General features: G+C 34.6%; 1 protein-coding gene across 2 annotated transcripts; it reads left to right on the top strand.

Annotated features, from left to right (window-relative positions):
* The first annotated feature begins 1,145 nt into the window (after positions 1–1,145).
* Positions 1,146–68,341, top strand: IL18R1 (interleukin 18 receptor 1). 2 transcript variants are annotated; one of them, XM_074192212.1, is made up of 11 exons: positions 1,146–1,631; positions 5,871–5,948; positions 10,983–11,223; positions 43,403–43,568; positions 50,441–50,588; positions 52,443–52,505; positions 54,393–54,507; positions 58,421–58,560; positions 61,182–61,331; positions 64,613–64,771; positions 67,774–68,341. In XM_074192212.1, exons 2-11 carry the CDS (start codon positions 5,891–5,893, stop codon positions 68,082–68,084), a joined length of 1,551 nt encoding a protein of 516 aa, XP_074048313.1. In that variant the 5' UTR covers positions 1,146–1,631; positions 5,871–5,890; the 3' UTR covers positions 68,085–68,341. The 2 variants fall into 2 exon arrangements, with proteins under 2 accessions (XP_074048313.1, XP_074048314.1); XM_074192213.1 differs by lacking the exon at positions 64,613–64,771.
* Positions 68,342–107,313: the final 38,972 nt, after the last annotated feature.

Here is a 107,313-nt window from a genome sequence, read left to right as displayed (position 1 = left end):
GTGGTCATTAACTGACTAAACTACTTCTTAGGTTAGGTAGGAGGAGGTATCTGGAGTTACAAATATAAAGTGGCACTTTTTGTGTACTTGAGTCACCTCTGCATTGGGCTTGGTCACCAAGTAAAGGAAAAACAGGGGTGGAGGGCCTTTAGCCAGCTTCTTATGATTTATGTAAGTGATCTTATCACCTTCAGTTCATAGTTCCAGGACCTAAAGTACAGAGCTTATAATCACTACCTCTATGAAATCATATCAGATTGATTGATACTCATACTTTTGAAATAGAGTGGGGTGTCAATGAATTATTTCTTTCACTAGTTACTACAAGCCACCCCAAAGTGTTGCTCAAAGAAAATATAACTGATATCCAATAGTTTGCAGAAGGGGTAGCAAAAGATCTTTGAATTGTGAATTTAGTTCCCAGTTAAGAAGGGAGGAAAGTCCTGGAATTATCATTGAATTATCCTGAATTATCACTATACCTTCTAACTCTTTTCCCTTAACTTGGAAGGGACCCAGGAATTAAAGAAGCAAAAAAGTGGAATGAAAGATTTTTTTAGTCATAGGGCAGAGTAAGGCAAATCTTTTGTCAAAAGGAAGACTACATTTAAAATATGACCAAAAAAATAAGCTTTTAAAAACCAGGTGGGGCTGAACCAAAGGCAGGACCCAACTTCATCCTGGAGAGGAAGGTTTCTTCCACAATTCTTAGAACAATGTACTCAAGAGTCTGTCCCCAAATTCTCTTGAACTTGGTTAAACTTCTTCCCCAGTTCTCTTCCATTCTCTTTTCACTGTTTAGCTTTACAATAACTACTCTACTTTTTCTTTGAAAACAAAACAAAACAAATAGAAAACCAAACCAAAACTTTTTCCTCTCTCTGCAATTAAGAATCTCTTAAGTAAAAAGAAGTGAAAACAGTCGTCTCTAAGAGATTCTTAAACACCACCCTGCCTACTCATTCTGTGCTGGACTGAAGGTGGGGAATACGGGTAAGCAACTGCGGAGGAGCATCACGGCGCACCCCACTGCGGAGCAGGGCGGCGGTCGGGGGAGCCACCTGGGTTGGGGCGACTTTTCAAGGCGGGGGAGGAAGCCCAAGGTAGCGTTAGCACGCAGAAGCAGGAAATTCGACAAACGAGGCTTGTGGGCAGGGCTGGCTACTTAGAGCTCCTCAATTGTGCCCAGGCAGAGAGAAGCAGAGGAAGAGAGGGCTAGATCGAGGGCGCCTCACAGCCCGACTCTGCCTCTCCCAGCTCAGGAAAGACCTTTTCCCAAAGCTCCTTTAAGTCTGGAGTTTCATTTTGGGGGATTACGTTTTTCCTCCCCTTGGCTCTGAGCCTGCAACCCAACCAAACTTTCACTGTCTTGTGCAGTGAGAAGTTACCCTCCCCTCTTCTTTCTTTCCTTCCTTTTTTTTTATTTCAGATTTGCTTTTATGTTTATGACGGTTCCTCCCCCACTTCTCCAAGATCATATGTTTTCAGTTTGACTGCTTTTCTCAACCTCTTCTGGGTTCACAGATGACTTCTTGAATTTTTTTTTATTCCCAAATCTTTTATTTATCCTTCTAAAACACCTACTGTCATCCCCTTACACTCTTCTCCCCTTCAAGGACATCTGTTTTAAGGTAAGCAAAAGATCATTATTACTTTACCCCTCCTTTGCGGGGAGAATGATCAGTGATGCGAATTTGTGCTGGAAAGATAGGAGCTTCCCAGGATTATGGAGACAAAAGCTTCACTAGTGAAAGTGACACTCTACCTGCTCATTCTACTCATCAGCGAACTGTCTTTTCTTTATAGGAGTAGGATATCAGGAGTGATTTCTTCTGGTCCCCGCTTTGTCTTTCGCTCCCGCTGCTAGGAAAAAGTTTCTTTATCAAGTTGCGTTGTGTATCAAGTGCAGTTGTGTATATTAAGATTACAGCTAGAATTTTCTTCATTTGAGTCTGATATAAAAGATTACTGGTTAGAGCTAGGATTTGTTGGAGTTCAGGCTCAGGAAAGTTATAGTTGATTATTCAACTGTAGATGAGAGTTATTTCTTGTGATCATAAGGAAGATACTTTTTAACTTCTAAGTGTCTTGTGGATGCTTTATTTTTAATTTATTTTGTCTTACCTCTATCTGAAAATGCACAGCTATAACTTTTTTGATTAGAGATTCTGACTTTCATGCCACAGGTGACTTTATCCCTCTTCACTTCTCTTATCTCTCCCTTCCCCTCCCTAATCTTCCCCAAGGGCAGCTTTTTAGGGAGAAAGGTGAATCCAGAATAAAAGCAAAAGCAAATTTGTATGCTATCAATTACTATTACTTTGGTAGAGTGAAAGAAGAAAAAATTTGAGTCTTTGGAGTCAATGAGGAAATAAAAAGGATAGCATCCCATAGCATGTCAAGTGTACAGTTTATTTTTGTTAGTAGTAATCATATCATTTTTGAGGCCTCCAAAACATACTTAAAATATGTGTAGATGTATTTTTTTTTACATTTAATCATTAGAGAGACAATGTTTTCATTTTTTTCATTTGATTATTGTGCAGTTTCAGGTAAGAAGCAGAGCAGCATATATGCCCTTTTCTAAGTATGATAGAAGGAAAAATAGCTTTCTCCCTTTAAGCTTTTACCATTAAGGATTGTAGGAGTATGGTATGTTGGAAAGAATGGTAGCTCTGGGATGAGAGGAACAAGATTTAAATCTTATCTCTGATACTACAGGTTTGACCTTGGCAGCAGTTTCATCTTCTCTAATATGAAAAAGTTGAACTCAGTGGTTTCTGAGGTTCCTTCTAGCTCTAAACAAATTGATTCTGTGATCTCCTGTTCACTCTAGTAGGTTGACCAGTATATATCATCCAGTTTACTCAGAAGAAAAATGTCAATCTATGGCATTTTCCAAGTTGACTTTAAAAAAAGAGCTTAATTACATAATCAAAGAATAGGTCTGGAATTTGGTCTGGAATTAATTTCATTTTTTATATTTCATTTTTTTCAATGAATAAAAATTGATTTTCTCTCCTCATCTACTATCTTCCCATTGTGGGGACAATAAAGAAAAAGAAAAGTAAGTATAAATATGCATAGTCAAGAAAAATAAATTCCTGCACCGGCTATGTCCAAAATATATTTCTCATCCTGAACTTTGATAATATCATCTCCCTCGTGAGGTTTCTTTGCTTCACCCTTGGTTTTATTGGTCTTGTGTGAATCTGAGTTCTTACATCTTTCAAAACTATTTGTATTTTTATTGGTATTATTATTACAACAATTAGTCTTTTTATTTCACTTCATTCTATATGATTTTGTATCTTCTCATGTTTCTCTAAAACCATCCCTTTCCACATTTCTAATATTTGCCATCCATTTTAAAAGAAGTGTTGCAAATATTTTAAATATTTTTATCTAATTGGGTACACAAGTGACAATTTGTATACATAAAATCCTTTTTCTTTTAGCAGGTTTCATATTGAAAGTAAGAATTAACTCATCAAAAATACCAAATAATCTCCAGCTACCTTATCTTATAGCATCTTTTGAAAATATAAAAGGAGCAGTGGCCTTTAGAAAGTTGTGACAAATGTATTCAGATGAGCATAAAGGAAATTCTTCTGCATGAGAGATCTGAAATGAATTCAAATAAAGAGGTTTAAAAAGCATTTTTGAGTGGGGGAAAAGCCCAAATCATAGTGTGACTAGATGTTGAGCTGAACTGTAATTTGTTTCTTTAAAAATGAACCTAAAAAGTCAGTAGTTGCTACTTTCCATAGATATTTTTTAAATCGCTAAAGTTCTTCATGTTATTGACTAAGTGATTTGTATTTCCTTTAGCTGTTTAATCATTTGGTGGCATAACTCACATCCTTAAATTCATATATTTGCAAAATTAAATTAAAATTAGTGCAAGAAGAGGTAAAACTACCATTTTAGTTTTTAAAATCCTCTAAAACCTGGCCTCCTGTACACTTATCCAGAGACATTACATTTTCTCACACAAGTACTTCATCTTCCAGCTTGGTACCTTTTCAATGACTAGTATAGTCTCTCTTTTTTACCTCCACCTACTGGCTTCCTTCAAGACTTCAAGACCTTCTTCATCAAGAAGTCTCTTTCAGGCAGATTGGTGTCATATTGATTAAAGTGCTGGAATTGGAATCAACCAATGTGATAATTTCAACATCCTGCCTCCCAGAGTCATTGGGATAATATTGTAAAGCATTAGAGTGCATAGTAAGCACTATTAATGTTAGCTTTGATTATCCTGTTGTCACCTCTCCCCCCTACCTACCTCATGCTAATGTCTTCCCTTTGTGAATTTCTCTCATTCATACTGTGTGTGTGTGTATATATATATATATATATATGTATATATATATATATATATATATATATATATATATATATAATACATATGTAACTTTTAAATAGTTCCCCCCCCCAGTAGAATGGGAGCTCCTTAAGGACAAGAACCATACTGTAGCCCCAGTGCTTAGCCTAGTGCTGACACATGGAAAGTGCTTACAAGATACTTGTTGATTACCTAATGAGTTTTTTGATCAGGTGGAAAATTGTGTGATTGGATCCATGAGAAAAGAGAGGGATATAGAAACTTGCAAGTCAATTAAGAAGTCATCTTTCTCCTTCCCAATCTATCACTAATTTGAGTACTGCCTACCTCAGACCTTTCCACTGTCTGAAAATGACAGAGCCATGAATAGAATTAAGATCTGGTTGATGGGGGGCAGCTAGGTGGTGCAGTGGATAGAGCACCTGCCTTGGAGTCAGGAGTACCTGGGTTCAAATCTGGTCTCAGACACTTAATAATAATTACTTAGCTGTGTGGCCTTGGGCAAGCCACTTAACCCCATTTGCCTTGCAAAAACCTAAAAAAAATAAGATCTGGTTGATGACTTGCCTTTTGTGGGGGATGGAGGGAGAGAAGTAAGATTGGGGGGAAAATTGTAAAACTCAAAATAAATAAAATCTTTAATTAAAAAAGTAAGTAAAAACTTCCAGAGCCTGACATGTAGTAGGTATTTAATAAATGCCTGTTGACTCTAATTGAAAAAAAAGATCTGGTTGATGGCTAAGAATGCAGATCCCTCTTTCACTCCAAGTCACCTTTAAAGCAAATGACAAACTCCCAGTCTCAAGTTGGTATAATTGTGTTATGTGTATATGTACATATATATGTATACATATATATGTATACATACATACATACTCTAATGCCAATTCTAAGCACAGAAGATGTCTGAGTACCATTTTTGCTTTTGATCTAGCAAGCATTACAGTAAGCTTAGAAGAAATTTGGGGGAGGGTGGGGTGGGAGTGGGGTTTGTTGGAATGGAATGGAAATGGTAATTTTCAATAGAATTATATCTCCCTCTATACCATTTCATTACTTTATGTTCCTGAAAAATACATTGTCCAAATTACACCCTGTACATGTAAAACATCTAGAAAGCATAGACAATTGCAAAGTCAAATTAAGAAGTATTTTGTTGACTACTTATTGTGTTTAGAACTCTGTAGAAGTGCTTCTTGAAGAACTTCAAAATATCATAGACTAGTGTCAAAAGGGGCAGCTAGGAGGCACAATGGATAGAATAATGGAGTGAGGAAGTTTCATCTTCCTGAGTTCAAAACTGACCTCAGACATTTCCAAACTGTGTGCCATTGGGCAAAGCCCAAAAGAAACTGTTTGCCTTAGTTTCCTAATCTGTAAAGTGAACTGGAGAAAGAAATGGCAAAGCATTCCAGTACCTCTCCCCAAATTGGGTCATAAAGAATTGGACATGACTGAACAATGAGTCAAAAATTTTTTTAATGTATCTTCAATTTGAACCATTGTTGTTTTGCTTTTGTAGAAAAATCTTGAACATCCAAAATGCCTTTGAGAGTCCTGGTCATTTTACTTTTGGTATTTATGCAGCAATGTACCCCAGGTAAGTGCTCATATCATTATATGTGTATAGAATAAACTACCTCCTTGAAATCTATATAAGCCATTTATAAGTTTTTCTTTATTCTGCATCCTGAGTGATTTGAGCATTTACTTTCTTTTTTTAATTTATTTTTTATTCTCATTTTGTACAAATGTTTTTCTTTACATTAATAAAATATACTTGTTTACAAGTAAACAAAATACCCCTCCCCCCATGAATATAGATAGACTTGCTTGGGCAAAAAAGTAAAGGGGGGGAGAAAAAAATTAAAATAAAAAAAAATAATAGTAATAATTGTAGCTATGGCCAGGTGGCGCAATGGACGAAGCACCAGTCCTGGAGCCACGAGCACCCGAGTCCACATCCAGCCTTGTAAACCCAATAATCACCCAGCCATGTGACATGCTAGCCACCTGATCCCCACTGCCCTGCAAAAACCAAAAAGAAGAAAAAAAAAGACCCAAAATAAAATAAAATAGTAATAATAGTAGGGGTGGCTGGGTGGCAGACAGAGCATTGGCCCTTGAGCCAGGAGCACCTGGGTCCAAATCCGGCCCCAGACACCCAATGATCACCCTGCTATGTGACCCCAGGCAGGCCACCCAGCCCCACTTGCCCTGCACCCTCCCCAAAATAATAATAACAAAAAATGTGCTTGAGTCTTTGTTCCAACACCATCAACTCTGTCGTGAGTGGGTCACATTCTTTATGATAAGTCCATCACAAAAGTTACTTCCATATTTTTCCAATGTTGCCATTGCTGATCGCAACTCCCTCCTTTCTTATTTCTCCACTACCATGTACTATATTTTCTCTCTCCTTTCACTCTGACTCTGCTGTAGGGTTGCTGAGTGGTGCAGCAGACAGATCCCTGGTCCTAGGGCCAAGAAGCCCTGAGCCCCCATACCACCCCTTAGGCCCAGAATCCACCTGGCCCTATGGTCCTGGGCAGGCCATCCAATCCCAGCCCCTTGCAAGAAATAAAAAAAGAAAATGTGTTATATCTGACCACTGTCCCCCCATGGTCCATCCTCTCCTCCTTTATTCATATCCCCACCCCTTCCCCCTGTTCCCCCCTCCTTCTTACTCCAGATGTCTATATCCCATTGAGTATATATGCTGTTTCCTCTCCTAGCCATCTCTGATGAGAGCAAAGGTTCCCTCGTTCCCCCTTGCCTCCCCCTTCCATATCATTGCAATAGCTCATTGTAATAAAAAAAAATCTTATTATGTGAAATAGCTTGGACTATTCCCCCTCTCCTTTTTCTTTCTCCCATTCCATTTCCCTTTTTTTCTTATTGACTCCATTTTTATACCATATTTTATCTTTGAATTCAGCTTTCTCCTGTGCTTCAACTATAAAAGCTCCCTCTACCTGCTCTATTAACTGAGATGGTTCATATGAATATTATCAGTATCATTTTTCTATACATGCAGTTCATCCTCATTAAGTCCCTCATATTTCCCCCCTCTCCTCCAATCTCCATGCTTCACCTGAGTCCTGTATCTGAAGATCAAACCTTCTGTTCAGCTCTGGCCATTCCAAAAGGAACCTTTGAAATTCCCCTGGTTCATTGAAAGACCATCTTTTTCCCTGGAAGAGGACATTCATTTTTGCTGGGTAGTTCATTCTTGGCTGCATTCTAAGCTCTTTTGCCTTCAGGTATATTGTATTCCAAGCCCTACAAGCTTCCAATGTAGCTGCTGCTAAGTCTTGTGTGATCCTGACTGCAGCTCCACGATATTTGAACTGTGTCCTTCTGGCTGCTTGTAATATTTTCTCTTTGACTTGGGAGTTCTGGAACTTGGCTATAATATTCCTAGGGGTTGGTTTTTTGGGATCTCTTTCTCGAGGGGATCGGTGGATTCTCTCCATTTCTATTTTGCCCTCTGTTTCTAGAATATCAGGGCAATTTTCCTGTAGTAATTCTTTGAAAATGATGTCAAGGCTCTTTTCCTAATCATGACTTTCAGGTATTCCAATAATTTTTAAATTATCTTTCCTAAGTCTGTTTTCCATATCAGTTGTTTTTTCAATGAGATATTTCACATTTTCTTCTAATTTTTCATTTTTTTGGTTTTGAAGTATTGATTCCTGATTTCTGGTAAATTCATCAATCTCCCTGAATTCTATTCTTTGTCTGAAGGATTTATTCTCCTCAGAGAGTTTTCTTATCTCTTTTTCCATCTGGCCAATTTTGCTTTTTAAAGCATTCTTCTCCTCAATAACTTTTTGAACTGTTTTATCCATTTGACCTAAGCTGTTTTTTAGCATGCTATTTTCTTCAGCATTTTTTTTGGATTTCCTTGACTAAGCTGCTGACTTCATTTTCATGTTTTTCCTGCATCTCTCTCCTTTCTTTTCCCAGTTTTTCTTCTAACTCCCCCATTTGATTTTCAAAGTCTTTTTTGAGCTCTCTCATAGCCTGAGCCCAATTTCTGTTTTTCTTGGAGTCTTTAGATGCAGGAGCTTGTGCTTCCTCATCTTCAGACTGAGCATTTTGATCCTTCTTGGGCTCATTTGCAAAATATTTCTCAATGGTCTTCCTCTTATTTCTTTGCTTGTTCATTTTCCCAGCCTAAGCCTGTTTTTTTGGGTGCTTCCTGAGCTTTTGGTGCACTCCCACAAGGGTCTCAGTGTGTGAGGTTCTGTCCTCCCTCCTGGTCTGTGAATGACCATAAGCGCCCCCCTCTGCCACGGGGCCGAGGTGGGGGGGGTGGCCTGTTGTTCTATGGGAGGGACTAGACTGCGATCAGGATCTGAATGTGGTCAGAGCTCCAGAGTCCTGTTCCAGAGGCAGAGGACAGAGCTCTGCAATCTCTCTCTCTTCACTCCCCTCCCTCAGCTCAATAGGCTCATGCCCTAGGGGCTCCTGCTTAAGGGCTCCTCCTGCTTCTGTTTCCTGGATCTGGGCTGCAGAAAGACCAGGCTGCTGGCTGTCTGCCCTGAGGCCTGGGCTCCACGTGCTCACCCTGGCAGAGGTCTCCCGCTGCTCCCCCACTCCATGCCGGTGCTCCCCGGGGTGCAGCCCAGGAGACTCCCCCGCTGCTGTGAGCTGCGGCCCCCAGCACCCTGGGGCTGCCTCTGGGAGGCTGAAGTTCCTTGGCTCTGGCGGGCCACCCCTCTGGTGGGCCGCCCCTCCAGCCCCAGGGAGCAGAGCCTTTCTGCTCTTTTCCAGGTTACCTTGAGTAGGAGAACTGCCTCACTGGGTCCCTTTGTGGGTTCTGTCTCTCAAAAGTTTAGTTAGAGTCCTTAGTTTATGAGTTTTTATCGGAGAGCTCCTAAGACTCGATCCCTTCATGTCGCCATCTTGGCTCCGACCCCCACTCCGGAGCATTTACTTTCTATTTAACAGTCTGTTTTGGTACAGCTATCAAATGAACAGACTTTCACAAGCAATTAAGTTGATGATATAATTAGGATGCAATTAGAAGACACTTTGTTCATGCTTTTATTAGAATGAATATTAGAATACCCCTTTCCTTGGAATTGAATGTTTAGGAGTATTGGTAAGTAGTATCTTCAATGTACAGCCCCTGTTTTTAGGTAACTAATCAACCATGGTTAGTTGATGCCTTAGAGTTTTGATGGCAGGCATTCCTTAATCACAAAGAAGGAATGTACTAGTTTATTTTAACTTTATTTATTACTTAGTTTATTATAACATTACTAATTACTCAGCTTTTACTTTTCTGTACTCTCTGTAACTCCTTGTGATAATTAAAGACTTTTTCAATCCTAGAAAGCTATGATCTGGGACAAACAGTCAAAACCTCTGAATAAATAGGGCAGATGGGGCTACAGGATGCATAGAATACCGTCTTGAAAAACCTCAGACTGAGATATTGGTCTCCCATCAATCTGCAAGATTCAGACAGGAAATTTCTACCCTTTCTGCTAATAGGTTTTGATCAGTTTTCAAAGTAAAAACTAGACTTCCAAGAGGAAGACTGTAGTAGAGAGAATAGAGCAGTTTCAGGTAAGGGAGAGGTATACAGGATATCCCCAAAGTCTTAATGAACAGTTTTAAGCTAATTTTGTATTTTTAGCATTTGAGGGAGCCCTTGTTTTTTAACCTGAACTGAAAAAAAGGTTATATACTCAAAAGATGGAAGTCATAGCAAGGACAGGTGACAAAAGATAGGTTAAGAGTGTCATTGGAGGATATAAAGAGCACATTTTCATAAAATGAATTGTTTAATATCTACAGGAATGGACAGAAGTAATGGAGTAGTTAATTTATTTAGAAGGGATAATTCATGCTTTCAGTTACATAATCCTCCCCACCCTCTAATACATACACACACACACACACACACACACACACACACACACATATGTATATATATACATATATATGTATATATACATATATATGTATATACACTCATTCATGTCGATATACTCTTAACTTTCTCTGTGCCTGGTTTAGAATTGTGGTGACTATAGGGAAGAAGTTTAGTAACCAGATGACTGCTGGTAATTACTCTGGTTGCACTCTAACAACAAAACAAAGTGGGTAGGAATGTTCTTCCAGTGTTGATTCTTCCCTCTTTCAAAAGCTAAGAAGAAAGATCAATCTTCACTCAGCCCTTTATGACTTTTGTGATTTGAGAATGTCACTTAAATTTACTACCTTGGTTTCTTCATCTATAACATGAAGGTTTGGACGAAATGAGTCCATAATCTTATGATCTTGTATGATAAACCCGGATGACTGTATATTGCCCTTTTGAGACTTATTTTTAAGTTGATCTTTGATGCTTATTTTAACCTGATTTTAGCTACATTAGAATACTTGGGGGGCAGGGAGGGCAGAGAAGGGGATAGTTACTTTATCCAATTTATGGGAGGCCAGGCATCCCAAGAGTATCTCTGAATATCTCTAAAAATAGCCCTGCCTTCTGGAATTGTTTTGTTTAACTAATGTAATTTTTGTAATACCTGATTGTTTTTAGTTATTTAGTTTATTTAAAAGTTAATATTGTACTTTTTAGTCATATTTCCTCTTTAACTCTACTTTTCTTGTTAAGATTCCTGTGTTTACCGAGATCACATCACTGTACTTGAAGGTGAACCTTATCACTTGAAATGCTGTCTGCCTTATGATCATCATCATCATCATAGAAACTCTTCTATCAGGTGGACAAAACGCTATGGATCAAACAGAACAATGACTCTGCATTCAAATGGGAGAATCATTTTTAATGATGATGCTATAGAATTTTGGCCAATTGAAATGATTGATAAAGGAATATACTCTTGTGCAGTAGGGTAAGTAATTTATTCTTTTATTTTGATTAATTTAATATTAATTTAAGTTTATTAGTAAAGATTGAGTATATACGAAAGTGTAAAAATATTCAGTGTGATTTAACAAATATTTGTTAGTTACAAGTATGTTAATGAACATGTTAAACATGTGTTAATGAAACTATGGTTCTATAGAATCTGAACTTAAAAGACCTTTCAGTTCATAGTATGATAAGGTGAGAAATTTACAACTATAATAGACATTAGGCATTATAACATCCAAGGTCACAAAATCTTAAATAAATTAGAATTTAATCCAATTATTCCCATTCTCTGATTCCATATCCAGAGGTCCTTCTATTTCATTATGTTTCTCTAAATAGAAAGCTCATCAATATATATCCAACTGATCATCTAGTTTTTGTTTTACTCAACTAGTTTTCTACAAAGATTATGACTCTATTTTTTTCCCTTAAGGACAATAAGTGGAGGAGAAAAAACATTTTAAAAGTAGAGAGAAGTATATGCACCATGACTCTTAAGTGAGAATTCAAATCGCAGTGTTCTGATTCTAAGTTTAATAGTCTTTCTAGTATTTTAGGAAACTTTATGACATATCAAGCCTAAGGGAGAACACTATTGTCCTTTTTAAATTAAATCTAAAAAATTGGGCTTATATCCTACACCTTGAGCCATTTATTCTCCCAAACTCAAATATCATAGTTTTCATGTTACTTTTTGACATATTATTTATTACTAAATTAATCAACTTCCTTCTCTGTCATAAACCTGTGATTCAGAATTGCTATTTGCTGAGGAGAAAAGTTACTTTTCCTACTATTTTATGCTTTCTCATCTCTATCCAGCTCCAGTCTGAACCTCCTCTTTTTTATCCTTTGCCATGGTCTTCCATTGTGCCACCTGGAATTCTCATTCTATTGTTACCAAACATCCCTTTTCTCCAGATTTCTCCCTCTCACGTATTTTTCCTGAATTTTATAATAAGGAAAGCTTTCCTGTTTCCAGAGCACATTGCCTACTTGGCCATTGTCTTCTTATTTAATGCTTTTTTTTTTCCTCATGCACACAGGACAATGGACAGATAAGGTTTTTGTTTCTCAATGCCACTTCCAGATCATCCTTTTTCTTCCATTTCTCAACAACTTCTCTTCTGAGATTCACTCTATCTATATCATCTATTACTCTTTATCAGACTCCAGATCATCTTTTTTTTCTTGCACAATCTTCCTTTCCACTTAAACCTTACCTTCATCCTTGGGAACTTCAGTATGCCTTGATGACCCCTGAAACAGCTTTTAATCTCTTAGTCCATTAACCTTTCTAACTCTGGTGTCTTATACTCAGTTAATCAATAGACACAGTCATATCAGTTTCACCCATAATTGTATTTAAATCCATTATCTTGACTTTTGTAATTCCCTTGTCTGAAAACTTCCTGATCTTCCAACATTCCACTTTTCCAATATAAAGATGAAATAAAACACAGTCACATTTATTCTCAAGATCACTTTTTTTATTGTTGTTATTCAAGTTTATCATTGTGTTCCTCACTTCATGGGAGTCTTATTTTTTATTATTCCAAACAATGAAATGCATAAGTCAAATAATGAATGTTTCTCTCATCTAACCTTATCCATCATTAACATATGAAATTTTACTATTGCCTAAAATTCAGGTTAAACAGATTTGTGTTGTGTAAGTGGGAACAAGTCTTTGTGACCTAAAATGAAAGTTTAATTGTACAATATATGAAATTTTAGGAAATTATTCTCTGGAATTTATGGTAACTGATTGTCACTGCAAGGAATTCTGATTAAGCTGCCTCCAGTTGAATAGATTTACTCTCCAAATAAAAGACATATAACTATGGTTTCCTAGTAGTATTGACAGAGATTGAATTCATTCTTGCACTATTAGGGCAGATCTAATTTCATGGGTGTGACCCTATGATTGAGGTGTGTATGTTTGTGTGTGTGTGTGTGTGTGTGTGTGTGTATGTGCTCTCCAGCTTCTGCTCACGTGTTTGTTTTGCCTTCTTCCTTTCAAATATGTTAATATCAGTGCCTCCACCTATGCCTTTCCCAATCTTCCTCTAAGCACTTCCCTCAAAATAACCCAATACACAGTCTTCACTAAAAAACAAAACAAAAAAAAAAACAACAAAAAGCCATTTTTCTTCCTTTAGCTGTTTATATGTTGCTTCTCACAGTAGAATGTAAACTCTCAAAGGACAGGGACTATTTACATTTTTGTTTTTACATCTCAGGCCAGACACTCTTGCTTTTTCACTCCTCTCTGACTCTACTACCCCTAGCCTCTCAGCTCTCTTTGTACATTATCTTGCTCCATTAGAATACAATTTTTCAATCTGTCTCTTATTAATGAGATAATGAACTTAAAAGGCATATATTTTGAGAGATGGCTAATGTAGGAATATGCTTTGCTAGACTATGTATATTTGTTATGAGGGTTCTATTTTTATTTATTTATTTTTTGGTTAATTGAGAGGAGGGAAAGTGGGAAGGAGAGAATAAATGTATGCAAATAAATAAATAAGTGTGGCCTTGGACAAACCACTTAACTCCATTTGTCTTGCAACCCCCACTAAAAATAAATAAATAAATAAATGTGTATATTAATGATTAAAAAAATAAAAAAGAATAAAATTCCTTGTGGATCTGTCATACTCATGTATTTGTATTTTAAATGTCCTGGGACATTTAATACAATAAATGCTTGTTGACTTAACTTGACTTGTATCCCCAGTGTCCAGAATCAAGAAGGAAGAAATCACTTTCATTTCAGTCTAAGAAATGGATCTTCTGGATCATCATCTCATCTGTAGAGTGACAACTGGGAACCCTTTTTCACCATTTCTTGCTTCCTCAGTGCTCTAGATATGGAGTGAGGGATAGTTTTAATGAGTGTGTATATTGTTCTGCTTTCTCCAAACTGTTTCAGTTCATATGTCTATCTACATTTTTTGAATTATTCATATTTGTTCTTCCTTTTTTCCCTTATTCATTCTCTCCTTTCTCCCTTTCTTTCTTCTTCTTTTCTTCCTCTTTGCTTCCTTCTTCATACCCTGTTTTCTTCCTTTCCTTTCCTTTTCTTCCTTCCCTGTTTCCTTTTTTGATGTACCTCTCTTTGTTCCTCATTTTTCTCTATTTGTCTCTCCTCTCTTCTCTCTTCCTTTCTTCTTCCCTTCCTTCTTTTATTTTTCCTTCTTTCTTTTTCTGCTATAACCATTATCATTTCAGGAAATCCAAATCGGAAGTTATGGAAAATCCCCCCCCCCCCAAAAAAAACAGCAACAACTACATATTAGCAACTCTTCTGTTCTTTATAAAGTTTCTTGGGGTCCTGACTAATTGTGACTTGCATGTAATCATATAGTTATTGTTTATCAGGATTTGAACCTATGTCTTCTTTACTCCCAAACTGACTTACTATCCACTGTGTAATACTGCCTCTCATAATTTCTTAGAATTCTAGAATATTCCATCATAAATTCATGCACCATAGTCTTTTTATAAAATCACCACATATCTCAACATCTTTTTTCAATATTCCCTATCATTAGACACTAATTTCTTTCCAGCTATTAAAATTGACAACAGTGGAGACTTGGAGGTTCTGTTTGGTATGAACATTTTTTTGTAGTTCTTATTACTGTACTGTTTTATCAAAGTATTACTATAGAATTTCTGAGTAGGAGAAGAGCAACTCTGGAAAAACTACCTTGGATTCATTTGTCCATAATTAATTTCCTCCCTGTTCCCTACTTTTGCTGGTGGGAGTGGAGAAGGGTGTGGAGAAGAGAGGGAGAGGTACTTAGAGGAGTCAGGAAAAAGATAAAGGAAACCACTCCCATTTCTTCACCTCAAGCCTTATTGGGTAATTACAAGCTTTAACTTAATAAATAGACATTGTGAAAACAAAGGAGAAAGTGCCATACCACATAGTAGTTGATAGAGAGAGAGGTCCTGAGAGTTTAATTCTTTAATTAATGCAATCAAGAATATAAACTTTCTCAATTTATTGAGGAAATGTTTCAGTTTTAGTAGGATTTTAGTAGGTACTGGATGAAGAAAAGGAGATTATAGGGGCAGGGAGAGTGATCCAGGATCAGGGTGCAGTTGAGGAGCAGGTTTGAAGATAAAATGGATTGATTAGGTGAAGGTGTGAGGTATGAAAGGAATTATGGAGGTGAATGAACTGAGCAACAGGACAAGATAAGTGGTGTAGAACAGAAAGGCTTTAAAATAAAAACATGAAGTGTTTAGTCTTGACCCATACTATAGCAGGAGGTTGATGGCTTGGAGGGGTGGGGAAAAAGGGGTGATGGTGGTGGTAAAGTATAGTTACAGTTGATAACTGGCAGATAGGTCCCTGACCCCATATAGCCAATCAGTTGTGAAGCCTTATCCAGTCTACCTACCCAACATCTATCCTATTTATCTCTCTTCTGTCTTCTAGGATAGCCAGCACCCTAGTTTAAGCTCTTACACCATCTATTGAAAGGGCATCCTAATTGATCTTCTGGTCTCAAGTCTGTCTCTTCTCCAAGATATCTTCTATACAACTGTCAAATTGATTTTTTTTCGAGACACAAGTCTGACCTGTTCAGTAAACTCCAGTGATCCTCCTTTTTTCTCTAAGATAGAATGAATCTCCTCTTTTTGCTATTTAAAACTTTTCACAGTATGGCTCCAAAATACTTTTTGAGTATCATTATATATTTCTCTTCTTCACACACTTTAGGGTCTAATCAAACTGATCATTTTGCTCTTCACTGTACATTTCCCATCATCCTGCTTCATACAGGATTGTTGGCCATGCTTGGAATGTATTCCTTTCTCGCTTCTTTTTAGAATCCCTAGTATCATTCAAAAATCAATTCAGGAGATTCATCAAAATGTATTTATTTATCAATACATATATATTGATATACAAATACAGGTATGCAAAATACACATACACACACACACACACACACATACATACACAGATGACCCTGTGAGTGTATGCAAAAAAACCTGGTAATCATACTAGCATATGAGATTGTCAGTCAGAATTTTAATGGAAACAGTCAATACAACAAAAAGGAGGTCTTTAATTGGGACAAGTGAGTTGCAGCTTGGGATACCAGACAACAAATGCTGGGGTACAGCTGGGTGGAACTGGAGCAGGTTTTATATAGGATTTAAAGGCAGAGAGAATGACTAGATGGCAGGTGGGAGGGGTTAGGTATCACTCTGTTTCACAAGATAACTTGTTTTGCATAACAAACAAAAAATCCATAAAGAAAGCTTGGGACTCTCAGGAAGGGAGAGTTTGGGAGGTTTGCAGAGTAATCTGAGACTGGCAGGACTTTGTCTGGTCAGCCCCAGGCAATTGACTGACCTGGAAATGTAAATCAGGTCAGGTTCTGTCAGCTCTCACTCAATTGTCTCTATTTTAGGGAGAGGCATCTTATGGTGGTTCTTATGATGAGTTTTGAATGACACTAGGTGGAGGTGCGGAAGGAGTTTATATTGAAAAGAGCTCCACACAGAGTTTATGTCCTTAAAAATAATAATAATTTTAAATTCGTGTTAACCATCAGTGTTTGTCCTAATATGGGACAAACATTAACCTCCAGAGTTTGGTCATAAGAAAGAGCAAAATGGAGTTAACATACACATTTATTAATTAATATTTCTCTAAGTTCTCTGGTTATGTAGGCATGAATGGAAGGGTCTCACTAGAGATCCAAACCCCAAAATGGACTTAAGGGGTTTTTATAGTTTTTACTATAATTTGACTCACTGAAAATCCATTCTGGCTTCAAAGAAAGGAATGGTCTCCAATTTAGGATGAGGCAGGGGCAACTCAGGATGGGTGGGGGCAACTTATGATGGCATGGAGGACAACTCAGAATTGGGTAGAACTAGATATCTGACATTCCAGAAAAAGGACCACTCTATGCTAAAGATCTTCACAAAGCATGGGGACCCCTCCCCTTCCTAACCTTAGGTTCTATCTTGTTGGGATTTTGAAGACAAGCATGCAAACCTTTGTTTCTTAAGCTGACTTTTTTAACATTCAACTTTGTATCTGTTCTTAAGGACTAGGTTCTCTTTTTACAATTGAGGTTTTCTTAAAGACAAAGTTCATCTGTTGTTATTGCTTATTTGATCTGATTAAAAGGTGACTTTGCCCAATTCTGTTCTTAAAGGTCCATTAAAGTAAGTCATATATACATATATATATAATATATGAATATATATATGCAAATATATATTTTAAAGGGCAAAATTCACTATTCACAATATATGTCCATATATGTGTACAAAATAAATGTATGTGCATATAATGCCTGTGCATGTATACATATACACAAAGTCAAGATATTCAATTCCTTCATTACATTCATGAGGAAACTGAGGCACAGAGCAATTGAGTGATGACTACATAGGATCACATAACTATTAACTGTCTGAATCAGGATTTGAATCCAGTTCTTGCTGACCTTCAGTCCAGATCTTTAGGCCAGTACTCTATTCATTAAACCATGCTGTTTCTACATGTCTCTTCCTATGGAACATAAGTTATTTGAGGACAGGTTTGCTTTAATTTGCCTCTTTTTCTTTCTTTTAATTTCCAGTCCATTGCTTTCAGTTCTGTTTGAAGGGGACAAACAAAACAAAGTTAATCCCTATTCCAAAGGACAGTTCTTTATATAAGGGAAAGCTGCTACCAGGATTGATTGAACAACCCATTTTACTGAATTTTGCTTGTTTGTTTAGTTGTTTCTGACTATTTGAAACTCCGTTTGGCAAAGGATACTGTCTTGGCAAAAATACTAGAGTGATTTGCTATTTCCTTCTCCAATTCATTTTATACATGAGTTGTCTAACTCATCTAAGAAGTTAGCAGAGGCTCAAGTGCCTTGATTCCCGGTCCAAAGTTTTTTCCAATGTATTGTGCTACCTTCCAGTGTCACTGCCCTAAAAGGATTTTCTCTGCCATCTACTCTCCTCTTTCTCTTTTTTCCTGATTCCCAAAATTTTAACTTTAGGTCTAGCCTCTTTGTTCATTTTATCATTTCTATTTGCATTCTGTACATCTCTGAGTGACTTGTTTGTACCTAAAATTCAAAATTCCCAACATTAAACTCATCTATAGTACAAATCGGTTTAAAAGGGGCTAATGTATAGATGAGGGAGATATCACAGTTGTTTGGGGATTCGGAGAAGACTTAATGAAAGAGATGCTTTGTAACTGAGACTTGAATGATTTCAACAAAGATAGAACCATGAGCCAAGTATAAGGAAAGAATATTGTTCAGTCATTTCAGTTTTGTCCAACTTTTTGTGATCTCATTTGGAGTTTTCTTGACTGAGACACTAGAGTGGTTTTCCATTTTATTTTTCAGTTTATTTTTACAGTTGAGGAAACTGAGGCAAATAGGGTTAAGTGACTTGCCCAATATCACACATATAAAAAGTGTCTGAGGTCAGATTTGAACTTAGGAAGATGAATCTTCTTAACTTCATATCTGGCACACTATCCACTGGTACAACTAGCTGCCCATAAGGAAAGAATAGAATGAACCAATGAAGAGATGGGAAAGCATGAGTGAAGCAGGATGCTTCAGAAGCTCTAGTATAATATATGAGTAAGGATTATAGGATATAAAGTTAAAAAGGTAGTTTAGAATTAGATCATGTAGAGCTTTGATATCTGACTAAAGTGTTCACTTATTTATTAGACAATGGGGGAAAAACTAGAGTTTGTTGGGCAACATAATAATACATTTTAGACCTGTGCATTAGAAACGTTAATCTTACTTTTCTGTGTAGGAAGGATTGGAATGGGGAGAGGCTGAAGGCAGTGAAACTAATTATCTTGTAAAATTTAGGTAATCACAGTCTGAATTAGGGAGGTGCCTGGGAATGGTGAGGAGTGGACAAATTTGAAAAAATAAATTTGGTGATAGAATTAATAGGACTTGGTAACTTACTAATTGGAAGTACTTGGGAGAAGGAGAGAAAATTTTAGGTAAATAATGCCCACTACGTACCTATGAGACTGTAAGTAAGTCACTTAATATTTTCCTTCATTTTCTTATCTCTAAAACGATTGGAATTGAACTAGGTAGTCTCCAAAGTTACTTTCAGCTTTAGATCTATGATTCTCTTATCCTAAGATGCCATTGACAGAAACAGATGCTAGAAAGAAGAACGAGTTGAAAGAGAAAAATGATGAATTAATCATCATCATTTATTATGTTGAGTTTGAGATGCAAGGGATAGATGTCTATTCAATTACTATTTACTAAGCACAAAGATCACAAGAGGAAGCCAAATGGTACAGTGAATAGAGCACTGACTTTGGATTCAGGAGGAACAGAGTTCAAATCAAACCTCAGACACTGGACACTTACTAGTTATGTGACCTTGGACAATTACCTCATTTTTCAGGGCCTTCTCTAGTTGTCCTAATTCATATCTGGCCACTGCTCTGGAAGGCAAAGTGAGACTGGTGACTTAGCACAGCATCCCCTCACCCAAATCCAACTCATCAACTACCCTAATGTCTTTTTTGAGAATGAGGGACAAACATCACTAAACACAAATCACTATGTCAGGTGCTAGAATTATAAAAAAGAATTCTTGCTCTTGCCAAGCTTACATTCTACTATAAACATAAAAACATAAAAAAGACATTAAGGGAAAGAGTTAAAAAATATAGCAATGACTCAAGAAGTTCTTGTAATCTTTTGGGGTTAAAAAAAGAAATAGCAAAAACCATCTCTTCTCTCATTTTATAATGGGAGAGGAAACATATTAATAGAAATTCATAAGTTATAAACAGAATGAAAGTGAATGTTCTCAATAATGCCAGCTTTAACTCTTCAAAGGTAGGTTTGTTATTTGCTTTTCAAATGAAATATTCAAAAGTTATTTAGAAGTAGATGCAAGTAAATTATTCAAGATTTCAGTGACTTTTGATTACTTCTCAGCCTGGAATCTTCTTCCTTTACTCCAAGAGAGTCATTGCATCTTCCCAATTTGGTTTGTTCATCATTATGGGTGGACAATTTTTCATCTGTACCTTATTTGTAGAGGAGTTGGTGTGCTGAACTTGGACTCAAGAAAACATCTGTTCAATTCAGGTTGAGCTGTATGATTCTACTGAAGTCATTTTTCAGCTGCAAAGTGGGAATGAATAATAATGGTACTTACCTCACAGGGTAAAATTAAATGAGATTATACATATAAATTGTTGTATTACAAACTTTAAAAGTCTTATTTAAATATTAACTATTATTAATTCTTAAGCACAACTCTAAACATTTTCTAACTAAACAAGCTTGATGTTTGTTGTTTGTTTTTGGTCTTTTAAGTTAATTCCAGATTCTTATGTGTGGCCTTCAAGACTTTTCCTGCATTGTATTATTACTTCATTCTTCCTTGCCTGTGAGTGACCCATTTGACCTTATAGGAATGAGGCTATGCCTTCTTTTTCTCTTCTGTCTTCTATCTTGTCCTTTTTTGTTGTTGTTGTTTCTAAATGATATTTTATTTTATTTTTCAAATACATGCTATGAAAATTTTCCAACATTCATCCACATGCATATTTATAAGGTATATAATTTCCTTCCACCCTACCTTTGTACCCCCTCTCCCCTCAGCAGCAGTTTAGTAAATTTTGTACATATACATTCTATTTAACATGTTTACATATTAGTTACTTTCCTTATAATGAATTAGGACTAAGGGAAAAGAAAGAAAAACCATGAGATAGAAAGGAAAACATATGAGAAAATTTTAAAAAGTGAACATAGTGTACATTTAGAATCTGTAGTTTTTTGTTGTTTTGTTTTGTTTTCTTCATCTGGAGGTGGATAGCAGTGTCCATAACAGGTCTCTCAGGGTTGTCCTGGCTCTTTGAATTGCTAAAAGGAGCTTCATTTATCAAAGTTGATCAACTTACAATGTTGTTATTAATGTGTACACTGTTCTCTTGGTTCTGCTCCCTTCATTCAATATCAGATCCTGTAAATCATGCCATGCTTCTCTAGAGTCTGACCATTTATGGTTTCTTATAGAACAATAATATTCTATAGTATTCATGTACCATATCTTGTTCAGCCTTTCCCAATTGATGGGCATCTTCTCCATTTCCCATTCTTTGTCACTACAAAAAGTGTTTCTTTTTTTTTTTGCTTGATTTTTAAATTTTTTTTAACATTTTATTTGTTTTCCAATTATATATAATAGTAATATGTGCCCATCATTTTTTGCAAGGCTCTGAATTCTACAATTCCCCCCTCCCCTCTGCTCAGAAGGCTGTCTGATAGTCTCTACATTGTTTTCACGCCATACATTGATGTAAATTGAATGTGCTACAAGAGTAATTATAAGAATAAACATAAACATAAACCATCTGCCCCCCACCCAAGAAGATGAGAAACCTCAAAAATAGAGAGAGAAGAAGAGAAATAAAAAAAATTACTTCACTCTGTGTTCAGATTTCAATGGCTCTGTCTCTGGGGTGAATTGTTTTCTTTATCATAAGTCCACCAGAGAAGTTGCTTCAATATTTTTCCCATAGTTGCTATTGCTAACTGTACCTCCACTCTATTTCTCCCCCACTCTCATTTATTCTATTCTCTCTCTCTCCTTTCATCCTGGCCCTGTCCAAAAATGTGTTGCATCTAAGTACTTTCTCCCTTGATTTTCCCTCTCTTCTATCACCTATTCCCCACCCCACCTTCCCCCTTATCTTGTCCCTTTCTTCTTATTTTTCTCTCAGGTAAGATTAATTTCCTCACCCTATTAAGTGTATATATTATTTCCTCTCTCAGCCATTCCTGATGAGTTCAATTCTCATTCCCCCTTGCCTTCCCCCTTTCCACACCATTGAAAAAGCTTTTTCTTGACTCTTATGTGAAATTTCTTAGCTTCTTCTTCATCTCCTTTTCCTTCCACCCAGTACTTTCCTTTATCACCCATTGACTCCATCTTTTTTACTATAGTATACCATTATTTTCCACTCCTTCCTATGTTCTGTCTATATATGCTCCTTCTAACAGCTCTTATAAATGAGAAAATTCATATGAGTTATCAATTTCTTCTTCCCATGCAGGAATACAAACAGTTCAATATCATTAAGTTCCTCATAGTTAGTCCCTCTTGTCCACTCCCTCTATGGTTTACCAGAGTGCTGCACTTGGAAATCAAACATTTTGTTCAGCTCTGGTCATCTCGGTAGGAAAGGTTGAAAGTCCCCTGCTTTATTGAAAGTCTATCTTTTCCCCTGAAAGAGGATGTTCAGTTTTGCTGGGTAGTTGATTCTCGGTTGTAAACCAAGGTCTTTTTCCTTCCAGAATATCATATTCCAATGCCTACAAGCCTTTAATGTAGATGCTGCCAGATCTTGTGTAATCCTGACTATGGGAGCCTTGGTAGTTGAATTGTTTGATTCTGGCAGTAGAATTTTCTCTTTCATTTGGGAGTTTTGGAATTTGGCTATAATATTCCTGGAAGTTTTTCTTTGGGGATCTCTTCCAGGAGGTGTCTGGTGAATTCTCTCGATTTCTATTTTACCCTCTGCTTCTAGGATCTCAGGGTAATTATGCTATATTATTTCTTGAAAAATGAAGTCTAGGCTCTTCTCCTGGTCATGACTTTCAGATAGCCCAATAATTTTTAAATTATTTCTTATGGACCTGTTTTCGAGGTCGGTTGTTTTTCCAATGAGATATTTCACATTTTCTTCTAATTTTTGTTTGTTTTTTTCAGTAGAGTTTTATTTCTTCCTGCTTTCTTGCAAAGTCATCAGCTTCCTCTAGTTCCATTTTGCATTTGAATGAATTCTCTTCAGAAAGCTTTTTTATTTCCTTTTCCATTTGGCCAATTCTGCTTTTTTTAAGGCATTCTTCTAATTTGCCTTTTGTTTTGCTTTTTCCATTAGGCCTAAACTGGTTTTTAACATATTATTTTCTTTAATTTTTTTTGTAATGTTTCACCAAGCTTTTGATTTGGTTTTCATGATTTTTCTGCATTGCTCTCATTTCTCCCAATTTTTCCTCCATCTCCTTTAATTGCTTTTCAAAGTTTTTTTTTTTTTTTTTAGCTCATTCATAGTCTGAGCCCATTTTGTATTTCTCTTGGAGGTTTCAGATACAGAAGCTTCAATTTTGTCACCATCTGAGTATGTGTTTTGATCTTCCATGGGACTGAAGTAATTCTCTATGGTCAGATTCTGCTTTTTCTGTTCTTTTTTCATTTCCTCAGCCCTAGACTATTTTACAGCACTTCCAAGGCTTTGGGGTTTGTTTTTGGTGGGGGGACACCCCACTGGGACCATTATTCCTCCAAGGTCTTAATGCTCTCTTGCCTGTGCTTTGATAAGCAGATGCCCCCCCCCCCATTTCCCTCTGCCCTGGGGCTATAAGTAGGAATCCTGCTGTCTTAGTATGGAAGCCCAAACTGCAACCTGGAGCTGAGTGTAGGCAAGCAGCAGAATCCTACCCCAGGGAGAGCAGAGAAATCTCTGCAGACTTCCCTTACCATCTCTGGGGGTACAGGCTGCTTTCCTCCAGATTCTCGCTGCAGATTCTGCGGCTTGTACTCCTCACTCCACACTCATTTTGGTGTAGCAGAGTTCTCTCACTGCCCCTTCAAGCTGTTGCCGATGATCTCTGGGCTGGACTGGGCTGTGGTGGTGGCTTTTTTCCAACCTCTGGTCCTGGTTAAACACACCTTTCCTGTGGAACTTCTAAGTTATCTTGAACTGGGAAAATGTATCACTCAGTCTTTCTGTGGGTTCTGCCCCTCTAAATTTTGACTAGAGTCATCATTTATTTGTCTTTTTAGAGTTTGCGGGGAGGGAGTTCCTGGGAAATGCTGCCTTCACACCACCATCTTGGCTCTGCCCCCCCCACACACAAAAAGAGTTTCTATGAATATTTTGGAACATGTGAGACTTATTCCATTTTTTATGATTTCTTCTGGATATAGGCCTAGTATTGCATTACTGGGTCAAAGGGTATGATCAGTGTTATTGTTCTTTGGGTATAGTTCCATATGCTCTCCAGACTTGTTGGACCAGTTCACAACTCCACCAACAATGCATTAATGTCCCAGTACTCCCACAACCTCCTCAACATTGATGTTTTCCCTTTTTATCATCTTAGCCAATCTGATAGGTGTGAGGTTTTACCTCATAGTTGTTTTAATTTGCATATCTCTAAACAATAAGTATTTGGAGCATTTTTCATATGATTATATATAGCTTTAATGTCTTTGTTTGAAAATTGCATGTTCATATCCTTTCACATTTATCAATTGGGGAAGGACATATAACCTTATAAATTTGATTCAATTCTCTCTATATATTTTAGAAGTAAGATCTTTATCAGAAACCCTAGCTATGAAAATTGTTTCCCAGCTTTCTGTTTTCCTTCTAATCTTGGCAACTTTGGTTTTATTCATGCAAAAATTTTAATGTAATTTTTAATATAATTAAAATAATTTATTTTGTAATTCATAATGTACTCTATTTCTTATTTGGTCATAAATTTTCCCCTTTCCATAGATCTTAACAGAAAGAATATTTCTTGATCTATTAATTAATTGTTCTATGGTATTGTCTGGTATAGGGTGTGAAATATGGGTTTACGCCTAGTTTTTGCCATACAATTTTTCAGTTTCCCAACAATTTTTGACAAATAGTGAGTTCTTTTCCCAAAAGCTAATGTCTTTGGGTTTGTCTAACAGTAGATTACTATAGTCATTTACTACTGTTTCTTTTGTACCTATTCTAATCCATGGGTCTGATATTCTTATTTCTTTCTTTTAATTTTTTTTTTTTAGGTTTTTGCAAGGCAAATGGGGTTAAGTGGCTTGCCCAAGACCACACAGCTGGGTAATTATTAAATGTCTGAGGCCGGATTTGAACTCAGGTATTCCTGACTCCAGGGCCGGTGCTCTATCCACTGCGCCACCTAGCCACTCCACCAATACACTTATTTCTTAACCAGAACTAGGCAGTTTTGATAACTTCTACTTTACAGTATAGTTTTTGATCTGATAAAACTAGGCTACCTTCCTTTACATTTTTTTCCATCAGTTTCCTTGGTATTCTTGACTTTTTTTTTTGCTCCAGATAGATTTTGTTGCTATTTTTACTAGCTCAGTGAAATAATTATTTGTTAGTTTAATTGGTATGGCATTTAATTAATAATTTAATTTGAGTAGAATCATTTTTTATTATATCATCTTGGCCTAACCATGAGCAATTGACATTTTCCCAGTTATTTAGATCTGACTTTATGTGTGTGTGTTGTAATTGTGTTCATATAGTTTCTGGGTTTGTCTTGGGAGATATAGATTCCCAAGTATTTTATATTGACAACAGTTATTTTAAATGGAATTTCTCTTTCTATCTTTTGCTCTTGGGTTTTGTTGTTTATAAAGACATGTTGATGATTTATGGGTTTATTTTATATGGTATTAGTTTGCTTAATTTGTTAATTGTTTCAAGTAGCTTTTTAGATGATTTTCTAGGGTTCTTTATCTCCATAATATCATCTGTAAAGAGTGAAAGTTTTGCTTCCTCATTGACAAATCTAATTCCTTCAATTTTGTTTTCTTCTCTTATTGCTAAAATTAACATTTCTAATCTTATATTGAATAGTAATGGTGATAATGGTTAATCCTTGTTTCACCCCTGATTTTATTGGAAAGACTCCTGTTTTATCTCCAGTATATATAATTTGATGGTTTTTAGATAGATATTGCTTGTTATATTAAAGAAAACTTAATTTATTCCTATACTCTCTAGTGTTTTTTTAATAGGAATGGATGTTGTATTTTATCAAAAACTTTTTCAATTTCTTTTTAAGTAATAACATAATTTCTGTTGGTTTTGTTATTGATAATGTTCAATTATGTTGAATGCTTTCCTAATATTTAACCATCCCTGCCCATCTGGTATAAATCCTGCCTGATCATGGTATATTATCCTAATAATAACTTGCTATGTATCTTTGCTAAAGTTTTATTTATGATTTTTGCATCAATGTTCATGAAGAAGATTGGTCTATAATTTTCTTTCTCTGTTTTGGCTCTTCCTGGAATAGGTATCAGCACCATATTAGTGCCAAAAAGGAATTTGGCAGAACTCCTTTTCTTATTTTTTAAAATAGTTTATGTAGAATTGAAATTAATTGTTCCCTAAATATTTGGTAAAACTTGCACATCCATCTGAACTTGGAGACTTTTTCTTAGAGAGTTTATTGATATTTCTTCAATGGGATTATGTGTTTTATTTCCTCTTCTGCTAATCTGGATAGTTTGTATTTTGGTAAATATTCATCCACATTACTCAGGTTATCAAATTTATTGGCATACAATTGGGCAAAAAACCCTCCAAATTATCTCTTTAATTTCTTCTTCATTGGTGGTGAGTTCACCATTTTCATTTTTGATAATATTAATTTGGTATTTTTCTTTATTTTTTAATCAGATTAACCAAAGGAATATATATATTCATGAAAGCTACTCTTAGTTTTATTAGATCAATGGTTTTCTTGCTTTCAGTTTTATTAATCTCTCCTTCTATTTTCAGAATTTCTAAATTGATATTTAATTGGGGATCTTTGATTTGTTCTTTTTCTAACTTTTTCAGTTGCATACCCAATTCATTGATCTGCTCTTTCTCTATTTCATTCATATAAGCATTTAGACATATGAAATTTCCCTCAAAAGCTGTTTTGGCTGCATCACATAAATTTTGTTATGGTATTTCATAGTAATCTTTTTCTTGGATGAAATGTTTGATCATTTCTTTGATTTGATATTTGAATCATTAGTTCCTTTTAAAAATATATACTTTTATTATTTCTGCCTTTCTGCATTTGAATGTAAGATTTTTAATGCCCTACATGGTGCCATGTACAGTAGAGGAAAAAAGTATATTCTTTTCTTTCCCTATTCAGTTTTCTATTATATCTTAGTTTTTTAGATTTTATTCACCTTAAACTTCCTTCTTGTTTATTTTGTGGTTAGATTTATCTAGTTCTGAGAGACAGCGATTTGTCTAGTTCTGAGAGAGGGAGATTGTCACTATTATAGTTTTTCTATTTATGTCTCCTTGTAATTTATTCAACTTTTCCTCTAAGAACTTGCTATAACACTAGCTGCATATGTGTCTAATAATGATATAATATCATACCTGGTGACTTTTAGGAAGTAGTTTCCTTCCTTATTGCATTTTTTTTAGGTTCTTGCAAGGAAATGGGGTTAAGTGACTTGCCCAAGGCCACACAGCTAGATAATTATTAAGTGTCTGAGGCTGGATTTGAACTCATGTCCTCCTGACTCCAGGGCCCATGCTCTGTCCACTGCACCATCTAGCCAACCCCCTTATTGCATTTTATAGGATCTATTTTTACTTTTTCTTTGTCTGAGATCAGGATCACTACCCCTGATTTTTTTACTTCCACTGAAGCATAATGTATTTCCTGTAAACAACATTGATTTTTAATCCATTCTGCTATCCATTTCCATTGTATGGAAGAGTTCATCCCATTCACATTTACAATTAAGATTTCCAAGTCTTTATTTCCCTCCTTGTTATCTTTCTTCATTTGTATTTTTCTCTTTCATTTCCTCTTATTCCTCCTCACCAATGTTTTGCTCCCTTTCCCCTTTAATTCTTCTTTTAAATTTAAATTTTAAGTTTACTTTCATTTTTACCTTCACCTTTCCTTTTGTCAGTTCCTTCTTCTGTTTTCTTTCCCTCCCCCTGCTATTTCCCTAGGATAGGATAGATTTTTAAACCCAATTGAGAATGTATGTTATTCCCACTCTGAGTCAATTCTATTGATTAGTATTTACTCAGTGTTCACATCCTCCCTTCTTTCCCTGTACTTTAATAGATCTTTGTGCCTTTTCATGGGTATTATTTATCCATTAATGCCTAGCCTTCTCCTAGTATAGTCCTTCTTTTATGTCTTTATTATTTTAACCCTGTCTCATACTTATATCCTCTTTGTAAAAATATACTCTTTTATCTGACCTGATACAAGTACTATCAATCAAAGTACAACCAAAGGTTGATTGATTGATTGATTGCTTGATTGATTGATAAGCAGCTTTGCTTCATAGACACTAAATACCTTCCCTCTTTTGTCTCATTAGAAATATACTTCTCAAGAGTCATGAATCACATCAAATTATAATCACTTTATACCTGATTCCTTTTCAAGTACCCTCCATGAACATACAATCTTCATGACCCAAAGCATCATGCAAAGCCAAATCATTTCATGAACCATTTGTATTCTCTCCCCCAAAGCATACTTTCTCCAATTGTAACCAAAGTGTCAATTAAAGCATATCTCTTCAAGATGTTTTCATGTCTAGTCCCACTTAGGTATACTCTGTCCTTCCACCTTTAGAGTACTCCAACTATAGCCCTTCAGTCCTTGTTCCTTTAGTACCTCGACCAAGGTACTAAAACCTTTATTAAGTCATATATGGATTAAGATAAGATCACTTCCTAAACTCTTTAGTCTAAATTTTCTAAGTAGGATCCTACTCTCTGCCTCTATTATACTATAAACCCCTAAATAAGTAGTCAGGTAAAGTCACTTCAGATTTAACTATGTATAGAGCCTCTCATATTCTAAATACTGGGACATTCTGAAGATCTCTCTTAATTGAAAGGTAAGGGAGAATATGGCAGGGGATCATCCAGCACAGGATGCTGTCATCAGAGAATGTGTTAAGCTATATGAGCAAAGCATAATTAAAGTAGTTCAAAGGAAACATGAGATATGTAAGTTTAGAGTAAATACACCAGGTGTTAAACTGGATTATTTGTGCCCAACCTGTGGTAAAACATTCAGATCAGCCACAGTTGGATGGGTGCACTATAATTTGTCTCAAATATAGTGGTGGCATATTGTTCTTCTTTGATAATGAAGGACAAGAACCAACCATATCCTCTAAGTACAATTTCTTCAATTATTTTCAACCCTTTAACTATCCTAAGAGAAATACAATTCCCCAGAGTTACAAGTGTTATCTTCCTTTTAGAGTTGTATATAATTTAATGTTCTTGACTATTTTTTTCTGCTTTATTTATGCATCTTGTATTTGAGTCTTGTATTCAAAGTTTGAATTCTCTGTTCAGTTCTGGTCTTTTTTCATGAAATTTTGGAAGTCCTCTCTTTCATTGAATCTTTTCCCTGACAGAATATGCTGAATTTTGCAGGATAGTAAATTCTTGATTGTAATCCAAGGTTCTTTGCCCTCTGAAATATCATATTCCAGGCCTGCCAGTCCTTTAAAGTTGAAGCTGTTAAGTCCTGTATAATTCTGATTGTGCTTCCTTTATATTATTTTTGGTTGCTTGAAGTATTTTCTCCTTTATTTGAGAATTCTTTATTTGAGAATTTGGCTATGGTAGTCCCTGGAGTTTTTACCTTGGGGTTTCTTTCTGGAGATGCTCTGTGTATTCCTTCAAGAGTTATTATGTCTTCATTTAATGTATTTTGGAAGTTTTCCCTGATAATTTCCTGACAGATATTTTCCAGGTTCTTTTTCCGATATAAGCTTCCTGGTAGATCAATAATTCTTAAATTACCTTTTTTGGATCTGTTTTCCAGGTCATTCATTTTTCCTGAAAGGTATTTTATGATTTTGCCAATTTTTTCAACCTTTTAACTTTGATGAAATCTTGATGTCTCTTCGATTCATTAATTTCTATTTGTTTAATTCTAATTTATTTTCTTCAGTTAGCTTTTGTGTTTCCTTTTCCAATTGGTTAATTTTACTTTTTGTTCAGTTGTATTCCCTTTTCAGTTGGTTAATTTGAATTTTAGATGAGTTGCATTCATTTTACAATTGTTGACAATTTTATTTTTGAAGATTATATCCTTTTTCCTTAGTATTTTTATTTTTAAAGGAGTTGATTTCTTTGGTCAATTTTTCATAATTTTCCTGCATGTTTTTTTTTTCTTTTTTCCATTTTTCTTCTTTCTTTGCTGATTTTAAATTCTTTTTTTTTTTTTTAGTTTTTCTATGAGGTTTTGGATTTGAGTTCAATTTATAGAGTCCTTTGAGACTTCCCATGTAGGTAATTTGTCACTGCTTTCTTCTGAGATGACATTTTTATCATCTCTATCTGCACAGTAGCTTTCTATTCTTAGCACCCTTTTAGTATTTTTGCTTATTTTGGTTGTTTGAGCTCTGCTCCTGGGATATAGGGAGTATAGACCCAAGCATTCTGTGCAGAGCCTGGGGTCTGATCCCTGACTTATCACTGACCAAGATGTTGCTTATACAACCCAGGCATTGCAGAGATTTGTTTCTTCCTTTTTGTGCAGGTTCCTGCCTATGCAGTGGTTTGTTACTAACCCAATCCTGTCTTTTGTCCAAGTGTTCCCAGGGTTCAGACTTTGTCTAGGGCTGGTGTCCATCCTGCTGGCTTGCCATCTAGCTGTGGGGATTTGTGCAACAGTGTAACTGCCAAGACCTAAAAGCCTCTTGCTGGCTTTCCCTCTCTCCTGCCTAGCTGGACTTTACTTCCCCTTTTCCCCTGAAGTGACAGACTTTCATTGTTGGTTTCTTCTATTGGTTTTACTATTGATTTGTTTAATTACGTTAAATGTTTTCCTTCACTGAAGATACTCCATGATGTCAGCAGTTGAAAACTTCTTTTGATCTTTTTTCTTTGGTGGAATCTGTAGCTTTAATGTCTGTGTAAAGGCTTCATTTAACATTGTGTAGGGGAAAGCTCCAGGAGCATTCTAGCTTCATGCTGCCATCTTGGTTCTGCCCCAGAAGTCCTCTGTCTTGCATCTTTTTTTTTAGGTTTTTGCAAGGCAAATGGAGTTAAGTGGCTTGCCCCAACAGCTAGGTAATTATTAAGTGACTGAAACCAGATTTGAACCCAGGTAATGCTGACTCCAGGGCTGGTGCTCTATCCACTGAGCCACCTAGCCGCCCCTGAAGTTTTATCTTTTTAAATTTTTAAAATTTTCATCCATTTGTACATGCATATTTTCAAGTTACAAAATTTCCCTTCACCCTTCCTTCCCATCCCCCTCCCGTTATTAGGGAACAGTCAGGTTAGCATTTTACATACATATTTTATTAAACAAATATACAAATTAGTAATTTTTGGCATGAGGAATTAGGATTAAAGGAAAGAGATACTTAAGAAATAATTTTTAGAAAGTGTTCATTCAGATTTGGTAAGGGTATTTTTTTTCTGTGTGTTTTGTCTTGTTTTTGTCCCTCTAGTTGAGGATAATTAACAGACCATTAACAGTCTAATACAGTAGTCCTTGCTCTCTAGACTGTTGAGAGTTTTGCTTCCATCAAGATTGTTCATCTCGGGGTGGCTAGGTGGCACAGTGGATAGAGCACCGGCCCTGGAGTCAGTAGTATCTGAGTTCAAATCCGGCCTCAGATACTTAATTACCTAGCTGTGTGGCCTTGGGCAAGCCACATAACGCTGTTTGACTTGTAAAGAAAAACAGAAACAAAAAAAAAGATTGTTCATCTCATAATATTGTTGATGTATACATTGTTCTCTTGGCTCAGCATCAGATCCTGCAAGTCATTCCATGCTTCTCCATAGTCTGACCATTTATGGTTTCTTTTAGAATAATAATATTTCATATTAGTCATATACCATAATTTGTTTAGCTATTCCCCAATTAATGGGCATCCCCTCAATTTCCAATTCTTTGCCATTACAAAAAGAGTTACTTTGAATATTTTATTACATGTAGAATTTTTCCCATTTTTTTTAACAGTTTCTTCTGGACATATAGTCCTAGAATTGGAATTACTGGGTCAAAGGGTATGAACAGTTTTATTGCTTTTTGGGCATTGATCAATATTGCTCTCCAGAAAGGTTGGATCTGTTCACAGCTTCACCAACAAAGCATCAATGTCTCATAACCTCTCCAACATTGACCATCTTCCATTTTTCTCATCTGGGCTAATCTAATAGGTGAGATGATACCCACTGTTATTTTAATTTTCATTTCTCTAATCAATAGTGATTTGGAACATTCTTTCATATGATTATATATATAGCTTTAATTTCTTCATTTGAAAACTGTCTTCATATCCTTTGACCATTTGTCAATTTGGGAATGACTTATGACCTTATAGATTTAATGCAATTCTCTATGTATTTTAGAAATGAGACCATTTTTAGAACTCCTGGATTGTGAAGATTGTTTCCCAGCTTTTTGGTTTTCTTCTAATTTTGGCAGCATTGATTTTAGTAATATAAAAAACTTTTTAATTTAATATATAGTCAAAATCATTCTTTTTCAGTTTATTATATGCTCCAATTCTTGTTTGGTCATAAATTTATCCCTTTTCCATAGATCACATAGATGAATTTTTTTTGGACTATTAATTTATCTATGGTATTGCTCTTTATGTCTAAATCCTGTACCCATTTTGACCTTATTTTGGTATAGGGTGTGAGAGATGGATCTATGCCTAAGTTTTTTTTTTTTTTTAGGGTTTTTTTTTTTGGCAAGGCAATGGGGTTAAGTGGCTTGCCCAAGGCCTCACAGCTAGGTAATTATTAAGTGTCTGAGACTGGATCTGAACTCAGGTGCTCCTGACTCCAGGGCAGTGCTCTATCCACTGTGCCACCTAGCCATCCCTAGCTTTTGCCACACTATTTTCCATTTTTCCCAACAATTTTATCCCAGAGACTCATGTCTTTGGGTTTGTCAAATAGTAGATTGCTGTAGTCATTTACTGCAGTTTCTTTTGAACCTATCCAAATCCACTGATCCATTACTCTATTTCTTAACCAGTACCAGGCAGTTTTGATGACTGCTGCTTTGTAGTATAGTTTTAGATCTGGTCCTTTACATTTTTTTTTCATCAGTTCCCTTGCTATTCTTGTCCTTTTGTTGCTCCAGATGAATTTTGTTACTATTTTTTTTCTAGTTTGGTAAAGTAGTTATCTGGTAGTTTGATTGGTATGGCACATTTACTTTGGGTAGAATTGTCATTTTATTATATTAGCTTGACCTAACCATGAGCATTTGACCTTTTTCAAATTATTTAGCTCTGAATTTATTTGGGTGAGGAGTGTTTTATAATTGTGTTCATACAGTTTCTGGGTTTGTCTTGGGAGGTAAATTCCCAAGTATTTAATATTGTCTACAGTTATTTTAAATGAAATTTCTATTTCTATCTCTTTTTCTTGGCTTTTGTTGTTCATATATAGAAATGCTGATGATTTATGTGGGTTTATTTTACATCCTGCTTCTTTACTGAATTTGTTGATTGTTTCAAGGAATTTTTTAGATGATTTTCTCAGGTTCTCTAGGTAAACCATCCTATCATCTGCAAAGGGTGAAAGTTTTGCTTCCTCATTGCCAGTTCTTATTCCTTCAATTTCTTTTTCTTTTCTTATTACTACTGCTGGCATTTCCAATACTATATTGAATAGTAATGATGATAATGGGCACCCTTGTTTCACCCCTGAATTTATTGGAAATTCTCTGAGTTTATTCTCATTAAAAATAATATTTTGATGGTTTTAGATAGATAATATTTATTATTTTAAGGAAAACTTCATTTATTCCTAAATTTTCTAGTGTTTTTAATAGGAATGGATGTTATATTTTATCAAAGGCTTTTTCAGCATCTATTGAGATAATCATATGATTTCTGTTGGTATTGATATGTTTAATTATGTTGAATGTTTTACTAATGTTGAACCATCCCTGCCTGCCTGGTACAAATCCAACCTGATCATAGTGTATTAACCTAGTAATAATTTGCTATAGTCTCATTGTTAAAAATTTTATTTAAGATTTTTGCATCAATATTTATAGGGAGATTGGCCTATAATTTTCTTTTTGTTTTGGTTCTTCTTGGTTTAGGTATCAGCACCATGTTGGTGTCATAAAAGGAGTTTCATACAACTCCCTCCTCTCCTATTTTTTAAAATAGTTTATGTAGAATAGAAATAGTTGTTTCTTAAATGTTTGGTAGAATTCACCTGTAAATCCATTTGAACCTGGAGACTTTTTCTTAGGGAATTTATTGATGGTTTCTTCAATTTCTTTTTCAGAAATGGGGTTATTTAAGTAATTTATTTCCTTTTCTGTCAATCTGAGTAGTTTGTATTTTTGTAAATATTCCTCCATTTCATTTAAGTTGTCCAATTTATTGGCACATAGTTTGGTAAAATAGCTCTGAATTATCTCTTTAATTTCCTCCTCATTGGTGGCTAGTTCACCTTGTTCATTTTTGATACTGGTAATTTGGTTATCTTCTTTCTTTTTTTAAAATCAGATTAGTCAGAAGTTTATCTATTTTATTGACTTTTTTTCATAAAACCAACTCTTAGTTTTAGTTATGAGAGCAATGGTTTTCTTGCTTTTCATTTTATTACTCACTCCCTTGATTTTCAGAATTTCTAATTTGGCATTTAATTTTTCTAGCTTTTTTGTTGCATACCCAATTCATTGATCTCCTCTTTCTTGATTTTATTCATGTAGACATTTAAAGATATAAAGTTACCCTCAAAACTTCCTTGGCTGCATCCCATAAATTTTGGTATGATGTCTCATTGTTATCATTTTCTTAGATATAATTATTGAATATTTCTATTATTTGCTTTTTGTTCCACTCATTATTTAAGATAAATTTATTTAATTTCCAATTAGTTCTTGGTTTATCTTTCTCTGACCCTTTATTACATGTAATTTTTATTGCATCATGGTTGGAGAAGGATGTGTTTATTATTTCTGCCTTTCTGCATTTGTTTTTAAGGTTTTTGTGCCCTAGTACATGGTCAATTTTGGTGAAGGTGCTATGTACTGCCAAGGTATATTTTTTTATTCTTTTCTATCCCCATTAAGTTTTCTCTAGAGGTTATCCTATCCAAGTTTTCTAAGATTTCATTCACTTTCTTTACTTCCTTCTTGTTTATTTTATTGTTAAATTTATCTAGTTCTGAAAGAGGGAGATTGAGGTCTCCCATTATTAAAGTTTCGCTGTCTATTTCTCCTTTTAATTCACTCAGCTTTTCCTCCAGGAATCTGGATGCTATACCTCTAGGTGCATACATGTTTACTAATGATGTAGCTTCATTACAAATGGTGCCTTTTAAGAAGATGTAGTTTCCTTCCTTATCCCTTTTAATGAAATTAATTTTTTGCTTTTACTTTTTCTGAGATTAGGATCACTACCCCAGAGTTTTTAAATTCAGCTGAGGCATAATATATTGCTCCAACCTTTTTCCTTTATCCTGTGTGTATTTCTCTGCATCAGATATTTTTCATGGAAACAACACATTGTAGGAATCTGGTTTTTAATCCATTCTCCTGTCTACCTTTGTTTTATGGGACAATTCATCCCATTCACGTTTACAGTTAAGATGTAAACTGTATTTACCTTCATGTTATCTTTCTCCATTTATATTTATCTCTTTCCTTTTCTCTTATTCCTCCTCACCAAAATTTTACTCCCTTTCCCCTTTGAGTTTTCTTTTAGAAATTTAACTTTCAGGGGTGGCTAGGTGGCTTAGTGGATAAAGCACCAGCCCTGGAGTCAGGAGTACCTGGGTTCAAATGTGGTCTCAGACACTTAATAATTACCTAGCTGTGTGGTCTTGGGCAAGCCACTTTACCCCATTGCCTTGCAAAAAAAAAACTAAAAAGAAAAAAATAACTTTCAGTTCATTTTCACTTATACCTTGCCTTCCCTTTTAACAGTTGCTTCTTCATTTATCTTTACTATTCTCAGTCCCTGCCTTCCCTGTAGATTAAGTTAGATTTTTAAACCCAAGTGGGAATGTATCTTATTCCCTCACTGAGAAAAATGTATTGAGTAGAAGTTACTCAGCATTCACATTCTCCCTTCTTTTCCTCTAAAATTATGAATCTTTGCCTTTTCCCTTGGTGCTCAAATGGTATTAATCAGATACTACCAATCACAGTTCAATTATTTAATTGCTTCATAAACTCCTATTGTTATCAAGATATCACCACAGATTGTTTGCTTGCTTGATAAGTAGTATTGACTCAAATCAAATTATAATTATAATCATTTTTTGTCTTACCCCTTTTTCAAGTATCTTTCAAGTCCACATAATCCTCCTTACATGCCAAAGTAACTTCCAAAGCCATATCATTTCTTTGTGCCCTTCCCCCATACCTATTTTCTTTTTTTTTCTTTTTCTTTTCTTTTTGGTTTTTGCAAGGCAAATGGGGTTAAGTGGCCTGCCCAAGGCCACACAGCTAGGTAATTATTAAGTGTCTAAGACCGGATTTGAACCCAGGTACTCCTGACTCCAGGGCCGGTGCTTTATGCACTGCACCACCTAGCCCCCCCAGACCTATTTTCTTTTACACTTTACCTCCCCCTTCTCCCCACCCAGGGTACTTATCCCTTGTTAAGTGAAGCACCAGATGCTGATCTAATTAACTATAAGAATCTTGAAGATCTCTGAGTACTGGGAGGCTTTGGAGGTCTCACTGAGGACTTTACAAATGATTATAAGTAAAAGAGACATTGTCTCAGGTCCTCACAGTTTATGATGCCCTCATTTGACAAGGTACTTAGTACGTTGCAATTAAAGTAAGTCAAAGTGTGACTTTGTTTAAGTTAAAGTTAACACCCCTGCTTTTTTCCCCCAGGGCTTTTTGTCTCAAAAATAATGATATGATCTTGAGCCTCTTCAATTGAGAGACAAGACCCAATTATTCCCATATCCTTTGGGTTCATTCTCTCTAATTTTCCTTAGAGAAATAAAGTTCAAAAGAATTAGAATTGTTATATCTTCCCTTTTAGGGACCAACATTTGTTTAAAAGAATTTTGTATTTACAGTCCCCTTTTTCACTTACTTTTTTATGTAACTCTTCAGTCATGTATTTGGTGATTGAATTCTCTGTTCAGTTCTGGTCTTTGTGTCAGGAAATACTGGAAGTCTTATATTTCATTGAACATCTATCTTTTTTCTTGACAGCATATGCTGAATTTTGCAGAGTAGTGCATTCTGGGTGGTAATCTCAGGTCCTTAGCTTTCCAAAATATGTTATTCCAGTTCTTCCAGTCCTTCAGTGTTGAGGCTGATAGGTCCTGTGTCAGTCGGATAGTATTCCCTATTCTTATACAATTATATATTATATGACATAATATATAATCATATAATTATACAATTTCCTGAATTGTTTTATTTTTTGCTGTTTGCAGTATTCTTCCTTTTATTTGAGGGTTCTGGAATTTGGCTATTACATCCCTTGGAGGTTTTATCTGGGGTCTTTTTCTGGAGGGGTTCTGTGTATTCTTTCAATTGTTATATTGTTATCTTGATCTAGTAGATTGGGGCAATTTTCCCTTATCATTTGTTGGTCCAGGCTTTCTAGTATTCCAATGATTCATAGATTATCTTTTCTAGATCTGTTTTCTAGGTCATTCATTTTCCCTAGAAGGTACTTTGCATTTTATTCAATTTTTTTTATTTTGCTTGATTGAATCTTGTAGTCTTGTAGATTTAATTAGTTTCTAACTGTTCAATTCTAATTTTTGGATTCTATTTTCTTCAATTATCTCCTGTGTTTCCTTTTCCAGTTGGTTATTTTTACTTTTAATGGAGTCGATTTCTTTGGTCAATTTGTCACAATTTTCCTGCATGACTTTCATTTCTTTTTCCCATTTTTCTTCTTCTTCTTCTCTTCTTTGTTTTTTTAAATTCTTTTTTAAGCTTTTTTTTTAGCTTTTGTATTTGAGTCCAATTTGTAGACTGTTTGATACTTCTGTGAATAATTTTTCACAGCTTTCTTCTTCAGACATAGCATTGCTGTCATCTTTATATGTTAAGTATTTTTTTTATAGTGAGCACTCTTTCAGCTTTTTTGTTCATTTTTGTTGTTGTAGTTCTACTCCTGGGGTATATGGAGTATAGATCCAAGCTTTTGTTTTTCTGGGGCTGGGGTCTGATCCCTGGCTTGTTGTTGGCCAAGATTTTGCCTTTGCAATACAGGCTTTGCCTTTGCAGAGGTTTGTTTACTGCTTTATGTCTAGACTCTGACTTAACAGAGCATTGTCCCTGACCAGTCCTTTATTTTACCCTGGTGTTCTTGTGGTTTAGACTTTATTTGCAGTCGGAATCCTCCCTGCTGGCTTGCTATCTAGCTACTGGGACTTCTGTTATTATTAAGCTGTTGGGACCTGGATTGCACCATGGCTAAAAACCTCCTGCTGGCTTTCCCTGCTTTCCTGCCTCCTGAACTTTACTTCCCTTTTACCCCCAAAGGGGGAAGATCATCCACGATATCTACAGTTAAAAACTTCTTTGAATCTTCTCTTTTTCTTGGTGGGATCTGTATTGTGAATATTAGAGTAGAAGCTTCATTTATCTTTGGTAGGGAAAAGTTCTGGGAGTGGGTTGGCTTCACACTGCCAGCTTGACTCCACCCTGGAAGTCTCCCCTGTCTTGTCCTTTAAGGCTATATAGTTTCCAGTAAGGTTCAGTTAGTCTTCTTTTGTTAATAGCTACATGCTGGTGCTCCTGATGGGAACTGCTGATGGTACCTCTAATATTCTGGTCTGTCTTTCACAAAAGAGTCCAATAGTCAAAGGGAGGGGAAAAGAGTATGGTTGGGTGAATACAAATTAATCAGTGACATTAGAACATGAACTAAAAAATCCCATTTGGAGTTTAAATAGTGGGTATGAACATTTATAATTGTAAGAATGCTAAGAACAAATGAAATAAACTCTCAGATGATTTAAATCATGCTCCCTATCACTCACCCAGTTATCTTCTGATAAAGAATTGTGCCTTTTTCTAGAGAACTAGTAAGATTTAGTAGAAAGAAAAGTAGAATCAGTCATAATCTTGTTTCTTGTTCAGTGGTTTTCAAATGTGTTTGACTCTTCATGGCCTCATTTGGGGTTTTCTTGGCAAAGACACAGGAGTTGTTTGCCATTTCCTTCTCCATCTTCTCCATTACATATGAGAAACTGATGCAAATAGAATTAAAAAGACTTACAGGGTCACACAGCTGGTAGTATCTGAGGCTAAATTTGAACTGACTCCAGGCATGGTGGTTTATCCACTGTACCCTCTACCTGATTTTGTCACCTAACTATATAACCTTAGTCAAGTCACTTCTGAGTCAGTAACACTGCCTAGGTATCCCATATACATTATATCCAAGAACATTTTGACTTCATATAAGAAACAACTTCCTAACAATGAATATTATCTACATTTGGGAAAGGTCTCAGAAATCATCTCATTACTAGAAGAGGCTGAATGACCAGACTGGACATGTAATAGAGCATTACAGGGAGATTAGATGCAAAGTCTCAGAGATCCAGACATAACTGACATCCTATATGCTAATTGCATACTTTAAATATAAGATGCTGAAAATACTTTCAAAGATTCTTCAAATGACCTTTTTATGTTTCATTTGTCATTGTTAATGAAAGGGAAGAGGCAGAGCATTGTCAAAGATGGGCAGAATATAAAAAGGAATCATTTTTCCTAGAAAGATAGAAAGCTATTTCTAAAAGTTTTATATGAGAAGTTATGGAAAGGAAGATTAAAGTCTATCCCTTTTACAGAGTTAACTGAAATGCTATAAGCCTAAAACAGAACCAAAAACAAAAAGAAAAACTCAGATCCCACAAAGCCTGAACTAGAAAAACTTTATACCCTGAGTTTTTTAATTAGAATATGGACTTGAAATTCTTACAGAATTTTGTTGCCCATGAAGTTCACAATGTACACTGATACACTATTGATTAGTGTATACACATTGATAACTATTAAGTTAAAAAGGACTCAATAAACTAAGGTATTAGTGACTGATATAGACCAATAATGCTGTCTTTAAAGAGTTGTGTGCTTTTCATCACAGGTCTTTTGGTGGAAATTTCACACATAGTGATCACAGCCTGTGAAAAAAAATGTTGGTGTTACAAAGACAACAGTTATCTATTTAATCTTAAATTTCATAATCAAGGTTATCTATAGTGGTACATTCATTTTTTTAAAAAAATTTCATTAGCCTTAGCTATATATGTATATGTATGTGTGTGTGTGTGTGTGTGTGTGTGTGTGTGAGAGAGAGAAAGACCTAACAGGATTGGTTAAAATATATTCATATAGCAAAGTTGCCTTTTGGTACTAAATCAATAGACTGGGCTTCCTAAGAAAGAATGCTATGACTGATTATTACTGACTCATAGTTGATACTTAAATGTGCAAAAGGGACATGGCAAAATATAGCATTTCATTGGTGATGGAGCTTGTGCATGAGGGCCAAAAATGCATAATAGCAGGGTGGGAGGTCCCAAGTTGGGTGAAGCATAGGGAGCTCCTCTGATTAAGTGGTCTTAGGATGGTTACCTGCTCATGTTGGACAAGAGGGAATAGTCCAAGGTACAAAAAAAAAAAATTGGGCAATTTTTCAAAGGATCAAGGCTTCCCACCCATCCTGGATTTAAACATGGAATCTGATTAAAACAGAATAGAGATATCTTTATCAGCATTCTTGTGGTTGTACAAGTGAGTCTCAGCTTGGTAAACGAGTAGTGAACATTACATTAAAGTGTGAGGCCCACTATAAGAGCCTATCTATCTCTATAGGATTCATGTAGAATATGAAACTGATTAATACTGAGATTTGGAATACTAAGAGTGGATAGAGTATAGCACCTAGAGTCAATAAGACCCATCTTCCTGAGTTAAAATTTAGCTTCAGATACTTACCAGTTTTGTGACCTGGGTGAGGCACTTAACCTTCTTTGTCTCAGTTTCCTCATCCGTAAAATGAGCTGGAGAAAGAAATGACAAACCATTCCAATATGTTTGCCAAGAAAGGCAAATAAGATCACAAAAAGAATCACAAAGAATCACATTCAATTGAAATGTATTGAACAACAATAAATAATGTATATATAGTCTTTCAAGTTTTGCTCTTGGGAGTGAATGGAACAAGGGAAGCTAGATGGCACAGTGAATAGAGCAAAGACCTTGGAGTAGGGAGGATGGAAGCTTGAATCCAGCTTCAGACACTTGACACTTACTAGACCTTGAACCTGAATGCTTTGCATCCAGGGCCATCTCCAGTCATCCTGACTCATATCTGCTCACTGGATCCAGATGTCTCTGGAGAAGAAAGTGAAGCTAGTGACTTAGCACAGCACCTCCTCACTCAAATCCAATTCATGTGCTTATCATGGCATCACCTCCTTGATGTCATGATTTTCTTTGAGAATGAAGGACAAACATCAAATGGATCAATTTTAATTAATCTTCTACCTAACAAACCTTCAGAGATTTGAAGTCAACTACAAGACCTTTTTTATTTCTTCTTCCTATCCTGTCTCAGCTAAAGTTTTTTCTCCTAGGCTCATTCCTTTAAATCATTACCTCTCAAAGTGTGGTACAAGGACTCCTGACGGAACGCAAGGTCAAAACTATTTTCATAATAATAAGTTTTAATATTAACATGTAAATATTTCTAGCTAGAATTCATATAAATGAAACTCTTTGGGGGTCCTGAATAATTTCTAAGAGTAAAAAGAAGTCCAGAGACAACAAAAGTAAGAGAACTACTATTTTAATTAATTCTTGGAGTTTTATTACCATTTTCATCTTCCACTGGATAAATGTTCAACTCGATGTCCTTCCTAAAATGTAGTATCCAAAACTGGACACAATACTTTGGATATGGTCTCATCAAAGCAGGATGCAGTGAAATTATACATCTCTTATTCAAAATAGTATATTTCTGTAAAAGGTTATTAAGGTTTTAAAATTTTTATATAACAATATTGTGCTATTATTTTTTCAATTGAAATTTTATTTTATTTTTCCAATTACATACAATGGTAGCTTTTCAACATTCATCCATTCACATTCCTGAGTACCACATTTTTCTACCACCCTTCCTTCCCACCCTCCTCCCCATGGCAGTGAAGTCTGGTAAAAGTTGTTTGTGTACATTCATGATTAACATATTTACATATTAGGCACAATATTGTGTTATAATGAACTTTAGGTTTACAAAATCCTCCAAGTCTTTTCTATTTGGAAAATACATACTCTAATATTCCCATCTTTAATACTTATGAACACACACACATACACACATATGTACATATTTGTACAAATTACTTCAGAACAGGATTGTCTACTTATTGTTAGTAAATTTCAGTTTATTCGGCATAGTTCCAGCTTCTTTAGAATGTTTTGGGATCCCAATTCTGCTATTAGTTATATTTTAGAATTCTTCCAGTTTTGTGTCATCCTTAACAAATAAGATAAATTTGTATTCCAGTTCCTTGAGTAGGCATATACACCAGCATAAATAAGATGAACCTAACCGAGTCTTGCCATTATCTTCAATAGTTTATTCATTGGCAAAGAGACTCTAAGGAAAAGATGATTACCCCTAAAGCTACTGTAGTAGAGTGACTCTGTGATATGATAGAAAGTCAAGAGCCCAAGGTTTGCATCCCAGGTTTACCATTTCTTCATTCTGTGAACAATTTGACCCTTTTGGACTTTCTTTGCTTCGAATATAAAATAATATCTGTAAGATAATTCAACATGCCACCAAAGTCCTTGACATTGTTCTAGGGATGGTATGATTTCTGAGACAACCCATTTCCAGTTATGGATAGTATTCATTGTTAGGAAGTTGTTTCTTATGTGAAACCAAATATTAAGCATAATGTATAAATGGCATAGAAATTTAAATTGTCTACCTACAATGAAAGATAAAAGTATCTGAGTTTTTAAGACGTTTCCAGTTTTGAGATTCTGTGAATATTTTTTCATCTTTAGTAAAGTCAGTTACATGTTGATAAAATCACTACTGCTGAATCTGCAACAAAGCAGAAAGAATGGATCTGTATGTGTGAAAGTGGGTATAATTCTATGAGAATTTTTTTTCCATTTCCTTTGTTTTCTCAAAAAAATAAAAATATTATCTCAGTATAGAGCTAAAGGAACAGGGTGAAAAAGTAGTTGGTAGTGACACACACACACACACACACACACACACACACATACATACATATTTAAATCACATAAAAGATTTCAATGTATTAAAATGCTTTAAATTTTCCTTAAATTTTTTTCCCCTTACAGAAACAAAGAAAGTCACTGGAATATAACTGTCACTAAAAGAAGTGAGCATGGTTGTTTTCACCCAAAATATTTAATCACCAAAGAAGTAGAAGTTGGGAAATCCTTAATCATAAATTGTACCCATGATTTATACCAGACAGAAGCCTATGAAATATCTTTATTTAAGGTAACAATCAATGAAAAATTCTTTTAAAGACGGGGGAAGACACAAATTTCAATAAAATTTGCCTCTGATGTAGTGCTTCAGTTCTGTTTATCTGTAAAGTTCATTAAAAGCTAGGGTAATAGGGGCAGCTAGGTGTCACAGTGGATAGAGCACTAGCCCTGGAGTCCAGAGTACCTGAGTTCAAATACAACCTCAGGCACTTAATAATTGCCTAGCTGTGTGGCCTCAGGCAAGCCACTCAAACCCATTGCCTTGCAAAAAACTAAACAAACAAAGAAACAAAAACTAGGGTTATTAGTTCAAGGACCTTTTGTTCTTTTCTTTCACAGTAAATTCTTAATCTCCTTGGGATTTTATTTTAATTGGAGTAGAAAACTTTACTTTGAATCTGTCTTAGAAGTCTTATGTAGTTGTGAGAAGGATTGATCTGAATATTAAACTCTAAGACAATTTAAATGTGGAAATGAAATTTGCCAGAAAATTATGGTTTTGCTTTATGTCAATTAGAAATTAAACATAAAATAGTCTTTTAGCAATGAATTGATGCTAGATGCCACTGCTAACTAGAAACTAATCAAAAATGAAGATAGAGTCCTTAAAATAAAATTAAGCTAGGGGTGGAGCCAAGATGGCAACAAATAAGGATTGAGTCTTAGGAGCTCTCTGATAAAACTCATAAGCTAAAGACTCTAACTAAACTTTCGAGAGACAGAACCCACAAAGGGACCCAACGAGGCAATTCTCCTACTCAAGGTAATCTGGAAAAGAGCAGAAAGGCTCTGCTCCCCGGGGTCAGAGGGGCAGCCCGCCAGAGGGGTGGCCCGCCAGAGTGAAAGAACTTCAGCCTCCAGGAGGCAGCCCCAGGGCCCTGGGAGCCCCAGCTCACAGCAGTGGGGGAGTCTCCCAGGGAGCACCAGGCACAAAGTGGGGGAACAGTGGGGAACCTCTGCCAGAGTGAGCACATGGAGCCCAGCCCTCAGGGCACACAGCAAGCAGCTTAGTCTTTCAGCAGCCCAGATCTGGAAACAGAAGCAGGTGGAGCCCTTAAGCAGGAGCCCCCAGGATATGAGCCCATTGAACCTAGGGAGGGGAGTGAAGAGAGAGAGAGAGAGACTGCTGAGCTCTGTCCTCTGCCTCAGGAACAGGACTCTGGGGCTCTGACCACATTCAGATCCTGATCACAGTCTAGGTCCCCCCAGTAGAACAGCAGGGCCCACCCCCACCTGAGGCCCATGGCAGAGGGGGGCGCATATGATCATGCACAGACCAGGAGGGAGGACAGAACCTCACACACTGAGACCCTTGTGGGAGTGTCCCAAAAGCTCAGGAAGCACCCCAAAACCAGGCTCAGGCTGGGAAAATGAGCAAGCAGAGAAACATTGAGAAATATTTTTCAAATGAGCCCAAGAAGGATCAAAACACTCAGTCTGAAGATGAGGAAGCACAAGCTCCTGCATCTAAAGACTCCAAGAAAAACAGAAATTGGGCTCAGGCTATGACAGAGCTCAAAAACGACTTTGAAAATCAAATGAGGGAATTGGAAGAAAAACTGGGAAAAGAAATGAGAGAGATGCAGGAAAAACATGAAAATGAAGTCAGCAGCCTAGTCAAGGAAATCCAAAAAAATGCTGAAGAAAATAGCATGCTAAAAACCAGCTTAGGTCAAATGGATAAAACAGTTCAAAAAGTTATTGAGGAGAAGAATGCTTTTAAAAAGCAAAATTGGCCAGATGGAAAAAGAGATAAGAAAACTCTCTGAGGAGAATAAATCCTTCAGACAAAGAATAAAATTCAGGGAGATTGATGAATTTACCAGAAATCAGGAATCAATACTTCAAAACCAAAAAAAATGAAAAATTAGAAGAAAATGTGAAATATCTCATTGAAAAAACAACTGATATGGAAAACAGACTTAGGAAAGATAATTTAAAAATTATTGGAATACCTGAAAGTCATGATCAGGAAAAGAGCCTTGACATCATTTTCAAAGAATTACTACAGGAAAATTGCCCTGATATTCTAGAAGCAGAGGGCAAAATAGAAATGGAGAGAATCCACAGATCCCCCAGAGAAAGAGATCCCAAAAAACCAACCCCTAGGAATATTATAGCCAAGTTCCAGAACTCCCAAGTCAAAGAGAAAATATTACAAGCAGCCAGAAGGACACAGTTCAAATATCGTGGAGCTGCAGTCAGGATCACACAAGACTTAGCAGCAGCTACATTGGAAGCCTGTAGGGCTTGGAATACAATATACTGGAAGGCAAAAGAGCTTAGAATGCAGCCAAGAATGAACTACCCAGCAAGGCTGAATGTCCTCTTCCAGGGAAAAAGATGGACTTTCAATGAACCAGGGGAATTTCAAATGTTCCTTTTGGAATGGCCAGAGCTGAACAGAAGGTTTGATCTTCAGATACAGGACTCAGGTGAAGTATAGAGATAGGAGGAAAGGAGGAAAATATGAAGGACTTAATGATGATGAACTGCATGTATTCCTGCATAGAAAAATGACACTGATAACACTCATATGAACCTTCTCAGTTAATAGAGGAGGTGGAGGGAGCTTTTATACTTGAAGCACAGAAGAAAGCTGAATTTGAAGATAAAATATGGTGTAAAAATGGAGTCAATAGAAAAAAGGGAAATGTAATGGGAGAAAGAAAAGGAGAGGGGGAATAGGCCAAGATATTTCATATAAGATTTTTCTTTATTACAATGAGCTATTGCAATGATATGGAAGGGGAGAGGCAAGAGGTAATGAGGGAACCTTTGGTCCCATCAGAGGCGGCTAGGAGAGGAAACAGCATATATATTCAATGGGGTATAGACATCTGGAGTAAGAAGGGGGGCAGTAGGGGGAAGGGGTGGGGATGTGAATAAAGGAGGAGAGGAGGGACCATGGGAGGAAGAGTGGTCAGATATAACACATTTTCTTTTTTACTTCTTGCAAGGGGCTGGGATTGGAAGGCCTGCCCAGGACCATAGGGCCGGGTATATGTTGGACCTAAGGGGTGGTATGGGGGCTTAGGGCCTCTTGGCCCCAGGACCAGGGATCTGTCTGCTGTGCCACTCAGCTACCCTACAGCAGAGTCAGAGTGAAAGGAGAGAGAAAATATAGTACATGGTAGTGGAGAAATAAGAAAGGAGGGAGTTGCGATCAGCAATGGCAATGTTGGAAAAATATGGGAGTAACTTTTGTGATTGACTTACCATAAAGAGTGTGATCCACCCAAAAAAAAAAATAAAATTAAGTTAAATGGACAATTTAATTTGCTTGATGGAAACCCAATTCGCTTACACTGGAAAAAGGCAACCCTACATATAAAGTTGTACAGATCCTAGAATCCCAGATTCCTTTCAGGTATTAGTTTCTGCTACCACTAGTTCATTCTTGCTTTATTATAGGTAGGTGAGTCCTGGGCAGTGGGTTAGGTAGTTGGAGAAATGGGGAATAACATACTCAAAACAAGTATTGAAACCACATTGTTGCCATAAATTGACCTATATGAAAGACAGTAGCAAAACTTTTGTTGTGGACATGAATCCTCTTGTACTGCAACTATTCTTTACTGAGACTCATTTTGGAAAAGGAAGCACTTTTTTCTATGACTCAGATAGTTGATTCAAGGTAAGAGAAATTTCTCATGGAAACAATATCATTTGTGTGGATGGGTGCAGATACCTGTGATAATTTTCTGATTAGAGCATCATCTCCTGAAAATTGCCTGATAGAACTGGATGTCCCTGTTTCTTCAGCAGGCTGAAGGAATAATGAAGAATAGTCATCATTTACCTATGATTATTCTCAATGGAAACTGAGATTTCAGTTCATGTCAATTTTCTGATTTGATTGGATAAAAGTCAGTTTTTTAAGCTAATTTGCTTAATGATCAGCATTTTTAACTTTTAATTTTAATTTTTCCCACCTGGAAGAATTTTTTTTTAATTGCTTCCATAGTTTTAGATCCTGCTAAACAGTTTTGAATCTCATAGGGAATGAGTTTTTTAACTTTTAATTTTGTTTGCTTTTGAACATTAAAGGTATTTTAATTTAATGTATCTAAGAACATTTAACCTGGGTTGCAACTAAAAACTTAAGCATTTATGAAAATGAACATTTAACATATAGTAGTGATGATTTTGATCCTTTTAAAAATGTTGTCCCCCATTTTAATTTTTTTCCCTATCATCCAGCTTTGTGAACTTGAGCAGTTTATTGATTGAAATGTCAGTTTCTGACTTCATATGGTCACTTAATGAATGTGAGAGCAGTAGCTATCTTTGAACTCAGTTTCCTCATCAAGTCAGTGAAGAAGAGATTACTTGTATAAACTACCTACCATGGATGTTGTTCAGAAATTTTATAAACCATAAACACAATATCAATAAGCTATTATTATTAATAAACTTATTAGGACAAACCAACTGGTCATTCTCACTAATAAAATATCATCTACTGGAGAGTAAACTGCACTGTGTTTTATTTTTCATAAAGTTATTATCATAGCATGATACTGCATCATAAAATAGTTACACAAAGAGTATCACTAGGGTTATGAACAGCTGCATGAAATTAGTTTCAAATATTTCCATTAAGGCTCCAGTCATTGTCAGCCTTTCTGTACTAGGTTTTGAAATAGGGATAACTGCTTTCTGCTTATTCTTTGAATCTTGCATACTTTATTCAGATATTGTTTAATCAGTAAACTTCTTAAGCTTAAATGGCCACTAAATACAAATTGATGTAATGACCATTTTTGTCTTGTCCATGGTCATGTTTTCATTTATGTTATTATTTAAACCTTGTACAAACCACTTAACATATTATCTGCAACAGTTATAGCATATATTATCTGCCATAGCTCTGCAAAAATTCTGAGAGGTAAGTGTTTTTTTTGTCATTATCATTTTACAGTTAAGGAAATTGAGGCTTAGAGAATCTAAGTGATATGCCAGGGTCATATAGTAATGAAATATGTGGTGTGGGATTCAAGTCTACATTTTCCTAATGTCTTTGGGTACAGCTAGGTGAATTGGACCTAGCAGTGTATTGAACCTAGAATAAGGAAGACCAGAGTTACAACTGGCCTCAGATACTTGCTTACCTTCAGACTCTAATCTGAAGGAAGTAGCTTTATAGCTGTTTGCCTCAGTTTCCTCATCTGTAAAATGGGGACAATAATAGCATCTACCTCAGGATTGTTGTGAGGAACAAATGATCTAATAATATTAAAGTATTTATGGGACACTATATAAATTTTAGTTGTTGTCCTTATCATCCTTATTAATCCAAGCTCTCAACCTACTATACCATACTTGTCAAATAGTTCAGAAGCCTGTAAAGATGTACATTTTTTGTGGCATTTTTTTGTGTGGCATTCAAAAAAATGTTTTAAAAAACCCCAATCACCTGTAGGAGGGTTGAGTGCCAGAACACTGAGGTAGACAAAGCTTCAAAGTAGAGTTGTCATCTTTACCCTAGCAGTGTTTTAGTAAGTTGGCTTGTAGACTTCTATCCATTCACTGGAAGAAATGAAAGAAGGATCCTTGATGAGTTGTGATTAGAAACTCAGTTTTGATGGCTTCAACAATTGCCATTTCAACATCAGTCATTGCTGAACAAGGGCAAGGTGGAGGGGGCACAGAAAAATTCATGCAACAGAAATATGAATTTCATTTCCCACAACTTTAAAATGATGTACAGTTGAACATCAATGCAGTTTGAATATTACTAAAAGATTATTAGAGATGAATATGTTGAAAAAAAGGGGGTGGAGGGAGACAAACATTTATCAAGCATCACAATGTACTTTACCAATTTTACAAATTTTATCTCAATTGATGCTCACAACAAGTCTGTGAAATAGCTGCTATTATTATCCCTTTTTGCTGATGAGGAAATTGAGGCAGGTCAAGATAAACTTAAGTGACTCACCTAAGATCATACAGCTAGTTTCTGAACATGGATTTGAACTCAGGTCTTCTTGACTCCAGGCACAGTATTCTCTCTGCTACACCACCTAGTTACTGCTAGTGATTTTACAGGCTACTATCCTGTAAAATTCTGACAATAGCATAATTTAATTTTGATGATTCAGTTTTGGTTCATGGCTAATAAAAATGGTGGGCTTTTTTGGGTTGGGGAAGTTTGCAAGGTAATGGGGTTAAATGACTTGACCAAGGTCATACAACTAGGTAATTATTAAATATCTGATACCAGATTTGAACTCAGGTCCTCCTGACTCTAGGACCATTGCTCTATTCACTGCACAACCACCTAGTTGTCCCATAGTATTTTCTTTCAGCTGCACCATTCTTAACACTGTCATGACAAAGACTATATTTGCAAAATCTCTAAGGAGGTTAACTATTAATCAAAACAAAATATTCAAAACTATTGGCAATGAAGAAATCACTATCTCCTAATATTAATGATAATACCAGTTATTGCTATTTTAGAGATCCAATAATCTTATGCCCCTAGAAATAATCATAGACTACTAGAACATTTTGATTCATGATTTACTGCTTTTTACTTTTGTTTAATTTTTAAAAGACAAAAATATCTTTCATCATTTGTGGCCTCATTTGGAGTTTTCTTAGCAAGATACTGGAGTGGTTTGCCATTTCCCTTTCCAGTTCTTTTTGTAGAAGAGGAAATGGAGGCAAACAGAGTAAAGTGACTTGCTAAAATCATACAATTAAGTCACATAGCTAGTAAGCATGTGAGATTGGAACTCATGATGAGTTTTCCAGATTCTAAGCCCAGTGCTCTATCCACTCTGCCAAATAACTGCCTGAGATTATACATGAGCCTGATATTATTATTGCTTATGTAGAATATTTAAAATTCTTTGTTTTATAAACATACAGGACTGTTCTCCGATTCCAGGGAATCACAAAGCAAATATTCGGAAGAATGCTGTATTGAATGATGCAGGAAATTATACCTGTATATTTTTTCTTTATAAAAATAAAAGATCATTTAATGTCACTAAAACGTTCAATGTAAAAATAAAAGGTAAGAATAATTCTGAAAAAATATAAAATCCTGAAGAGCTTTTCAACAACAAGCTTGTTTTATATTTGATGGTTTTAAATACTCTGAACATACACACATAGGTAGTCAGACCCCAGAGGCTTTGAGCACAGGGAATCCATACCAGAAACAAACCCTATTTTCAGCTCTTAATTCTAGGAAGAAATGAGTAAATCTTCAGGAGTAAATAAACATTTTTATGAGTTAATGTTGACTGTGTGATGAAAATGTTTTCATTCATTATCCTTTTATGAATTTGAAAAAGAGCCTTAGATACAATTTACACTTAAACACTTTATGAGCTAATGAAATCTTTCAGTATTATTCTTATTTATATTAGAATTCATTTAACTATTTCCTAATTAATGAATAATCTATTTTATTTCTAGTTTTTGTTGACAGCAAAAGATACCTTTCTTTCTGTCTTTGAATTTTTGAAATATATGCCTGACAGTAGCATCTCTGGGTTGAAAAGTGTATAAAATTTAGTCTCTTTTTTTCTACTTATGGTAATTCCAAATTGTTTTCCAGAATGGTTGAAATTACTTACAATTCCATCAATTATTGATATGCCTGTCATTCATCAACCTCTATCACATTGACTAAACACTGTCATCTCTGACAATTTGTAAGGTGTGAGATGAAACCTCAGAATTATTTATATCTGATTACAAGTGATTAGGGAAATTCTTTTGTATGTTTCAATTCTATTGATGATTGCTATATCTAGTGCCCAGTTAGCCATTGGGTAATGACTCTTGATCTCATATATTTATGTCCACATAGTATTTTAAATGATATACACATAATATGTGTGTGTATGTATATGCCTACTGTACATGTGAGTTCCCTCTTTTTATTTCATGTACTTATTTATTTCATACACTTATCAAGGATACTTGATACTTTTGCCTTTTCAATAGTTTCCCCTTTTTTTCTTCACTATAATGATTTTGTCTTTGCAAAAGATTTTTGATTTTATATAATTGAAATAGTTTATCCTCTGTGACCACTCCTATCCATGAATTGGAAAGAATTTTTCTAAGCAAAGTTTTGATTAGTTCTTCTGTCTATTCCAAATTTTAAAAAAGTTTCATATTTTGGTGAACTATCCTTTTGGAATTATCTGTGATATATGGAATAAGATCCTAAATTAAACTTTTTATTTTTTTCTTTGGCAAAATTACTTTCTAGCTTTCCCATTTCCCCCATATTTTTGTAGTTTTTTCTTGTTCAGTAGGGAATCCTTTCTAAAACAGTTTATGTTTTTGCATTTTTTTAGTACCAGGCTATTGAGTTTGTTTCTGATTCTTGTTCATCTAGTCTTTACCACTGATCTAACTTTCTATTTTTTAACTTGTACTAAATGAATTTGATGATTACTGTTTTATGATACAGTTTGAAATCCACTTCATAGATACTCATATATTATTTCCTTTGAGATTCTGTACATTTTCTTCATTCGAATAAAATTTTGTTACTTTAGTTTTGTAAAGTGACGCTTTGGTGGATTGATTAATATATAAATTAATTTAGTTAGTATCATAAATTTTATTATATGTATAGGACCCAGTGATGTGCAACAAATAATCTGCCAGTCTGTTTTTTTTAAAAGACATTTCTTTAAAGAGTTTTAAGTTTTTCTTGGTAATTTAAGTTGCATATAACTTATGCATTGTCTACTCATTTTGGGAAAGAATGAAATAGTTGCTAAATATAAATTGGTAAACATATGAATTTCTGGTGTATTCAATATGTTTTTATATATGCCTTAGAAAAGCTCTGTACAGGAATAATATATTTCTTCTCTTTTTCTCTTCTCTCTTAAAAAAACAGATAACACAGATACAATGCCAACCCTATATGGAAACAGCATTAATTATGTCGAAGCTGAATTAGGTATATTTATAATTTCCATATTTCCTATGTTAATATGAAAGTGGTAAGTTTATATGAAGGTGGAGAATAGAATAAAAATTTTTTAAGTTATTCTTGTTCAGTTGTTTCAGTCATACCTAACATTTTGTGACCTTATTTGGGGTTTTCTTGTCAAAGAAACTGAAGTGGTTTGCCATTTCCTTCTCCAGCTCATTTTACAGATGAGGAAATTGGGGCAAATAATTTAAAATAGTAATAAACCAACTTTTGGCTAAATGGATTAGAATAGATTAACTACAGGCCAACAAAGGGGTCAAATTCTAGATTAATAACCTATTAGTCATTGTTCTGAGAATGCTTTCCTCTTGGGGGGGGGAGTTAAAATTTCTTATCTTCTTAGAAATTGAGAGTTGGAAGGATCTCAGCTATTATCCAGTCTAACCTATATCTAAAAGGAATCCCCTATCACTAATGTATATGAAAGTGACCATTCAGTGGCTTCCAATGATAGGGAAATCACCATCTCTCAAATCTTTCTCTTAGTTTTGAACAACTGTAATTATTGAGGAGTTTTTCCCTAATATCAAACCTAAATTTGTCTTTCCACAATTTCTACCCATTGTAGTTTTCATCTCTGGAGTGAAACATAACAAGGTCCCAATTCTGCAGGTCATTTCTGTGGATATTTTGAAGACAAACTGACCCTTCACAATCTTGGTTACCCTTCTCTGTAGATGCTGAAGCCCATCAATGACCTTTAACTGTGGGGTTTGGAATTGAACATAATATTCCAATGTTTTTGAAGACTACTTTGTGGTGCCATTACAATCAGACCATTTTTTTATAAAGTTAGGAAAAACCACTATAAAAATTAATCCATTTTTCTTGCTACTTGAATATGGAAAGTTAGTTGATTTCTGGATTCTGAATCAAAGGAAAGCACATTCATAGTATGAGGGGAGTGGTGAGAATGTTGGACTTGGTGCTAGAAATATTTGGCTTTGAATCTTCTGACTCTACTTATTGAACTATGAGCAAGCCACTTGTCTATTTCTAGTTACCTCATTTGTAAAATGATGTTAATAACTTTATAGAGTGGTAGTGAGGCTAAGATATTAGAAAATACTTTTTGAATATTAAAGTGTTAAATAAACACTCACAGTATTACATAAATGCTCTGTGATCTGAGCAAAGTTTTTATTCTCAGGGTCTCAGTTTCCCAATCTAATACGTTAGATTATCTGAAAGGTCCGTTCCACCTCCAAAATTTGGGGGTCCGTGATTCTTTGAACTGATTTTACTCTCTCTGAACAACTATCTCAATCAATGTAGTTTGACACGGGACAGCTGTAATTTATAGTTTTAAGAGAATTGCGGAGACAGATTAAGTTATTTGATGGTCAGATTACCCAGCAGCCACTTTATATTAGAGTTGATACTTGAATCCAGGAACTTTAGACTCTGAGGCCTATTCTTCCTCCTCCACTATTCTTTATTTAATGTGTTATATTGATTGACCTCTGAGATCCCTTCTCATTCTGATATTCTATGTTTCTATATACTAGCCTTTTACATCCTATCCTGGGAACCTAAACCACCCTTGATGGTACTGTCGGATACTGTTTTTCTACCTTTTAAACTATCGATTACAAATAACCAACTGATTTGTTTATTTCCTGTATTTAGATTTTTGTAAATCAGATTTCTCAAAACAATATTCTCTTGAATATTTATACCCTTTAAGAGTCTAGTTCTGTATTATATAAAAAAATACTCCATATATCTTGGTAATGCTGGACCATTTGACTAGTATAAATCTGTTAATGTTGTTTGGGAGAAATCTAAAGCTTTGGAGTTTTGCTAACAAGAAATCTTTTTTATTTAAGGTTGTATATTTTTATATCCTAGGGAAAGAAAAAACACTCAACTGTACTGCTTTATTGAGGGATCCTACTGCTATAATTTACTGGAATGATGAGCATGATAATGATACTAATATCCATAAAGAGAAGTTTAACAGAAGGTGGTATATAAGTGTACCTTATAATATGTTAAATTAATTTTTATGTGACATTATGATTTGTAACATGCCATTTTACCCATCAAATCAGATTAAGTTCTTGACTAGGCTTAATGATTGTGCAGAAAATTACTACAGCCTTTTAAATCAGAAAAAGCAGGTAGAATATTGAGCACAAAAACTTGACCATACATAGAGTTGTGTTCCTTGTGGAAAAAATGGAAAAGGTAAATAGGGTTTCCCAGCTACCCGCTCATTCAGGATAATAATTTTGATCTTAAGCACCAGTTTTCTTTTATGGAGAATAGGGATAATAATATTTATACTATTCTTTCCTCCCAGGGTAAGTTTTGAGAATAGTGTTTTACATAAAAACTATTATATAATGGTAATTTATTATTATTATTATTATTATTATTATTATTATTATTATTATAGAGTAGTTGTTGGAAATTTAAGGGTCTTTGGACATTTTGGGAAAGTGAGCAAAAAGATAAGCAACTCTCTAAAGTATTTGGCTTATTAAGTTCTTGACTTTTCCTACTAGAATTGTAAGAGTTATAGCATGCCGGTTTCATGATTATCCATTTATAAGTGAGGAACCTGAGACCAAGGAAGCTTAAATAAATTGTTCAAAGTTCCCTAATTATATTATGTTATGGCTAGAGTGCTGAACTGGAAGTCTGGAAGACCTGAATTCAGATGCTCCTTCAGATGCTTATTAGCTGGGTGACATTGGGCAGGTCACTTAATCTCTATTTGCTTTAGTTTCCTCATCTGTAAAAAGTTTTATCTAGTGAAGTCAATTCTTACAATTGTAAATCTTTGATTTCTATTTAGCAGATTTCAGTTAATAGAATCATAGATCTTGAGATGGAAGAGTCCTCAGAGGACACTCCCTCATCTTAGAGATAAAGAAACCTAGACACAGAATTTGGACTTTTCAAACATCTATTGTGGAAACATTTTACTTAACATCATGTGATTTAAACCTAAAACCTCAGAGAATTTAAAACCTGCTTTAATTTCATCTAGGTGCCTACAAATTTTCCCACTAACACTAATATTCCTAGTTTATGGGAAATCTGACTGCTTTCTTTCACTAAAAGTTTTATGTGAATTTGCTAATTGATATTTTTATTTCACTGCTGGTGACAGCACATTATTCAAACAGCAGATTCATTTACTGTATTTCATATTTCCAAAGCCTGTATTTGCTAACTCCCCAGTTGCAAAGAAAATGATGTATCAACAACCACTCTCCCTCAAATCATATCTTTTAAAATGGAATGAGATTACAATCCATTTCCTAAAAACTATTCTGTACAATTAGATGTCAACTGTTTCCTGAATCTACTTAGCAATACATATATATATATATAGTGTGTATATATATGTGTGTATATATATGTATATATATATATATATATATATATATATATAGCTGCAGTGATAAAAAATACATTCCTAAAATACTTTAAATTCAAGATTTAGGGGCAGCTAGATGGCGCAGTGGATAAAGCACCAGCCTTGGAGTCAGGAGTACCTGGGTTCAAATCCGTCTCAGACACTTAATAGTTACCTAGCTGTGTGGCCTTGGGCAAGCCACTTAACCCCATTTGCCTTGCAAAAAAACCTAAAAAAAATTCAAGATTTAAATACATTGGTTTTTTGAACCTTTAATTCACCATCCTATTTCAAAGTTTAATCTATATTTTTGATAAAGGAATATTGAAAATGATTCCAGTTGCTAAGCCAATATGTGAGAATGGCAATAAAATGGGTTTTTCAGTTCACTTTTTCAAATTAAAAAGGAAAAAATAAGATCTATTAAATAGGTCAATCAGCATCTCTACTTAGTTGAAAAATAAGTTGTATAAACGTTCAGCACTTAGAATATTTAGGATTCATTTTATAGATGCTAACTAACAGCAACACTATGAGGTAGGTGCCATTATTATCTTCATTTTACAAAGGAGTAAACTTTGAGGCTAGTGAGGTTAAATGACTTGCCCAGGTTCCACAGTTATTTCAAATCTGAGCTAGAATTGGTTTTCAGGGAATTCCACTCCAAGTTTAGCATTCTCTCCTTATGCCATCTGTCTTCCAGTGCCTTTAAATACCCTGGAAAGAGCCAGGAGCCTCAGTGGAAGGATTGTTTATCAGAGGCCACAGGAGGTACAAGGTGTCATCAGTGACTACTGCTCTTCCTGGGTTCTGGGTCCAGGAAAAAGAGAGTCACAAATTGCTGAAAGCAATTCATAAAAGATATTCATTATTCCAAATCTTTACAAGGTTATTTTAGCATGTAGTTTACAACATCCGGTAGAATCATGGATAGAATATGGTCTGGAGTCAAAAAGACCTAAGTTTAAATCCAGCCTCAGACAGCTTAGTAACTGTATGATTTGGGGCAAGTCATTTAACTTCTTTCTAATTCCTTAACTCCTACATTTTAGGATTGTTGTCAGGTTCAAATGAGATAATATTTGGAAAAAAGAACTTAACCACTACCTGGCTCATAGTAATTACTAGATAAATGTTTATTACTTTTCATATTTGACCCAAATGAAAGTGACTTTTAAATAAGTTCACACAATGGGAGACAAATCCTATTGCAAATAACTCCAAATCTTGTAATTGTTGTTCATTCATTTTTCAACTCTTTGTTAGCCCATTTTCAGTTTTCTTGGCAAAGATGTTGAAAGAACTTGCCATTTCACAGGTGAGGAAACTAAGGTAAACAAAGTTAAGTGACTTGTTCAAAGCACACAACTAGTAACTGGTTTAAGTCATATTTGAACTTGAGCATATTTTGAACTTGAACCTGACACTAGGTCCAGCACAGAATCCACTATGTCTTGTAATTGCCCAAGGACAGGACATTTTCTTTTTAGATAAATTGGCATATTATTGCACCAATGTTGCAGTTATCTGAGGCCTCAGTGTAGGTCCTGGGATAGAGGAGAATCAGAAACTTAAATTCCAGATCTTATGACTCACACTGACTTCAGTGTCCCTGGGTAATGCATCTAATAAATTTAAGACTTTGAGCTTTACAGAAAGTACCTCTTTTTTTCAGTCTTTGTACAGGGAATTTCCTCATTGGAAGTTACTGATAACATCAAATCCCAGGTCTTACAAAAAATTATAAAAGATTATCAGCTAGAGTTCGTTGTTATGCAAGCTTTCATTGTATGTATATATGTTGCCTAAGATTTGGTCTGTTTTCTCTCATTAAACCTTATATTTACTTCTCTGCATTATGAAAAATTCATCAGAAGCATCTCCATATGTGGACATTATCATAGTGGTATAAGATTTTCAGGTGCCCAAGTTATGGATGTACCGTGTGTGTGTGTATGTGTGTGTGTGTGTGTGTGTGTGTATGTGTAAATAAGATGCTCTAGATTTAAGATTTTCTGAAATAATTCCAAATTCAGGAAAAGAAGGTGTATACTTTTTAACAGTTCTTGCAAGTCCATGTTGGTCTGATCTAAGTAGTTTCAAATTCTATTCCTACATGCAGTACACCTTATTTTGGGAGAGTGGGTAACAATGAATGACACACATACATACATACATACATACATACATATGTGTATACATATATATACATTTTCCTTTTACTTTTTTCATCCTATTGCCATTACCTCTCAAGAATTTTAGTTCTGAATCACTCTTTTAATATTGATCCAAGAAATATGTGATATTCCATTATAAAGATTATGATATAAAGATATGAGATATTCCTTCACTATCTCTCCTTTTAAAAGAGTTATTAATGAGGGGAAATTAAACAGGTAAATATAATAATTATGGTTGAAGAATTGCCCATATAACATATTATTTTATGAAGGCTATATTTTGATAATGTTAAGCAAATATTTTAACTAAATTTGAACTTCTCTTATAGTGGTTCAAATGGCGAGTTATATGTTTCCAGTCTATTGAAGATAAACTTTGTCAAAGAAGAGAATTTAAATGTTTGGTATAATTGTACCTTGGCATCTCCTGGAATCTTAGAAACTATAGGATTTTTCCTGAAGAAGAAAGGTTTGTTAGCCTAATTTTACTTTGGAGATTTGATAGCATCTTAGTTCTCAAAGGGTGTATGTAAATCATAGTGTCATCTACCTTATTTTACCAATGGAGAAGCTATGATCAGAAAAGATAGTCATTTTCCACATAATTAATTAATACCAAAGTTAGTACTAGAATCCAGGTCTCATTGCTTTTCATTATAATAAGAAAATAATTCACTATATCAGATGAAGAAATAGAAAGGATTATGTATTTCATTTTACTCTGTTTTCTATATCTGATATAGAAATGAGTGACCAGAGCTAAGAATTAAGAGTTTAGTGTTGTAGGCTTTGGAGGTGACTGAAATCTGTTTGCATGGGAATTGAGGAACCTTTTCTTTTCTCTGTCTTCCTCAGCTCCTCTTTACTTTTAGACTAATAAAGTTAGATTTGGGGCCAAGTGGTGAGGCATGAAAATTAAAAATTAGAGATAATTTCTCTTTTCATTAATACTCAGGTTTAGAATCCTTAGACATATATATTCTTTCCTCCTTCCTCCCATCCTCCTTCCCACTCTCTTTTCCTTCCTTCCTTCCTTCCTTCCTCCCTTCCTTCCTCCCTTCCTTCCTTCCTTCCTTCCTTCCTTCCTTCCTTCCTTCCTTCCTTCCTTCCTTCCTTCTTTCCTTCCTTCCTTCCTTCCAATATCCATGCACTGTTAAGTGCATGAGCAACTATATTTCCACTAACTCAGAAGACTACCATAACCCTCATACCCTGCTTCAATGCTCTATCAATAAATAATAATAATAATAATAATAATAATAATAATAATAATAATAATAATAATAATAGTAAAGAAACCTGCAGTCAGGCCAAAGTGCCAGGGGTTGATCTGACAGAGCAGAAGGGGTCTTGTCAACTTCTCCAGAAGGAAGATGCAAAGGAAATCATGATTAGAGTAAAGGTAAATTTGTTAGAAAGGAGAGGATGGATGGGATTTTGAGAGGACCTAGGAAAGGAGGAGGTAGTGTTTTTCATGGTCCAGAACTCTCGGGGGAATTTAATTGCAAATCCACAATACTTGAAAGTACATCACTCTAAACCAAAGGAATACTAAATGAATTATGGAACTTTTAACCACAATTATTTTTCTTCATGAGATTGCATGTGCATCAAGTAAATCATTCACAAACATTTATATACATATTTGCTTCCCAGCTGGAGACCTTAAAATCCTTTATTATTTTGTGTTCAGTTGCTTTGACTCTGCTTGACTTTGCTTGACTCATAAATGTATAGTGCCCTAGATGAGGTGCTAGGAGAAAAGGGGAGCTAAAAAGTCAGCCCACAGACATGCTGCTACAAGTATTGCTTTTCCTCAATTCTTTTTCTGCCTTTTCTCTTGCTCCCAGTCTCCCACTCTCCACTATCCATGGTGCTTTTGCCACCACTAGTTTTCCTTCTGTTTGGACCCCTTCTGTGCAAGGTCACATACTGTGGAGGAAAAGCAATAGGGGAAACCCCTTCTGCTACAAGGAAAGAACCTAGATGCTGGTGGGGTGGGCAGGTCTTAACTAGATAAGTCCCTTACTTAACAACCACAGTTATTATTTACATATTGTTTTAATAATTAATTGCATTAGAAAATCCGTGGTTTTTAATTTCATCTTTAAAATCTTATTTTAATTGATTTCTTATTTTTATATCACTTTTATCTTTAAAAACCTTTCATTTTTAAAAAATTACTTTTTTTCAATTAGCAAAAAATTATTTTTCTCATACCTCCCCACACTCATTGAGGAATAAAAAAAAAGTAGGGGTAGGGGGAAGGAAAAACTTTAATAACAAATTTACAAAACAAATTTCCACATTGGTCATATACAAAAACTATTTGTTTCAATATGCATCCTGAGACTGTCATCACGTTGTCAGAAGGTGATAATTGTCACTGGTCAATTATATTAAAGTGAACTATTAAGTGAAAGGCTTTACTTAAGAATCATGCTAGAGAACTGGACTTTTCCCCACTTTAAGGGCACTTTGGCACTGGAATAATTGAAAATAGTGACATAGTACAATTTGTCTTTGAGGCAGAACATTCTACTGAGTCAAAGGGGTAAAAACAACAGAACTGAGACAGTTATGATATTCTCTAAATAACAGGATCATACCCTGGTTTCAACATCTTTATCATTCGTCTAATTATCCCTTTGACACTGTGAAAAATTAAAGAATCGTAATTAACATGGGAATATGTAGTTAATAGTAGATGCAAAAGCTAAAAACTTGATTAGTTGTTTAGAAAATTTTAGGCCAAATGGCTCAAATGTCAAACCTGCATCTTACTTCAGTAATTAGCCTATAAGATAATGCTTTAATATTGTGTTATACTGATCATCTGACATGATTGTAGAAATTTGCCATAAAGGACAGGAGCATCAGGGAAGATGTTCCTTTTTTTTGATAATAATTCCAGGCAAAGGTTATGTAGATAATTGAGTGCATTGGACCAGGCTTAAGGACAGCCAGGTAGGACATTGTAAATCCATGTTTGTAAATCTATGATGGGAGTCAATGGCACTAAATGGGCTCTTTAATTAATTTTTTTCCCTAATTTAAAAAATAATATTTTTTCTTTTTGTTTTTTTCCAGAAGGTCCTACTGATGTTTCCAGACACATTTTCATTATTGTCCTTGTATCATCAGCTGCAGTAATCTTTCTAGTGATTATGTGTGTCATTTATAGAGTTGATATAATGTTATGTTACAGGGACCTAATTAGACGAGATGAGACTTTAACAGGTAAAATTTATCGCTTTACTGGACTTTCTTTTCTTGTCTCATATATATACTCCGTTCTTAAATGAGGAGTTAGTATGCATTTAATTGTATTGCATTGGTATGATATAATATTTGTGGTTAGGTTATAATTATAGTGAGCATTTTAGGGATTAAACAATACATACTATTATCTGTGGTGACACTTTGATTTCCTTAGTATTCAGTGAGTTTTTACTGTACATGTTCTTCCAATTGTCTAAATTTTAAATTTAGGAATTCTACTTGGACTGTTTCATATTTTAATGTCTGCCTGTCTTGTCTCCTTCAAAGATGTTAAAAGCTTCTCAAGAATAAGAATTTTTCTTTTGTGTGTGCTATGCAGTGTTATATTTTTAATAAATTTTTGTTGAATTAAGCTGAACTGCTATTGTTTTTGGCACAGCAAGGGGAGCAACATTGGGTAATGGGAGGAACATTGTGTAAACAGATTCACAAAACCAGGGTTATTTCTAGCTCTTTCCCTCCCTAGTGTATTACATTGGGTGAATCATGTACCAATCTGAGCCCAAGTTTACTCATTTGCAATATGAAGGTTGAGCACTAAATGACTTGGGTGGAAAAGAGGCTAGAATGCTGGATCTAGAAGTCCAGAAGACTCAGACACTTAAAATCTTATGTGACCCTGGTCAAGTCACTTAGACTGTCTGCTCCAGTTTCCTCATCTGTAAAACAGGGATAATCTTGGCTCAGGGTTTTTTGTAAGAGCATTTGTAAATTTTGAAGTACTATATTTATGCTGTTTAACTCTTTGTGACCCTTTTGGGGTTTTCCTGGCAAAGACAACTGGAGGGGTTTTCTATTTCCTTCTCTCAGAAGAAATTGAGGCAAAGTTAAGTGACTTGCCCAGTGTCATACAGCTATTTATTCATTCCTGGCTATATTTAAACTCAGTATTCTTGACTTCAGTCCACTGTGTCACTTAACTGCTAGTGTCTGATTCAATGTTCCCAAAATTAGTGTAAGATAAGGTAATTATCATCTATTGGATTTTGGAGATAAAAAATAACACTGTGAGAAACAAAAAACTCATAAGTTTATTTTCTGTGATACATGTTTGCTGTAGCAAACCATGAAGAATCTATTATATTTAAAGTACAGCAATTTAAACAACCTCTTCTGTTTTTCAAACAAATATTTTCTAGCTATGTTTGACCTGACTTAGAGTTATTCTCAACTGTTATATGTTCTTAACTCAATTTTCTCAAACTGAGCAATTCATAGAAATGTATACTTAGGTTTTTATTTTGGTTTTTTGATCAGGTTTTGATTTTGATATTGGATTTGATTTGAAATGTAAGCTTACGTGTTGATTTTAAATGATCAAACTACATTGTGGAATGTTTGCACATTTTAAAATTGTATTACTTTTGTTTTTTAGGGATTTTTTTGCTAGTAGGACCAGTAAAATACATTGGTCCATTTGATTTTTTTATGGTGTAATAAGTTTAAGAATAGTTGGTCCATCAGGAGAGAGGGTTTTACAGATGTAAAACTGATTAAAATAAGAAAAGTAGGATACTAGGGTCAGCTAGGTGGCACAGTGGATAGAGCACCAGCCCCGGAATCAGGAGGACCTGAGTTCAAATCCAACCTCAGACACTTTATAATTACCTAGCTGTGTGGCCTTGGGCAAGTCACTTAACACCATTGCCTTGCAAAAAAAACTAAAAAAAAATAAATTAAAAGAAAAGTAGGATACTAGATTAAGGAATTTTTTCTGTGTCTTCAGCAATAAAAATTATAAAGGTAAAATAGAAAAAATTCATTCTGAAGATGATGAGACTGAAAGATATTTAAGAGTAGTAATGGGATTTAGTTGGAGAGAAAATATGCATGCTGAAAAGTTTCTTATCTATAAAATGGAAAGGTCCTTTCCAATTCCAACATTTTATGAATCCAGGCATAGCTAATTTAAATGATGAATTATGCTTTCAGAATATATTACATTATGAAATTTAACCAACAAACATAACTTTCAGGTGTCACTTGATGAATGAATTAATACTAATGGATTAGTGAGTGTAACTCTTAAAAGAATATTGAATTCTTTCCTACAAGTCTATTTGTGCCAGTTATATGTCCTTTTAGTCACTGAAATTACACCATTCTCATATTCTCACCCATCATGTGCTTAAAGGCTTACAACTTGGATCTTCTAAGCTTCTAAGAAACATTCCTTAATGGATAGACCTCCCACTCTGAGCACATTTTCTTTCTGTGTCTCCTTAATAATCATGGCTTTTATGTATTGTTGCTTTGCACATGCTGTTATGTTGTTTTGTAATTGATTTTTATTACTTTATTGTTGTATGTTTTGTCTTCTCAACTAGATTGGGAGATCCTTGGAGCATCTTATAATTTGGAGGGGCCTCCTTTATAATAATTTGCCATAAGTGCTTTTTTTTTAAACTAACACCTCCTCAGTTTTCTCCTTGAGCAGCATACAATTACATCCTTGTGGACCCAACAGGGGCAGTTGTTATTGTCAGTGAGTAATGTTTTTTTCTATGCCAGAAGAAGCTTTCCAATTAAAAGGTAATGAGAAATCAAGGAATATGTTATACCAATATCCCTTTCTAGTATAGACTCCTCATTCTTTTTCTCTATTTTTCCTTTTCCTGAGTACCTCCATCTCTTTAAACTGTTATTTAGATCCAAGGTCAGACATTCCTGCTACCATGTAACAAAGAAGTGATTAGTTACCTTCCTTCATTATCAACTTATCTGAATTTTAATTAACTTGTCAGACATTTGCTATGATTTGACTTTTTTCTTGTATATGTGACATCCCTGTAGTTAGATTTTAAGGTCTTCAAGCCCCAGATTTCATCCCCTACACTGTCTAGCACAATGCTAGATTCATGGTAGACCCTTAATACATGATCAGTAAATATTTGTTGATTGATCTATACTGGATATTGTACTCAATAGACGATTACAATTAAACTTTGTTACTGAAATACAGCAAATAAATCTTGGGGTGAGGTGTAGGTTAAACCAAATATTTATCTCCCCATGATTATAATCTTTTGGTGATTTTTATCTAATAGAGTTCAGAAGTTCAGAAAAAAATTTTAGTCATCTAGTTCATTTAAAGCCTCCTAAAGTATATTTCCAGTCAAATTTCCTTAAAATGCATTTCTAATGTAATTATCAATATTTGAGCTCTTTCTTCTAATTATGGTTTTAATCAAATTTGATTTATATATCCAGTAAATTAATAGGAAACATTTTTTCACCAGATGGAAAAGAGTATGATGCATTTGTGTCTTACCTGAAAGACTCTCAATCAAATAATGGAGATGAGCTCAAATTTGCTCTAGAGATTTTACCTGGAGCCTTAGAAAAACATTTTGGCTATAAATTGTGCATATTTGAAAGAGATATAATTCCTGGAGGAGGTAAGTAAAGAGAATGTAGGGTGGAAAATCATTGTTTTCTATCTAGAAGATAAAGGGGACAAAAGTAGTTATGTCAATATTTTAACCAGCTTTTCTTGTCCTTTCTAAAAAAGGGGGATCAACACAGAAACTTTTGGTATCTGTGCTTTTATTTTAGGTTTATCCAGCATCTACGCATGTTAATACACGTGATAACTTCCTTTCTAGGAATGTGTATTTGCTGTGCTTCACATAATTCTTAGAAATTGTAAAGTTTTTAAGATCAATTTTCATATTAACCTAATCAAATTCCTTTGATTTAGAGAACCTTTCAGAAAGCCAGAATCTTATAACTATTTTGATTTTATGGAACAAAAGCAGTTCCCACTATTAATAAACTCACTACTATGCATCTAAGTAAAGTGATATCTTTCCATAAAGTATTTATTAGTTTTTACAAAGATAATGTCTCAGATGTCCAAAATAAAGAAAACCAGTGAGTTGATAATAGATAAATACAAGGTTTAATGATTATCTCTTTATCCATGAAGTTCTGGAGAGGGCCCACATCCCCACATCCAATTGACTACAATGTGATGAATTTTTCAGACATAGATGCTACAGAATGATTGTGATCTGTGTTAGTAGGAGTATCTACATCAATGAAATCATAGATTCTTGAAATACCGGTGTATGTGTGTGTGTTTGTGTGTGTGTATGTGTTTGTGTGTGTCTGTGTATTTGTATACACAAGTGTGTGTCTGTGTACGAGTGTGTGGAAGTGTGTGTCTGTGTGCATGCCCTTAAGGAGAATGTTAGTTTTTTTGCTGCCAAGAATACAGAACAAAATGAAAGTTTGGACAAAGATCTTCAGCCTCTTTCATTCTTTGCCCAGTTCCTCTGACTTGCATAGACCTTAATTGGCATTAGGGAGTGGAAAGGCATTAAAAATGAATTGTTGGAAAGAATGAAAGAACTCTATATTAGTAGGAGGAGGAGGTAAGCAATTCTAAAAACACATGATTTTAAGCTCTGCCTCTCATGAGAACTAAAATAGTCCAATCTCCCATTACCATGTGTTGGTTTATTCATTCATTTATTCATCAGTCTGTTTATTTATTTTTACTTAAGCAATCAGAAAATAAGTCATTTAAAAATAAAATATACTATTTCTGAGCAGTGTTGGAGATTTTCTCTAGCTATTCAAGGATCCCACATGATAACTGGTGGGGAAGAAAGTACCATTACCTTACCTTCCAGACCTATGCTTTGGGATTTTTGAGCACTATACTTAAGAAGGGATGAGAAACATGGGACTGTGGTGTAAAAGTCCGTTCTATGGGAGGGACACTTCTAAATAGAGCATTTCATCAGTAAAAGGTTTTTGGAAATTGAAAAAAAAATCAAGTCTATTTAATAAAACCACATAACAAAAAAATAAGAAAGATTGTACCCCATACATATCCTTGAACACCTTCCTACTGGTTACCTCATGTTACTAGTGAAAGAGGTGCCAAAGGAACATGTAGGACAGGGGGTTACTCCAGAGCTGCTGATCTCTCGTGATGTCACAATGCTATTCTCTGCCACTCTGAGCAAGTGGCTTCTGATTGAGTGCTTGGTGGTTACATTTTCCTCTCAGCTCTGGTCTTCAGCTGGGATGTGGCTTCTTTGCTACACCACAGATACAATGTCTTAATTCTACAAAACTTAGATGATTTCCAGAGATGGCAACCCACAACAACTAACTGTCCCTAGCCAACTATCTAGAAAAGCCATCAGGTATTCAATGCTCTCTTTTGAACTGCTTCCCCTGCTCTTACTTGTGGTTTCTTTCTTAGTGAAATTGTATTTGATTTAGAGTTAAGAAAATTCTTTTCAACTTCTTACCAATCTGATGATGCCAAACGTGGTCCATGCACATCAGAGGGGCTAAGTGAGGAAGGATCAAATGTCCTATATAAACCTATTTGTTCTACATTCTTGTCATCAACAAAATCACCATCTTCTCCACATATTTATTTTATTTGTGGAGTGACATTCTGTGAGGCACCCTGACTTAGTGGGTAGACAGCTAGTTGTTCTAAGAGTTGGGAAGACCTGAGTTCAAATCCTTCCTCTGCCATATATTGGCACTATGACCCTGAGCAAAATTACTTAAACCTCTTAGACTACTGTCTAAGCAACTCTTTAAGATTATACATTGGGCAGGTAGGTGACTTAGTAGATTAAGTAATTGGTCTTAGAGTCAGGAGGACCTGAATTGAAATCCATTCTCAGACACTTGATAATTACTAATTCTGTGACCTTGTGCAAGTCACTTGCCCAACAAAAAAAAAGAAAACTATGCAGAGAAATTACCTATCTGTATTGGTAGAAGTAGTTTCACTTAGGTGAGAGTTCTCTATATCAAATTTTGGGTCCAATCCTATCTTTGTGGAATAAGATCCCTGGATTTAAAATTGAGATTCTGAGTTTGTAATCTGACTCAAACACATATTGTATTAACTTGGCCAAGTCATATTATTTTTCTAAACTCACTTTCTTTCTCTGTAAAATTGGGATAATACTTATACTATCTCCTCTATGGGGTGATTTTTTTTTTACTTTGGAAAGATTTTGTTTATTTTGAGTCGTACACTTTTCCCCCTATTCTTGCTCCCCACCCCACAGAAGGCATTCTATTAGACTTTACATTGTTTCCATGGTATACACTGATCTCAAGTAAAAGTGATGAGAGAGAAATCTCTTTGGGTTGATTTTGTGGGAAATCATTTTATATATTCAAATACTATTTATGTTTGAATTTATAGTATAGAAGAGGTCTTTATAAATAGGCCCATATAGCCAACAAAAAAGAATTTTGGTCTAATTTTCTATTTGAGAATAGTGTTATGCTATATGCCCAGAAATAAAATAAAGTAAGCTATAATACTCCTATTTGAAAGGGTTATTTTTGGCAATTATACTTTCCCATCTATCCTTTTAGCTGTTTTAACTGAATGCACATTTTTAATTAACAGCTATTTTTGATGACATCCATTCATTGATTAAAAAAAGCAGAAGACTAATTATTGTCCTGAGTGAAAATTACATGGCTGATAAAGTCAGTTATGAACTTGAAAGTGGACTCCATGAAGCCCTGGTGGAAAGAAAAATTAAAATAATCTTAATCGAATTTACACCTATTAATGACTTTACATTCTTACCACAATCCTTGGAGCTTCTGAAATCTCACAGGATTTTAAAGTGGAAGGCGGATAAATCTCTTCCTTACAATTCAAGGTTTTGGAAGAATCTTCGCTATTTGATGCCGGCTAAAACTGCCAAATGATTTTTTTTTCTTCAGATCCTTTGGGAAATGAATAATTGCCTGTTTTTTCAAAGGTTTAATCTTCAAGATGACCAATTCAAGTGACTGTTTATAAAGACATCATGAAGCTGTGACAAGAAAGACTTAAATGAAAGTTACCATACTTCATTCCAGCAAAATGAAAAGTTCATTTAACTTAAACCTTATTTTGGAATTGGCACAAACCTCTGCCTGTCCATCATATTGAAAGTGACCTAAATGAATTCCTGTTTCTTCTCCCTCCTTTTGTTTTGCCCTGACTTATATATTATTTACAGTCTCCAGAGAGGGATGCATGTACTTTGAAGTGTGCTGTACTTGCTTGAGTGTAGATCTTTAGTTTTGAATACTAATAATCCCATTGGATTATTATTAATTCTATAAAACTATGCTTACTATTAAAAAAAGATACAAGAACATTTCTTGTAGATTGAGGTAGGTGCCTTCACTCTTTCTCAATAATGGTCTACTTCTCAAAAGTTCTTATGTGAAATATCTTAGGCAAGAAGGAAGGGGGAAATGACAAAAATGACTGTAAAGTTAAGGAAAGCTTCAGTCTTCAGAATACTTATCTAGTTGGTCAAATATTTGGTCTATCACTAATTCATCTTATATTATGCGGTTTCCATTATTACAGTGAGACATTACAAAGTATCTATTGAATTAAGTCTATCTCTAAAAACTGAATAATCAGGGTGGTGTTGTGGATAGAGACCAGGTCTTTAATCAGAAAGACGTCAAATCTGAACTCAGTCATTTACCAGCTGTGTGATGAGGCAAGTCACTTAACACTGTTTGCCTCAATTTTTCAACTATAAAATGATCCGGAGAAGAAAATGACAAACCACTTCAGTATCTCTGTGAAGAAAATGAGGTCACAAATAGTTGGATATAATTCAAAACAACTGTACAATAGCAATATTCTTTAAAACCTTTTTAAAGATGTCTTTAATAACCTTGTCATATGTTTATATGGAAAGCATAAAGAATTATGTTTTTTATCATTTGTTATAAATTAAAAACTTGTTTACTCTATATCAATGGTTCTCCAATTGTGGTCTTCAAAGATCCCTGAAATCCTCAAATCCCTTTCATGTAGTCTGTGAGGTCAAAATTATTTTCATAATAATATTAAAGTACTCTTTACCTATTTGAAATACACCTCCTTTTTCCAACTATATAGCTGTGTGAGACCAAACTTTCTTCCTGGACTTCAATCAAAGCAATATATTATAGCAGACTGAATATAGAAGCAGATATGAAAATCTACCCTTCCTTTAAGTCACACATTAAAGAGATTTACAAAAAAATATAAAACAATGTGATTATCCTCTTTTCTACATTTTTCATAAAAACAATATTTCTATTATTATGTAATTTAAAACATCAAATGTTTAATTGTTATTTTAAAATGAATAATTTAAAATTTGATGTTTTAATTTGTATCATAAATATCAATTGAGCTATATCTAGTTCAATAAACAAAATCTCTTTGGGGTCTTCAATAATTTTTAAGAAGTTAAAGGTATTCTAATATAAAGAAGTATGAGACTTGCTGGACTATATTAATTTCCATTATATTTAGGAATAGGTTAAAAGTCAATTGGATTCACTTGGGATTTTTTTTGCATGTTTCTTTTGTTTTTAAGGAAGATGCATGTAATTCTAAAAAAAGTAAGATTAATCTTCACCTTCTGACAATACTTAACATCAGGTCCTTAGTAATAGACTACAACTGGGGTTCTTAATCTTTTTTAGTGTCATGGACCTTTCTTTGGGCATTCTTTAGAAGTTTGTGAACCCTTCTAGAATAAGCTTCTTCTTTTTAATTGAAGAAAATGATTAATTTCCTTATGGGGACAGTGAAAATAAAGATGGAACTTTTTCCCCATCCAAATTCATGGAGCCTCTAAAAGGTATCCATAGTTAAGAATATGTGAATTAAAGTAAAGAGTATTGATCTTCAGGGTGGGTTGTGGAAATTTGCTCTGGGAGGAATGTGAGCATTTCTCAAAAGAATACTTTTTGACACTAAAAGAATGAGTAGGGTATTGACTAGGTAAATGAAATAACCAAAATATAGTAGAACCTATAGGAACATTGCAGGAGACTTACTTATTAAATAACACTATCCTTTTGATTCAGTCCTATGGCCTATAATTGAAATTCTGGGTTCATATTAATTTGTTCTAAACATTGAGAAATCTTAAGTATTTCTTTGTCTCATGGCTCCACCCAAGGTTTTTCCCTTGAGAACATTGTTTTATTTTGGCTAGATCTGATAAAGGGGAAAGGATCCTCAGCTTCTATGTAAGTATTGAGACAGGCAAATCATCAAACTCTCCAAAAGGTCCTAATTCTTCAGTAGAACTTCCTGGATTCAGGTGTTAGGGCATGGAGGATGGAAGGATACGATACAAAGGAATGAATTTAGTGGTGCTAAAGAGCTGAACAATTAACCTCTATGGCACCTATGCAATCTTCCATACATATAGTATTACACTTAAGATACCCTCTCCCCAAGTAAGGAAAAGAACTTAGTCACTAAAGAATAGTCCCCTTTTCTAAGAACTGAGCCCTAGCTGAAATTAAACAGTTTCTAATTCCTACCTGTGAAGGACAAAGTCCAGGTTTACTACTCTGTGTTGTTTATCCTTCTCTTGCTGACTCTTGGTTTTTAGATTCTACTTTGTCCAAGAATTTCTTTTCCTAGAATACATGGTTTTCTGGAATAGCACATGTGTGGTAGCCTTCTCCCAAGGGAAGAGAACCTATTTTTGTCTGAACAGATTTCTTTCTAACCTCCTAATCATCATTCTCTTAACTGTCTTTCCATTTAAAGGCCCAAATCTGAGTTGTGATGTCCCAGATCTATGAAATGAAAATAAATCAATCATCCTTAGTGTGGTACGAATGGTGCCACCTAGGAGAGGTCAGAGAATTAACAAAGTATTAAAAGTTAACCTTATTAAGATATTTTATACCTTGTTTTAAGAGACATTAATAATGCCACAATAAAACTCTTATCAGCAGGATTCTGAGAATTCTGAGCAAAGTCTATACACATTCATTTTATGTAATAAAGAATAGTTCACATTTATTTAGTATTTTATAAAGCACTTTTATCTTAACAAACTTATTAGGCAATGTATATTGATGTTATATTATTTATTTATCCATTTTTATATGTATATATTCTTCATATGTAAGGAAACCAAGGTTTAGAGATTGGAATTGCCTTAAGGAAAAAGTCACATGTCTAGTAAGTAGAACTGAGATCTTCTCACTTCAAATTCAAATACTATACTTCACTACCATTCTCAGGCTTAAATATATGTTCAAAAACTGAATCAGTCACACCCTATCAATTTATCTGCCAAATGTAACTATGACAAAAATCTAGGAAAATTTAGTGAGGGAATTTGGAATCAATTGACCTAAGCTCAAATCTTGACTGTTACTTATGAACATTGTGACTTGAGCAGCTCACTTAAGTTCTGTGGGCCTTATTATCTCTGTCTAGAAATGAAAGGATTAGATTAGAAAAAATTTTTAAAACTTGAGGGACAATTTATATTTATAAATACTTTACCTCAATAAAACAAAGAGTATGTCAATGATTTGGGAATGCAACTAAAAAAACTATAAAAAGAACCAATTAAAAAAATAAAACAAAGAGAAGACAATTCAACAGAATGTGCACTTTGAACCCCCCAAAAAAATCCTCCCCCTAAAAAAAAAATCAAACTCCAAATCTTGAAAAATCAAAGGAGATATTAATGAAACTTAAAGTTTAAAAAGGTTGAAATAATTTTAGAAATTAAAACAATTATTAGGAGATATTTTGCTCAACTATATATGCCAATAAAAATGACAATCTAAATGAAGTGATAAATATTTATAAAAATATAAATTGCCCAGATCAACTGAAGAGGAACAGAGTACTATCCTTTCTTAGAAAAGAAAATTGAGCAAGCCTTAAGGAACTCTTTTGGGAAATGTTATATAAACTATTAGGAAATATATATATATATATATATATATATATATATATATATATATATACACATATATATATATACATACATATAAATCCTTCCAAATCCCTCATATGACATAAATATGATTTTGACAACTAAACCAGGGAAAGTAAAAACAGAAAGAAAGCCATAGTCCAATTTTTCTAATTAATATTGAAGCAAAAATTTTAAATAAAATAATAGCAAGGATATTACAGCAATATTTATTTCATAAGGATCTTACCAGATGAGACTTATATTAGAAATGCAGGTAACATTGGGAAAATTTTAGTAATAATTTATTGTATCAATAATAAAATTAGCAAAAACATGAATATATTTTAACAAGATATAATGCCTTTTCCTATTAAAAACACATGAAATCTTAGGAACAAATAGAACTTTTCTTAAAAATAAGTAAATCTATAAGTAAATTTATCTAAACAAAAAAAAAATAAACATCTGTAATGGAGATAAACTAGAAGTCTTTCCTGTGATATCAGGGGAGAAGCAAAGATATCCATTATCATCATTAGTATTCAATATTATAGCAAAAATGCTAGCTGTAATGGAAAGATAAGACAAAGAAATCAAAGAATTAATATATATATATATATATAAAACAATAAAAAATTTACTTTTTATGATTATATTATGTTATACTTAGAGGACCCCTAGAAAATCACCAATATAAAACTAGTTGAAATAATCAACAACTTTAGCATAGTTGCAGAATATAAAATAAGCCCATATTAATCATCAGTATTTCCATATCTTGTCAATAAAATTTATCAGGAAGGGATAGTAAGGGAAATTTCATTTGATATTAACTGTAGATAGGACAAAATATCTGGGATTCTACCTTTCAAGATTTATACAGGAATACCTATATGAATACACTTTCAAAACACTCTTCATACAAATAAAGACTACTAAACAATTAGAGAAACATTAGGTGCTAGAAGGTAGACTAAGCCAATATAACAAAAAATTACAATTCCACTTAAATTAATTTACCCATTCATTTTTAAACTAATCAAATTATCAAAGATTCTTTTCATAGAACTAGAAAAAATACTAGCAAAATTGTTTTGGAGGAACAAAAGGACAAGAATATCAAAGGAATTAATGAAAATAAAAGTAAAGGAAGGCTGCATAAATACCAGATACCAAACTACTCTAAAGTGTTAACCACTTTAATTAAAACAATTTAGTGTCAGATAAGAAATAAAGTGGTTGATCAATGGCAAAAATAAGATACCCAATATACAGAAGCAAATGACCACAGTAACTGATAAACTCAAAAATCCAAGTATTTGGGGCTATAATTTGCTTTTCAAAAAAAACCTACTGGAAAAGCTGAAAAGCCTTATGGCTTAAACTAGGCAGCTCACATCAAATACCAAGATAAGCTTGAAATGGGAACATGATTTGGCCATGAAGAGTAATAATATAAGCAAATTAGGAAAGCATGAAAAACATTCCCTATCAGATCTATGGATAAGGGAAGAATTCATGACTAAACAAGTGATAAAGGGGTTCATGTGAGGTAACATGTATAATTTTAATTACATTAAGTCAAAAAGCTATTGAACAAATAAGACCAATGCAATCAAAATTGGGAAATTAGGGAAACTTTTTCACAGCAAGCTTTTCTGATAAAGGTTTCATTTCTGAACTATACAGGGAACTGAGTCAAATTTATAAAAATAAGAGCCATTGCCCCTCAGAAGATATGAACAGGCATTTTTCAAAGGAAAAAAGTCAAAACTTTCAAAATCTCTAAGTCACTAATAATTAGAGAATTGTAAATCAGAACAGCTCTGAGGCATGATCTTGCCTTTATTGGCTAACATAACAGAAAAAGAAAATGACATCCCAAAGGAAATATAGAAAAATAAGTATATTAACACAATCCACTCCTGGAGCTGTGAACTGGTTCAACAATTCTGGACTTCCAGCCAAGATGGCGAAGAGAAGACAGGCACAGTTCTAAAGTCTCCTGATCTCTTCCCCATCTATCACATGCCTATGGTAATAGAGGGGAAGAAGGGAGTAGAGGAGAAACACCTGAATCTTCTTCTCATCAGACTTGGCTTAAAGTCAACCTACACATCCTCAGTTAACTTATAAAACATCTAACCTTTCAAGTATTAAAAGGGGAAAAGGGGAGGGGGGACAGAGAAAGGGAAGGGGAGTGGAGGGGAAATAACAAAAGGAAGGGAAGGGAACAGGGAAAGGGGAACAAAAGGGGAGGGTGTGATATAGGAGGGCAAACACACTGAAGGCGGTGGTATTCAAAAACAAAATGCTGGGGAATATGAATAAAAGGGGAGGAAAGGGGGAAAAATACAAACAGAGGGAAGATAGCACAGAGGGTAATAAAGAATTAGTAATCATAACCTTGAATGTGAATGGGATGAACTCTCCCTTAAAATGTAAGCAAATAGCAGAGTGGATTAAAAACCAGAATCCTACAATATGCTGCTTACAAGAAATTCATTTGAGCAGAGAGATACATATAGAGTAAAGGTAAAAGGTTGGAGCAAAATATATTTTGCTTCAGCTGAAGTAAAAAAAAGCAGGGGTAGCAGTGCTTATCTCAGACAAAGCAGCAGCAAAAATAGATAGCCTTAAAAGAGATAAGGAAGGAAACTTTATCCTCCTAAAAGGTACCATAGACAATAAAGTCATTTCAATATTGAATATATATGCACCCAGTGGGACAGCACCCAAATTCTTAGAGGAGAAGCTGAAAGAATTACAGAAAGACATAGACAGCAAAACTCTACTAGTAGGAGACCTCAACCTCCCACTATCAGATCTAGATAAATCAAATCATAAAACAAACAAGAAAGAAATTAGGGAGGTAAATAGATTGTTAGAAAAATTAGATATGGTAGACTTATGGAGGAAACTGAATGGGGATAGAAAGGAATATACCTTTTTCTCTGCAGTACATGGAACTTATACAAAAATTGACCATGTACTAGGACATAAAAACCTAATGATCAACTGCAGAAAGGCAGAAATAGTGAATACATCTTTCTCAGATCACAATGCAATAAAAGTCATATGCAATACTGGGCCAAGGAGATAATAGACCCAGAGCAAATTGGAAATTGAATAACCTCATCTTAATAAATGAGTGGACCAAAAAACAAATTATAGAAAGAATTAACCATTTTATCCTAGATAATGATAATAATGAAACAACATACCAAAACCTATGGGATTCATTCAAAGCAACTCTCAGGGGATGTATTATGGCTCTAAATGCTTATATGAATAAATTGGAGAAAGAAGAAATCAATGAACTAAACATGCAACTAAAAAAATTAGAGAAAGAACAAATCAAAAATCCCCAATAAAATACCAAATTAGAAATTTTAAGAATTAAAGGAGAAATTAATAAAATTGAAAGCAAAAAAACTATTGAATTAATAAATAAAACCAAAAGTTGGTATTATGAAAAAACCAATACAATTCATAAACCTCTCATCAATTTGATTAAAAAAAAAAGAAAAAACCAAATTGCTAGTATTATAAATGAAAAAGGCGAACTCACCACCAATGAGGAGGAAATTAAAGTAATAATTTGAAATTATTTTGCCCAACTTTATGACAATAAATTTGATAATCTAAGTGAAATGGATGAAATTTTACAAAAATATAACTTACCCAGGTTAAATGAAGAAGAGATTAAATACCTGAACAACCCTATCTCAGAAAAAGAAATTCAACAAGCCATTATTGAACTCCCTAAAAAAAATCTCCAGGGCCTGATGGATTCACAAGTGAATTCTACCAAACATTTAAGGAACAATTGGTTCCAATCCTATATAAACTCTTTGGAAAAAATAGGGAAAGATGGAACTCTGCCTAACTCTTTCTATGAAACCAATATGGTACTGTTACCTAAACCAGGAAGAGTTAAAACAGAGAAAGAAAATTATAGACCTATTTCCCTGATGAATATAGATGCAAAAATCCTAAATAAAATCTTAGCAAAACGACTACAACAAGTCATCACTAGGATAATACATTATGATCAAGTAGGATTTATTCCAGGAATGCAGTGTTGGTTCAATATTAGGAAAACTGTTAGTATACTCAATTATATCATTAACAAACCTATCAGAAACCATATGATCATATCAATAGATGCTGAAAAAGCTTTTGACAAAATACAGCATCCATTCCTATTAAAAACACTAGAGAGTGTAGGAATAAATGGACTGTTCCTTAAAATAATTCGCAGTATCTATCTGAAACCATCAACAAGCATTATATCCAATGGGGAGAGGCTAGAGGCATTCCCTATAAGGTCAGGGGTTAAACAAGGGTGCCCATTATCACCACTACTATTCAATATTGTATTAGAAATGTTAGCATCAGCAATTAGAGAAGAAAAAGAAATTAAAGGAATTAGAATTGGGAAGGAAGAGACAAAACTTTCACTATTCACAGATGACATGATGGTCTACCTAGAGAATCCCAAGAAATCATCTAAAAAACTACTGGAAACAATTAGCAATTTTAGCAAAGTTGCAGGTTATAAAATAAACCCCCATAAATCCTCAACTTTCCTATATATGTCTAGCAAGAAACAGCAGGAAGAGCTAGAAAGAGAAATCCCATTCAAAGTAACCTCAGACAGTGTAAAATACTTGGGAGTCTATTTGCCAAGACAGACTCAGAATCTTTTTGAAAACAATTATAAAACACTTCTCACACAAATTAAATCAGATTTAAATAACTGGGCAAATATTAACAGCTCATGGATAGGGAGAGCTAATATAATAAAAATGACAATTCTACCAAAACTAAACTATCAGTTTAGTGCCCTACCAATCAAAATTCCAAAAAATTACTTTAATGCATTAGAAAACATTGTAAGGAAATTCATATGGAGAAATAAAAAGTCAAGAATTGCCAGGAGCTTAATGAAAAAAATGCAAACAAAGGTGTCTTAGCACTACCCGATCTAAAATTATATTATAAAGCATCAGTCATCAAAACTGTTTGTTATTGGCTAAGAAATAGAGTGGTGGACCAGTGGAATAGACTAGGTGTAAAAGCAGGAGAGGATTATAGTAATCTGCTGTTTGATAAACCCAAAGAGTCTGGCCACTGGGATAAAAACTCCCTCTTTGATAAAAACTGCTGTATGGAAGAAACTTAGATTAGACCAACACCTCACACCCTTTACCAAGATAAGATCCAAATGGTTACAGGACACAGACATAAAAAACAATACTATAAGCAAATTAGAAGATCAAGGACTAGTCTACCTGTCAGATCTATGGAAAGGGGAACAGTTTATGACTAAGGAAGAGTTGGAGAACATCACTAAAAACCAATTAGATGATTTCGATTACATTAAATTAAAAGGCTTTTGCACAGATAAAACCAATGTAATCAAGATCAAAAGAAAAGTAGTAATTTGGGAAACAATCTTTACCACCTCACACCTCTCAGAGTGGCCAGTATGACCAGGAAGGATAATGATCATTGTTGGAAGGGATGTGGGAAATCTGGGACACTATTACACTGTTGTTGGAGCTCTGAACTCATCCAACCCTTCTGTAGAGCTATTTGGAACTATGCCCAAAGGGCAACAAAAATGTGCGTACCTTTTGACCCAGCAATACCACTACTGGGTCTATACCCTGAAGAGATGAGGAAAAAGGGTAAAAACATTACTTGTACAAAAATATTTATAGCAGCCCTGTTTGTGGTGGCAAAGAATTGGAAATCCAGTAAGTGTCCTTCAATTGGGGAATGGTTTAGCAAACTGTGGTATATGTATGTCATGGAACACTATTGTTCTATTAGAAACCAGGAGGGACGGGATTTCAGGGAAACCTGGAGGGATTTGCATGAACTGATGCTGAGTGAGATGAGCAGAACCAGAAAAACACTGTATACCCTAACAGCAACATGGGAGTGATGTTCAACCTTGAAGGACTTGCTCATTCCATCAGCACAACAATTGGGAACAATTTTTGGCTTGCAAAGGAGAGTACCATCTGTATCCAGATAAGGAGCTGTGGAGTTTGAACAAAGTACAAGGACTATTCCCTTTAATTCGGAAAAAAAAAACCCAGATGTCTTTTTATCTGATCTGATTACCTCTGAGAATTCTGTTCTCTTTAAGGATATGATTTCTCCTCATCACACCCAATTTGGATCAAGGTACAACATGGAAACAAAGTAAAGACTGACAGAGTGCTATCTGTGGGATGGGGGTGGGGGAGGGAAGCAAGATTGGGGGAAAATTGTAAAACTCAAATAATATCTTTAATAAAAATTAAAAAAAAATTCTGGAAAAAAAACTTGGAACTATACCAAAAGAGATGTATCCCTTCATACAACAATATTATTACTAAGTGAATAGCCAAAAAATAATTTGAAAATGGGGGATGGGGTGGGAGGACCCACATGTACAAAATATTTATAGTTACTCTTTTTGTAGTAGGAAAGAAATGAAAACTAACTGGTTATTTATCAATTGAGGAATGGATGAACAAGTTGATTATAATGGAACAATATTGTAGTATAAGTAATGACAAAAAGGGGCAGCTAGGTGGTGCAGTGGATAGAGCAGCAGCCCTGGAGTCAGGAGGACCTGAATTCAAATCCAAGCCCAGACATTTAATAATTACCTAGCTGGGTGACCTTGGACAAGTCACTTAACGCCATTGCCTTGCCAAAACCAGAAATGACAAAGAGGTTCTTTTCAGATTTTTTTTGGTTTGTTTTTTTGCAAGGCGATGGCATTAAGTGACTTGCCCAAGGTCACCCAGCTAGGTAACTTAAATGTCTGGGGCTGGATTTGAACTCAGGTCTTCCTGACTCCAGGATCAGTGTTCTATGCACTGCACCACCTAGTCACCCCAAAAATAGTTTCTTTCCAAAAACTGGAAGGATTTAAATGAACTATTACAAGGTGAAGTGAGCAAAACCAAGTACACAATCACAACAATTTTGGAATGATAATCAACTATGAAAGACTGAGATATTCTGATCAAGACAATAAGCCACAATATTTTCAAAGAACAAATGATGAAAAATACTCTCCATCCCTAGAGAGATAATTGATTAATTTTGAGGGCAGATTAAAGCATTTATTTTCTACTTCATTTACATTGCTCCCTCACCACAACATAACTCTAGTGGAAATGTTTTGTATAATTCCATATGTATTATAAGTACAATATTTCTTGTCTTCCTAATGAGTAGGAGAGGAAGGAGGGACAAAATTTGAAACTGTAAATAAAATTTAAAAAGATCTCTAGTCACTTCCCTGCTCTAGATCTATGATATAATGATGATGGTGCATTTTCATAGAAGCAGTTAATGATTTCAGATTGAAATTGTTTTTAATGAGGGAAATATAAAGTGCTTAAATATTTGCAAAGAAAGGTTTTCCCTTTTGTATTTATGATGCAGAAAGTTTGGAAGTTAGATATGTTTGAACTGAAATCTAGAAGTTCTATCTGAGCTTTTCTTGTCATATATTTGGATGTGATCCTTAAGCAAAGCACTAACCAAGTTCATTCATTCTTTTTTTTTAAAGATTTTATTATTTTGAATTCTACAATTTTCCCCCATCTTGCTTCCCTCCACCCACCCCCACAGAAGGCAGTCTATTATTCTTTACATTGTTTCCATGGTATATATTAATCTAAGTTGAATGTGATGAGAGAGAAATCATATCCTTCAGGAAGAAATAAAGTACAAGAGATAGCAAAATTACATAATAAGATAACAGTTTTTTTTAAATTAAAAGTAATAGTCTTTGGTCTTTGTTCAAACTCCACAATTCTTTCTCTGGATACAGATGGTGTTCTCCAAGTTCATTCATTCTTGAGACAATAGATTACAATGGATTCATTCTGTTACATGATGATCTGTTACCTTTTTCTTTTGTTATATGGATTTTTAAAAATAAAATGAACTACTGGATTTCAAGTATTTTAAATTTTTGAAGTCTAGGATCTTTTATTTTCTCATAAAAATCAGTCACAAAAGTGTTATGGTTGAAAGGGACTTCAGTGTCATCTAATTCAGTCTCTTTATTTTTAGTTGAGGAAACTGTGGCTGAGAGTAGAGGACATTTTCTTCTATTTTTCTGAGGAAAAAAGGAAGTGTGAATTTCCTCATTTACTCCTCATCTCAAAATACCTATTTTTCCTTCCTTTCTTCTCCTTAATCAGATAAGATTAAGAAGTGTCTCTCCATCTCTGTCTCTGTCTCTGTCTATTTCTGTCTCTACACAGTCATATTTATAATATATATGAGGTTTTCTATATGTATTATATATGTATATGTATATATATATTTATGAAGTTTACTATTCAAAATTTTCATCATTTAGTATATGTTTTCTTTATTTCTCAAAGTTATTTATTTGTGTCATGGCAGAAAAAAAAATAAGTAGAACAGATTAAAGAAGCAAATCTAGAAGCAACTGTAATAGCATGTTAAACCCAAGAACACAGACTTCTTGGGTGAGTAACTTTGTTTTATAAGACCTCTGAGAAAGTTGAAAATCAGTTTGACAGAAAAGTGTTGGATAAGCATCTTGGACGGTAGGTCACAATAAGTTTAGAATAGATAAATTTCTAAATATAAGGTCTTTATCACTTCATCAGTTTTTTTAATAAAACAAAGTATATGATTTTCTTCTATAAAGCATGGAAAGCATAAAAAAGATAGCCTCCGCCCAATAGACAATGCTTAGATTATTTCACTTTGCTTTGTATACATCTATTTGATATGGTGGATAGTGTTAGATTTTGAATCACAGCAATCTGAGTTTGAATCCTATCTCTGACCTATACATTATCTCTGAGATCCAATCTAATGTATGATCTTAGAGATCAGCAATCATAGAGAATATCTGGGGGCACCAAGAAATTAGTGCCTTGATTCAGAGGACAACACAGGTTGTCATTTAAGTCTAGTCAAGTCAACAAACATTTATGACATGACTGCTTTGTGCCATGAATTGCTATGAGCTGGGAATAAAAGAAAGGAAAAACAAACAAAAAACAATTCCTTGTTCTCAAGTCTAATGGAGGTAGACACTGTGTAAATAATTACATACAAAAAAGTTACGTACAAAATAAATTGGAAATGATCACAGTGAAGGCACTAGCATTAAAGTGACTCAGGAAAGTATTCTTATAAAAGGTATTATATTAGCTGGAATTTAAAAGAAGTCATAAAATTATGCGATGTAAATGAGGAAGGAAAGAATCCTAGGTATCTGGAACAATCGATGAAATGCAGTTAGGAGATGGAGTATCTTTTTTTTTCTTTTTGTAAGGCAATGGGGTTAAGTCACCCAGCTAAAGTAATTATTAAGTGTCTGAGGCCAGATTTGAGCTCAGGTCCTCCTGACTCCAGGGCCAGTGTTCTATCCACTGCACCACCTAGCTGCCCTGTGATGGGATATCTTATTCAAGAAATAACAAAGAGAAGAGTCAATGTCCCTGGTTCATAGATTATATGGAAAAGAATAAGATTTAAGAAGATGGAAAATGAAGTATGGGGCCAAATTATACAGGGCTTTGAATAACAAACAGGATTTTATATTTCATCCTAAAGATGAAGTCATTGGAATTTATTGAACACATAGGTCAGACATGCTCTAAGAAGATCAGTTTAACTAAATGGAACTAAGCGAAAAAATGGACTGGGGTGGGATTAGATTTGAGATGGTGAGATCAATCAGAAGACTATTGTAATAGTCTAGGCATGAGGTGATAAGTGTCTCTATCACCACAGTGGAAATGTCAGAGGTAAAAAGAGGGAATATATGAGAGATATAACAAAGCCTGAATCAACAAGGCTTAGCAACTGATTGGATATGGGGTCGGGGGAGGGAAAGATGAATCAAGAGTTGTGAGCCTGGGTGATCTGAAGAATGATGACTTCCTTGACAGTAACAGGAAAGGCATGAAGAGAAGAGGGCTTATGTGTTGGGGATGAGGAGTGGCAGGGATAATGAGTTCTGTATAGGAAATGATAATTTTAAGATGCCTACAAGATAACCAGTTCAAGATGTTCAAAAAGCAATTAGAGATGCAAGACTGAAGGTCAGGAGAGCAAACATGAGAATCATCTGCATAAAGATGACCATCAAATTCGTAGGAATTGGGGCAACAAGGTGGCACAGTGGAGAGAGGAGGAATTGAATTCAAATCTGGCCTCAGACACTTAATAATTACTAGATGTACAACCTTGGGCAAGTCACTTAACTCCACTGCCTTGCAAAAAAAAAATTCATAGGAATGGATGAGATCAGCAACCAAAATATTTGAAAGGGAAAACAGGGAAGATTGCAGGAAAGAGCCTTGAGGACATTGATGATTAGAAGGCTTGATCTGGATGAAGATGCAGCAAAGAAACAGGCAGAAAAGAAGGAAGTGGTTTCCTGAAAAGTCATTGAAAAAAAATTAAAGAGAAGAGATTATCAAGGAGAAGGTAATCAAAAGTGTCAAAGACTGCAGAAATATCAAGGAGAATGATAATTGAGAAAAAATACATTTGATAATTAAGAGGTCATTGGTGACAAAGGACTCATTTCTAAAATATACAGAGAACTGAATCATATTTTTAAAACAAAAAGCCATTCCCCAATTGACAAATGGTCAAAGGATATGCAAAGGCAATTTACATATGAGAAGATCAAAGCAATTCATAGCCATATGAAAAATGCTCTAAATCATTAATTATTAGAGAAATGCAAATTAAAGCTTCTCTGAGGTACCACCTCACACCTCTCAGATTGGCCAATATGACCAGAAAGGATAATGATCATTGTTGGAAGGGTTGTGGGAAATCTGGGACACTATTACACTGTTGGTGGAGCTGTGAACTCATCCAACCCTTCTGAAGAGCTATTTGGAACTATGCCCAAAGGGCAACAAAAATGTGCATACCCTTTGACCCAGCAATACCACTACTGGGTATATATCCTGAAGAGATGAAGAAAAAGGGTAAAAACATTACTTGTACAAAAATATTTATAGCAGCCCTGTTTGTGGTGGCAAAGAATTGGAAATTAAGTAAATGTTCTTCAGTTGGGGAATGGCTTAGCAAACTGTGGTATATGTATGTCATGGAATACTATTGTTCTGTTAGAAACCAGGAGGGACAGGATTTCAGGGAAGCCTGGAGGGATTTGCATGAACTGATGCTGAGTGAGATGAGCAGAACCAGAAAAACACTGTATACCCTAACAGCAACATGGGAGTGATGATCAACCTTGAAGGACTTGCTCATTCCATCAGTGCAATAATAAGGAGCAATTTTTGGCTGTCTGCAAAGGAGAGTGCCATCTGTATCCAGTTAAGGAGCTGTGGAGTTTGAACAAAGTTCAAGGACTATTCCCTTTAATTTAGAAAAAAACAGATATCTTATTGTCTGATCTTGTTACCTCTTAGAATTCTTGTCTCTTCTCTAAGCATATGATTTCTCTCTCATAACACCCAATCTGGATCAAGATACAACATGGGGTCATTGGTAACCTTGGAGACAGTAATTCAAGAGTAGTTCATTATACAACCCATCAATAGTGTTAAACTCATAAAGAAATGGGGACCACTAAAATATGTATAAGGATTCCCACAGGTTACATATTGACAGAAAATCACAAATGAACACTATGTTTTATTTTTATTTATTTTGTTAAATAATTTACATTTACATTTTAATCTGGGGCAGGTTTACTCAGGAATGTTGTGGGCTACATGACACTCCTACACTAAACCATATTGTCTGTCATCCAGTCTGTAGCACCACAAAAAGTGCTGCTTAAATATTTTAATATATATTTAATCTTTCTGTCTGACTTCCTTGGGATGGGATTACTGGGTAAAAAAGGATGAACATCTTAGTGGTTTTTCTCATAAAGTTCTAAGGCATTTGGAAGGACCCTTTATCACCTATACCAATCATAAAAATCTAGAGTAACTGGGAGATGAATCAATTTCAGATTTTTTAATATGTTTGATTTATCATTATTTACATTCACACAAATTGCAATTTGTAGGCAGAGATGGTATACTGAAAACTCTAATTTTCTTATGAGCCAATATCTCTAGACCTTCAAGAAAGTACAAGATAACCATCTGAAGGAATATAATTTTGTTGTCTTTCCTGTCACCATATATTCTTCCTGGTAATGCTTAATTATCCCTTTCTTTACTCCAGAAACCTGGTGATAATACATGGTGCTAGTTTTGATGATGTGCATGTATGTGTGTGTGGGGGGAGGGAAACTTTCATTCAAACGCTTACATTCTTCTAGGACTTTTGGTGGTCCCAACCATAACATGATTGCTCATATGTCCAGTTCCGTGAAATATGTGGCTAAATATTCTACCAAGCAACTACAGGGCAACTTAAAACTCTCATTTCTCCTTCTAACTCTAAGTAGTATTGTCCCTATATTTTGCAATGTACCTTTTCTAATCCAATGGATACAGTGTCATCTTGGTGCTATTAGATTCCATGGTCACAGAGTTCATTTCTTTCTTTGTGTTGAAATGTCTGCTATGACCAGTAGCTGCCTCCATATGATCCAGAGGATATTTTTCCACTCAACATTCTTTCCCACATCATCTCCAATCTGATACCATATTTTTCATGTTTTGGACTACACTAATAATTAAAAGGTCTAGAACATGGGATAAGACTTGAAAGAAAAGTCCAAGTTTACTTTGGTTGAATAGTCATGTGAAATCACTGGATATTTTGAATAGAGGAGAAGAGTACATATAAGAACAAACAATTCTAAAGTTGGCTTTGGAATGATGGCAAACTTTGCCTCACACTATTACAGGGAGTAGGCTATTTAGCTTAATTTATCTTTCTGAATGTTTTTAGATAGCATTTGTCCACAATCATACCTCCAGTTCCATTAGGTGAAGATCATAAATTCTACAAGATTCTCCTTCCCCTTCCCCTTCCCTCCCTCTTCTTTTTGAGTAATGTGAGAAGATAACATGTTGCTACACAAAGGAATGCAAAAAAGATAGGTGGAGATTAAAAAAAAATAGAAGAAAACTCTTGAAAACTTGAGGAACTACTCTTCTTCCTGTGCCTGACTCTCTAGATGGTTATTTTATCAGTACCAGTGGTGTTTGGCCTCTGGTTTAGATTAGATGACCACATCCTTTCACTTCTTGGAAAGACAGACCAGCTTTTGCTGAAGTTGAAAAGGAACTGGAAAAAACTGAAGGAATTTTAACATTTATTTCCCATTCTTGTTAAAACATTTAAAACATTTTGTGGCCATTTTTAAATTTTATCTTTCTCTCCCTTTATCCTTCCTTCTAAATGACAATACTAGGTGTTAACCTTAGACAATGTAAATTGTAAAGTAAAAATCATTAGCCATAGAACTAAATATACTGAGGCTCTAAAAAATATTTTTTTCAGTTTATTTCCAGGTCACAGTTTACTGTTAGAATAGCTACCTCAGTCGTTTTGATGATAACTCAAGATGATTTTTCATCTTAACCTAGAAAGAAATTACTATTTCCCACCTTCCTGAAATCAACATACTAAGGGAGTTATTCACAGTACACTACTCAGAATCTTGGTTAAAGCTTCTCCTGATGGTATAGGGAAGTCCTGTTCTACTCTTCATCAACCAGAGTGGGTGGGCTGTCCTGATAGGAATCTACTGATTTCATTGAATGGTACATGACTATGAGGACAGCTACATAGTACAATGGATACAATGCTGAAGCTGGAGTCAAAATAACAAATTCAAACACAAACTAGCTGTGTGACTCTAGGAAAATCATTTAACCTAGTCTGTTTCAGATTCCTCATGTATAAAATGAGCTAGAGAATGAACTGGCAAATTACTACAGTATCTTTGCCAAGAAATCCCAATGGGATCATGAAGAGTAGGATATGACTAAAGTGACTGAACAACAACAATATTAGTCCTGTATTACAGGAACCAATGGCATGTCAATGGTCTTTACTGAATAATGACCAGTTTTGGTGCCTGAGTTGATGATGTGTCTTGTTCTGTCATTTTTATAAGTTGTTTACATATACATATATTAGATATCCATGGCAATGTGGCAAAATCTGTGGATTCTGTAGAATAATATTTTTAAAAACAAAAATTGAAATACATGTGATTACATCAGTCACTCTACATAGAATAAAGTCTTTTAAGGATTAGGCAGGTCCAAAGTTAAGATACCTGTCTTCACAGAGCTTACTATATATATATATATATATATATATATATATATATATATATATATATAGTTGCTCACATGGTGTTTTCCTCATTGCTATGGACTCTTTTTGTCTTTCTTTGTAACCTTAGCATTTAGCAAAGAGTCTGGAAAATAGTGGGTACTTAATATATGCTTATTCACTGAATAATTATAAATATATATATATATATTTAAAAATTCATAGACTTGAGGTTAAAATCCTTGCTTTACATAGATATCTGTGTCAAAGATTCTCTCATAAACCATATTTATAATTGTGGGCTGAGTTGATAATTAACACATGAAATTATGATAAGGGACTACTTGATAGGAAAGATCTAATTGGATGTAGGTAATGGGGGTGGCAATCACACTTTAAGAAGACACAAAGTAGGGCAACTAGGTGGCATAGTGGATAAAGCCCTAACCCTGGAGTCAGGAGGACCTAATTTTAAATTCAGCCTCAGGCACTTAATAATTACCTAGCTGTGGGACCTTGGACAAGTCACTTAACCCCAATTGCCTTGCAAAAAAAAAAAAGAAGAAATAGAAAAGGCAACAAAAAATGGGGAAGAATACAGAGTCAGCATGTCTCAGAAAAGGGGGAAATGGGATGGTAAAGGAAAGTGGCTTAAGGAAAAAGATGGGGATGGGGGAGAGAGGCAGAGAATAACATTCTTGTAACCAAGGATTAGAGTTGAGAGAGCACTATGCAACATAGACTCAATGAAGATGGAAGAGTGCTATGTGGCCATGAGTTTAAAATCTCATTTTTATAGGGTTTTTTTTGGGGGGGCAGAATAGACCAATTCCTATTTATACCACCTTATCTCTAAATTACTGAAAAAAGTATGAAGTTATATCTTAAAGTTATCAGCATCTTTTTGATATATTTTTAGTTTGGACTTGTGATAATCCAGATTTTGTCTGAACTTTATATTTTGTAGGATCAGTAAACTGACAAGCAGAACTTAGATGGTTTCCTCTGATTCAGTCTGTTACCATAATGTGAGTTTTGGTTAAGATGTGATACAATTTGTAAATTATGCTACTTCAATCTTTGGGATGGGTTGTATGTGATTTCCCTGTTTTGCTTTGCAATCTTCTCTTCTACTATTGCTCCTTTATACTGACTACTAATAAACTTGCTATACTGACCAGAAGATGGAGGGAGGTGGTCAGGGGAACTAGACTAAATATAATTTTAACACATGGGTCGTGCTGCAATCTCATATGAGACCCAGTTGTATAGATCCAAAATTGGAATACATCTTAAGAACAATGGGCTCAATAGTAACTTAATTAAATGATAGCAGGAAAACTGATTGTAATCAGAAGAATGGGGGAAGATCCAGAAAATATGACTGTAAGGGGCATCTAGGTGGCACAGTGAATAGAGCACTGGCCCTGGAGTCAAATCCGACCTCAGACACTTAATAATTGCCTAGCTGTGTGACCTTAGGCAAGTCACTTAACTTTATTGCCTTAAACTAAAAAAAATTTAATTTTGTAAAATAAAATAAGACTGTAAAGTGAAGCAAAAAGAAAGTATACCCTAAGTAATTTCAACTCTGTTTTGACAGTTCTTTGAAGAATCCCAGACTATACACCCGACATTTGGTTTTAAAACAATGGGAGGGAGGTGTCACTGCTTCTATGGCCAGATGAAAATTTTTCTGCTGCTTGAGCCAATTTTGGCCTAACAATAAACACCAAGAAAAAAACGGGTTCTCCAGCAGCCAGCACCACACTATTCATAAGTGGAACCATCAGTTATAGCATCGGGAGAAATATTGAATGTTGTGGATAAGTTCACTTATCTTGGGATATTTTCTAGGGCTGTACCTGTAGATGATGAGGTTGATATATGTGTTGCCAGAGTTAGCTCAGTGTTTGGGAGGCTCTGAAAGAAACAACCTCTGGGTCATATATTTTTATTATTGTTTACATATATATATATATATTATATATATATATATGTACATATTAGATATCAGATCCCTACCCAAGATACTAGATTAATTTTTCTCACTTGACTGCTTCCCTTCTTAACTTATTTGCATTAATGTTTTAATGCAAAAGCCCTTCAATTTCAGGTGATTTAATTCAATTTCACTTGAAAAATATCAGGAAGGAATTTAAAAATCAATTGGAAAACTCTGGAAAAGAAACTCAAGAGAGAATTAACACCTTGCAACAAGAAAAACAAATTCTTGGAAAATACAATTGGACAAATAAAAATGAAAGTAATTCTTTCAGATCCTCAATTGAGAAAATTCAAACAGAAAACAATTCTTTCAAATCCTCAATTGGGAAAATGTAAAAAGAAAATAATTCTCTCAAACCTATACTTGGGCAAATGGAAAACTCCTTCAAAAGCAGAATTGATCAATTGGAAACAGAGCTGCAAAAGGTAAATGAAGAAAATTCTTCTCTAAAAAAAAGAATGGAATCTGTGGAAACTAATGCCTTCATGAGACAACAGGATTCTTTTAAACAAAACCAAAGGATCAAAAAAATAGAAGAAAATGTAAAATACCCCATCAGCAAAATGACTGAACTCAAGAACAGATCAATAAGTGACAATCTAAGAATTGTTAGTCTTACTGAAAACATTGAAGAGAAAAAAAGTCTGGACTTAATATTATAAGATTTAGGGATGGAAAACTGCCCTGATATCATGGAACCAGAGGGCAAAATAGTTACTGAAAGAACACATCAATCTCTTCCAGAAAGGGATCCTAAAATGAAAACACCAAGGAATATTGTAGGAAAATTCCAGAACTAGCAAATAAAAATAAAAATCCTAAAAAAAAAAAGCCTGAGAGAAACAATTTACATAGCAAGGAGCCACAGCAAGGATTATGCAGGACCTGAATGCATCAACTTTAAGGGATCAAAGGGCCTGGAATGAAATATTCTGATGAGAAAAGGGACCTTGGAATGCAGCCAAAAATCCACTATCCAGCAAAATTGAGTCATTTCTTCCAGGGAAAAGATGGACATTTAACAAAATGGAAGACTTCCAACATTTCCTGGTGAAAAGACCAGAGCTAAATAGAAATTTTGGACATCAAACAGGAGACTCAAGAGATACATGAAAATATTTTTTAAAAGGGTAAAGAAAAAACGTGCTATCCAATAATAGAAACTGGCTAATAGAAACTGGCTATATCCCTACCTGGGAGAAAGATTCTAATAACTTGCAAGACTGTAACTCCATTAGAGAGAATATACTTAGCCAGAAGTGATGGACACTCATGACTTTTATGTGACTCAGAATGATTTAAAAATAATACCTCCTTAAAAAGGGGGTCAGTAAGGAGATAGGAGGATGGATGACATTGAATGGGGCAAATCTCATTATATTACATTAAGAGGTACAAAGTACCTATTGCATTAGAGGTTGGAAGAAGGGAGGGGGAGAGGACTGCCTGAATCTTACTCTCATCCGATTTAGCTTTAAGTTAACATACATACATACACTCAGTTAAGAAACTTATTTTGCCTTTCAAGTATTAAAAGAGGAAAAGTAGAGGGGGTTATGGGGAGAGGGAGAAAAGGGGGAACTAACAGAAGGAAGGGAAGGAAGAAGGGGAAAAGGCCAAGAGGAAAGAAAGGGGAGGGGTTGATATAGGAGGGCAAACACACTGAAGGTGGTGGTATTCAGAAACAATACAGGGAAATGTGAATAAAGGGGGAAAAGGGGAAAATACAAAAAGAGGGAAGATATCATGGAGGGCAATATAGAGTAAGTAATTATAACTTTGAATGTGAATGGGATGAACTCTTCCTTAAAATGTAAGCAAATAGCAGAGTGGATTAAAAACCAGAATCCTACAATATACTGTTTACAAGAAACTCATTTGAAGTAGATACATATAGAGTAAAGGTACAAGGTTGGAGTAAAATATATTTTGCTTCAGCTGATCCTTCTCTCAGACAAAGTAGCTACAAAAATAGATAGTGTTAAAAGAGATAAAGAAGTAAATGATATACTCCTAAAAAGTACCACAGACAATAAAGCAATTTCAATACTAAATATGAATGCAGCCAATGGAGGTAGACTGATAGAAAACCTAGACATGATAGACTTATGGAGGAAATTGAATGGGGACAGAAAGGAATATACTTTTTTTCTGTAAGTAGAACATGGCACTTACACAAAAATTGATGTACTAGAGCATGAAAACCTAATAATTGTAGCAAGGCAGAAATAGTGAATACATCTTTCTCAGATCACAATGCAATAAAAATCACTTGCAACATTGGGCCAGGGAGATATAGACTCAACATTAACTGGAAACTAAATAACTTCATTTTAAAGAATGAGTGGCTCAAACAACATTACAGAACTAATCAATTATTTCATCCTAGATGACAATAATGAAACAACATACCAAAACCTATGGGATACACTCAAGGCAGCTATCAGGGGTTATATTATATCTTTAAATGCTTACATGAATAAATTAGAGAAAGAGGAAATCAATGAACTAAATATGCAACTAAAAAAATTAGAGAAAGAACAAATTAAAAATACCCAATTAAAAACCAAATTAGAAATTCTAAAAATTAAAGGAGAAATTAATAAAATTGAAAGGAAGAAAACTACTGAACTAATAAATAAAACTAAGAGTTGGTTTTACGAAAAAACCCAATAAAATTGATAAACCTCTGGTCAATTTGATAAAAAAAAAAAAAGAAAGAAGAAAACCAAATTGCTAGTATCATAAATGAAAAAGGTAAACTCACCACCAATGAAGAGGAAATTAAAGTAATAATTCAGAATTATTTTGCCCAACTCTATGTCAATAAATTTGATAATCTAAGAGAAATGGGTGAATATTTACAAAAATATAAGTTGCTCAGGTTAAATGAAGAGGAAATTAAATTCATAAATAACCCTATCTCAGAAAAAAAGAAATTCAATGAGTCATTATTGAACTCCCTAAGAAAAATTCACTCAAACATTTAAGGAACAATTAGTTCTAATTCTATTTAAACTCTTTAGAAAAATAGATGAAGAAGGAACTCTCCCTAACTCTTTCTATGACACCAATATGGTGCTGATAACTAAGCCAGGAAGAGTTAAAACAGAAAAAGAAAATTATAGACCTATCTCTCTGATGAATATAGATGCAAAAATTTTAAATAATATCTTAATGAAACAATTACAACAAGTCATCACTAGCATAATACATTATGACCAAGTAGGGTTTATCCCAGGAATGCAGGGTTAGTTCAATATTAGGAAAACTATTAGTAAATTAATTATATCAATGACAAATGTATTAGCAATCATATGATTAAATCAATAGATGCTGAAAAAACTTTTGACAAAATACAGCACCCATTTCTACTAAAAACACTAGAGAGCATAGGAATAAATAAATTGTTCCTTAGAATATTAAGCAGTATCTATCTGAAACCATCAACAAGCATTATATGCAATGGGGATAGGTTAGAGGCATTCCCAGTATCAGGGGTATCCCAAGAACAGGGGTGAAACAAGGATGCCCATTATCCTTACTACTATTCAATATTATGTTAGAAATGTTAGTAAGCTTCAACAATAAGAGATGAAAAAAGAAATTGAAGGAATTAGAATTGGGAAGGAAGAAAAAAACTCACTCTTTGCAGGTGACATGATGGTATAGCTAGTGAATCAAAAAAAAGTCATCTAAGGGGCGGCTAGGTGGTGTAGTGGATAAAGCACCGGCCTTGGAGTCAGGAGTACCTGGGTTCAAATCCGGTCTAAGACACTTAATAATTACCTAGCTGTGTGACCTTGGGCAAGCCACTTAACCCCATTTGCCTTGCAAAAACCTAAAAAAAAAATCTAAAAAACTACTAAAAATAATTAGTAACTTTAGCAAAGTCACAGGATATAAAATAAATCCTCATAAATCATGAACATTTCTATATGTGACTAGCAAGATGCAGGAGAAAGAGCTAGAAAGAGAAATCCTATTCAAAGTAACTTCAGACAACATAAAATATCTGGAATTCTAACTGCCAAGACAAACTCAGAAACTTTTTGAAAACAATTATAAAACAATTCTCATATAAATAAAATCAGATTTAAATAACTTGGCAAATATCAAACACTCATGGATAGGCCAAGCAAATGTAAAATATCAATTCTACCAAAACTAAGCTACTTGTTTAGTTCCCTACCAATCAAAATTACAAAAATTTACTTTAATGAGTTAGAAAAAATTGTAAGTAAATTCATATGGAAAAATAAAAAGTTAAGAATTTCTAGGGATTTAATGAAAAAAAAAGTGAAAAGAAGGTAGCTTAGCCCTATCAGATCTAAAATTATATTAGAAAGCATGTCATCAAAACTATCTGGTATTGGCTAAGAAATAGAATGGTGCCAGAAAGGACAATGATTATTGTTGGAAAGGTTGTAGGAAATCTGGGACGCTATTACACTGTTGGGGGAGCTGTGAACTCATTTAACCTGCTTGGAGAGCAATTTGGAACTAAGCCCAAAAGGCAACAAAAATGTGCATAACCTTTGATCCAGCAATACCACTACTAGGTCTATACCCAGAAGAGATGATGAAAAAGGGTAAAAATATCACTTGTACAAAAATATTCATAGCAGCCCTGTTTGTGGTGGCAAAGAATTGGAAATTAAGTGAATGTCCTTCAACTGGGGAATGGATTAACAAACTGTGGTATATGTATGTATGTCATGGAACACTATTGTTCTATAAGAAACCAGGAGGGATGTGAATTCAGGGAAACCTGGAGGAGGGATATGCATGATCTGATGCTGAGTGAGATGAGCAGAACCAGAAAAATATTGTACACCCTAACAGCAACATGGGGGTGATGATCAACCTTGATGGACTCACTTTTCCATTAGTGCGACAATCAGGGGCAATTTGGGGCTATCTGCAATGGAGAATACCATCTGTATCCAGAGAAGGAACTGTGGAGTTTGAACAAAGACCAGGAACTATTACCTTTAATTTAGGGGAAAAAAACTGATATCTTATTGTCTGATCTTGCTGTCTCTTATACTTTATGTTTCTTCCTTAAGGATATGATTTCTCTCTCATCACATTCAACTTGGATCAATGTATACCATGGAAACAATGTAAAGACAAGCAAATTGCCTTCAGTGGGGGTGGGGGTGGGGGGAAGGAAGTAAGATTAGGGGGGAAATTGTAAAACTCAAAATAAATAAAATCTTTATGATTCAAAAAAAAAAGAAATAGAGTGGTGGATCAGTGGAATAGACTAGGTGCAATAGCAGGAAATGATTATAGTAATCTGCTGTTTGATAAAACCAAAGAGTCCAGCTATTGGGATAAAAACTCTCTCTTAGATAAAAACTGTTCAGAAAATTGGAAGTTAGTATGGAAGAAATTTGGATTAGACCAACACTTCACACCCTATACCAAGATAAGATCAAAATGGATGCAGGATTTGAACATAAAAAACAATATTCTAAGCAAGCTTGAAGATCAAGGAGTAGTATACCTGTCAGATCTATGGAAAAGGAAGCAGTTTATGACCAAGGAAGAGATGCAAAAATCTTTAAAACAAACAAGACAATTTTTATTACATTAAATTAAAAATTTTTTGCACAGACAAAACTACTATAACCAAGATCAAAAGAAATGTCGTAAACTGGGAAACAATTTTTTCAACTAGTATTTCTGACAAAGGATCCATTTCTAAAATATACAGAGAACTGAGTCAAATTTTTAAAAAATCAATCCATTTCCCATATTGACAAATGGTCAAATGATATGCAAAAGCAATTTATAGATGAGGAAATCAAAGCAACCCATGTGAAGAATTTGTCTAAATCACTACTTATTAGAGAAATGCAAATTAAAGCACCTCAAGCCTCTCAGATTTGCCAATATGACCAAAAAGGACAATGATCATTCTTGGAAGGGTTGTGGGAAATCTGGGACACTAATACATTGTTGGTGGAGTTGTGAACTCATCCAACCTTTCTGTAGAGCTATTTGGAATTACTCTCAAAGGGCAACAAAAATATGCATACCTTTTGATCCAGCAATACCACTACTGGTTCTACACTCTGAAGAGATTATGAAAAAGGGTAAAAATATCACTTGTACAAAAATATTCATAGCAGTCCTGTTTGTGATGGCAAAGAATTGGAAATTGAGTGAATGTCCTTCAATTGGGGAATGGCTTAACAAACTGTGATAAATGTATGTGATGGAATGCTATTGGTCCATTATAAACCAGGAAGGAAGGGAATTCAGGGAAACCTGGAAGAATTTGCATGAACTGATGTTGAGCAAAATGAGCAGAACCAGAAGAACATTGTACACCCAAACAGCAACATAGGAGTGATGATCAACGTTTTTTTTTAACTTGAAGATTTTATTTATTTTTGAGTTTCACAATTTTTCCCTAATCTTACTTCCCACCCCCCACTCCCCACAGAAGGCAATTTGCCAGTCTTTACATTGTTTCCATGGTATACAATGATCGAAATTGAATGTGATGAGAGAGAAATCATATCCTTAAGGAAGAAACAAAGTATAAGAGGTAGCAAAATCGGGACAATAAGATATCAGTTTTTTCCTCTTAAATTAAAGTTAATAGTCCTTGATTTTTGTTCAAACTCTGCAGTTCTTTCTCTGGATATAGATGGTATTCTTAATTGCAGACAGTCCCAAATTGTCCCTGATTGTTGCACTGATGGAATGAGTGAGTCCATCAAGATTGATAGTCACCCTCATGTTGCTGTTAGGATGTACAGTGTTTTTCTGGTTCTGCTCATCTCGCTCAGCATCAGTTCATGCAAATCTCTCCAGGTTTCCCTGAATTCCCTTCCCTCCTGGTTTCTAATAGAACAATAGTGTTCCATGACATACATATGCAACAGTTTGTTAATCCATTCCCCAATTGAAGGAAATTTACTTGATTTCTAATTCTTTGCCACCACAAACAGGGCTACTATGAATATTTTTGTGCAAGTAATGTTTTTACCCATTTTCAACATCTCTTCAGGGTATAGACCCAGTTGTGGTATTGCTGAATCAAAGGGTATGCACATTTTTGTTGCCCTTTGGTGTAGTCCCAAATTGCTCTCCAGAAAGGTTGGATGAATTCATAGCTCCACCAAAAATATAATAATGTCCCAGATTTCCCACAAACCTTCCAACATTGACAAGTCTGAGAGGTGTGAGGTGGTACCTCAGAGAAGCTTTAATTTGCATTTCTCTAACAAGTAATGATTTAGAGCAATTTTTCATATGACTATGGGTTGCTTTGATCTCCTCATCTGTAAATTTTGTTTGCATATCCTTTGACCATTTGTCAATTGGGAAATGACTTTTTTCTTTTAAAAACTTTTGACTCAGTTTTCTGTATGTTTTAGAAATGAGTCCTTTGTCAGAAACATTAGTTGTAAAGATTTTTTCCCAGTTTACTACATTCTTTTTGGTTACAGTGATTTTGTCTGTGCAAAACTTTTTAATTTAATGTAATCATAATCATCTAGTTTGTTTTTAGTGATGTTCTCTGTGATGATCAACCTTAATGGACTTGTTCATTCCATCAGTGCAACAATCAGGCATAATTTGGGGGCATCTTTGATGGAGAATATCATCTGTATCCAGAGAAAGAATTGTGGAGTTTGAACAAAGACTATTAACTTTAATTTTAAAAAAGTTATCTTATTATGTAATTTTGCTATCTTTTATACTTAATTTTACTTCCTTGAGGATATGATTTCTTTCTCATTACATTCAACTTGAATCAATGTATACCATGTAAATAATGTAAAGACTAACCGATTGTCTTCTGGGGGTGTGGTGGGGGGGGAGGAAGCAAGATTGGGGGGGAAAATTGTAAAATTCAAAATAAAATCTTTCTAAAGAAAAACGAATTCAAATTCAATAGGGAAAAAATTATTAATTAGATTGGGAGGTAAGAGATCATAAAAAAATAGATCATTTTGATTGCATTAAAAATTGAAAAACATAATGTGATTGGATAAAGAAAAAATTTGAATTAGAAAAAAATTATAAATTCTCTCTGATAAAGTTCTAATATCTAAAGTATGTAGAGAGTTTCATAAACACTTAAAACCAAAGTCATTTACCATTGGATAGATATTTAGCAAATAGGAACAAAAAATTCTCAAGAAAAGAATTGCAAATAATTAACAAATAAATGAAAGAATGCTTCACATCACAAAAGATACAATGCATTGTAATCAAAGCATCTCAAATCAAGCAAATTGATGACAAAAGAAACAGTCAATTCCATGAAAATCTGAAAGACTGAAAAATGTCCCAAATATTTTTAAAAATATTCTTTTCAGCATATTCTTTTCAGATTGAAGAAAAAGAAGCAAAGTCACTTACCCTTTGTTAGAGAACTAGCTAAGTGAAACCTGGCACTTGAATGCAGTTGAATAAATATCAGTCATAATAAAAAATGGAAAGAATTCAGAGAACATCAGAAAACTTATATGAACTGATAAAGAGAGAAGTAGGAATAGGAACAATAGGACAATAATATATGCAATAACTTCAATAATATGAGTGGAAAGAACAAAAAAAAGTGCAAGATAGAAGAGGTAGTAGACTGTCTACCAAAGTGGAAGTCTATAAAAGTTGTTGAGCTGACCTCATTGTTCTATGTGAAACCTGGTCAGTATACCAGTGACATGACAGGAAATGAAATCATTTCCATTTGAAATGTCTTAGGAAGATTTTGAAGATAATCTGGCAAGATAAGGTACCAAATACTGAGGTCCTTTGTTGAACTGAACTACTAGGCATTCAAACTCTACTAGAGAAAGCACAAGTCTTATGGACTGGACATATTATTTGAATGCTAAATGTATGTTCGTCTAAAAGACTAGTTTACAGAGAATTCACACATGGCAAATACTCATATGGAAGTCAGAAGAAGTGATACAAGGACACAAAGTTTCTTTGAAGAACTTTGGGACTGATTGTGAGACATGGGAAACACTGACAAAAGACCACCCAGCATGGTGTGCCCACAGCAAAGAAGACACTATGCTCTATACACTAAGCAGAATTGCAGAAGTTCAAAAGAAATGTGAGAAGCACAACTTCAGTACAAATGTTCTTATGAACTACATGTACCTGACCTGTGGCCAAGTCTTCTGAGCTCATATTGGTTTAATCAGTTAGACACAATGAATCTTGTCACCAGCAGTGATATCATTTTGTCCTCTTTGAAAATGAAAGACAACAGGAAAATTATTGTTCTATAAGAAGCCATAAATGATTGGACTCTAGAGAAGCATGGAATGACTTACAGGATCTGATGTTGAGCGAAAGGAGTAGAACCAAAAGAACAATGTACACGTTAAAAAGAACATTGTAAGATGAACAACCATCCAGAGAGTTAGGACAACTGTATTAGACTGGCTATGGACCATATTGTATCCAAACAGAGGAAGAAAAACAAAACAAAATAAAACACACACACACACACACACATACACACACACACACACACACACACACACACATCAAACAAAAATCCTTCAGAATCTGATGAACACTTCATAAAAATTATCTCTTATGTAACTCTTTCCCATAATCCTAATTCCTCATGTCAAAAATAACTAATCTGTAAACATTTACTAAAAATATGTATGTACAATTCTAACCTGGGGAGGGGGGTGGGAAGGGAGGGTGGAAGGAAATTTAGTAACTTAAAAATGTACATGTGTATATGGATGAAAATAAAGAAAGAAATAAAAGAAAAGACAACAACTATTCAACTATAATCATATAGTCTCTCATTTTCCTCTGAATAAAAATACATTCAAAACTTTCAAGGTATCCATTCTAAATTTTGCCCTCTAGTTGCTTTGTGCCACTGCCATGTAAGTCTTACCCTATGATTTCCCTTTTTCCTTTATGCTTGTGCTTATTGCAGGTGACAGAGAGGATACCTCCCTCCCCCATTGATCAATATACTTTCTTGTTAACTTTTTTTCCTCTATTTGCCTGGGAATCTCCCAAGGCCAAAACTCTCCCTCTCCTCTGTGCATCCACTGCCCCATGGGTTTTCCACTTTCTAGGTGAGGACCTAAATGAGTAGTTTACTTTGTATTTGAAAGTCTTTCTCCTGATGACTTAGAGAACTTGCTTCTGAATTTGTGTCATATTTAACTCTTCTATGTCTTGGAATTTATAGCCTGAAGTTATTTTCTGGATGCTATCCATGGATTTTTTTCCATCAAAATTTCATTTTTTATGCTCAGAAGTTCTGAACAATTTTCTTCTATTGTAGTTTTGAGGTCAAGCACTCAGACTCAACTACAGAGAGCATAACTTCAGTGGACTGGCCAAATTGTTCAAATGCCAAACATACCTTTGCTTAAAAGACTTTTTATTTTAGGTTTTTGCAAGGCAAACGGGATTAAGTGGCTTGCCCAAGGCCACACAGCTAGGCAATTATTAAGTGTCTGAGACCGGCCCTCCAGGGCCGGTGCTTTATCCACTACGCCACCTAGCCGCCCCTTAAAAGACTTTTTTTACAGAAAACTCACAAGGCAAGCATTCACTTGGTGGTCAGAAGAAATGATCCTAGGTCATTCTTACACTCTTTCTGAAGAACTTTGGATTTTATTGTGAGACTTGGAAGTCACTGGCACAGGACCACCTAATATGGTATGCCCACATCCAAGAAGATGCTGTGCTCCATAAGCTAAGCAGAATTGAGTTGCTCAAAAGACACATGAGATGTTCTAGGGGCAGCTGGGTGGTGCAGTGGATAGGGCATCGACCCTGGAGTCAGGAGTACCTGGTTCAAATCCGGTCTCAGACACTTAATAATTGCCTAGCTGTGTGGTCTTGGGCAAGCCACTTAACCCCGTTTGCCTTGCAAAAACCTAAAAAAAAAGACACATGAGACGTTCAAATTGAAAGATTTCATTTCAAATGTTCATATAGATATGCTTTACCTGTAGTAGAATCTTTGGAGCTTATATTGATCTACCATTGTTAGACACACTTCAACTTGACCGTGACATAGTGATGCCATTTTGGTACTCTTCTAGAATGAGGGACAACAATTTACCAAGGATTTTTATTCCTTCACATTCTTCTGGAGTTAGAACTGGCCCTAGCTGGCCCTGAACCTTGTGTTGTTCCTACATATCCTGTATTCAAGACCTGAATGTTTTGTTGTATAGTGAGGAGATTTTCCTTTAATATTCTTGGTTTTTGCTCCTCTTCTTTTGGATTTTCTTTCACCTCTCTATATATTTGTGTTTTCAATCTATTTTGTTCTCTTTGGTTTTCTTAGTGAGGCTTGCCACTGCAGATTCAAATTTTTCTATTCAACTTATTAATGTTTGCTATTCAGGTCATAAATTTTGCTCTCCTAATTCACATTTGTCTTTTTAATCATTCAGTAACAGTAAGGTGTGGTTTCATATTCTCCTCAACTCCCACAGGGTTCACTGACTCATCAAATGTTGAATCATTTTCCTTTTTTTTTCAGTATTTATTCACAGGTGTCTGAATTCTTACAACTGTGGAAGCCAGATTTCCTTTTCCTTTTGTTTTTCCTATTGCTTTTCTGCTTGTGATCAAGATCTTTGAGATTTCTTCTTCCTGAAATTTTTGGTACTAGAAATCTCTCTCTCTCTCTCTCTCTCTCTCTCTCTCTCTCTCTCTCTCTCTCTCTCTCTCTCTCTCTGTCTCTCTGTCTCTCTCTCTCTGTCTCTCTGTCTTTCTGTCTCTCTGTCTCTCTCTGTCTCTCTGTCTCTCTGTCTCTCTGTCTCTGTTTCTGTCTCTCTATCTCTCTCTGTCTCTGTGTCTCTCTGTCTCTGTTCTGTCTGTCTCTGTATCTCTGTCTCTGTCTCCCTCCCTCCCTCCATCTCCCCCCCCTCCAGTTTCTTCCTACACTGGGCAATTCACAGAACATCAACCTATATCTCTACACCAATTGATTTTAGTGTTAGAACTGGCCCTAGCTAGATGTTGTACTCTTACTTCAGGCATGGTGGAGTGTTGCACAGCTCTCCCATACATAAAACCCCGCAGTGTTACAGGTCCTTAGTACTTGTTATATTCCCTCTGGTTCTTTAGCCCAGAACTGTCTGTTAAAGTTTGCTGGCACAAGCAATTCAGTCTGCTTTCTCCAAGTTCAGAACTGTCAGGAGTTGAGAGTTTTGCAATACTGGTGCTTCTAGTTGCAATTTCCAGAAGGTTTTTTCTCCTGAAGGGCTAAGGGCAAGTCAGATGTTGAAGTCCAAGAAAACTTTGGCAATCGGGATCTGGGGTCTCTATGGCATTGGAAAAAAGGAAAGGGGACCAGAGTGTAGGAAAAGGTTTTGATGTAAGCCCAGGTTATGTCTTGGGGTCTGCTAGTGCATCCTTCCTGCTGGTAAAATGGGAGATGGGGCAGGAGTGCAAAATGAATTCAGTCAGTGAAAGTCAATTTCTTTCCTTTTTTAAAAATTTTAAACCTTCTTTTGAATTCTTGATGTTCTAGACCATGGAAACAATTGAAAGTGCTTTAACTTTGGTACAGTATGAGAGCATATAGGTACTGGATATAATGTCTAATCTATCATTCGATTGCTCACTTGATCCAGAATTCACCCCTATTGCTTATAGTTCTTTACTATAACAAAAAAAAAAAAACCACTTCTTTTTCAAGTATATTTCTCTATTCCCAGAGACATTTATTTCTTTAAGACATATGCCCAATAATGTTATTTCTGAGTCAAATGATTTTTGGAGTAAGTATAAGTTGTTTATCAGAATAGTTAGATCGATTTACATTTCCACCATTCCTGTCTTCCCATAGTCCCTTCAACATTTGTCATTTGAATTTTTTCACCTTTTCCAATCTTATATGAAGTGATACATCAGAATTGTTTTAACTTGTATTTACCTTATTAATAGTAATTGGATCATTCTTTCATAAGTTTGCTGATAACTTGCATTTCTTCTTTTGAAAAAATGTCTTTTTATATCTTTTTGACTACCTCTCCATTGTGAATTGTTTTTGTCCTTAAATGCTTGTATCAGTTAAATATTTATCTTTGATGTTAAATATTTATCAATGATTTTTACTATAAAGTTTTCCTCAATTAGCTTTCTTTTCTTATTCTAACTACTTTGATTTTATGAACAAGATTTTCAATATTTTGTAGCCAAAATGATCCATTTTATCTTACATGATCACATCTTTCCTTTTTTGCTTAAGAATTTTCCCTCTAGTCATATATGTGAAATGTCTTCTTTTTTCCCTCTCTTTCTTTTTCCTTTTTTATTCTTTCTTTTTGGTGATATGACCTTTTGAATTCAGGTCAAGTTTCTATTTGGAACATATTGTGGTATAAGGTGTAAAATGTTGTTGACAAGAATACTACAGTAATTGCAGTCCTTGAATTTATCAAATTTATCCTAATTTCATTGAATTTAAACTATTAAATTGATAATTTTTTATTTTTAATGTTTCAAATATTTCTAATGAAATTTGAAATTCAAATTTTGAGATTCCTGCTATATAGTACACATGCACATATATATGAAATATATATATACATATATTTATACATACATTCATATGTATAGGTGTGCATGTAGGTGTATTTACCACATATAAGCCACCTTCATTTCTGTTTTTCTTTCATTCTTTTCCTTGAGATTCTTAAATCTTTGCTCCTTTGGATGATCTTTGCTATAATTTTTTACCTGTTCTTTTCATTTCTTTTGTTTCAATTACATGTAAATTACATTTCTGTATGATTTTGAGTGCCACAATTTTCTGTCTTTCTCCTTTTCTTGTTCCCTCCCCATGACAGTGAGTAATCTGATATAGGTCATATGTCCAAAATCATGTTTAACATATTTCCATTTTAGAAATACTAAAGAAGAATCAGAACAAAAGGAAAAGAATCATAAGAAAAACATAAAACAATTTCTACAAAATGAAAATAATTGGGGCGGCTAGGTGGCATAGCGGATAAAGCACTGGCCCTGGAGTCAGGAGTACCTGGGTTCAAATCCACTCTCAGACACTTAATAATTACCTAGCTGTGTGGCCTTGAGCAAGCCACTTAACCCTGTTTGCCTTGCAAAAACCTAAAAAAATGAAAATAATATGCCTTCGTTTGCCTTCAAACTCCATAGTTCTTTCTTAGGATGTGGATGCATTTTCCATCACAAGTTCCTTAGAATTGTCTTTGGTCATTGAACTGCTGAGAGGAACTAAGACCATCACAATTAGCCATCACAAATGTTATCATCAATGTGTAAAATGTTCTCCTTGTTCTTCTCACTTCAATCAGCATCAGTTCATGTAAGTCTTTCAGTATTCCTTTGAAGTCTTCCTGCTCATGATTTCTTAGAGAAAAATAGTATTTCATCATATTCATATGCCATAATTTATTAAACCATTCCTCATTTGATATGCATCCCCTCAATTTCCAATTCTTTGCCACTACAAATACTTAAAGTAGCTATAAATATTTTTTGAACAATTGATATTTTCCCAATAGTGTAAATCTGACTTCATTTGTGTGAAAAGTGTTTACAATTGTATTCATATGATTTCTGGGTTTGTCTTGGCAGGTAGACTCCCAAGTATTTTATGCTGCCTACAAGTACTTTAAATGGAATTTCTGTTTCTATCTCTTGCTGCTGGATTTTGTTAGTAATATCAAAAAATGTTGATGATTTTTGTTTCTTTGGGTTTTTTTTGGCAGGGTAGTGAGGTTAAGTGACTTGTCCAAGATCACATAGGTGTCTGAAGCCAGAGTTGAGCACGGGTCCTCCTGACTCCAGATCTGGTACTCTATTCACTGTGCCACCTAGCTGCCCTGAATATTGATGTTTTATGGGTTTATTTTATATCCTGCAACTTTGCCAAAGTTGTTAATTGCTTCAAATAGTTTCTTAAAATTTTCTAAAACATGCCATAATATCATCTGCAAAAAGTGAGAGCTTTGTTTCCTCATTACCTATCCTAATGTTTTCAATTTCTTTTTCTTCTCATTGCTAAAGCTAACATTTCTAACATTAGGTGAGGTTAATGAGCATTCTTGTTTCAATCTTGATCTTATTGGGAATACTTTGAGCTTATCCACATTACAAATAATTCTTTTAGGTGATTTTAAATAGATACAACTTATTATTTTAAGGGAAACTCTATTCCTATACTCTCTAGTATTTTTTTTAATTATAAAGATTGTAAGTATTTTGAGTTTTACAGTTTTTCCCCTAATCTTACTTCCCTCCCCCACATCCCACAGAAGGCAATTTGCCTGTTTTTACATTGTTTCCATGATATACATTGATCCAAATTGAATGTGATGAGAGAGAAATCATATCCTTAATGAAGAAACATAAAGTATAAGAGATAGCAAGATTAGACAATGAGATATCAGCGTATTTTTTCAAATTAAAGTTAATAGTCCTTAGTCTTTGATCAAACTCTGAAGTTCTTTCTCTGTATACAGATAGTAATCTCCATCGCAGACAGCCCCAAATTGTCCCCGATTGTTGCACTGATGGAATGAGTGAGTCCATCAAGGTTATCATTGTCCCCATGTTGCTGTTAAGGTATACAGTGTTTTTCTGGTTCTGCTCATCTCACTCAGCATCAGTTTATGCAAATCCCTCCAGGCTTCCCTGAATTCCCATCTCTCCTGGTTTTTAATAGAACAATAGTATTCCAATTCCCCAATTGAAGGATATTTACCTGATTTCCAATTCTTTGCCTCCACAAACAGGGCTGCTATGAATATTTTTGTGATGTTTTTACCCTTTTTCATCATCTCTTTGGGTTATAGACCCAGTAGTGGCATTGCTGGATCAAAGGATATTTTTGTTGCCCTTTGGGTGAAGTTCCAAATTGCTCTCCAGAAAGGTTTGATGAGTTCACAGCTCCACCAACAATGTATTAGTGCCCCAGATTTCCCACAACTCTTCCAACAATGATCATTGTCCTTTCTGGTCATATTGGCAAATCTGAGAGGTGTGAGATAGTACCTCATAGAAGCTTTAATCTGCATTTCTCTAACAATTAATGATTTAGAGCAATTTTTCATATGCCTATGGATTGCTTTGATCTGCTCATCTGTAATTGCCTTTGTATATCCTTTGTCCATTTGTCAAATGGGGAATGGATTTTTTATAAAAACAATTGACTCAGTTCTTTGTATAATTTAGAAATGAGGCCTTTGTCAGAAACATTAGTTGTAAAGATTGCTTCCCAGTTTACTACATTTCTTTTGATCTTGGTTACAGTGGTTTTGTCTGTGCAAAAGCTTTTTTAATTTAATGTAATCAAAATAATCTAGTTTAGGGGTGGCTAGGTAGTGCCATGGATAAAGCACCTGCCCTGGAGTCAGGAGTACCTGGGTTCAAATCCTGTTTCAGACAATTAATAATTACCTAGCTGTGTGGCCTTGGGCAAGCCACTTAACCCAATTTGCCTTGCAAAAAACCTAAAAAAAATTTTAAAAAAATAATCTAGCTTGCTTTTAGCGATGTTCTCCTTCTCTTGCTTAGTCATAAACTGCTTCCCTTTCCATAGATCTGACAGATAAACTACTCCTTGATCTTCAAGTTTGCTTATAATATTGTTTCTTATGTCTAAATTTTGATTTTATCTTGGTATATAGTGTGAGGTGTTGGTCTAATCTAAGTTTCTTCCACACTAACTTCTAATTTTCCCAGAAGTTTTTATCAAAGAGAGAATTTTTATCCCATTAACTGGACTCTTTGGGTTTATCAAACAGCAGATTACTATAATCATTTCCTGCTATTGCACCTACTCCATTCCACTGGTCCACCACTTTATTTCTTGGCCCATATCAGACAATTTTGATGACTGATGCTTTATAATATAATTTTAGATCAGGTAGGGCTAAGCCCCCTTCTTTTGCACTTTTTTTTCATTGAATCCCTGGAAATTCTTGACTTTTTATTCTCCATATGAATTTACTTACCACTTTTCTAACTCATTAAAGTAATTTTTTTGGAATTTTGATTGGTAGGGCACTAAACAGGTAGTTTAGTTTTTGTAGAATTGTCATTTTTATTATATTAGTTCGACCTATCCATGAGCAGTTGATGTTTGCCCAGTTATTTAAATCTGATTTTATTTGTGAGAAGTGTTTTGTAACTGTTTTCAAAAAGTTTCTGAGTCTGCCTTGGCAAATAGACTCCCAGGTATTTTATATTGTCTGAAGTTACTTTGAATGGGATTTCTATTTCTTGCTCTTCCTTTCTAGCTCTTACTATCTTGCTAGTCATATATAGAAAAGTTGAGGATTTATGAGGGTTTATTTTATATCCTGCAATTTTGCTAAAGTTGCTAGTAGTATGGGGGATGATTTCTTGGGATTCTCCAGGTATACCATCATGTTATCTGCAAAGAGTGAGAGTTTTGTATCTTTCTTCCCAATTCTAATTCCTTCAATTTCTTTTTCTTCTCTTATTACTGAAGCTAACATTTCTAATATAATATTGAATAATAGTGGTGATAATGGGCATCCTTGTTTCACCTCTGATCTTACTGGGAATGCCTCTAGCCTCTCCCCATGGAATATAATGCTTGTTGATAGTTTCAGATAGATACTGCTTATTATTCTAAGGAACAGTTCTAGTTCCTCTAGTGTTTTTAGTAGGAATGGGTGCTGTATTTTGTCAAAAGCTTTTTCGCCTTCTATTGCTATGATTTTATGATTTCTGCTATGGTCTGTTATGCTGATTGTTTTCCTAATACTGAACCATCCCTGCATTCCTAATATAATTCCTATTTGATACTTGTGTATTATTCTAGTGATAAATTGCTGTAATTTAAAAAAAATTGCAACTATATTCATTAGGGGAACTGGTCTATAATGTTCTTTCTGTTTTTGACTCTTCCTGGTTTAGGTATCAGCATCATATTGGTGTCATAAGAAGAATTTGGCAAAACTTCTTCACCTATTTTTAAAATAGTTTTTATAGGTTTGGAATTAATTGTTCTTTAAATGTTTGCTAGAATTCACTTGTGAATCCATCTGGCCCTGGAAATTTTTTTGCAGGGAGTTCACTGATGGCTTGTTCCATTTCTCTTTCTGAAATGAGATTATTCAAGAATTTTATATCCTCTTCTGTTTATCTGTGAAATTTATATTTTTGTAGATATTCATTCATTTCACTTAGATTGACATATAATTGGACAAAATAGCTTTGAATTATTATACTAATTTCCTTTTTACTGGTGATGAGTTAACCCTTTTAATTTTTAAAGGAGTAATTTAATGTTCTTTTTTAATCAAATAGTCAAAGATTTAACTATTTTACTAGCTTTACCAACTTTTAATTTTGATAATTAGTTCAATAGTTTTCTTCCTTTAAAGTTTATTAATTTCTCTTTTTATTTTCAAGATTTCTAATTTCTAAGATTTGGGGGGGGGGGTGTTTAGGTTTTTGTAAGGCAAATGGGGTTAAGTGGCTTGCCCAAGGCCATACAGCTAGAAATTTCTAAGATTTAATTGTTGATTTTAAATTTGTTTTTTCATTATATTCCCAATACAATGATCTCCTCTTTTTTCTATTTTGTTATGTATTTAGAGTTATAAAATTCCCCTTAATGACTGCTTTGTCTGTATCCCACAAGTTTTGGTATGTTGTCTCATTATTGTTATTGCCTGTTACTGATTATTTCTATGAATTGCTGTTTGATCAACTCATTCTTTAAAATTATGTAATTTAGCTTCCAATTTATTTTTATTTTGTCTTTGCTTGGCTCTTTATTATGTATAATATATATTGCTTCATGAACTGAAAAGAATGCATTTAATATTTCTGCTCTTCTACATTTGATTTTGAGGTTTTTACATTCTAATTCCATGTTCGATTTTTATGTAGGTCATGTACCACTAAAAAAGGTATATTCCTTTCTATCTCCATTTAA

Source organism: Macrotis lagotis, chromosome 6, assembly GCF_037893015.1.
Source record: "Macrotis lagotis isolate mMagLag1 chromosome 6, bilby.v1.9.chrom.fasta, whole genome shotgun sequence".
NCBI lineage: Eukaryota > Metazoa > Chordata > Mammalia > Peramelemorphia > Peramelidae > Macrotis > Macrotis lagotis.
The sequence above is the reverse complement of the archived record's forward strand: the minus strand, read 5'-3'. Positions and strand labels throughout refer to the sequence as shown.

Bases quoted from the DNA above. Each gene is read 5' to 3' on its own strand.
- IL18R1 (XM_074192212.1), top strand. From the start codon at position 5,891: ATGCCTTTGAGAGTCCTGGTCATTTTACTTTTGGTATTTATGCAGCAA. The intron at 43,569-50,440 runs GTAACAATCAAT...ATAAACATACAG, and splicing joins ATGAAATATCTTTATTTAAG to GACTGTTCTCCGATTCCAGG. The intron at 54,508-58,420 runs GTGGTATATAAG...CTTCTCTTATAG, and splicing joins AAAGAGAAGTTTAACAGAAG to TGGTTCAAATGGCGAGTTAT.